Below are 134687 nucleotides of genomic sequence, written 5' to 3'. Positions count from 1 at the left end.
GAAATTTTTTTCGCCGGATGTAGGCTGAATCAGGGGCATCAAGCAAAGGCAGCACACAGCAATCACGGGCTCAGGTGTGTATGAACTAATTTAACTATCTAAATGCTACCTAGTTGTATTTTGTAATTATTTCTAACGAAGCTATTGTTTGCAGGAGGCAACAAGGGGCAACAAAAATGAGTCATCTGGTACTGAAGGCTTATCGATAAATATTTGATTTCTCTGCTTTTAATCTTATCTTACCAATTATTACAGCAGAAAACTAAACCTGCAATACCCATTTAACTTTATATTCTTATGCTGGAATGACGTCCTGTGTCACTACCATAAAGTTTGCTCTTCCTGCTTCATCCCTGTTCATGTGAATCCCATGGGGAACTTATTCACTTCTTCCAATTGCTAACTAGCCTTGGGCCTTTATTCTGAGGCGCCCTGCTGCATTAGGTTTGTCATTTCACACCACAATCCTCATTCTCCATGGATAGACATGACATACTCATGACTTCCATGGGACTTAATTCCATATTAATGATCAACTTGGCATGTTGCTGGACACCTATTCACAGCACATATCAATTTCTCTTCAATTTGAGGTCCAGAAATCATTTGATCACTCTTTATGAATTGGGTCAGGTAGGTATTGAATTCCCCATTTAGGATTTTCTTGTCCTTGACTTGAACAACTGAAGCTGTGTTTAACCAAACTAGATTAATAGGGAGTAGATATGGAAGCTTGATTTCCTGGATGGCTAAACTGAGCTGTAACAACAGTCTGAGTTACCAGTATTCAATTGAGAACCAGAACACTCAAAGAGTTGAAATAGACACTCGCACAAACTGATCTTTTTTGTGGCCTTCAAACTTAAGTACACTTCGGCACAAGGTTGTAGAAATTGATGAGATACTTGCAGCACAAGTCCCTCTCATGGGAGAAGTCTATAGATGTATCTCACTGAAATGATAAGGAAAGGCTGTGTTCTGAGCAATGTGCAGTTTTGAATATCATAAGGAATAGATCTTCAAAATAGTTGTGGAGATGAAGATTGGAAAATAATACTACCTCTGTCACAAATTGTAGCTATTTCTAGCTATGCACCTGGATGATAGCTACATTTGGGGATGAAGGTAGTATTGATTTTTTTAGAATAGACAAATATATTCTCTAGTGCAGTAGCTTGGTGATATTTGTAATATAACTTGAGTTGAGGTCAGTTACTTCCTGTGGGACTTGCATGAACAGTGAATAAGGGGATGAAGACTTTGGTTGCAGTTGTAGATGTATTTCTCATATGCCGCCCTTCAATAAAGAATACCAGCTTACATATACTGATATTGATGAATTTTCTTGCGTGTTTCTCAGATCAATTCATGAAAAAATTGAAGATGGTTGCTGAGAAAAAGGTGGGATTTCCTCTTTATATATTTCACTTTGTTTCACAAAACTACCTGCTCAGTATAATATGGAAGTTTCAAAAAGATTGTTTAATATCATGTGTCGGTTATATGAATAAGTAAACCAGTAAAGAATAAATCAAAGATCTCCTTGGATGCGATTTTATTTGTCATAAAAGTCTGCTGTTATGCGGTTAAGAACTTTGGTAAGAGATTTTAAATATTTGGCAAAATGATCGTGAGCATGGCTGTCCTGGATTTTTTTTTTTTTTTGAAAAATTTGAGGTGTCCATCAATTAAAGCTGGTAAATATAAATAGTACATCTGTAAGCTACATCCTACATGCACTGTTTTTTGAGGCTGTATGGTACATATTTTGTTGGTTACGAGGGAATGGCGCTGTTGAGTGCTCAGTGGCATCTCTCCTTGAAACAGGCCGATCTGATTGCGCACTAATATGTTATTGGTTACTGTCTCAGGTTGGAGCAACAAAAGCAGAGTTGTTCTGCAAGACATTTGAAGAAGCCCATAAGAAACTTGTATGGACTTGACTCCCAGCCATCACTTCAATAACCACCACCACGCAAAACTGCCTTGAGATCTCACGATATTGTTCTCTGTGCCAGGTTTACAAAGAGCTGAACCTAGATGCTGCTCAAAGATTTCTGAATGCCTATGAGAAACGATCATGAATTATAGCCAGATATTGTTCAAAGATCTGCAGACGCCAAACTGAGGGATTTTATTGAGGCGCGGCGTGCTGGCGCTGTTGATAATTCTGATTGCTGGTTCTTGTATCATTCTGCTAATTGTGATAGACGATAATATCAATAGACATGAGCTAGCCGCATTATTTCAGATTATTACATCCTCCCGAACAGACGACAGTTCCAATCAACTGATCGGTTTTTTTGTGATTGGATTTATGTCAGCTTTCATGAGACAATGAAAATGCCTGAAACTGTTCTAGAAGTATATTTGTCTGTTCTGCCAAACTTTATTACAATGAGAATGGTGAAAAATATAGTTCCAAAAGATGACAAAACCACATACTCCTTCCGTCTTAGAATATAGCAACCTAGAACCGTCTTAGAATATAGTAACCTAGAGCCGGATGGGATATGGACATATCCTAGTTTACTACATCCGTGATTTATACTATATTGTAATTTAAGTTAAATCCTGGTTTGAAATGACATTTGTTACAGCAAAGTTGCATGCGATAATTCACGACTTCAACAGCCTGAAGCATAAGAGGTGAAGAGGGTTCAATCAACTATTTCATCCAAGATAGATGAGCGCTGAGCGCGATTTATTTCCCCAATCAAATGGGATGAAAGCGGTTATATAATTCAATCAATCAACTATTTAACGAGGGAATCATAGTCACATCCGCTTATCGATCTCTCCCCATTAAGCTCGGGTCACAGCTACACATATCCAACCAGCACACAGAGAACACAAACATGCATAGAAGACAAAGAGCAGATTAAAAAGGAAGCGGCTCTTCAGATGCGTTAACGTTTACTGAATTTCATCGCAACAGATAAAAGGAAGCAACAATCTTTTGCAAGTTCATGATGTTCTTAGCCAAAATTCTACGACATCATAAAAGACAGTTGTGTCTGGAGGATTGTGTCCCGTCGATCCAATACTAAAAAAACATGCCTTGCATTAGCGCAACTGATTACTGATGGCGTTCATGACGATCCAAATCAGTCCACAAGGGTGCCCAAGATGTCATGCTCTCTGAAGAGAAGGTACCTGGAATTCCAGATGCAAAGATTATTAGAGCAATGGTAAAACATAATTTATATCATATACTGACAGCAACAGTATCAGCATAACTATCAGACAAAGGAACATACAGAATATTGGATGAACAAAAATCATCATAATAGATCATTTTCCCACTCAACGTTCAACCAATAGCTAGCAACAGCAAGCATTCTAAATATTGGACTACCAGAAGAAAGCAGCCTAAACGAGGAAGCACGTGTGGTTCCCGGTTCTTCAGCAACACCACCACCAAGTATTCGATCAATTCCTAACTGTAGCACTCACAAGTACTTCCTCTGTTTCACAATGTAAGTCTTCTAGCATTTCCCACATTGATGTTAATGAATCTAGATAGATATATGTCTAGATTCATTAACATCAATATGAATGTGGGAAATGCTAGAATGACTTATATTGTGAAACGAAGGGAGTAATTACTACTTCGTACATGGTAGCCATAAACAACGGTGCTATAGCATGCTGCCGATAATAGAGGTCATGAGAGCCTCATTGGTTGCCCATATTCCCTTATTAGGGAATAAAAGTTAATTTATAGGTAAAACTTTTATATATTTGTTCCTAGCAACTTAAAAACCAATGCTAAAAAGAAATTACGTTGAAAATATCTTAAAATCAACTTCAAATTCAAGTTTGAAAATTCAAATATATGCTTTTGCTTTGGCTTATTAGGCCAACCGATGGGGCTCATACACATTATTGTACTATGAGAGCACTACAAGATCTATCATCTATGATAGTATGCAACGAGTGGTAATTACATTGCCCTAGCAATATGCCGAAAGGTACATTCTCGCTAACAAGTGAAGCAATGGAGAGATAGTTCACATACTCTTTTTCAGCAGCAAGCTTGACTTCGAGTCCACCATATTCAGGCAGGAGAACAGTGTCTCCTTCCTTGAGAGCAACAGGGATCAGCTTGCCATCCTTGTCACGTTCGCCAGGGCCAACAGCCACCACTTTACCAGAGTTGAGCTGGATTCAGCGGAACATTCAGAGTTAAACAATCAACATTAGCAAGGTGATGCAACTAGTGTAATAAAACAGTAACAGTGTAACTAGCAATCCAGCATGATTATATAATCCAAAAGCGCAAATAATAGAAAAAATCAATTCTTTACGAGAGACTAATGACATAGGCATAACCAAATTTCTGTTACTACAATTGCAAAATGTATTAACAGTTTGCGGCCTACAAAAACGCAATCTGACCCCGCTAAGCACAATCATGCATCATTCGAACAAGTAATTTCAACAAATTGTTCCCTAGCCATCAGCACCCTAAACGAGGCAATCGAAATCAAACATTCTAAGCAAGAACACCACGCTCCCAACTTAACCCCCACGCGCGCGCGCATGGAACAAGATCTAAACACTCCCCTCCCCTCACCGGATCCCATCACACTCGCAGCCAACTCGAAGCAGCAAGGAGAAGCAGCAGTAGCACCACGAGAGATCGAGGGGGGGAAGAACAGCGTGGGGGAAACCTGCTTGGACGTCTCAGGGAGGAGGATGCCGCCGGCGCTCTTCTTGGGCTGCACCAGCTTCTCCACCAGCACGCGGTTCAGCGACGGGATCAGCCGCCTCGCCATCGCCGCCGCCCTCTTCTTCTTCTTCTTCTTGCGAAGCAAGCAAAAAAGACCGAGCAAAAGTTCTACACTCTTCGATCGCCTCCGCCGCGCTCGTGGGGTTTAGGGTTTTAAGGTGGAGGCGACGCGGCGGCGAATTTACGGGCTTGCCCCTCTCCAGGGCCCTCTAGAACGTTCCACTCCTACTGGGCCGGCCCACCTCCACGGCCCATTTCATTTAAGGGACCAGCTAATACATTTTGTCATAAAACTTTTTTAGAAAAAAATTGATATATGTAAATATAATACAATGTAATTATTTGTAAATTGTATGTATATAATTATAATACAAATTGTATGTAACTTTTCAAAGATCCTGTGATAAGTGATACGTAGTAGCATACTATTTCCATGAAGCGTGTATGTCTTGTAAGTTGTGACGGAATACCCTCACCTCTACGCGCACTGTCATTTCTTCCTTGTTTGCTTGTATAAACCTTGAAACAAATTTAACGATTTTATAATTATATGAAAGTTACATATAATTTTTATATAATATAATTACACTATGATTATAATATATTTATATGTGTGAATTGTTTAGAAAAAAATTGCGACAAATATAGGAAATCACTATATAGCAAAATCGTCATTTAATGCCTATTACTTAGTTGGCCCTTGTGTAATCGAGTTTGGGCCCAACTTGATTATGAGCCCATGACTCTGGCCTTTGTATAGCCCACGAGCGAATAAAGGGTTTGGGTCGCCGACTCGCCGCCGCCGCCGCCACCTCCACTTCAGTTGCAGTCACCGGCGGCGATGGCGGACTCCGGCAGCGCGAGCGAGCGGCGAGAGGAAGGGAAGAAGGGAAGGGAGGAGGAGGAAGAAGACGACGTCGTCTGTCTGGACCCGTCGTTCTTCGTCGACCGCAGGTGTGCTTCGCTGGTTCGCTCTCTGCTGATTTTTGTTTGGTCGAGCTGCATCGGCTTGCTTGTGTGCTGAAGCTTTGTCCCGATTTGTTGCTGGGGTTCGTCGATCTGGGAGGGAAGCTACGAGACGACTACGTTCACCTTCGGCTCGCAAGTGCTCCACCTCCTCTGCCTCCGCGCTGCTTCCAGTTAGTACCTCCTGCTCCTACTCGTTCTTTCTTGCTAAGTGTAGAGGTATAGTTATCTTTGATGTGGAAATGGTTCCAGAAAGCTGCTCTATTATGCCCAATTGTGATGCAAAATATGGTTAATTTCTACTTAGCTAGTCTGTTCTGGGTGAAATTTTCTTGGCTGGAAGCCTGAAACCACTGCTAAGATAGCCTAGTTTAGAGGCAAAAAAAAAAGCATAGTTGGTTGAGCATTATACTGCTCAGTATGGTTGTCATTTTGGTGAAGAAGTCTATGTAGAACAGCGCTGTTCTATTCAACCGGCTTCATTTACAGAATCAGCTGTTACTGGATACTAAATTAGTATCTCCACTCCTTTTTAGCTTGATGATCATGAATTAAGGTCATAGCATAGCATCTACCATCTATAGATTACTCCATCATCTCTGAATTTGGTGTTACATATGAGTTCAACTGGAAGATGTGATGCGTTCTGTTCATATATTCTTGTTGCTTGGGCAGTAGCAAACTGGGTTTTCATTACACCAATCATGTAGTTTTAGGACCACTTTTACCTTGTCCCTTTTGGGAACCCTTCCAACTCAGACATTGTCATTCTAGTACGTCAGTACAATGAATGGTCCATGTTTCACAGGATCAAACAAAATGGCGGGGTTTTCATTTTGTGCATATATGTCGTCATGTAACTCTTATGCCCCATTTCATTCTGTCCTTCATGTCTGCTTATATAACCAGGAGGCTATGCTGCTTTGTGTAACATAGTAACTATCAATCTATCATTTATCTGGAGATAGCTCTTCCGTGGAACACAAAAGTTAGATCTGAGCATGATATACTCAAGTTTATTTCTATTTGTGCAGTGGACAAATATGAACAATCTTATTTACAAACTAGAACCTCTCATCAGTACATTAACTTGTCTGGGTGTATTTTTGCTCTGGGCACAATGCTGCATTGCACTTCATAACGCCAGATTTTTGCTGTTTCCTTATCATGGGGCCAACACTTACAAACATTCTAATGATTTGTGGCAGCTGATTATGATCTTACTGGACAGTTAGTATGGCCAGGTGCAGTTCTGATGAACACCTACTTGTCTGAACATCCTGAGACTGTGAAGGATCATTCAATAATTGAGCTAGGATCTGGGGTTGGTGAGGGCATTCTCCTCTCATGTTTACTTCACTTTGTGATCTTGGAAAATCTGACAGTATTGTGAGCTTGTGACTTGCTTCAGGCATTACTGGCATATTGTGCAGCCGTTTTTGCAAAGAAGTTGTCTTGACTGATCACAATGATGAAGTTCTAGAGGCAAGCTTCAAACCTTACGAATATCTTCCAGTGATGTCACTTAGTTTGACAAAATACAGAAGATATTGAGACTTTCACATTGTGTTCACATATTATTCGGTGCAGCTGCTTTATCTTCAAATTCTAGAAAGTGGTGTCATAGTCATACATTATAAAATATTCAAGGATGATTCCATTGTGCCACTTGCATATCTACTTATTCTATATAAATGTTGCATCTATTTATTCCAAAGATTGTTTGACAGATTATAAAGAAGAATATAGAGATGCAGTCATGTTCTGGGAATGCCAATGCAGGTTACCACTTCTAAACTTCTGGTTAATTATGTTTCATCATTATGTGAATCACTGAAATATAAATCTTCCAGATATCAAATAGAACTGATACTTTTGTTGCAGTGTTGACAGCAGAGAAGCTAGAGTGGGGAAACTATGTTCATATAAGCAATATCATTGAGAAACATCCTTCTGGATTTGATCTCATCCTTGGAGCTGATATTTATATCCTTCTTTCTTACTTTGCTGTGATTTCTTCTTTCTTACTTTCCCGTGATTTAATTTCAGTTCTGATCCTTTCTCTTTCTATTCTTTCTGACATATAATCGTATATCGATTGTTGCATCTTGTGAATTTTGTGAACCTTGACTCGCAGAAAGCTTTCAGCAATCTAGCATTTCCTGTCTCTTTGATACTGTAGAGAGGCTTCTTCGTATTCAGGCTAGTAAATGTAGATTCATATTGGCTTATGTATCACGAGCTAAAGTGTATGTGTTTTCTCAACTCAATAACTCATTATCTTCCTGTCCGAGCATATTTTACCAGAGTTTCTAATATTTTGTGAAATCGTGTACCCGAATGCTGTTCCAAGTTAGGAAAGCCAATTTAATGCGTGTCTCATTTCTGATCAAAATATAAATGATTGTACCTTTTATTGATAAAACTATGGAATAGGTACATTTTTATTGGTGGTATCCTTATTGTGTCTACCAAGAACAAGGACTGACTTAGCTATTGATTCTTTTTAATATACCGATTAACTTGCTTGTACTATAGGTCTGGGTTTGCTACACATGGAATAATGAATATCTTAGTATGAAAGGTAGCTGAGTAGTCATGATAGAACTGATCAAAGATATATACAAGTGAAATCAGGAGTGCATCAATAGCACCAAATAATCAAAATGCTGCATCCAAAATATATTGATCTGATGGATTCAAATGTAAAGCAGATTAAACATCTGAAATATGATCTAGCGTTAATTAATACTTAGAGAGGATGGTCACAGGCAAATCTTTTTCCTAGTGACATGTAGATCTACAGAAGTTCTGCAGATTTTCATGGCAACAAGGTGTTATGTCACCCATTCTCTCGTCAGCTTGTCGCTTGTTTGAGATACTCTGCACCTGACAGTTCATTGTCCTCTGCAAAATGATTGTCCAGTACTCCAGTTGCATTCATGAGCAAATAGAATATACAGGTTGGCTTGCAGTAGTTTGATTACAATTAACTGGGCTAGAACAGGTAGCAGCATACTGTGGATATTTTACTTGGTACTGCCAGAATGTGATTACTGTACTGACATCTTGCACATACTGCCAGCATAATACTTGGTATGTCCAGATTGTACTGTTTAAAAAACTGCAATACAGAAAGGTGGTAAAAAATAATTAAGCTATTTAGTGTTGTCCCTCTCACTTAGTTGGGACCTTTTGGAGCTTCTCGTAACAAATTCCAGTAAAATCTGGAGCAATCCCAACTCTCAATAAGTCATCCCATGTTTTTTTTTTTGGGTTATTTTACTCTCCATCTAACTTTAATTGATTTTGTACTACTTCAAGTGTTGATAGATCATTTAAAAATAACTTGTGTGTTCGCTTAACTAAGACACTGCTGCTCTCATTGATTACCAGCATGGATGTTCTAGTGCTCAAGGAAGCTGAAAAACATGGAATGCATGTCAAAGAGGTGGATGGGACAAGAACAACCATCTCAAATCTTGAAGGAGTCATATATGACATTACCCTCAAATAATGCTGCTCTTCGCGCATGTTGATGAAGTGCTTAGGTGATCAGTAGTCATGAAAAGTACATGCAACTTCCTCTGAATGACTACATCCTTTCGGAGGAGGAAAGAATACCACACTGCCACAGTAAACAGCATTATTGATGAAGGGCTTCAATTCATACGCTGTCATGCTGATTTGATGTAGGTTTTTTGGAGAGGGATTCGATGTGGTTTTTGAATGCTTTGATTATCATGGATAGTAGTTTTGTCACAGCTCTCTCTGAATACTATCTTGTCAAGGAGATGACCAAAACCCTGAAGTTCTTGTGAGGAAGAAGTTGCTGAAAGCAGTGGCATAATGTAAGCTTGAGGTTGCTGGTTCTGAGCTCTGTAAAGTTCCTGAATTACCATGAGCTAGCCTGTAAAACGTCAATTCCAACTGAAGCTTCAGCACCATTCACTTATCCTGCAATGCATGGGATATATGGATCCAATCCTGGGTTGTTCTTTAGCCTGTTCTTGGTTTCGCCATCTTTTATGTTTTGCCGCGACAATTTGTCAAGGCCTCTGCCTAATCCAACTTTGTCATGGAGGCAAATGCCACACTCTTACCGGCTTTTCTTGGAGGCAGCCCAAGTCTGGATCTCCATCCAGCCAAATGACATGAACTGTACTGGATCTTGTTGTGTTCCCCTGTTGCAGCACAGTGCCTGTTAGCACTGATGCATTGCACATTTGCACTGATTCATTGCACTGCTTCAGCTGCAAATCTGAACAAGTCTGAACCTGTTCAAAGTGTAGGCAGTATGCTTGTCTGCAACCAACATGAACAAAGGCTCTGCACATTGTTTTCAATGATAAACTCATGGCAACTGATTGGCCATTTGGAGGTTGAAGCTGGGTCCCTTGGTAGCAAATGTTTCCAACCAGGTGCTTTGAAGCTCAAGGATCCTCCCTCCAGCCATGATGTTGCAACCAACTTATTTAAAGACCAAATCTTGGTGTTCAACATCTTGTTTCATAATCTAAAATGATATAAAATCGGCATCAGAGTTATTACTAGCAAAATCCTTTCCCCTTGAAGCTTGACCATCGTTGAAAAAGGATCCCACCTATCAGTGACCCATAAACACGGTTTCACCGTGAGCATCAGAGTTCTTACTGAAAAAAAAACTTTACCTCGGAAGCTTGATGATCATCAAATAAGGACCCACTTATCAGTGACCCATCAACGTGGTTTTGCCGTGGGCATTGTTCTTATCATGTGATCTATAGAAGTCTAGAACCTACCACCTCCACTGAATATATAAAGAATTACACGTATCTTTGCTCCAGATGAGAAAGGGATTACGATTGATTGGCTTCCTTTTTAGCTTTTCTACGGCGCATCCGATGCTGTTTTGCAATAACAAAGGTCAAAGGGAGGGAGAAGGAAGGCCAAGGAAAAAAAAAAGAAGGGGTGGCAACCATCCAAAACACCTGAAAGGATGTACAAAAAGAAGAGCAATTTACGGATGAGTACTACTACTGATGATGATAAAAGTGAAAGTGAAAAGGATGTAACCATGACAACTCTCTCTTGGCAGCCATGGCATGCAAAGCCAAGCCCAGCAGCTGCAGCTGCAGCTAGCAGCATTGCATCTCTGATTGCATAGGGTTTCTCTCTCTTTTTTTCTTTCTTTCTTTACTGACTTTACAGGCCTCACTGGCTGTGATCTGTGCTGTTGCTGCAGAGATTCCCAAGGGGCACACATAGACACATAAAGAGAGGAGATTGGCATTGCTGCCCAATGATTGGGTGTATAAGTATGGCATATAATCCACATGAGAGGGAGAATTTAAGAATTTTCTATCCAATTAACATTATGCAGCTGCACATGCTTAGTTAATCTCTCTCCCCATTGGCAACATGTTTGCATAATTCTGAACAGCCATACACACACCTGACTGGCTGATTACTCTGCCAGAAGTGCACAGTTTCCTGCTTGCTAGCTAGCTGGATCATCTGCAGATAATAAACCCTGCAATGCTGAGGCAGAATGTGTATCATCAAATGGCCACAATCCACAGAGAATCCTGAAAGAATGGCAATGCACATCTGCAAAACATACATGTATGAGTGAGTAGTGAGTACCTAACTCTGATGGGCAACTGATAAATTCAAGATTTTTTTTCTGTTTGGTTGTCAATTTGTGAGAAGTATTAATAACAGATGCTGTTGGCAACATCCCTTGCTGCTTACTGTCAGAATGGTCCTGAGCTACCAGAATACATATACAGTTGTGCAGGTATCAAGAAAATCCCTTCTGGTCCGGGTACAGTGACAGCCGGGCTACCGGCCGCCGGAACAGGCCGCCGCCGGTGGCCGGTGGCCGGCGGCCGGCCAAGAAGGTGAGGTGTTTGGTCAAAGAAAAGTTTCAGAAGGTGGTGTTTTCCTTTGTTAATTTGCTCGTGCTGCATGCCGTGTCATTGATCAGAAAGTTGGCAAGACAGGCATAGAAATTTGGAGAGGTTGGTATATATTTGTTTGGAGGAACAGGAAAGTTACAGATGCTTGTTCACGTCTTCATGCATAAGCTGCTGGAGTTGTTGGTGGCACACTTCATTGGCATGGATGCTGCCTGACAGTGATGATAAAACTGTGACCTCACACACACTGACAATCAGTGGGGCTCATTGGTGCCAAGTACTCCTACTTGAAAAGTGATTTTGCTCTTCACCAGACATCTTGTTGGTACAAATTGATCTTGTGCTGTGCTTTGCTTAAGAGCCTTTTTTAAGTACATCTAAAGACATCCGAGTGATAGAAACCACACATGTCAGGAGCTTATTACTCACAATACCATCATATGGTTTCTTGTTCTTTTTTTTTTCTTCTGAATTCTGTTTTTTGTTGGTTGTGTTACAGTTCAACGAGAATGTATCCTATGCACATAAGTTTCAGGTACACACTCTGTGCACACCAACTAACAAATATCACAAAAAGAATCTTAAAAAAATGTATATATACTTCTAATAGCGTTACACCTATATACATAGTCTCAACTTCAGATTCATTATATTTTAGCTGTAACAAAATGATGAAAATCTAGTAGTTTTAGAGTGTAAATTTGTCAGAAGATCATCTTTTTTGTTGCTCTACGTATAATAGAATCTGATGATAAGACTTTATATATAAGTGTAGCACTATTAGAAGTATATGTACAAACTTTTTTAGCTTTCTTGGTAATATTTGTTAGTTAGTGAACACGAAGTTTGTGTGTGCAGGATATGTCCCCTAGTTCAACACTCCAACCAAGGCAGCTTGTAAGCAGGTCAATGGCAATAAGTTCATGGTGGTGACTGGTGATTAGTAGGATATGATTAGTTGAAGTCTTGGAGAGGAACTGAAAAATAACTTATTGATGTGTCCCCAGCGCAAGTTCATATGAGCTGTGTACTGTATCCCCTTCAACGCTGCAAGTAAGATATCCATATTATTACGTGATCATCTTCAGTAGACAGCCAAGAACGAACGTGTGCCTCTCTGTGAGATGACTGATGAGGTATCTCCACAACCTCCTAACTGCAAGAATTTCTTAGATTAATGTTAAGTTGTTAAAACTAGCTTGTTAGGTTTGTACTGAGATTTCTCAAATATCAAATTGTGCTATCATCAGATCTTCTGTCAAAACATTGATTGATAGTGTACTTGAAGCTGTAGTCTTATGATTTATTGATTAATAGCTGCTTAATTCATTTTTGGTATAGTAGTACAATGACTCTGATTATGTCCAATATATGTATCATCTACTCCGACTTTAATAAGTCAACTACTACGTTGCCACTGGATTCAGCTGATGAGGTTACGCATAACTGATCGTGCATATCCATGACATGATTTGAAATGTAGGTTTAAGAAAGTGATCTGTCGAATATCTAATACTTGAATTTTAGTTTTATGTTACATTTTTGGGGTCAAAAACAGATGTCATTTTTTGGACTAAAGAAAACACCAATTTTAGCCTTTTTTTTAGTTTCAGATACTTGTCATTTCAGCTTTCTAAGACTATGTTTTTGACCATCTTGTCCACTTTAGTTGCCAATTGTCTTCTTTTGCCTACGTTTAACTAGTCAAAACATCTAAATGTAAATAGAGGATTGAACTTTTCTAGATTTCCTTTGTTATAAACAGGGAATTTTTTAGATAATAGAGATAACTTCCAGTCTCTGCATCAACTATGGATACGCACGGCCATGTATTTAGGGGATGTGGGGTAGGAAGAATGTGTGGATGAGTTCTAGGAAGGTGCATGAGAGTAATTTCATTTGCCATAAAAAAGGGCACAGTGACATTGATGTGTAACTATTTTTTATGCTTCTATGATGCTTTGAGCAAAGAACCACTTGCAGTAAGTAAGAGACTGAGATAGTGAGATGTGCGAATGGTATCAAGCTTGCTTCCTGGCATGGACTGTCTACTTAATTAGCCACTAATTTTATACTGTCAAAACAAAACCAGCAAATGGAGCTTTCCACACAGGTGATGACACATACTGAAGTGGTTGCAAATCAAAGTAGGAGGAGCTCATGTAATCCAGAAGGATTGCATGGTTCAACTGCAAAGTGGATTTCTTGCAATGGCATGAAAGTACCCCTGATGGTCCATGTTACCCCATGTTCCTCTTATCTTTATTATATCCTTACCTCAACTACCTTTTGTTTTCCCTCATCCAAGTGCTTGCTTCTCTTGCAAGTTCTTTAAGTAGAAACATATTGTAGTTGCAAGCAATTTGATGCATCAGTTGTGGGCAATCTAGAGGATCACAGAGATATGCTAGTAAAAACGATACGAAAGCGAAAAGAGAAGAAGATCATCATTATAGGGTTTCCAAAAGGCATTGAAGAACAATATATGTCCTTAGTCAGAGGTATCAACAAACTTCAGTTACAAAAACATATGAAGGTATGAGTACAAATGCTCACCCTTTTGGAGGCTAGATCATTGATGCATAACTGCATTAGAGTTCACAAGTCATGAGTTCTCTATCTGCATAGAGCTTGGAATCAGAGCTCACACCTGGAAAACCCAACAGTGATATTATTTTAGTAGGGGCTAAATCTTGGATAGTGCCAAGCTCACATCTTAGGCTTAGTTGGACCAAGACTCAATGTAGACTACTCTGGTAGAGACAGAACAGTTTCTCATGGAATTTTTTTGTGGATATTGCTGCCACATTTTTTGCTGTAATCACTCCTGTCATTTTAATACTTGCATCTCTTTATTCCTCAACTGAATTGTCCCTATGATCTGGTCTTTTCTTTCTATGGGCAATTCCTAAGTGGACCTCCAGAAAGGGCAGGCAAATTGAGCTCCAATTTGATCAAGAAAGATAGTGGGGTGATGAAAGCAATGCATTGCTACCCTTTATTCTTCACCCATTTCTTGTTTAAAACAAGGTGATGGCAGTATGGCACTATTTGCTTGGCCTGTTTGGGATTTGGTGAATGTGAATATTGCCACAGTGTCCCATGCTATTGGGTGGCAACAATCACTAGCTTTTCATTTGTTTCAGTTACCCGTGAAACCTCATGGTAAATTAATAAATAGCATCTGGTACTAGTTGTAAAGCAGAAGAATGATTAAGGAAACTGTCAAGTAGTATGAGTGCTGAATAACTAAGGGACTGATGATGCTGGTGAGGGACCCAAACCTGAAATTAAGCAGGTGGCAACCCTAGTCCCAACATGCATATAATACTAATTCCAACCTTTTTTCTTTATGTGAGTTGTGCAGAGGAGAGGACAGCAGAATTGGACAGTTCCATTGAAGCTAGCTGCTTGTTTCTTCTTTTTGTTTGGAGGTGAAGCAGCCTCAATCATCCCAATGTAGAGGCACTGCTCCAACCAAGTGTTGTTCAAAGAATGTGGTATATCAGCAGTTCAAGCACATTGGTAGCAGGGTTTGTATGTGCAAATCTGTACAAACAAAGAGAATTATTCTAGAACATGTGTGTGGGGAAATTTCTGGCCACTGTAGTTTTCAGCTTGTGAAATGTAGACCTGCCTCCTCTTCGGAGATAAATGGTTGATTTCATTGGGGGAGAAAACTCCCTCCTCTTTTGATAGGGCATATTTTGTTTTGTCAGGATAAGATTCTGAGCGACAATTACTCTATTAATATTTCATTTTTTATGTGGTCCAAAATTATGACCAGAAGAAAGTTTTTTTAATACAAATTTAATAACATCAATTTTATGTCACAAACATTATGTATTAATGGAGTAATTATTAGTCAAAACCTTGTCCTAACAAAATAAAATATGCCCTATAAAAAGAGGAGGGAGTATAGGTGGCTAATCCAAAGACACCCAATAAGTGGAATATACTACCTTCACACATAAAAATCAACAGGGCAGTTTGCTTCCTCTAGAGTGTCTCATCAGATGCTTAGATTTTCTTACCCATCATAATCTTTAAGTGACATAATTTCCAGAACATAAAGTTCTTAAGAAGACCTCTCTAATCCTTAGAACTTGAATTTTTGACTCCATGAAAAGGAGTCTAAATCCTTGACTAATAGTTCCTATAAATGTTATATTCATATTCGGTGCGCTCTTTCCATGTATCCGAAAGTTTTGTAAGTTTGATACATTCATAGTGCTGAAAAAGGCTACCTAGCATGGGTCGGGGGGATACAATTCCACCTTCTTTTTTTTCCCCGAACACGCGAAAGATGTGCGCGTCACTATAGGAATACAATTCCACTTGCCATTGCAACATATTTTGGCACCATTTTATGCAGACATGAGTGCTGCACCTGTTTAGCTTGTGACTGAATGCAAGGTGTGCCACTGTAAATCATCATCTTATGATAGGTAAACTTACACATTGAAATTGATATTAAGCCACGGTTATTTTCAATTAATTCTTTTAGATGATGGAGGCTTTCAGAATTCAACCAATTACACCAAGTTGACACAAAAGCACCGAGCACATTCTAATTAATTTTATGCTCATTCAATTTAGAGCAGCAAATTTGTGTAAAATTTAGTATTAAACCTTACATTTTATTACCTCAATCCCATGTACAAATCTCAGGCAGGAGGAGAAACCTTTTGAGGCTTGGTTTAGTTCTCAACTTTTTCTTCAAACTCCCAACTTTTCCATCACATCAAAACTTTCCTACACACACAAACTTTCAACTTTTCCATCACATCGTTCCAATATCAATCAAACTTTCAATTTTAGTGTGAACTAAACACACCCTGAGTATGATACCGACGACCAGGAAACAGTCCAGATCAGAGGGGCAAATGCAAACCAATCAGAAATAATTCTGAACCCCACAGGCTCAAGTCAACATGCTTTAGCTAAGGAGATGAGATGAATCGCAGCAGCAGAGGGAGGAGGAAAGGGGGGAGTACTAAGCAAGCAGCATTGATGCCTCCATTACTCCCCTGTTTAATACTCTCTTCTTGGGAGGTTGGAGGAGATCACAGGACAGCCTGTGCCTGTGCCTGTGCTGCTGTGGCATTTCTTCAGAGAAGACTGTGAGATATCACCACAAATAAAATTCCCACTACTGTAGTACATTTCAGTAAACACCAGGAGAATTTCGAATTTCTCACAGCATATGTGCTTTTTTGGGGGTGCGGAATTGTACCAAGGATGAAAACTTTGGGACACATTCAGATACATTCCGATGAAACCAGAAGTAGTTTCTCTCAATTTTATCACATCGAATACCGATCGTGCTGGAGTATAAGTGAATTGTCCATCTTAAGCTTTGGGTTAAACTGGTTGGTGCATGTAACTCAATAGATCAAACGAAGCATGCTAATTCTAGTAGAGAACTTCCCTTCAGAAAATGTTGTGGCAAAAGTTTTATAATGGGAGAAACTGTATATTGTGTGACAGTTTAGTTAGTACAGTTGCTCTTTTTCCCCTGATGAGTGAGTGATGACTAGCAAGTAACAAGGGCCTGTTTAGTTCGCGAAAAGAAAATTTTTGGGTATCACATCGGACGTTTGACCGGATGTTAGAGGGGGTTTTCGGACACAAATAAAAAAACTAATTTCATAACTCGCTTGAAAACCGCGAGACGAATCTTTTGAGCCTAATTAATCCGTCGTTAGCACATGTAGGTTACTGTAACACTTATAGCTATCATGGACTAATTAGGCTCAAAAGATTCGTCTTGCGATTTCCTCCTTAACTGTGCAATTAATTTTTTAATTTATCTATATTTAATACTCTATGCATGTGTCCAAAGATTCGATGTGATATTTTTGGGAAAAAGTTTGTGGGAACTAAACGGGGCACAAGTAAGATGGCAACAAAAACAGGAATAAAAGAAATGGTGACCAAGGCAGTGTGGAACACCCCGGGGCTTTTAACTATTTGCCACTCTTACGAGTGATGCTTAACGATTTGCCACTAGGCCCATATGTCATAGACACATGAGAGCCCACATATTATTGACAGGGTGTGGCAAATCATTAATTGCCATGTCATAAGAGTGGCAAATAGTTAAATTTCCCGGAACACCCCAACCCCACTTCCCTCACCATTCCATTCACCAAAGCACAGCAGCACACACCAAGGAAGGCCTAGAAAAGAGAAAGGCAAAGAGGACCAAAAGAAAAGAAAAGAAAGAAAGAAAAAACTTGAAAAAAAAAAGCTCAAAAGAAAGCAAGAGAGAAAGCAACCAGGCAGGCAGAGGCAGAGGCAGTAGCCCTCCCTTTTTTTTTCTCTCTTCTCTTCTCTTCTCTTCTCTTCTCCCAATTCACACAAGATTCACTCACCAGCTGTGCCCTCCCATTCCCCTCTGATCCAAGCCTTTCACTCAAAGCTTCCAGCTTTTCCAATTGCTTGGCCACTTCAAGAATCAAGGAATATGTTCTTGTTCTTGGGGTTCCTCTGATCCGACTCTCCATCTTCCAGCTTCCAGGCTTCTCTCTCGTTCTGTGCCATTTTTGCTCTGCCTGAGCTCTGTGCTTGTTGCATTGGTCACTCCAAGAAAAGGATTTTGAAGGCTGGTTTTATTGTTCTTCTGTTCCTGGGATCCGAATTGCAGGCGAGCTAGCTGTTCGTGTGGAGGTTTCTTTCTTTCATTCATTCGCTTGAAGAATTCGGCAAAGCCATGCGAGCAATTCGGGATGATTTCTCAGGGCCTTTGGAACGCGTGATGATTCTTTGACCCACCATTGCTTCGGTTTTTTTTTTCTGGGAGAATTCTGCAATTTCGCGAGTTTGGTCGTTGAGCTCGAGCCGTGGTGGTGTTCTTGATCCGGTCCATGGGTCTCTGTCATGGCAAGCCGAGCCAAATCCCGGAGCCCGAGGCGGAGGAGGCGGCGGCGGCGGCCGGTGTAGCCGTCGCCGGCGCCGCCTCGCCGGGTCCGGCTGCGGCGGCGGCGGCGGCGGCGGCGAAGCCGGGCACGCCGAAGCAGCCGAAGTTCCCGTTCTACCTGCCGAGCCCGCTGCCGGCGTCGAGCTACAAGAGCTCGCCGGCGAACTCGAGCGTGGCGTCGACGCCGGCGCGCGGCGGGTTGAAGCGGCCGTTCCCCCCGCCGTCGCCAGCGAAGCACATCCGCGCGCTCCTGGCGCGGCGGCACGGGTCGGTTAAGCCCAACGAGGCGCCCATCCCGGAGGGCGGCGAGGCCGAGGTCGGCCTCGACAAGGGCTTCGGCTTCTCCAAGCACTTCTTCGCCAAGTACGAGCTCGGCGACGAGGTCGGCCGCGGCCACTTCGGCTACACCTGCTCCGCCAAGGCCAAGAAGGGCGACCACAAGGGCCACGACGTCGCCGTCAAGGTCATCCCCAAAGCCAAGGTCGGATTCCCGCCATTGCCACGCCTCAATCGCTTCTTTCTTCTTCTTGAAATGGAACACATGCCTCTGCATTTGACCAAAATAATTTTCCCTGCGTGAATTAATCAACTGCTTCTGCTCAGTTTTGTCGTTAAGATCCAATCATTTCTGACGTGCAGATTTAACTTATGGCATTCGGATTCTCCATTATTTTCTTTTTAATCGAGTTTTCTTTTTTTTTTTTTTGTTGCGGGGTTCTTTTAATCAAGTTCACTTTGATGCAACTCTGATTTTGCATCTTAGCTCCATTTGGTAGTATTTGGTAGAACGTTGGTTGATTCAAGCACGAGGATATTGGAAAAAAGGAGCCACCTTTAGCCGGCACTTCGTTTTCGTTTTAGCTCCCGGGGTGCTCGTGATTATTGTTGGGAGGTAACCTCGCCGCTTTGAGACCATTCGTGCCAAGATATGTCATTGCCAATGCCATGTCCATCCATCTGGACGTGGACTGCCTCCTGCAGCATTGATTGGCTTCATGCCATGCTCATGGTTTCAACGCTTGTCGAGTTCTTGGTGCCACCACCATCTTTTGTCCTCACGCTTCCATCATCGGGGTCGGGGAGGGTAAATGGAGCAGATGACCCTCTTTGGATAGATCTGCAGGTCAAAAAGGGGAGCAGAGTTTGCTGCTGAAGCTGCACAGCTTGATGCTTCAATTCTGTGGAAAGAGTTTGCTCATAATGCGCCTCCTCTGCAATTGTATGAAAGGGTCATTCAATTTAAGGCCCTGTAGATGCGGCCAGTCCAGTGCTTTTATGAGCAAAGCTGGCAATCCTTCTGTTGCCAATGCAAGGGGGTAATGCCCCCACCCTCCTCTTGGCTTCTCACATTCCATGTGCTCGTGTTCTTCCTCGGTCAATTGCAGTCAATTGTTAGAATGTCAGCAATGCTGCGTTTCTTGGTTTTATTCTTTCCAGAAAAATAAGATTGGTTTTATTCGTGTTCTTGTTGGATTTCTAATGGAGCACTCCACTTGTCACTTTGATACTGGAGTATATGTTCATTTCATTATAGAATGGTGGTGTAGCTTTGGTTGATTCTTCTAGTGTTATTCGTGTCCTGAGGGCATTAATTCCAGCAATAGGCATTTCATTTCTTTTCACCCATAATTGATCACTTATTGTCTGTCTAGTGCACTGTTGTACAACATTGAACCGAACAGTAGTTGGTTGTTGGCTTGCTCGCATAGGTGTCATAATTCGCGCTTCGAGATCTACATATGTTGCCCATTACCATGATAAATGGAAGTTGAGCTGGCATTGTTGTAGTTGCATGCTTTTATTTACTTACTAGTAAGTAATATAATTGATTGATCTTATAGATATAGTTCATTATGTAAAAGAATTATCATATTTTGCTTGTGGGTTGTTTACTCATTTGCAAATTTCATTACTCGTTTACACTTGGTAGCTGTTTACTGCAATGCCAGTTCATGCTGCTTTCTACTCTTACCAAATTAAGTCTCTGGGCAGATGACGACTGCTATTGCCATTGAAGATGTCAGAAGAGAAGTCAGAATATTGAGTTCGCTGACAGGACACAGTAACCTAGTGCAGTTCTATGATGCTTTCGAGGATGAAGATAATGTGTATATAGTTATGGAGTAAGTGTGCACTTATTCCATACAGTGCTCTCCTTTAACTTCTTTTTTTGCTGGGTCGTCTCCTTTAACTTCTGTCTTCATTTGTTGCTGTCATGCATGCGATTCTTGTCTTGTATACATTAGAAGGTTCAGAGATGAAAAAAAAATGTTATTTCATCTTGGTGGAATGTTTGGCTTTGTTCCTGTCATTAATGTTTGTGAAACTACCCTGATACATGAGAATCCAAGCATTTATATATAAATAGATCATTTTCTGTCAGCAAGGATTTGTACTTTCAATCTCAATAACATATTCCCATCATGCCGTGGTTACTATAAAAAATATAAAATTTCGTGCATGATGTTGATCAGAGCTCCTCTATGATCAGTTGTTTATAATTCAAGATAACATATCCCAGTCAAATTAAAAATCCAAGATACTCATAAAAAATGGTGCTTTCCTGCAACTTGCATCACTTGATTACATTTAACTTAATGTGATTGCCTTTTCTGTTTCAGGCTATGTAAAGGAGGTGAACTACTGGATAGGATTTTGGCAAGGTAGAGTCATGATATTTATTTTGTAAACAATGCTTGTAACTAATTCTGCTAGATTTGAGTTATAACTTACTTTCTTTCTTCACAGAGGTGGAAAATACTCTGAGGAAGATGCAAAGGTTGTTATGGTGCAAATTTTGAGTGTTGTGTCATTTTGCCATCTCCAAGGTGTTGTCCATCGTGATCTGAAACCAGAGGTAGGTTTGCTGCCAAACAATTAATAGCCAATGTTAAGAAGTTCATGTTACAACCTAAAAATTGTTAATGTTGAATATGGGCTCTAACTGACATAAGACATTTTCTCTTCTATTGTTATTTCTGTAAATTTTCTGAATTTTTTTTACCCAAAGTCTACTATTGAGTCTAGCAGTCAGCAGACCAAATGCATTATTTTGTAAATAACCATATTTGTTGTTCCCCTTTCCAGAATTTTCTTTTCACCTCAAAGGATGAAAACTCTGCCTTGAAGGTCATAGACTTTGGCTTGTCTGACTTTGTGAAGCCAGGTTAGATTTACAGAGTCCAGTTTTGATTCTTCTTTAGTATTTATCCTTGCCAAACCAAATTTAAATGTGTTGAGATATCATATCATTGCTATATTCTGCAGATGAAAGACTTAATGACATTGTCGGAAGTGCATATTATGTTGCTCCTGAGGTGCTTCATCGATCTTATGGCACTGAGGCAGATATGTGGAGCATTGGAGTGATTGCCTACATTTTGCTTTGTGGGAGCCGTCCTTTCTGGGCACGCACCGAATCAGGAATATTTCGAGCTGTGCTGAAGGCAGAACCAAGTTTTGATGAGGCTCCATGGCCTACTCTCACTGCCGAAGCAAAAGACTTTGTAAAACGACTGCTTAATAAGGATTACCGCAAGAGGATGACTGCTGCACAAGCTCTCAGTAAGCATCAGATTTGTTTGTCAGTGTAATATTGTGGCACTCGCTTTTTATCGAATGATGGTTAATTGCTCACTTGCATCATGATATCTGCAGGTCATCCGTGGATCCGAAATTCTCAACAAGTGAAAATACCTTTAGATATGATAATCTACAAGCTTATGCGAGCTTATATCAGTTCGTCTTCCTTGCGGAAGTCCGCTTTGAGGGTATGCATAAACCTTTGTGTTGTTCTTATCTGGTCTGTAAATGACTATTCTTGCTGCTTATATTTTTTTTCATTTTTTACGTGTGTCAAGTTATCCATGTACGAGCAATATATTGCTTTTGGTTGTGCAGTTTAAGTAGGCTTATACCGATATGTCTTGACTCTGATGACATCACCAACTAGCCATTTTAAGCAATGTCCATACATTTTGCAGGCCCTAGCTAAGACATTGACGGCAAATCAACTGTTCTATCTAAGAGAGCAATTTGAATTGTTGGGTCCAAACAAGAATGGTTATATCTCCTTGCAAAATTTGAAAACGGTAGGTATTCTCACCTTTGTTACTTGATCTAATTTATAGCATGCAATTGCTGAATAAGTAAATGTTCCTACAGGCCTTGGTAAAGAATTCTACAGATGCAATGAAGGATTCTAGGGTTATTGACTTTGTTAACACGGTAAGACTCTTTCATAGAACATTCTCTTGTGTTAGTATATTGGACTGAGATAAACACTGACCTGCTCAAGCCATGGTACTAGGTGTGCACTCTTCAGTACAGAAAATTGGATTTTGAAGAGTTCGCTGCTTCTGCTGTCAGCGTTTATCAGATGGAAGCTTTGGAAACATGGGAGCAGCACGCACGGCGTGCATACGAGCTATTCGATAAGGAGGGCAACCGACCTATTGTAATTGAGGAGCTTGCATCGGTATGATTTGAGCTGAAGTAACTTTTTCGCATGATTATTAAACATTTCTAACTGTTATATTTTTCATCTCTTAGGAACTTGGACTTGGTCCATCAGTCCCTCTTCATGTTGTACTCCAAGATTGGATCAGACACGCCGATGGGAAGCTTAGTTTCCTTGGATTCATTAAACTTTTGCACGGAGTTTCTTCGCGATCGATCCCGAAAGCCTAAGATAAAATCATTCTTGCATCAACCAATGAGGTCAAATTGATGGCTAAGCCAAATTCTCTGGATGGTGTTCGTTGTGTTGCGCGGTTTGAGGTGGTTGGAGAGGATGTCTTGAAAATCAGACAAAAAAAAGAAAGTGACAGTTTGTGTAAGAGGTGAAAATGTTCTTGCTGCTACTACTTCTACCCCTCCCCTTCGCCACGTCGGATTGATGTTGTACTGAAGCTGTGTAGACGATGTACAGATGATGAGGATAGGAAAAAGAATATGGAAGGGTTGAAAAGATTTGAGACTGGTGTTTGTCAAGTCTTGCATTGTAGTAGTGCATCTTTTGTCTCAAATAAGACATTTAACGTCTCACCCCTTGGTCTCTCATTGTGTTATTATGCCAGTATGCGACAGCCCTGAGGTTACAGATTCAACTGTGTGCTGTTCATTTCTCTGTACTTGTTGTTGCAATTGCTTCTACTGCAGCCTTCTGGTACCAATGCAACAATCTCTGCTCCTCACTGTCCATTGATGATGGGAGAATCTGCATTTTTACTGCAAGGCTGCATCTACCCAAGCATATGCATATATTCATGGCGATATGCATATATCACCAATGACCTTGGCTGATCCGCAGAAGCCGGGGATGTAAACCATTTCCATTCTCTAAAATTCAGAGTATCACCAGAATTCTGAAGAAGTGATCTCTCCAAATGTAATAAGATGCCCTGGAAGAGGGCTATTCAGGATCAAGACAAAACCACTTCCTTTTTTCAGGGTCTCACCCCTTGTTCAGCAATCAGTAGTATCACTGTCTGTTCAAGTGTTCATAGCAAAAGAAAAGGCATCACACAGTGACATTGCTGATATTGGTGTGTGCAATGCAATGCTGTTAATGCCGCGTTGTCGCTGTCTGTGCAAGAATGCAAAAGCACTGGATCTGGGGTGCCCGTACGGCAAAGCAAATCCGGTCAAATTCTGATGAAGGAGTCCGGCAAGATGGGACCCACTGACAGTCAGGAAGGGACCCAACATGGTTGAAATAATTGAAATGCTATTGAAGTTCTAAATTTGACCACCGATAAATTTTAAATTATCGTGTTTAAACGAATAAAAACTGCATGCTCATATTTAACATGCAATGCACTTTCATAACATGTAAGAGGTAAAAGTTTGGATACGAACAATATCCGGTGACAATTATTTAGGGACAGAGGGAGTAATCATATTATGATATTATGGTATTGCATGTTCTTAGATGGATAATATATTTGTGAGCAATTTTATATGTCGAAAGATGTTTGATGATCGTGAAAGGAATGCAAAATGTGTGAAGATTTTTGGCATGGTGTGCCACGTGACATGCCAAAGTTCAGGTTTTTCAGGCTGTATGGTCCTCGGTTTGGACCTGTTTGGCTGCATTTGGATGGATAGTGTAAAACCATGAGCACAGGTTCAGTTTAGTAGAGTGACTTTATGTGCTTGTTTTTACTGTCACAAGGTTCCTCGAGCAACACACAGTAAAGTAATGGTAAAAATTTACTACTTATTGTACTTGCTTCTGCTGTGATATGAACAAAGAAGGTTATTAAAAAAATGGGAAAGAAAAAGGAGGCCTCTTCTCAAAGGTCGCAAAGAAGCAGAAGAAATGGCTCAAGCTTCTGAACTCTGAAGTCTCCTGCACTTTGTATGCAGTTAAGTACAACACTGAAAGTTTCTTAAAAGACTTGAGAGTTGCACCAAAAGCTCGAATCATGGCAAATGATGTGAGCTTTGTTTAAAGTCTGAAGAAATCTTTTGTGATGTTTAATGTTAAAATTCGAACACTGGAGGGTCATAAAAGACAGACAACAGTTAGAGTTTCGAAGCAAGATCAGAGATGTTATTAACACCTCAAAAGATGCATGATTTTTGTGAGTGGACTCAAAAGCTGCATGATGGCATGCATACATTGTTCAGTCTACTTCAGAAAGAAAAATAAATTACGTTCATTGGAAGTTCAAATCGAAGTCCATTCAAACCAAACATGCCGGACATAATAATAATGTCTGAATCGCTGAATGTTAAACACAATAGATTAGAGAAAAAAAGCAACATTTGTTACTGTAAAAACTACTACTAGGAATAAAATATTTTAACATGGATACTCACTAAAAATTTACAATTAATGTGGAGATGCGGGGTATCGATCCCCGTACCTCTCGCATGCTAAGCGAGCGCTCTACCATCTGAGCTACATCCCCAATTTGACATTTTTCTATCATATATTTTACTTATCAGTTAAAACATGAAATGGCATCGTTTCATATGAATTTGACACCCTTAGCGTATATTGCGGGTCTTATTGGAGCAGAAATTTCTTTAGAAATCATTCAACTTGGGAAATCCTCCTTGATGTCAGGTTCAGTTCTACCGGTAACACAGACAGTAGACACCTAATTTTCCCGTGTGATTATCTAGTTCAAGACTAATCCTCCGTTCCTCCTTGATGGGATGAAGCTCCTGCTTCGCCAAATAATAGTAATAAAAAGATCTGCATATCTTAATGTGGCCTTAGGCTGAGTTTGAAGGAGCATTTGGGCTGAAAGTTTCTTTAATTTACCATGTTCACGCTTTCAAAACTGTTAAACGGTATATTTCGTATTAAAAAAAATTTATATAGAAGTTTCTTAAAAAAATATTAATTCATTATTAAGTTTAAAATAATTAATACTCAAATTACCATGTGCTAATGGTTTATCTCGTTTTACATGCCGCTAAGTTGCTAAGCCCAAATGCTCTTCCAAACTCAGCCTACTCCAAGCAAAATTTAAGGCCCGTTAGCCAGTAAAAGAGCGAGATTACAGTCCTATTGGGCCCAACTCACTCGCATGGGCCGAAATCCAGCCTATCCATAGTCTGGATTTCACTCAATGGAGGCCCAACAAAACAAGGCCTCGCAAACAATTAACAGCCCAATAAGGCCCATATAATCAGATCCCTTACTTAACCTTCTCCTCTAATCTCAAGAAAAACCAGAATAAACATTTCCCCCACCACCTTCGCCTCCTCCTCTCCCATGGCGATCCCCTACCGGATCACCGCCGCCGGCGGCGGCGGCAGGCAGCGGATGGCGCTGCCGCTGCCGCCGAAGGGCGCCCTGCTGGCCGCCGTGACGACGGCGTCGGTGCTGTCCATCCTGTGCGTGCTGTCCTTCACCGACTCGCTGTCCTACCTCGGGTTCCAGGTCAGGGGCGTCGACAAGAGGGAGAGCAGCCGCAGCTACCTCTACTGGGGCGCCGCCGTCGACTGCCCCGGCAAGCACTGCGCCTCCTGCGCCGGCCTCGGCCACCAGGAGTCCAGCCTCCGCTGCGCCCTCGAGGAGGCCCTGTTTCTTGACAGGTAACCATGGTTTGGCACGTGTATAGAGTTTGATTCGTACCTGCATTGATCTGTCTGGGCTGTTAATCCGTAATATTCCCACTTAGGAGGATGGAAATTGTTGCAAAGAGCCAAAGAATGTAATGTGGGATGATGTGATATAATAATGTGGATATGTATGAATTAGTTTTTGTTGTCGTGGCAGAATATTTGTGATGCCTTCAAGGTTGTGCCTTAATTCAGTGCACAATACAAGGGGGATTATTAATCAAAGCGATGCGACTTCCAATAAAAGGTTTGGCTTCTTGTTAACCACCTACTTCTATGTGATTATATATCTTCCTGTATCATTCTGTTTTCCTGAAATCGTGCTAGAATTGAAACTCACCAACTCAATGTTTTGGCAGTGGCAGGTGGGAAACAAGTTCATGTGCGATGGAATCTTTGTATGACATAGACCTCATATCAAGAACTGTTCCTGTTGTTTTGGACAATCCACAATCATGGTATGCTATAGTATCAAGAAGTACGAAGCTAGGAGAGGAAGGAGATGTAGCACATGCACAAGGAGTTAGCAGACAAGAACTCAAAGAAAACACACTTTACTCAAAGGCATTCCTCATAAACCGCACCGCAAGTCCTCTTGCTTGGTAAGAATGCTAGCTCTTAAAGAATAGCCTTAAGCCTTCAAGATCACACCGAATTGAACCTATACACCATGACTAGAATTCTGGTATAGACCTTAATCATCATTACAGTTCAGGTTTATGGAGTGCAAGGATCGGACCAAGCGTAGCTCTGTGATGTTACCATACAATTTTCTGCCATCTATGCCAGCAAGAAAACTGAGGGATGCAGCAAACAAGGTATATTTCCATAAGTTTGCCTCCTTGCTCAATTTAATTGAAATTGGTTGCTCCAATCGGCTGAAAATGATATCTTGTTTTGCACCAGATTGCTTAGCACCAAGTTAATAATATTGTTCATTTCTGTTTATATCGAATTGCTCATGGAAATTTGCCCAGTAGAACTATATAACATAAAATTCAAAATCCTAAGAATGTGGCTTTAGTGTGCCTAATGTTAGTTCCCCACTTAAAAGGACTAACATTGATGTCCCACTGTAAATAAATCTCGTAGCTGTCATTTTTGTCAGCATTGCGTGCGACATGAGATGTGTAGCACTGTAGCAGCGGGCATCTGCTTGTTGAAAGTTAAAATTCACCGGCAAATGGTGAATTATTGCCTCATGCTGCCATGGGATTATGTTTTATTACTCCACTCCTTCATTGAGAATTTCATGTTTGTCATGGTTGTTCTGGAATACCGTGGGCCATGGTACCACTCTATTTACCCTATGTGCCTATGTAATTGTTCATATGCTAGCTTTGCATCTAAAAAAGAGCTTTGGGACCTATTGAGGTTATTGGATTACTTTCCGAAAAGATTTTTTGGTGGGACAAAATTGCAAAGCTTTTGTCTTTCTAGGTTTGGTCAGGCAGAACATCATAATATATCCTGTATATAAATCATTTGTACTGTACTACTGTTTGTTTATGTTAAGTGACATCCACGTATTTAGTACAGCATAGTATGTTACTCTGCTTTCTCCCATCTAAATCAGTGTGCTTTCTTTAGATTAAAGTGATACTTGGTGACTACGATGCTATTCATGTAAGACGGGGTGATCTACTGAAGAATAGGAAAGATCGATTTGGTGTTGAGCGAAGCCTTCATCCTCATCTGGACAGAGATACCCATCCTGAGAACATCAAAAGAAGAATTGCAAAGTGGATTCCGCGAGGCCGTACTCTTTTCATTGCTTCAAATGAAAGGACACCAGGCTTCTTTTCACCTCTATCAGGCAGGTAATCAACACATTGTGTCAGCTGCTCTTCTTGACTCACCAGCATTAGGATCTCAGGCACGATTTACATTTGCATTTGGTTTCTGCAATCAATTTAGATGTGACTTTAGCGATTCGTGTACTCATGGATTTACCACGGCACATGGTTTGTCTTCTTCTGTTATCAATTACTTCCTCCGTTTCACAATGTAAGTCATTCTAGCATTTCCCACATTCATATTGATGTTAATGAACCTAGATAGATATATATGTCTAGATTCATTAACATCAATATGAATGTGGAAAATGCTAGAATGACTTACATTGTGAAACGGAGGGAATACTTCAAAAACATCCCATTCTTAAGAAACTCGACTAGTTGCTGCAGTACTAATGCACTTTGTCATTCTGGAATATTTATTTTGTTTGGTATATTCATTTTTTTTATTTATCACACCATGGCTTACCAATAGAAAAAAACAAATAATATGTACATGACCAGCAGTGCAATGTCATACCATTGAATGCTTATAATTTCATGACACAAGCTGGCTAAGATTTCTATTCGTTTTCTTTGGCGTGGATACAGATACAAGTTAGCATACTCATCAAACTTCAGCAGCATATTGGAGCCAGTAATCGATAACAACTATCAGCTGTTCATGGTCGAAAGGTTAATCATGCAAGGAGCAAGGAAGTTTGTGAAGACCATGAAAGAATTCGATAATGACCTTTCTCTTTGCGATGACCCTAAAAAGAACACCAAAGTCTGGGAAGAAGCAGTTTATACAGATGGCTGATGGTTCGTATTTGACCGTATTTGACCTTCAATTGCATATGAAGTACAGCTCGCAAACTATCACTAATGGTTTTGCATAGATAATAGTATAATACTGTCATATGAATATATGATTAAAAAGTTTTACTTCTGATCTGAAGTTACACTCAAGCTAGGACACTCAAGTCAACCGACAGAACAAGGGGAAGCATGCATGTTTCCTTTCTTCAGACAAGAGATGTTCAATTTGTTTCTCTCTCTTTTTTCTTTGATACACCTGGGAAGAGACTATATATGCTGGTGTGTGATGTAACTTCATCGTGGTTTTGATTTAAACCAAATTGTAGTGTATATGTAATAGGCAATTACCTATCAGCTAATGGTGAATACATCTGTAATTAATTTGTCAATCTGGAAATTGATTCCTTTTTGGAGAAAATCTGGAAGTTGGATTATGTTTAACCTCTTGCAGATGAAAAGTCAAATATACATACCATCTACAGTGCACGCTTGTTGCAGATGTACTGCATGTCAGTACAGCAGAAATATGCAAGGTACAGCAGAAATGTGCAACCGTAGGTGTATATTTGCATGCAAAAGTTTTTTTTTTTGCCAAATGCAATGCACATACATGTGATAATTAAACAGGTGCATGATTAAGGTGCAAAAACTTAGATGCCTTGGACTTCATTAGTACCATTTAACATCCACTTAGCTAGCTAATTAAGCTAGTTCCTCGTCTGATCATCACTCTTCACCAGCATGAAAGGTGATCAGTACTCTCTCACATGATGCATGGCATGCAAGATGCATGGCAAGATCAAAATAAGCAAGAACAAAACAAGAGCTACCTAAGTGCAATTAAGCACTAGCAGTAGCAGCTAGCTACTAATTGATTTGATTGATCCTAATTACCTCCTAGCTAGCTACTCCTACCTTAACGCTAATCAACTCTTGTCATCTCATCTCAAAGACTAATTAACAAACTAATTAACACCTGCACCCTTGCGCAAATCAATCGTCGTAGTCGTCGTCATCCTCCTCAAGAAATCAAGCAGCAGCATGAGCTGAGCTGATCGATCGAGCTAGCTCATCATCATCCTCTCTTCTCTATATGTACACGAGATCGAGCAAGCATGGCGGCTGCAAAGCTCGCTCACACCTCGCTTCCCTGGTCATGGACGCCGTCGTCGTCGTCCCGGTGCGCCCGCTTCTTCCTGCCGTGCAGCGACACGCCGAACAGCTTCACCGTGTCGCCGCCGTCGGTTGCTGGAGTCTTGGGCGGCGGCGGCGGCGGCGAGTGCTCGGGGGAGTCGAGCTCCATCAGCCTGCAGGAGGCGGCGGCGGGAAGGTGGTGTTGCGCCGCCGCCATGGCCGTCGACGAGGGGGTGGTGGTGGTGGTGGTGACCGGCGCGACGTGGTTCTGGAGGAAGTAGATGATGTCGTTGTAGAGCTTCTTCATGTGCGCCAGCTCCGACAGCAGCAGCGAGTTGCGCCGCCGCAGCTGCCGGTTGTCCTCCGACAGCGCCGCCAGGAAGTCCCCGCCTTCGCCGCCGTCTCCGGCGACAGTACAGTGCGCCGTCGTGGAGGGCTCTTCTTGGATTAGATGGTGGTGGTGGTACGCCGGCGGCGGCGGCGGCAGCGAGAAGGGATTGAGGTGGTGGTGGTGGTGGTGGTGGTGGTAGGGTTGGTGCGGCATCGGCGGCGGCGGCGGCTGCGACGACTTCCGCCGGTGAATCTCGGCGAGGAGGTGCTTGGCTCCCTTCCTGAAGAACTCGTTGGCGAACTCCCACCTGTCAGCTACTATCTTCCTGAAACCCTGCAATTAACATCATCATAAGTTCATAACACCAATTAATTAATGCCCAAAGTTAAACATACATACTTAGTATTAGCTATTAGGGAAAGGATTATGAACACTCGAGAGGATATCTCCTAATCATTTACATGTCATCTAAATGGTTATAAAATTTTAGAAAAAAAATCAACAAGATGATTAATATGTGATTGTATTAGTAGCTAATAACTAAAAAAACTAAGCAATCACACAACCAATGGAGCTAGCAATCACAAAAAAAAAGAGAGAGAGAGAGAAAAGAAGAATTGGCAAATGGCAAAATATACTACTACCTCCATAAAAAAAAAAGATAGGCAGAGATGAAATCTTTGTAAAATGAAGGCAGTACTATGTAGGAGTATATGGTAACTGATGTTCAATATTGTTGCTAGTCATGTCAAGTGGTGCTAATATGAATGGTGGAGTATATACTTGGCACAGAATACCAAGGTACATATATGCATCTCTGTTTATTGTGTCAAACTTTTCCCAATGATTGGGAGTGGATAGTGCACTGCTAATTCTCTAAAGATGAGGAGTATAGAACAAACTATAAATACATGTAAATGGATTATTCATGGAGCTAGAATTAACTACTACTACGGCGACTACGTACTAATAAATACTAATCCACTGCTTACTGTGCTTGCACATTTAATTTGTGCACTTTGATTTTGGTCAAGACTCAAGAGGCAAAGGGAAGATTAGAGGAAGTACTAGCTAAGTACATTAATTAGGGAAGGTAGAACAGTGGTGCTGGAGCAAGTAGGGTAAGAAGTGAATGTACAACACAGTCATCAACTTATGGTGGTTCAGAAGAAGAAAGAGAAGATCAGCAAACAGTCAGCACGTACTCTCATGCTGCTCCTCACTTCACCATTGAGAGAAACTAATTAATGTGCATCAGATAATGTTCAGTAAAAGAGGCACAAAAAAATTTAAATCTCCCTCATGTTAACCAGGCTAAACAGACAAGAAAAACAGTAGATGAGATTAATCATCAGCACGAATTAATATACCCCCAGCTCTACTCTATCTTTTCATCAGAAGCAAGAAATATATTTTTGAAAAAAACAAGCAAAAGAGATTAATCAGTTCGTTGGAAGGTCGCACTCAAACAGCAATGCCTTTCCAGCGTGCAACAAAAATCTGGTACAAAACAAAAGATCGATGAACAAAAACTTTTCCAAAACCCTGTCACATTCTAGGAAACAAGCTTGCTAACCACCACATACACACCAAATCACCCATCAAAACAACAAGAACATTAAACCATAGTCCATGCATGCCAGCATCCCCCATGCACTGACTGACCAAACCTCTACATCAAATTAAAACCAAAGCAAGAAACTATAGCAGCTAGAAAACCAACTGATATATGTATGTATAGCTAGCTATAGATCGATTCAAGAACAAGCAAAGAAATCAAGACACTACAAGAACCCGCAATTTTCTTGGCGGCCAAAAAAAACAGCCGCCAAGTTCATATATATTATTGGCGGTTCTAACCAGCTACCAAGCATATACATGTTTTTTTGGCGGCTATGCACAACCACCGTCATGTTTTTGACCGACATGAAAATTACGGATTCTTATAGAGCAACAATATATATGTGGCAAAAATGTGCAATGGTAGCAGCAGCTTACATAGGTGTTGAGCTGCCTGACGAAGCTGGAGAAGTTGTTGTGCTTGAAGTAGTTGGGGAGGAGGTCGCGGGCGAACTCCGGCGGCCGCCACACGACGAAGGTGGTGTCGTCCTCGCCCCACGACACGATGTGGTCGGTGCAGGGGTCGTCCACCAGCTGGTACGTCTTCGTCAGGAACGGCGCCGGCACCGGCTTCCCCGCCGCCGCGCCGCCGCCGCCGCCGACGCCGCCGTGCGGCCCCATCTCCATCGACACCACCATCTCCCCGCACCTCTCCACCAAGAAAGCCATAGCTAGAAGAGGAGGAAGAAGAAGGGGAGAGGAGAAAGGCTGCAGTGTCTCACTGTCTCGCACTCACACAGAGAGTGAGACTGAGAGAGAGACGCACACGCACACACCACGAACCCCGCGCTTCAAATATTCTCGTGTGGGCTCACGTACTCTCTCTCAGCTCAGCTGCCTGGACCTCTCTCTCATGAGCTCTAGGGGGAGTGTAGTAGAGAAGAGAGTGGTGGTGGTGTGTGTCGGTTGCATCTCTCTCTCTCTCTCATGATTACAGATGCATGTGCATGGAAATCTGTGCAAGCAGCAGTGGGTGCAGGGTGTGTGAGGGCGGTTCAAAGTGCTATGGTGGTATAGCTTAGCTTACGAGGGCATGTTTAGTTCGCGAAATGGAAATTTTTGGGTGTAACATCGGATGTTTGACCGGATGTCGGAAGGGGTTTTCGGACATGAATTAATTTCTAAACTCGCATGAAAACCGCGAGATGAATCTTGTGAGCCTAATTAATCCGTCATTAGCACATGTGGGTTACTGTAGCACTTATGGCTAATCATGGACTAATTAGGCTCAAAAGATTCGTCTCGCAATTTCCCTTCTAACTGTGTAATTAGATTTTCTTTTAATTTATATTTAATGCTCCATGCGTACATTCAAAGATTTGACGTGATGTTTCTGGGAAAAACTTTTGGGGAACTAAACGAGGCCTTAGCTTAGGTGTTGGGGAGAAGGACGCAGCTGGAGTAGGAGCGAGGAGCTTCTTTTGGCACTTAGCATTGTGGTAATCCCATGCTTAATTGGCCGTTTAGGGCATGGTCATGGGGTTAGTACGTGTTGAGTTAAGAGGGGGAGAGAGAGATTGAGGGTTAAAAGAAAAACAATATTTGAAGGGAGAGACATTCCTCTAAATATTGAGTTACTACCTCTGTCCCAAAATATAGTAACTTTGGGGTATGAATCTGGATACTCCAAATATATAGTAACTCTGGAGTAATATTTAAAGGGAGAACTTTTGGGTATGAATCTGGATACTCCAAATATATAGTAACTCTGGAGTAATATTTAAAGGGAGAGACATTCCTCCAAATATAGTAACTCTGGAGTAATATTTAAAGGGAGAGACATTCCTCCAAATATTTAAGAAGAAATTATAAGCGTGTTGGGGATTGAACACATGACCTCGAGATTGAAACCATACATCCCTTGCCACTGCACTATCAAGTGCATCTCTGAGAAATTGTGTTGTTTGGAGAAGAGAGACCTCGATTAAACCATGTGATTTCTAACTAATGAACATCATGGATCAATTTGTAGTGTGCTTTCGTTAGTTCAAAGGTGAAGAAGGAGAGCATATTTGGGTCTTAGCAGGAGCAAAGCGGTTAACGGAGTTTCTACCTTAAGCACCCTAACCTAACATTATATTTACTTTCACACTTGTAATTAAATAAACTTTTTTTCTACTGTATTCAATGAAATTAGCACGTCTGGTGTCCGTTCATGAAAAAAAATAGTTCGATGGAGGTAATCTTTGGGCAGCTGTTTTTTTTCCTTTTTTTTAAAAAAAAAAACAAACCATATACCATAAGTCATATGAAATATGAAGTATACGGATTTGCTAAATGATATTTGATAAAACAATAATTTGTGGCCAATTCCTGCAACTTCTTGACTGTCGGATCTGATTCATGATTCGAGTTCCAATGACATTCCTGCTCGATCCATCTCCGGTGAACTTCCGCGAGCTCATAAATCTAGTGGATTGCGGAGTTAGGGTTCAATGTTGAGCTAGGGATGTTGTACACTCAAAATGCAACCATTTGGTATCTGTTAAAAGTATGAAGATGGGGCATGTTGATCCCTACCAAAAGAGCCCATATATTGCACCTTTTGATCCATTGGTGTGATCTTCTTCCCCCTCCAGTTACACCGTCTCTTTGGTCCCTACCATTTCGATCCTAATTATATTTCCACCGCAATTGTACATTACTTTTTCTACCTACCCAGGGGCAGAGCTATGTATAGCTAGGAGGGTGCCCACGAACCCGGTTAAAAAAAATAGCTATAGTTTATCTATTTTCACCATATATATATCCCGTCAGTTTAAACTTAGTCACCCGTATCAAGCTAAATTCGATTCAAACCAGAGTAAAGTAAGCAAGTGGAACCCCTTTATTATGTTGTAGCTCCGCAACATACACACTATATATACTGTTATCTCTTACCCGATAATATTTTATTTATGAGTGATTTTACGGTCCTCGCTAAGATACATATCAGAGGTATAAAGCACTGAAAGGTACTACTTCCGTTTCAGGTTATAAGACTTTCTAGCATTGCCTACATTCATATAGGTGTTAATGAATCTAGACAAGAAATATATATCTCGCCACGGTATATCATCATACAATTAATTTCTCCTTGCTCATATTGGCCAACTCAGTGTTGTGTACGTGACAACTGACAACCTCTCATTTGGTGTGTTTAACTTGCTTTTGTTCATACTAGCTATTTTTTTTCCAAATATTGAGAATATAGTACTTCTTAGTTATTGCTACCCTTTTACAGTGAAACTCCACCACAGATATATAGTTAATATTGTTCTCTTCAATCATGATCGAATTAGCATATATAGTATTGGTGACACAAGCAGACAATACAGATATTTGCATGGTGGGAGAATAATCAATAAAATAGAATGTAGCATGGACAAGATGTTGACAGATCTAGTGCTGTGTAGCTTTATCTGTTTCTTTTTAATGAAAGAAAGCATGAAAGGAATATCCTGTGTATATATTGATGATAATTAATATACATATATACCATAACAAAAGGTAACTAATCAATTACAAAGTTATTACTATTGATTACAAGTGGGAGGTAAGTTAAGCTAGTGATACATTTCTTTATAAATCGATTGCAAATTTTCAATACAACAAAGCCTGCATCCGGCTAGATATAGCTCAAGCTAGCTTTGAACATCAGAATAGGTCCAAAATTGAAGTCACCGTGGGTGTACATGCACGAATACGTACGGCGACGATTTGACAGGAAGGAGCAGAGATAGAATCATAGAAAGAACAAGAGACCAACTCGATCGCACGGGCATACACTCCTGCATGCAGATCACAAAGCTATCAACATAAACAAAAGAAATGGAAAAGGAAAGGAGAGAAAAAGCAGAGATGCAGATGCAGAGCACGCAACACATGCAAAGAAAGAAGAAGAGATTGAGGCCTATCCGATCCGGCCGTGCAGGTGATGCAGTGGATTCACTGCAGAGAAAGGAAGAGAAGAAAGAGAGAGAGAGAGAGAGAGAAAGAGAGAGAGGCAGCTAGCACATGTAATTGTGCTAGGCTGCACGGCCGGTATCCTCATGGTATTTAGTGACCAAATTGTTCTCTCTATCCCTAGCTGGTAGTAGTAGCATGCAGGGGCAGTGCATGCACACATCCATGTACACATGTCTAGTTGTAAACAACCAAAGATAGTTTTGTGCCTGCCTGCCTTGCCCCTGCCTCCTGCTGGTGACTTGCAAGTTTCAAGGCAGGCCCGTGACTTCCATGGAGCAGCGAAAGCACAGAAAGTAAATACTCTACTCACTCCATCACTCTTTTTACCGTTCAAAATTGGTCCCATAATAACTTCTTCATCTTTGACTAATTATAATTATTCTTTTATTAAACTTCTCTACTTAGTTACTCGTTTCTAACCAATCATAACTTAATAATAACTATATTTTGAGACGATAAAAATGCTACAGAAATACTTGTATTTTGAGACGGAGAGAGTGCTTACAGTTATTCTTTACTCGTTTCTAACCAATCATAACTTAACAATAAGACAATAAAAATACTACAGAAATACTTGTATTTTGAAACGGAGAGTACTTACGGTTATTCTTCACTTGGTGGTGAGTGGTGGGTGCAGCCATGCAGAGCCACTGGTAGCTAGGGATCCACTTTTGATGCAACATCATTTTCTATTGCCCTTTCCTCTGCCATTGGCCTGCTGCATGGGTGTGATGCAAGGCTGCTGCTTCCATTAATATCATATCAATGTGCAAGAAAACAAACATTCCCCCCAACTTTTCAACCAGCATTGAAAGAAACAAAACAAAGTTTTTTTTTTTCACTCCTTCCTCTTTGGTCCCAGCTGTGTGTAGCACCATGTACACACTATACTGAATACTGATGCAGTAGCTATAGTCACTAGTCAGCATGCAGATGCAGTAGCTAGGATCAAGTACTTCAAGTTCAAATGCACTTGTAACTTGTGTAAAGATTACATATAGGAGTATACAAACTTAGCTAGTTCCTCCACCACCACTCTCCATTTTCCTTTTGCCTTTCCATGTTCCTAGCAATAAAGCAGGAGTAATAGCTTAATTTGGCTCAGTCAAACTAGGCTTTGTGACCCATCCTTTTCCCAGGGCTGCCCCTGCAGGTGATAGATGGATATGTGCAGGAAGATAGCTTAGGGTTTTGGCATGCAAGTACTCCCTCCGTCCCATAATAGGTGACGTTTTTGACTTTTTATTTGCAACGTTTGACCATTCGTTTTATTTAAAAAATTAGTGCAAATATAAAAAAAGATAAGTCATATGTAAAGTACTTTTGATAATAAAGCAAATGACAAACAAAATAAATAATAATTCCAAAATTTTTTGAATAAGACGAATGATCAAACATTGACAAACAAAAACTCAAAAAGACAAGTAATATGGGACGGAGGTAGTACCCAAGAAGATGCCACAACCTGCAAGCAACATTTGCATATGCATCAATGCAGGTGGGCAGCTATATATGTGGCCTAGTGCAGTACACACTGCTGGTATTGTCCCTAGGTGTGTGCATATATGCAACAGCTACAGTTTACATAGCTTGTGGACCAAAATGCAACAAGAAAAGAAAAAAAGACAAGGGAAGAAAAATAAATCATAGCATATAAAACTAGCAAGAAGCCAGTTATCTTACAAGCTATAGGACTGAGGCCTATAGATGTGCAAAATTGAAGCTTGCATACATATATACATGTGTGCAAAAGTCTTTTGCTTCATTGTGCAGTGTGGATTGGCTGGGGAGTTTTTGAATATTATGGAAGATTCTGTTCCACATATGACAAGTTGCTTTAATATGATATGTTTTGTAGTAGACATTTTATGAGTACATCACATGACCTTTCTCCATCTCCACATGTGGCCCACTGCATTTGTGGCTAGGTCTAGATCTATCTTTGACTGCCAAAAATATGCATAAAATAATGAGAGAAATTAAAAAAAATGATGGAGATCATCAAATATCATATGATATATATGTACGTGATATGGAAGTGTGGCTAGTGAAAGACATGAAGCAAGAAAAGAATGTCATGTTCTTCTCTAGATCAGGCCCACATTATCTGATGATGATGACACGATGCATGCATGCTAGATGCCGTTAAAAACCAGTTCTCTAGACATGTTGTGTGCTCCACACAGTGTGCCTCTCATTTCGAGATTCCTCTGAAATCACTACTAATTCTTTATCATATCATGCATTGCATGCAAGAGCTAGATACTGTGGCGCTTATATACATGTATCTATGTGCATACAATTTGCTGCATGCGACACCACTGTTGTTTGCATGTCGAAGAACATCTCTGTTTTCGTGCAATGAACTGATTGATACTCAGGAGTAGTTTGCTAATTAGCTAGGGGAGATGCAGAGGTGACTAGAATAAGGAAGATATACTCACTAGAAGATGGCATACTGTGCAAAAGATGTAGCTGTTTGTTTGTCTACGAGTAGTAGATCAGGTAGGACAATGCAGCATGCATAGAGGTCATGTGAAGAGAGGAGACCACCACCAATTACCAAAACGTGTATATGCCTGATCACTTCTCTCAGCTCCATAGCTAGGCTCCATAGAAAACAGCTGCATCTTGGACTTTACCATGGTTGCCACTCACATACCTGCAAATAACCTTGTGGAGGATTAGACAATTAATTAGAGATGCACTTGATTAAAGAGAGATCTAGATGTTTATGTTGTCCTGGCTAGCTACCTTAGTTCTTTACATTATTAAACTTGAAGGCCACTACATATGTGCAGTACAGTGATGGTACATAGATCTTAGCCAATGCATGTAGCTAGCTAGGTCCACAGCTAGTACACATTTCCAGGTTTCTTATTAGGCATGTATGTATGTATGTTTGTCCCTTTGGATGTACCCTAGTACTACACTACTGAATATCTAGAACTAGAGCTTAGCTGGGGAGATGGATGGAGAGAAAGACACAAGATCTTTTGCTGTGGTTGCATTATAAAAAGAGGCTTGATTCTTCTTTTACCACCTCTATGCTTAAGAGCTTTTTGTGTTAGGAAAAAGTAAAAGGGAGAAAAAGACCACTCCAAAGAGGGGGAGTTGCTAGACAAAGGAAGCTTTTCAGAGAACATTTCCTTCTTTTTTTTCCCCTTCAGATAGAGAGAGTGAGAGGAGAGGGAGGAGGAGGGGTCAGAAGTCTCAGAGCATTAAGGGAAAAACTGATTAAAGTCTGTGCACATATAAAGGAGCTGTAAAGATGTGAATTTACCACAGCTAGCTCCTCTACAGCCTCCTGCTGGCTTTTGTCAGACTCTTACACATGTGCATATGCACATCTCTTTCCCCCTCATGTCCCTGCCATGGGTGGTGCAGGAGTATGTGGTGCCTCTGAGCACTAGATTTAGATGTTTCTACCTTGACAAACTAAGCCTTGATCTTGTGTCCATGCATATCATGTAGAAGAGCCTTCTAGATGAAACAACTAGCTAGTTCTACACCCTTCATGCATCATCTAAATACATGCACATTGAAAGACAGCTTATATACTTGAAAAGAGAAACAAATGTAGATATGGAATCAAATTAATCATCAATGCAATCAAGAATCAAGAGAGCATTCATAAGCCCTAACATACAACCCCATCATTTTGTTTATACATAAATACTTATTCATACAACTTATTAATGATAATAATTATTATAAATAAAACTTTTATATGCGTGTTCTTAACTATTCAAAAGCAAATGCTGTAAAATAAAATACGACGACAAAACCATGGAGTCAACTCCAAAATTAGGTTTTAAAATTTATATTCAAGCGAAATGACAAGGCTCATTTGGTTTGCACAAAAGTTTAGTAAGGTTGATTTCGGCAACAAACCAAACAAACTCTAAAAGTCCTTTTGGCCTATGAGGTTTTCATTCAATCCCCTCCATATATACCAAGTTTTGCCTGATCCTCTGAACATGTCATTTAATTTTAAGCTCTACATACATGGTTGCCAACCCAGTACCCAGAAATTTTGCTTCTGTCTATCTCTCAGCTTGACCTTCTGACCTGTTGCTCAGCTGCGATGCAGGAGCGCTAGCTAGCTAGCAAGCTGGCAGCATGGAAACATCATTTCGGGATGGTGTCAGCTACCAGGTCATACGGCTTTGACGACGCACGCATGCAGGCTTGCAGTTGCACGGCTGCACGGGCCAAGGTGCATATGGCTGCTGATACATCAGCGCAGCAAGCAGCGCTAGAACAATCAAGCTAGCTATCCAGAGCCAGCCATCGATCGATCGCCCCCTGCCGCTGCCTCTGCAGCCGGCCCGTGCATGCATGCGTGCTAGCTATAGCTGCGCGACAAGCAACCTAAACGACCTAGCGAAGCTAAGCAGCATGCAGCCTCAGTAAATGTTCTTGCCTTACTACTAGTAAATGTTCTTGCCTCTGCCTGGGCGTTGCAATATCTATAGCTAGCCACCAGCATTGCAGGACGGCCGGCCGGCTGGCTGGCCGGCATGCACGCGTCCGTCCAACCTCGTGCACTGCACACGTGACTGGATCGGACGACTCACATCCGTGAAGCTTCCAATATATCTCTCCTCCTCTCTTTCTCTCTCTCTCTCACACACACATTTAAACTTGAGCTTGTGCAACCTAGCTACCAATCTGCAGCATTTCATGGCCTGTGTGTGGCTGGGGTGCAGTACTGCAGTGTCTATTGCCATCCTCTTTCTCTCTCTCTATCTCTCTCTGAAGTCTGAACATACTATGACCTCTTCTTTCTGAGAGGGTCACAAGCTAGTTGCCACTGCCTGGTCTTCTGTTGCTTCACATGGTGTCACATGCACCGATGCCTCCTCTATTCTTCCATTTCTCCTCTTTCTTTGATTGACAGATAACAGTTTCATATGTTTGCTTGTGTGTTATATATGTGTGTGTCTACTATTTTGGCCGATCTGGGTCTGCATCCATTGCAAAAACTACACAACAGTGTCTCTTTTTTTTACTGCACCTATGGCGACATGCGTTGCAAATTTGCAATGTACTACAGCATTAGAGAGCTAGGGGTAGCCATATGCATATATGGATCTTTCCCTGCCTCTTTGAACAGAATCAAATCATGCTATTGCCTTGGCATTGGCTACTTTCTAACCTTTTCCCCTAGAGGAATCACAGTCTGCTGGTCAAAAAAGTTACAAGAGCCAGAGAGTAAACTATATATATAATAGTATTAGTTTCTAGTTGCAAGCAGGACATGCATCAAACACAGTACTACTGATAGCTCCTATGCAAGCTCGGCTTTAAGGACGCCTACCAGTCACTGCCAGTCAAACAAACATGGACTTAACTCTATGGTTTGAGAAAAATAATCATCTGATAATAATTGAGTTTCATTAGCTTATAGTTAATGACATGATAAAATATATACCTGGCTAGCTTCATGTGTATATGCTTCAGTTCTAGCAAAATGGCAAGTGATATCCTATCTGAAACAGGGTCATTCAGATGATGGCAGAAATAATTTTCAAGCACTCCTACTAATTTGTTTATGACATCATGTGTTACACATCACAAAAGGGAAGTCAATAAAAATGCTGCACTTGCTATGAGATGTGAGTATGTGACTTTGTGGTGGAGGTTCTGTGACATAAATGAGGGCCTGAACAGCTCTCAGATGTTCCAGGCTTTCCTGCTTATGCAAGTAGTACTAAGGAAATTTAAAATCGCAACATCTTCTGCTGGTCCCAAAGGATGCAACAGAATTTACTGCAAGCTGAATTCCAGCCTGATTCGTCAGCTCATAGCTGCACATGTGTGTGTACCTCACAATGTCAATGCATGTGTCTGTCTCCTTTAAGCATACAGTTCCAGGTTCATGTCATCTTGATGCATGTTTATGCATGCAGAATGTAGTGCCGGACATATGCTTGATTTGCTAGACTATTTTGATTTTGCGATTAAGTTATTCTAAGCATGTAAAGTCCAAATCATATCCGTGAGCAGCAATGCGCAAGTGCAACCATATACATATTTGCTGATAGCCTGATACTACTCCTAATGCTGATTTGAGGTTATCATAGATAGGCCTGGTGCATTTCCAACTGATCAATTTGTATAGCAAAAGCAATGCAAACTAATAGATCATATGGCTTGATCGACTCGATCTGCATATGTAGAGCACGTGATAGCCAATACTCCTATATATACGCAAGGTCAATGGATGAGATCAAGAACTGAAATGATAACCGAGAAAAAGGCCCAAAAGAGTGGTTTTGTGTTGCTAAGAACAAAGCTACATGAGTTCTTGTACTTCTTTAGTAATCCATGGCGTACTTCCTATCAATTTCTTCAACTCCTAATTAATTGATATGATGCTTCAATGTCTACATTTTCCCTCCCAGCCATAGAAATTGTTTCCAAGAATTAACAACAATAGAAACAGTCCTGATTTATTATCTGAAAAGGCACCCAAAGGGCAATACTGGAAATATGCCAATATTTGGCAGCAGGAACACTAACATGGGATGCTAGCTTCTGTAGAGCAAAAAAGAGAAGTGGCTCAGGCCAGTAGAGAAGTGCATAGCTGCATATGCAGGGAATTAACCAAGTGATGGAGGAATGTTGCAAGCAATGATTGTCCTAACAAGCTCCTTTGGCACACATGTCTCGCTAGATTCTGATGCAAAGATTTAGATCTCCAACAGATAAAAGCAGGCAGTAGTAGTGAAAGAGGGCAGGGGGGAAAAGGAAGAAAAGCTAAATGGGAATCATTAGAAGTTGCCAGCTTTCAGAACCCTGTGGGTCCAGTTTGGATCAAGGAGAATCACACAAGGCCCAAAGAGCCCTCCCTCCAAAGATGAGGAGTTTTCTAAAAGCCTGTGTGAGCTCCATATTGTAACTTATCTACCAAAAGAATGTTGTGTTAAGACATGCATGGTAGAGAAAGATGAAGGCTGTCTTTATAGGGAAAAGGAGTACTGCCGGTACTGTATTGCTACACACTTTTTTACCATGGACAGCAGGAATCCTAAGTAGAAGGATCGAATTTACTTGTAGCTACACAGTGAAACAACCGGCTACTGATTGCCTACTCAAAATTCGCTTTAGGTCAAACAGATAGGACAGACAATGAAGAACAACTAGAAAACCTTCAGAAAGCAGGCTGCTAAGCATTCCACATTTCCTCCCTACACGTGTATTAATTAGTGTGTATGCTCGTGTATGATATGAACAAGATTCCTGCTGTATCAAGACAACAATGGACATCTCCTGGTCACTCTACGTTGTACATACATGCATAGAGGATGCAGATTTGTACTGTAGAGAATTCAGATACGTACATACCTGGCACAGTGCAGTCAGTCGTCGATCCAGAGAGATGGAAGAAGCCAAGGACATAAGATCCAAGCAGAACTGGTAGATTCCTCTAGCTCGGACGTCCTCTCCTCGTCTTGGCCTGAACCATCATCAGCAAGCAAGATTAGACGACCGGCTCTGAAGCCTGAACGTGAAGCTAGTGGTAAACAAAACAAACAACAGGATAGCCTGGCCGGCACTGCAACCGTCTCGTCGAGCCGACCGGTGGACAGGGCGCCTGCAACCGGTCATGTGCGCCGCGCAGGACATCTGGCCATGCATCCCATCGTCCATGCCTCCGACCGACGATCGAGCCGTTGCAACGAAGAGTTGACGGTGTACGGCGAAATTAGCTTGAGCCCGGCCGGCCTCAAACTGAAGTGGAGCCTTCAGAAATGAAGGAGAGAAACCAATCATCACAGGCATGCAGCAACGTACGATTCGTCGTCGTCAATGGAGGTTCAGGCGTGTTGCCGGAGCTGGGAGGGACAACATGGCAAGGCCGGCAGGTACAGCCACAGCCACACCCACAGGCAGGCTAGCCGGGATGCTGGCCGGCAAGATCGATCGGCTCCAGCTACTTTAGCTCCCAGGCCAGTCAAGGTAGAGGCAGCTCAAAGTGTAGTCATCTCTTGATCGTTGATTGCTCCAGTCCTATCCCATGCTCCTCCTTGAGCTCCCAATCATTGAGCTCTCGGATCCTCTCTGCTCTTCTCTGATCTGGTGTCGTTCCAGTTTCCAAACATGTTGCAGAATGATGAACACTGAACAACAAGATTATAAGGTAGGTAAGTAGTTGATCATTTCAGGTTTCCAGAGATGATAAAGCAATCAGGGATGCATGCACACTGATGCTGATTGTACAAACTCCAAGCAAGTCAGGCCCAGGTCCAGGTCCAGGTCCATTAGGTTTCTGTTCATTTGAAGTTGGTCTCAATCAGTTTCAGACAATGTTGCTGTAAAGATAATCTCTCGAACTCCAAGGCTATATCATTGCTGGCCATACTGATAGAGGTTGTGTTACCTGAAAGGTTGTCAGAGGACACAAACCAACTGTCACGCCGACCATCTTTCGTACTGGGAATGCGAGGCTACCATTAACTCCCCAATGATGTCATTTCTCTGAGCAAATAAATGGTACCTCATGTATCTCCAGGAGGACCAGAATAGCAGCAAGAACTGCAGGAAAGAATGAAACAAAGCCAAGAGGATGAGCCAATCTCAAATTATTACATGATACTTTCAGCAAGATAAGCATACTAAACTTCAAGTTAATTGATGAATATTATTACAGGATTCTACTGGTTCTCACAAAGACCATTGAATAGTAAGATCTATAGCTTCGGTCACTTCTTAGAACAGGAAAAACAACAGTACTAGCTAACGTTCAGCAAACTAACTGTACATTTGTTTGATGGAGGACGCATGACAAATGCAAGTGCGATCATAATGAAAGGAAATGATATGTGAACAGAAGTAGACCATCATATTTGGCATCCTCATTGTGTTCTCTAGTTCTTAAGACTCAGTGTCCGTTGCCGTTCTGTATGAATCACTCTGAGAACGATGTTTTCTCTTACTCTTTCTCTTGCTTCTTTTTTCAGGATTTTTCCTTCAAAGTTTCTTTCATCAGCTTCCTTCCTCCCTTTCTTTTTCCAGATCAGGATTTTCAAAATGATAGGGAACTGGCATAGCTTGCTTCTTCAGCTTGGTGCTCTTATGCTGCTGCATCCTTGAGGGCCGGGATACGTAGACCCCGTCATTCTTGCACTAGTATGTCCAATGACCAGGCTGGAAGCACTTCTGACATTGGGTATGTGCAGCAAGAGATGAAGTTGCTGAAACTTTTGGTTTCACACCCAATATTGCAGCTTTCTCTGTACTAATCAGGTACATCTGTCACTTAGCCTTCTTCCTCTCCTGCCAGCGGCTTGGTCCCTCTTCCTTCTGCCCATAGGTACATTACGGGCAGCAGATGTGGCAGCATGTTTAGCTTGAGACCTGTTCAACCCTTTAGCTGCTGATAATGCGGCTGTCTTTATACGGTCTACTGCAGCTCGGGATTTATCATCGTTTCTGGACATCTTGATTCACCCAAATTAGGGCAGATAATATTGCGAGGAACCTCACCATCCTGAAAGGAAAAAAAAAACTATATTGGTTAGTTATGAGCAAGGGATAATTTCAACTATAGTAAACAAAACCTAAAACATCTGGCTAGGTAATTCACTAACATGGTCACATGAATGCAGACATAAACTTTTCTGTTTACTCAGGCTTAACACCATTAAGCCCTGTAAAGCACTTACAAATGGTACTGCTCATAAACAACAAATCAACCATATGTATTTTACAGTTAAGCCTTCGTGTACTTAGAACTTGTTGTTGTACAATTAAATCGATGAAGATTCTATCATGGCGTATACATTTCAATCATATAGAACCTTAAAGATATATTTTAAGCCAAAGTAAGGCAGCGGAAATGCAAAATTGTATCAAATGCTACACTTCTACATAAATGTCCGTTCCACGAACAAAACCTCTAATAGAAGAACATGCCAGTTGCATACTCTCACAGTACTACACAATCAGCATCCAACGTAACCATCATAAGATTGTGAGAATACATAGGAAACCACCTCTTGAGAATGGTTGTCAGAATCTAGCAACATATACAGCTGCTATTCATAGATATAAATATACAAATCACAAAATGATTGATCTGAATGACGTTTACCGAAACTACAACAGCACAACTCGACCACAAGAAGCATGTGAAATTCTCTTGCAGCAAGGATGATTAGTACTAATTAGTAACTTGGTGTGCATAGCACTAGCAAGGAAGATTAGTACTAATCAGTAACTTGGTGTGCATAGCATGGCGTAAAGGTGAACATTCTAAATTTGCAGGGACCTCGTTAATTTAAACTAGAGGTTTCCACTACATCCATCTCGTGTTGCTTAAAATCTATAAAAATACTCCCTCCTTTCATATTATAAGTAGCTTTGACTTTTTTTTCTTAGTTTAAAGTTTGATCAAGTTTATAGAAAAAAATTACTTCCTCCGTTTCACAATGTAAGTCATTCTAACATTTTCCACATTCATATTAATGTTAATGAATCTAGATAGATATATATGTCTATATTCATTAACATCAATATGAATGTGGGAAATGCTAGAATGACTTACATTGTGAAACGGAGGGAGTAGCAACAACTATAACACCAAATTATTTTCATTAAATCTAACATTGAATATATTTTGATAATTTATTTATTTTGTGTTGAAAATGCTATTGTATTTTCCTATAAATTTAATCAAATTTAAACAAGTTTGACTAGTAAAAAAGTCAAAGCGACTTATAATATGGATCAGAGGAAGTAACTCATAAACTCAATTGGACCCATACTTTGTACTGCTAGAGAATACTACCCCCAAAATCAACTAGATTGCGCCAAAACAATACAGCAACGAAATGAGCAAGCCACCCCCCGCCACAACCAACCCATTCTCTTCCATTGCCTCGACACCAAATCGCCCCTCCAACTGACCGCTCCAAGCCCCCCACGAAACCCCTCAGACCAACCCACCTCGTCGACTACCTACAGCAAATGCGACTCCTCCCCCACAACGACTACTCGCCGGATCCCGGAGGCATCCTCCCAGGAAGGAAGCGACGATACAGGAAGGGGGGGAGTGGGAGGAGGAAGATCGATTACCAGTTGGATCGGAGCCTCGGAGCCGGAGGAGATCGCCGGTGAAGGAGAGCTTCGCGCGCGCTAGGTTTGGCGGTGGGGGAGAGCGCGTGGGGGGAGGCGAGAGGAGAGGCCGTGGACTTCGGCCGCATAACATGGGAAATGATGGGCCATAGACTAGGCCTGTTTGATTGGACCAAATTTCGGCCCATTGACGCATACCCGATGTTTCCAACTTTGTGATATTTACGCATACTCTGTTTATTTTGGAAAAAAAAAAGTCATATACCCTCCCTATGTTTCCAACTTTGTGATATTTGCCCTCTTTTTGTTGGAAAAAGAAGTCCATACACTCCTAACACCTTTAGATAAGAGTCCGTCTAAGAACATCCCCAGCAGATATGCCATCCGAACATCCATCTAGAAAATAGCGGTTGAGAGGAGAAAAACGACCTCCTGCAGAAACTCCATCCCACCCTCCAACATTAGCGCATCATCTATCCGGGAGAGAAAAATGCCAGATTTGGCGTTCCTCTCTCCTCACGCCATCCCGCAACTGCTAGCATCCAGACCCAATTCCCGTCCCCCATCTGGATCAATGCCCCATCCACCGCCGTCGTCGCAAAGTCGTGGAGTCGTGGAAAGAGGATGGAGAAGGAGAAGCATACCAGATCTGGAAGGAGAGCACCGCCAGCGACAGCCGTCTGCGCCCGCTGCCGTCGCCTTGCGCCCACCCGCGGACCGTCGCCTGCCGCCTCCGCCCCTCGCCCGTTTGCCCCTGTCCCATCTGCGCCTGCCGCCTGCCTCCTCCCCGCCCATCCGTGCCCCCCGCCGACGCCTCCGCCCATCCGAACCCCCCGGACGCCGCCGCCCCTCGCTCGCCCCCCGGCCGCCGCCTACAGCCTCCGCCCCTGTCCCATCCGCGCCCTGCCTCCTCCCCGCCCATCCGTGCCCCCCGCCGACGCCTCCACCCATCCGAACCCCCCCCCCCCGGGACGCCGCCGCCCCTCGCTCGCCCCCCGGCCGCTACCTACCGCCTCCGCCCTATCCCATCCGCGCCCGCCGCCTGCCTCCTCCCCGCCCATCCGTGCCCGCCGCCGCTGCCTCCTCCCATCCGCGTCCCCCGCCCGCCGCCCGCCCGGCCGCCGCTCCTCGCTTGTCCCCCGGCCGCCGCCGCACATCCGCGCTTGCCAGCCGCCCCATCCACCCTGCCACAAAAGAGAAGGAAAGGAGTAGAGAAGAGCAGAGAGAAAAGAATAAGAAAAGTGTGAAAATGAGGAAGGTAGCAGTTGAACACATCACATTGAAAAAAAACTCACTCAATATAAATATATCAATTAAGAAATTACCAATTAAAATTATATCCATTAAAATTTACTTATTTCGAAAGATTATTGTGATAAATAACATCATTATCATTAAAATTTTAGTCATCCAAAATATAGCCCTTAAAAAATAATACAAATGTAAGGTATGTTAGAAAATATTACTAAAATATAGTTAGGTGTGATATGGATGATCTGTTGGAGTAAGAAGGGATATGGAGGAGGAATCTTGATATGGAGGAGGAATCTTTTTTGGATGGTCATCCATATGAGTATATAGAGGATCAAATTTGGATGAGCTGTTGAGGATGCTCTAATACCATAACTTCGAACCGGGATATCCAACCCTTCAAACGTATACAATCCTCCAAACTTTGCAATAATTGAATGGTTTTGGATGGTGATTTTGCGTAAGCTTAAAAAAGCGGTTTTGAAAAGCTAGTATCACATATTTACATATCATCAATCATTGGTCATCAATTTATACTCTCTAGTGACGTCGTACTAATATTATATCGATATTCATTTGCGAGAGCTAAAAAAAGGTTAAAAAAAGAAGATTTAGATAGAGATTTTAACATATCCCTTCTTCCTATAAAGTTATCCCCCACTAAGTGCAATTAAGATCCTAAAGCTTAAACCTCAATGATCCACGTCGTCATTAATTTACAGCCCTTGGATTGGTATATTAGATTGCATCTGCACCGTTGGATGCAATCTGCCTCAGGGTCGAACACAGCACGTATACTGCAGCCCAGGAGGCCCAAGTCGTGAGGCCCAGGATGCCCAAGTAAGTCCAATGAGGGATTTTAGGGTTCGGTATGTCTCATCTCCTCCTGACTTCCTGAGCGGAGCAGCGGCGGCGTAGTACGGCGGACCCTAGCGCTCGCCCACCACGTCGCGATCGCGCGCAGGTGGTGGTGGGGAAAGGGCACTCGGTTGCAGGAGGCGGCAATGGCACGCAGGTGGTGGTAGGGACCGCGGGAGGTAGCGATGGGGAGCCGTGTAGCGATGTGGCGATGGGGGAGAAGCGTCTGGACTAGGCAACCAGCGATGCGGTGATGGGGAGAAGCGTCTGGACTCGGAAACCCTAGCATCATCCATCCGATGGGAAGAAGCATCGGGAACCCTAGCGCCATCCATGGTGAAATCAACCGCCCCCTCCCCATCCTCTTGGCTAGCAGAAACGGTAATCACCATGCTTCTTCCCATTCCCCGCCCTTAATGATGTGCATTTACATTAGAAACGGCCAAAATCATTATGGTACTGGAGGCGTGATGGTTAATACGATTTACGTGCCTCTTGCAATTTCACTTCGTAAGCCTCTTCCAAACCTTTTGATAATCCTCTTGCAATCCCCAGTCCTACCAGACGTCTCCTCAAACATGTGCCTCTCCGTCAGACATCATCCATCCATCCGCAAGCCTCAGTCCATACCTCCCTCGACATCATCACTTCATCCTGCAAGCATATTCTCCAATTCGGACATGATTGCGATCACGGCATGATAGGTTAGTTGTGGATCAACTTTGTCAGATCATTGTATGTAGGCTTCGTTACTAATTTTGTATGTCTGAATTGAGTTGGTTCTTTGCCCTAAGTACTGATTTTAGTTTCTGAAAAAAATATGTCTGAATTGAGTTGGTTCTTTGCCCTGAGTACTGATTTTAATATCTGAAAAAAATGTGTGAATTTATTCTATTTGATAAGCCTGAATTTGACATCAATTTTGTCCATATTCTATTTGAGCAAGCATTATGATTTCAACCAGGCAAGATCACTATGAAAGCTTTGTAAATTGGATTCTCTACACCTAAAGAAATAATCCCTATCCTATGCACTGATTGTTGTTTGAGTTATTTAAGAAAAATAAACTGATATTTGCAGTGGATACTTATATGTCCTATGTGATTTTAGTTTCTGAAAAAAAAAGTGTGAGAATTTATTCTATTTGATAAGCCTGAATTTGACATCAATTTTGTCCATATTCTATTTGAGCAAACATTATGATTTCAACACTGATTGTTGTTCCAATTTTTTAAGAAAAAATAAACTGATATTTGCAGTGGATACTTATATGTCCTATCACTTTAATGCATTTGAGCAGTTGGTGAGGAGCCAGAGGATTGCTACATAGATGTCCTGACATAGCGAGAAGCTACTAACCTGCTCGGTATGTCTTCTGTTGAGCTCACCCCATGCTATTCATGTTTCCTGTTAAAATGTGAAAAAAAATCATTTAAAAAACATATGTTAAATGTTATCAAAATTTTTGAAACTATGCACATCCATAGTTCATGTTATGATGCGTTTTTGTCACGAAAAAGGTGTTAAAATGAAAGCTTTTGGATGCTTTAGTGAGTCAGTTCAGTGTGTGTAAATTTCACATGATTTTTCTCAGAATAATATTTGAGCATACATTGTGGATTTTGCACATGCAGGAGACCTTTCTTAAAAAAATAGAACCTGCAGCTTATACTGTTTTTCAAACTATGCACATTCATAGTTCATGTTATGATGCATTTTTGTCGCAAAAACTGTGATAAAATGAAAGCTTTTGGTTGGTTTAGTGATTCAGTTCAGTATGTGTGAATTTCACATGAATTTTGCCAGGTTATATTATATTTGAGCATACATTGTGGTTTTTGCACATGTTGGAGACCTATGCATTGAGTATTGTTTTAGTTTCTTAAAAAAAAATGGTGCCTGCAACTTATACTTCTTTCACCTATCCTTTATTAATAGATACAAGAACATTTGTTTCACCACTTGAGGAGAAGCCTGACAATTGTCATAAAAGCAGATAAACTTGCTCGGTATGTGTGCTGTTCAACTCATCCTATATTTTTCATATTATTTTGTACATCTCTTTTCTGATTTCATATTCCAGTTACATCTTATGCGTATACTCCTACACTTAGCAAATATAATAAAGTTACATCCGATATTTGTAAATATATGATCAGATGCTTTGTTCATTAAAACTAAAAAACAAAAGGTTCAGCCCATGGATGCTGGGCAAAGTACTTCATGTTTTCCAGTAGGACGTCGCCGGTCAAGACGTCCACTGGCACATATTTTGGTCCCTCACCCTGATCATGCTGCTGAATCACGACGAAAACGTAAACTCATATTGGATGCCCATAGAGGTAGAGGTTGGTTCCCCAATTTACCCCTTCAATTTTTTTTAGTAATGTAAAATTTATCGTTGCCTACCTACCTTAGTTACCCGGTTATTCCCTATCTAATTATGTACCCACATTCCCTTCACAACATATAGCATCATCTTCAGAACAACGGTCCTTGCATCGAGAGTTGAACAGAACTGAAATAGGCTCTTCATCTGCATCTACTCCTCCATTGGCTAATGAACAATGAATTATTGGAATATCCTCTCATTCCCAGTCAGCTGAGAGTAATAATTCTTCATCTGTGTCTACATCAAACCAAGTATTTCGCCATCGCCGTATGTTATCATATCCTTTATACGTAAAATTTGACATATGCCAACTTTACATCTTATATATAACAGTATCTGCCATCTTCCATTGATATACTTTGTTAGGAACAATCTATGCTCCACTTAATCTTGGCAGCCCCCCAGCATTCTTGCATCCATTGTGGTGCTTTATTTTGGTATGAAGAACGAGCACGAAAAGAAAGGCACACGAGGAACCCAACATATAATTTATGTTGCAGGAGGGAAGGATATCACTGCCATCTTATAATCCACCTCCAGAACCCATATTGAATTTGTTAACTTCTGCGAGCTCCCTTTCAGATCATTTCTTGCAGCATATTCGTCGATACAATTCCATGTTTGCTATGACTTCAATGGGGGCTAAAATCATTGAATCCATCAACGACGGCCATGGGCCATATGTCTTCAAAATTAGTGGACAGATCTGCCACAGAGTAGGCTCTTTAATACCTTCACAAGGTCATCGGCCAGAATATGCTTAGCTATACATCTTTGATACAGAAAATGAAATCTCTAACAGAATCAACATTACTTCTTCTTCTCGCGACTCCTTCCATGCCAATGAAGAAATTGTTCGCTCTCTAATAGAAATGTTCGATACACACAATCCCATTGTGAAGTTATTCCGAACAGCAAGAGAAAGATTAAGTGAAAATGAATCTGATCATTACAAGATCCGACTATTTGGCTCGCCAGATGCACATGGAGATATATATAGTGCACCAGTTGCAGCAGAGGTTGTAGGATTAGTTGTTGGGGATATTGGGGTGACTGATATTGGTCGGGATATAATAATACAGCACCATTCATCACAATTGCAGCGTATAGATGAAAAACACCGAAAATTTATGGCCATGCAATATCCTATTTTATTCCCATATGGTGAAGATGGTTTCCATGAATCCATCATGTATAACCAAACAACAAGTTCATCTGCCTTGCGGCATGACAAAGCAACAATGGTTGAATTCTTTGCTTACATAATGCATGATAGAGCGGGCCAATTCAACACTCCATTACGTTGTAGGAGGTTAACCCAATCTTATTTGGTTGATGGCTATTGTTGTGTTAAAGGTGAGCGCATACAACACTATAGGTTGCTTAGTTTTCAACACAAATATAGATCGGCACCATTCAATTCTTTAGCCAGCTCTGTGTCTAGAGGCATTACAGCTGGTTCTTCGGCTGGCCAACGGGCTATCTTACCAGCCTCTCATACTGGAAGCCCTCGGTATCTATATCAAAACTACCAAGACTGCATTGCTATTTGTAGGAAGTATGGTTGCCCAGATCTTTTTGTCACATTCACATCAAATGCATCTTGGCCAGAAATCCTACAAGCTCTAGCACCTGGACAACAACCTTCAGATCGTCCAGATATCGTTGACCGTGTGTTCAAAATGAAGCTGAATATGTTAATGGATGACATTAAAAAAAATAATTTTTTTGGTCCCATACATGCAGGTAATTTCCAAAACAACTTTCAATCAAAATTCTTAGATACATATATTATTCATCAAATCCATATAATAGTTAACCCTTTTGTACAGTTGTTTACATGGTAGAATTTCAAAAGCGTGGACTACCACATGTCCATATAATCATTTGGCTTTCAAAAGAAGAACCTCTAGATGCTGAAAAGGTTGACCTACGTATTTCAGCTCAACTACCAAATCCTACACTTGATCCAATAGGATTTGAAGCTGTTACTTCTTTTATGATCCATGGGCCTTGCGGTCCTAGAATTTCCTATTCACCATGCATGTCTGAAGGAAGGTGCTCCAAATTTTATCCAAAGGAATTCGGTGAACACACTTATATATTGCAAAATGGTTTTACCCAATACGCACGACCAAACAATCAAATAGTTGTTACAAAAAATTGGGTTGACATTGACAACAGATTCATTGTTCCTCATAATGTTGATTTGGTGGTTAAGTACCAAGCTCACATAAATGTGGAAAGTGTTAATCATGATGGTATGCATAAGTATCTTTTTAAGTACGTTACAAAAGGCTATAATTGTTCTAGAGCTGGTATTCGTCGTAATTCAGCAAATGAAACTATAAATGAAATAGACAACTATCTTGAATGTCCATGTGTAACCCCAAATGATGCTGCTTGGCATTTACTTCAGTTTGATATACACCATACAGACCCATCAGTTGAACGCCTTCCGATCCACCTCCCTTTAGAGAATAATGTTGTGTACACAGAGGATGATGACCTAGAAGAAGTCATTGAAAACCCAGGAAATTAGAAATCCAAACTTACTGCATGGTTAGAAGCTAATAGTCAATTTCCTCAAGCTAGAGAGCATACATATATTGAATTCCCTGAATACTTTACATGGCATGCAAGTGGAAAATATTGGGATATACGTCGTGGTTGTTACAACAAAATTGGACGTATAGCTCATGTTGATCCAACCAAAGGGGAGAAGTATTATTTGAGGATGTTACTCCATATAGTTAAAGGACCAAAGACCTTCTCTGAAATCAGAAATATATCTGGACAGCAACATCCAACATTTCGAGTTGCATGTGAAGCTCTAGGTCTCCTTGGTGATGACCAAGAGTGGTCCCATGCTCTCAATGATGCAGCACACTGGGCCTTACCTTATCAGTTACGTCAGTTATTTGTAACAATCTTACTGTTTTGTGAGGTGACAAATCCACAAACGCTTTTTACAGAACATGCCCAACATATGAGTGAAGATTTTAGATACAGAACAAATCAAAATCTATCACAAAGTAATAGTTCATTTACAGACTCTTTTGTTGGCAATGCCCTATTATTTGAATTGGATAAATTATTGAGAAATGCTGGATATTCTTTATCACACTTTAATTTGCCACTTCCAGATGATATTGGTAGTGCATCTGCAGATAATAGATTATTACTAGATGAACTCAGCTATGATATTACCAGCATTGCATCTATATCTGCTAATGACATCAATAGTCTGAATACAAACCAGAAGGAAATCTTCAATTCTATTTCTAACTCAGTCATAAATAATGAGGGAAGAACATTCTTTGTGTATGGATATGGAGGAACTGGAAAAACTTTCTTATGGACAACTTTATTAAACTTTGTGAGAACTCAAGGGAAAATTGCATTAGCTGTTGCATCATCAGGAATTGCAGCCCTCCTACTTCCAGGAGGTAGAACACCTCATTCCCGCTTCAAAATCCCTTTGGACATACGTAAGAATTCTATGTGCAGTATAAAGAAGAACACACACTTAGCAGAACTTATTCAACAAACATCTCTTATTGTTTGGGATGAAGCACCTGTGAATCACAAGTATTGTTTTGAAGCATTAGATCGCATACTTAGAGATATATTATTGGACATTCGACCTAATGCACAGCATAGGCAATTTGGTGGAATAACTGTTGCATTTGGTGGAGATTTTCGGCAAACACTTCCTGTTATTCAGAATGCAACAAGGCACCAAATTCTGCGAGCTTCTATTGTTAATTCATGCTTATGGCATCAATGTGTAGTTCTTCAACTGACTGAAAATATGAGACTTAGCTCACAAAACCTTTCACCATCCGATAAAGAAGAACTACGGGTATTTGCAGATTGGCTTTTAAGAGTAGGAAATGGTACAGAGCCTCATATTTCAATAGAAAATGAAACCAATGGTACTTTTATAGAGATACCCCAATCTCTTCTGTTGCCCTCAGATTCCAGAAATCTTGATAGCTTGATTTCCTTTGTGTATGACTTAGGATATGAACCAAGCAATATTACAACGTATGTCTGTGATCGTGCAAATTTATCACCAACAAATGAGGTTGTTTCAGAAATAAACAACAAAATCATTGCTCAAGTAACAACTGCTGAAATGTCATATTATAGCTCAGATACTATTGATGATAGCTGTGCAAACCATTCAACTCGAGAGGCTCTATACCCAATAGAATTCCTCAACACAATATCTTTGAATGGACTTCCAGACCATGTTTTGCATCTCAAAATTGGTGTTCCTATAATGCTTTTGCGTAACCTTGATCCTTCTAGAGGTCTCTGTAATGGGACTAGACTTATTGTTACACAGCTCACAACCCGCATCATTGAAGGGGAAATAATGACTGGAAAAGCCAAAGGTTCAAAAGCATACATACCGCGTATTATAACAACATCAGCCCAATCTAAGTGGCCATTCAAGCTAAAAAGACGTCAATTTCCAATACGTTTGTCATATGCGATGACAATTAACAGAAGCCAAGGTCAAACACTTCAAAAAGTTGGTGCATACTTGCCATCTCCAGTTTTTTCTCATGGGCAATTATATGTTGCGTTATCACGAGTAACATCTCCAAAAGGCTTGCGGATACTTATAAACAACAATAGTTCATAAAATGAACATTGCACGCAAAATGTAGTATATCATGAGATTTTTCACCGTATCAACAATGATATGAATTAGTTACCAAGGTATTTTGTAAACAAATTATCTCTTATATGCAATGTATGTTTTCTGATATTGTCTACTAGCTAACCTTAGACCTCTTATTTCAGGAACATTTCCATAGATGGGATTAGCAACAAAACTCAAACAGATAAATTTGGGACAGCAAAACCTCAAAGTTTTCAGACTACTTATTAGACTATGGGATGCTAAAAACATGGCCTCAGCCAGTACACCAACAATATTCAGCATCGATGGGGTAATTCTTGATGAAGAGGTATACTATCCTACACCAAAAAATGATTAATCCTATGCTTAACTTCCAATCTAAATATTACTGACAAAACAATGCAGTTTTAGACTTATACCAGTTCTAATCTTGCAGGGCACTATGATGCAGTTTACTATTCCAAAGAAACTTGAAAATGAATTTCGTCCATCAGTAACTCTAGGCTGTGTCTACATGTTTGTGGATGTCAATACTGCTGACATTAAAAACAAAAAATATATTTACCACCACCAAAAATACATGTTGCAGTTTAAGTCCAGCACAAAGGTTCATCACCTAGAATCAAGAGGTTCATCCATCCCAAACTATGGTTTTGAATTCTGCCCATTTGATCAGATACCATCTAAAAGCAGAATATCAAAACCATTGATAAGTAATACTTGCATTTTCTATCTTCTTTTATTTAATTATTATACAACTAATCTCAAACATTTTGCCTCTAGATCTGATAGGAGTTATCAGCCATGTTGGGCCATATGATTATGCTGGCAAAACATCATCCAAGAAAAACAGAAAGCTCAGAATCCGTAACAAAGAGTATGTATCACATATGCATTATATTTTTATGTTCCAAATGTATATGAAACAGTAGTTTATACCTTTTGTTTCACCAATTTGTAGTGAACAAGAACAAGAAATAGTCCTCTGGGGTGAATATGGAGAGTCATTTGATGAAGCTTTTGTTCTACAGAAATCTACAGACCACAAAATAGTAGTAGCTATACTTGCTGGACTTACAGCAGGGACTTATTTAGGTCAGTCCCTCAAATAACTTTTTAATACCCCCTCTCATAAACAACACTACTCACTTATGTGCTACAATTTTAAAAGACAAAACAGAGGCTACATCAAGTTTAGCAACACAAATATATTTTGACTCCGATATAACAGAGATTGCTGAATATCAAAGCAGGTAACTTATATAGCTTATTGTCATACTGATTTTAATTTATATTTTGCTTCAAAAATGCATCAATCTTCCTTCAAGCTACCAATGGGATATTCCAACTCTCCAACAACAAATGCCACGAGTTGAGCATTTAACTCCACTTCAAGCGGCTGGTAAGCTATACAAACTTGAAGAAATATCAAGACTGCCCATTTCTGCTTTCGAGGTACCTCATTCACACTACATCACTAAATAAGTTGCTAATCTAATTAAATAATCATTTCAATATTTCTTACACACTAGGGAGGGAATTCATACAGTTGCATTGCAAAGGTATCAGCGATAGTACCATATACAAATTGGTACTACAAAATATGCAAATCATGTACTGCATCATACAATAGCAACTCCGACACTCCAAGATGTTAATGTCAGCATTCCATGCCAAAACCAATGTATGTGACATATCTATAATACTAATTTTTCTTATTAATTAATTCGTCTTACATTTCTATAAACAAATCTAATATACTCAAACAAACTTTCAGGTACAAACTTCCTTTAACAATTAAAGATGAATCAGGAACTTTGGACGCAGTAGCATTCTACAATGTGGCTGAGGATTTGGTTGAGGTAAATGCTACTCAAGCTACCCAGAACTTGAAAATTGATGCAACGGAACATGCCATAGCTCTTGATACAGCCATTGGGAAAACAAGACTGTTTCACATTGCCATGAATACAAAGTACTCTTCACACTTCACTATCAATTATGTCCTCAAGAAGAGTTATCCCGTTGAAAATGAAAATACAAGTTTGATGCTACCTACTCTGGAAAATACAAAGGTAGCAAAGGTATACAAATGTTTGTCCTTACCATATCTTCTACCAACCATCTATAATCTAAAAATAACTTTTTTCAGGAATCAGCCACCAAACAACTTGCAACAGATGAAGGGCTAACCACCATGGAACATTACAGGTCAACCAACATATGCCTTTTTTACTTATTATATTCTGCTTAACATTTCTATATTTATGACTACAACTAATAGCAGCAAAGAAGACCAACATCCCACTACGCCACCATCCCTACAACCTCCAGAAACAACTCTAGACAACAATACAGTAAACCAAATTATACCTTCAGCAAAGAGAGCTCTTCAATTTGAAAAGGAGTTACACATTGATCAACCAAGGTACTGCACTGATACAAGTTCTTTTTGCAGAATATACAAACTATTCTTCAACTAAATTCCTTTCATATATGCATCAGCCCAGCAATTGCAAACACTATTCAGGTTGCAACAAATCAACTTTATCATTCCCAACAAGTAGATCTCAGCAAGGAAAAACAACCGTCAACAGAATTTTCTCCAGGACAAAATTCTAAGCGCCATAAAAAACTGTACGTGCACACCTTAAGTTTCAGCCTATAAACATATAAAGTTTCAGCCTATAAACATATATATGTGTGTCACGCGCGCACATATATATATGTATGTATGTTTTGCTACTAATTTGACTGCTAAATTCAGAACGGAAGCCTCCACCAATGGAGAGGAAAACCAGCTGCAGCAGCCAAAGATAGCTGATCAACAGCCATCGGGTCACAAGGAACAGGTACAACTCTTCAAATCCTTCACAATTCTCCTACAACATGGCCTTTTATCAGCAACATATATAGCTTTTCTTAAAAAAATTAGACCTGCACCAAATCTGTCACCATCACTGCTAACGATTTCCTTAAGAAATTTAAACCTGCACCAAATCTATCACCATCATTGCTAACTTATCTTTGCAACCATTACTTGCAAGTTTACTGGCAAAACCAACCAAATCTGAAATATGGCATTTATATCTATTCCATATTTTATCCTCAATAATAAAAGACTCAAGATATGATTCTTAATCATATCTGATTCTGCAATAAATGAGAAAACAAAATTAGTATCCTTATTATCACCAGTGAAATACTATAAGAATCACCCACAACACCACCACATGTGCACTGCTCAATTTCTCATACCACAGTCCTTCCTTCACAAAATTTCTTCTGCAAACACAACGTCCATTGCCAACACAGATGGACCAACAACCAGAAAAAAATAGGTTAGCTCTCGCTATCCATGTTCAGCTATAGCTTCCTAATTACATAGTTTTCAAGCTTATATTTTATATTTAACATGCTTCATGCATTTCAGTGCTCTGTACATTGTATATGCCTATCTATACATCATCAAACGCATTACTCTTCTTCAGGAACCATGAGGTGCAACTCATCCACACCAACTACCTGCAAGCAGTTTCCAAGATTATTGCATCCAAATCAACAGCTATTTCTATCACTCTCCAAGGGAAATCATCCACCGACGACCTCTCCAAGCTGCAGCCAACTCAAGCTCACGTTGTGAATTACATGAAAAATAAGCTTCCTCACATGCATATCATTCTCGATGGAGAAAATGTCAAAAACAATGAGATTTAGAACTTACAGTTTCCTACTGTTTCCAGCTCATAGTATTACTACCTACCTACAGTTTGCTGTAATCGAATAAACAAAACTTTATGGGACCACCTATACATTTGTTGACAAATTTTCTCCTAAAAATTTGATAGATGTAATTATAATACAATCGTAGTGTAATTACACTGTAACTTGTATGTAATTACACTGTAACTTACATATAACTATAGTGTAACTTGTACGTAAGTTTCACGTAAGTTTCACGTAATTTTGAATCGTTAGATCTATTATAAGATTTGTTTTGGTGAGGAAGAAAAAAATCACAGCACACACATATGTGAAAGAATTTGTTCCCACAACCTCTATTTTACCGAAATAACATGTTATGGAGATATTTTTGAAAGTTACATACAAGTTACATTATAGTTACAGTGTAATTATATGCAAGTTACAGTGTAATTACACTACGATTGTACTGAAATTGCATCTGTCAAATTTTTGGGGGAAAATTTGTCGACAAATATATAGCGAAATTGAACTTTATTTTATATTTGCATGTGTTTCACTCAACTTATATTTATCCTCTGGTGAAGATCTTGGTGTTCCTAACAATATTCTGCTTGCAATGTTTCCAGTAAATCTGAATGGTGTTGTCATTGTGACTATAAATTTCCAACTCCTTGAACTCGAAATGAGTTTTTTGTGCTTGGCACTTTTAGCAATTGATGATGCAAATATCATCTTTAATTGATCACATAGCAGAACTGCTTACTTTTGAAATTGTATACTATACTATATTCCTGTTTGGTTAGGTAGCAGAACTACTCACTTATATCTCACTTATTCATGTTTATTCATACTTACATGCATATTCATCCTTTCTAATGTGCCCGCCGCAACGCGCGGGGTTTCAACTAGTATGTATAATGCATATGTCACATCAATTAGATAGAAACCACTTTGCAAAACCACCCTACAATGTTTTATGAATGGTATTTTATAGTTCAGGGGTTGGATGTCCTGTTTCAAAGTTTAGGAGAGAACTTGGACCTTTTTCCCTTTTTAAAACTGAAGATGTAGATTTGCCTTATCAAATATTTTGACATGAACTTTCACATATATTCAATTAAAATAAGTGGTCAGGCACAAGCTTGACATGAATTTTAACACCATTAAGTCTTCTTAACGGAAAGGGGGCAAAACATAAGCTTTAGCTAAAAAACGAGGACAGAATCATAAACCTGGAAATTGGAAAAGTAGAAGATGCCCCTATGAGAATTTAAGCTACCCAAACAAGTTTCATCTATGAGAATTTAAAGAAGATTTAAAGTTTCATCTAATTGATGAACAGAAAGAACAGACGAGCTTGTTTAGTTTGCAAATTTACATTTATTATTTATTCCGTGCACAAGAACATAATAACATGATCTTGATACACTACTAACTATAAATTATAAATAAGTTTCTACCAATGATTTCATTTCCCTCTAATTAACTGTGACTCGAGGACAGCAGCTTTGCAATGCTGCTACCTACGCGCGCCCAATCTTCTCCACCAGCCGCCTCTCAATCTCCATCCTCTTCCTCATGAGCACCGTGTACTTCTCCAGGAGCTCCTTGTCCTCCACACCCTTTCCGGTTGCGACGGCGAGCTTTGCACCCAAGGAGGTCTTCTCCAGGTTACCCTGGTACATGCAGGAGATGGGGACGAAGCTCCCTTCCTCATTGCACAGCCAGCCATGGGCAGCTCTCAGTGCCGCGCCAAGCGAGGCAGAATCTGATCAAGAAGCAGCGTTAGTTTTTTGCTTGAATTTATGGGTGACATTACTAGTTTCAGCAAATAGGAAGCTGCGCAAGAACAGAAAAAAAAGGTGGAGTTAAGGTGCTGTACCAGGTCTCTGAACTGTAAAGACAGGACAGCCAAAGATCTGCGCGATTGAGTGGAGGATGCGCTCGTTGGAGGATGCGCCACCGGTTGCGATGATCCGCTTGGGAGGGTTAGGCATGCCGAATCTCTCGGCATGGCCTCGCATTGACAGCAGCTGGCCTTCGATTATGGCACGAACCTAACACAACAAGGGATGATGGTGATAAGGTTAATGGGCTCGCCACGAAGAAACAAGTATTTTGATTGTCTTTGCAAACCTCAGATGGTGGATCAAATTCTTCCACCTCACGTTCCACCAGATTGTTGGATGTGACATCATTGAGGTTTTCAACAATGTATCGATGGAAGCCAACTGCATAGAATAAACCATTGTTTTTCATGATAGAGAATAATGTAAGAATACCGTGAAGAGATGTAAGAAACACTAAAATATGATTACCTGGAAGTGGCGGCAGAATTTCATGGTCTTTGTAGTAGAATCCTAATTTTCCGCCTATATGTTAAATAAAGAAGAATGACAAGATGTCAAAAGCACAGTTCGATTCACACAAGAAAATTGATGAAGGAATATTAATAAGATAAATTTAAAATAACACTATGTATGAAAAAACGTAGCAAGTTTGAACAAATAATAGTTGAGACTGCAGTGAACATTTAAATTGCTGATTTATTTTGTATGTACTGAAACACTATAAATAACCTGATGGAAAACAAGGTTGCTGGAACAGAAACGAGCAAGAAAATGTTAGTAAGAACTTATATTAAGAAATTTCATTTCAGTAAGAACGTACCATTTAGAGGTGGAGTTTTCTCTAGATAACTGTTGAAAACATCCCAGGATTTCTCCGCGCAACTGTTCCGCACATCTACAAACACATTGAATATATTCTAATATCAGAAAAGTCCCAGTACTACAATGGATTACATGAGAAAAAAGGATGGAAAGTATTATACCTTCTCGGGTCAATGAACCATTTTTGTAGCACAGCATCACCATATAACCATCAGGTTCAACAGGGTTAGGGAAAACATGGCCTTCAAGACTTGGTTTAGCTTCAGCAGTTATCCCAAAAACCTAAGGCAATTTGGAGATGAGTAACCCAGGAGCCTGAGAAAGAAAAGCCAATTCTACCAAAAGTGGCATCTTTGCAACTTACAGTATCACTAGTACCAAGGCTAATTGCAAGGTCACCAGGAGTATTCAGAGTTAAACCTAAAGAAGACACATCAAAATAAGAATAATTTAATGGTCCGTAGTTAACAAATGCATTGAAAAGAAGAAAGAATTACAAAATCTTGAGAAAGAAAGCAAGAGAAGCACCTGCAAGGCTATTGGGATTGTCTCCAGACCATTGAATAACTAAGCAATTCTTATCAAACTGAAGCCTGCATTTTCATAATGCATCACTCAAACAAAATTTAGGGCAACAAATATTTGTTTGTTCAGTCATCAGATGATATCAGCTAAAGTTTTGGCACAGCTAGCTTTCCCATTCACATATTATTTCTTTTCTATATGTTGAGGACAATTCACCTAAATCCCCTTGACAAGAATATGAACAGAGGGAGTGTAATCTGAATCTGTCAGCTATGATAGAGATGTTCCTTATTTTCATTATGAATCTGTGGTCGAAAATGTAGTAGATTATAAGAAATGATTAAAGAGAGTAATTAGCCCATTTGATGCCAAGTTAGGGAACAGCCAAATGCCGAAACACCTTGCGATTATTCAATTCCAGAATTTCAAACACCTTGCGATTATTCAATTCCAGTCTTCCAGAATTTCTTTTCTTTTACAGTTGTACTGAGTGCAAGAACAATGGAGAATGGTAAAAGAAACTCACCTTTCTACAAAATAAGGAGCAATTCGACCAGCTACTGCATATGCTGGTGCCAACTTTCCAAGCTTCTCTTCAAGCCCAGGAGCCGTTGCCTTCAGGAGAGAGGGCACAATTTTGATATTTTAGTATTAAAAAGATCTTGAAGGCAAAGTTTTTTAGTTATGTGAGAAATCTTGAATGCATGATAAAGGAGCTATCAGGGGCAGACCTCTAAAACAGTCTTTGACCAGGTTCTCTGGTTTATATCCATCAAGTTCATCCCAGCACCATCAGTCTCATCAATACTTGCATAGTTCCCCACCAGGATTGATGCCATGAACGAACTCACCAAAGATATTCTCTCAGTATCATCATAAACTTGCGGAACTGTTTGGTATATCTTCCGGATCTGAGGCCCAGTGAACCTCTCATAGGCACGAGATCCTGTCAACTTTGATAGCTCCAATGCGCCGCCTACTGCACTTTCTATTTCTCTGCATTGCTTAGTTGTGCTACTGTCCATCCATATTGGTGAGTCCATGGTAGAAAAGGCATCCTTCAGCTGGGATAACAAGCTCTTAGTAGGATCCAAGGAAGACAACACCGCATGACTACCCTTCTTCCAATAAACACTGCCGTGTTGTTGCCCACTCCCTGAAATGGCCACAACCTTGCTAAAGTTGATCTTTGGCTTTAGCTTCTCAAGTAGCAATTCAAAGGCTTCAACCCACATTATTGTTGGTGAAAATATGTGGCCATCATCTGCAGGATCTCTGTAAACACCACCTTCTGTTTTGTAGTGCGGTAAGTCAGAATCAAAGTTAACAATATCTGAAGCTACTATTATCAATTCGTTGTTCAGCATGGTAGCTTTTAGGGACCTGTAACAAGAGATTAGCAATATAAGATTCCACTCTGATGGTCCCTAAAAAGGTAAAAGGAACAGCATGGAATACACAGAAATATCGATGCAAATATCGATAGTATGTAAGGTGATGTCAAATATCGATAGTATGTAAGGTGATGTCATGAGGCGATGGCTATCAATATGCAGGATACTGAAACAAAGCGAACACATCAATTGGAACTGATGCCAAAATGTGGTGTATCTTGCTTCTTTCTTTAAATTGAGCTTTATGGATTTAGGCAGACTAAAAATGAAGTTTTTTTTTTACGCAAGACTAAAAAAAATGAAGTGACTCTGGCGTGCTCGGTTCAATGAAATTACCTCCACTGTCAACATAAAAAATAGCTAGCATGGACAAAGACTTGATCACTTAAATACAGGAACTCAGACATAAGGCTGAACTTCGAAGATTCAGACTATAACATGAATACAGGAATTCAGACATAAGGCTGAACTGTGAAGGATTCAGACTATAGCACCACCACTAGATATGGAACTCCATAAGCCCCTGTTCTCCCTATAATTCTCTGGTTTCCAAATTGCATGCAAGTCGTCATTTTTTTCTAAAAAAAAAAAAGACACTGAATGCAACTATTACGAACTTAATCTACCCCAACCCCTCCCTGATAGAATACCTGCGCAATTGCTCACATATGCTGATATGCATCTCCCGGATTTGCACAATGCAGATGAACAAAATAAACATTTTTTTTATCCTTGAATAACCGTCGTCATTTTGCCAATCACCTCAATTCCAAGCACTACCCAGTTTCCCCCCAAATCGAAAGCAGCCTCCACTTACACTAACTAGTACGTTCTAGCAGACATCAAATTCCGCATCTAGAACACCGACCAATTCGCAAGAAACAACCACCCGCACCCACACAAAAGCCAAAAAAAATAAAAAGATCTAAGCCCCCAACTGAAAAACCGAGAGAAACCATCGGGCTTACTGAGTGGAGCTGTCGAATCCGAGGAAGAGGGAACCCTCCGGGAGGGAGCTCCGCCCCACCATGGCTGCCGCCTCGCCTCGCCTCCCGCGCGAATCCCCCCTCTCAGATTGGAACCGGAAGAAGCAGCAAAGCAACAAACTGATCTGGGGTACTACTGATTAGAGAGAGAGAGAGAATCAGCACGAACAAACGGCGCGGCGGTTTATATACACTGATCTGGATGGAGGTGGAGTGGACTCGTTTCAAACGCGCGACTGATTTGTTGTTAATTCGTTTGGATAAGGATTAGCGGCGTGATCTGGAGTGGATTAGCGCATAAAATGATGATGGATTAGCATTTTGCAAGCGCCCGCGCAACATTCTGTTGGGGTATTCATCGCTACGTTCGTTGAGGAAGTCTGTCAGATAATCTATCTATCCAATGCTCACTTACAGGTGGGGCCAGCGTTTTAGTTGGTAGGAGTAGATTCCATCTATCTTATCTTGCTCTAGGCCCCTCCTCATCTTTGACATCGTAGCTATTGTACTGCTGCTACTCGAAGCACGCCAGCATGGAACAACTGAATTTTGATGCCGTCTGCCGATCTATTCTTAGTACTTCACACAATCACGATTCTGAATCCAATTCAAAAGTTCTAAGTAGTATTGCAATTCACAGGGCCTGTTTGGTACAGCTCCAACTTCTAAATTTAGCTGTAGGAGTTGAGTCTTGAGTGAAGTCGTGGAGCTGCCTAAACATAGCTCCACAACACTAGTTCATTATGTGAAAGAACTTCACCTAGCTTCACTCCCAGTTTTGATGGAGCTGGAATTGTTTGGCTGAGCTCCAGGGATAGAGCTAGAGCTGTACCAAACAGACCATATAATCGTATACATTAAAACCGTAAAATCGTAAATTCTACCTACGTAAAATTGTGGAATCAAGCATCTTAATTAGGATCATAAATTCGCATGACAGAGTCGAGATTTTAACCTTGCTCGCAACTACTCTCTCATGCCCTTATCCTTTGCAATATTAACTTCTTGTTCACAACTACTCTCTAATGCCCTTATCCTTGCCATTTTAACTTGAATTGCTAAGCAGACAGGGACACCTGAATACTGATCATCTGATGCCATCTGAATTCTTAATATACCTCACAAGTCACAACTACTCAAGAGTATATTAGAGAACGGCAACACTTATTATTTGTTTCCATGGCCATGACCTTTTATGCTACAGATTAATCGAATCAATGACTTCACGATAAACGAGTGATGGTCATGTGCTGGGTACATGAGTTCGAACCCATTGACACACGGTATGAACTCATGAACATCAACTTTGCAGAGTACAGTCTACAAGTTACAAACAATTCACTAGCAACAGCGCCACACTGCGCAGATGATTGAAGGATCAAGCAGAATAACAAAAAGATTCCAGTGATAAAACAATTAAAGCTGTGGGTTCTCAGCGTCTTATTCAGATCACTTCTCGGATATTACTGAAGGAGGAGGAGTTTGCAGCACAGATTAGGAGTAATTGCTAGTGTAGAATTTCTTCAGGAAGTCTGAGGACCCTTGGTCTTTCTCCATATCCTGCACCAGTCCCTTTTGGCCGACCACATATTGCCCGATGACGTGATGGCGCTGCTTCGCGTGTTCGGTGATGTTGCCCAGCTCCTCCATCCCCTTAAACAGGAGCATATCAATGACCTGTTTGCAAACAAAATTAGCTTAGATGAGGCATTGATACAGTAAGGATTAAGGTAAGTGAGACAAAAAGAAAATGTGAATGACCAAATTTTCAGGTCATTCGTGATGCGTCATGAGAAGCTACAAACAACAAGATAATTCTGCACTGGTAGAAAATGTACTTAACATAAAGAGGGGCAACATAATACAGGGATCCCAAATGCAACACAATCACCAAAACAGGGGGTATGAGGGAGAAATTTATCATTTCAGATTGTGATGATCAATGAATTCAAATTGGCGTTTGATCAAAAGAAGCATTCATCTGAATTTACTGCACTCAGATACAATGGAGAACTGGGCAATACAAGCAAGGACTGGACCAAACCTGAGGTATGGAACAGAAGCATTCCCAATAGTATTCATGTGATCGTAACAACTCTAATCTAACAAACGACAAAAGGTATCCAAAAACAAAACATGAATTTGCTGCGTTTTGTTACAAAGTTGAGGTTTCTTCAAATATTGGATCAAATCAACGCGTGCAATCTCTGATCCTTGCAACTCAAGCTGATGCAGCTTTGGATTATCCAAGATAAAAAATATAGATCCCTTTTACTGACATTAACATTTTTTAGTTTAAGTGCATGCTTCAGGTGAAGCCTTCCTAAGGGCCTAATCAAATGAGTGTAATTCAAATTGAAGCCAGCAAACATAGTTAGCCTACAAAGATGCAAATCATAACAAAAGAAAATGTTTCTTCAGGGGATCTAGAAACATGTACATGGAGAGGTGGTATGGATCTAATATTATGTGCATTGAATCGTATTCATAAGCACTCTTGCTCAATTAAACTGACAAATTTTCTCAATTTTTACAAGCAAAGGAGGCCAGCCGACAAAACCGCTCTCTCTAGTCTAAACTAAAATGCCAGAAGATACCTATCAGAAGATTGTGCAAAGACCAAAAACCTCATTAGACTGTCTTAACTGTGAGAGCCCGCATTGTACAGATGATATCCCTAGCTACTACTACCACCATCGACAAATGTGAATCGCATTGTTGATACTGGTAGTATAAATATAACATGGAAGCAGCAATGAAGTTCAGATAATCATGTGCTATGTCACAGAAAGTAGATCACTAAATGATATCCAGATGTCTAGATATAGAAATTGACCAACCATCGGTGAAAACAATTTACTGCCCACATAGCATCAAACCTGCCGGAATACTACTGTCCTTGAGGCAGAAGGTTAGTCTAAATCCCCTGCTGCAAACAAGAGGCTATCAAATCCTAGGTTAATCAAAACCTACCGATCCAGCACCTAACACCGATAAATCATCAACTCCCAAGGACCAGAAGAGACAAGATCGGAGAGAGCAGGCGAGCAGTTGGTTAAGCCACTAGAGAATTCTCATTCACGAGGCGCAGATCGACGAAATCGGGAAGACGGATGAAATCGATGGGGGGTGGGTGCGAGGTTGGGACCTTGGGGTTGGTGACGCCCTGGTTCTTGCGGATCTCCTTGGCGATGGTGGAGCGGAGCTGGGACGGGGTGACGACGTCGTCGAGGTTGTAGATCTCCATGATGGAGGGGATGGCGCGGCACGCCTGCCTGAAGAAGTCGAACACGCGGTGCCGCGCCTCCTCCAGCGACGCCGAGTTCGGCGGCACCTTCACCGCGCGCATCGTGAACGCCATCTCTCTCTCTCTCTCTCCTTCTCTCCTCCGGCGAATCGGCCTCTCGCCCCCCGCAGCCGCCGCCGTCTGCTGCGCCGCCGCTCTCCGGTGGCTCCGATTGGTGGTGGTGGTGGTGGTGGTGGATTCGAGCTCGGAGAGAGAGAGAGAAGGGTATCGGAATCCTCTCGCGGCCTTGTTGCCAATCACCAGCCGTCGGATTGCCTCGAGATTCGGGATTTGGTGGGTAGATATGGGCCGCGTGCTGTCCTGTGAGGCCGAAGATGCTAAGGCCCAAGGCCTGATTAGCTAATAGCCTGAATTTTTTTTTTGTTTTGTTTTTTCGAAACCGGGTTAGTCTGAAATTTGCTTTGAGTTTCTGCAAGAAGAAAACAGAGTCTGAAATTTGTTCAAGTTTTTTGCAGTTGATTATGGCAAGGCAGCAAAAATAGGAGTAACATTTGTTCTACCGACACACCGACGATTAGAAGATAGTGCGATCTTCAGGTTCACATCAACCGAGTATCTTACAGAAACTGAAGTGAACTGGTATCCAAATGAATCTGAATTCTGATATCATTGTAAAATACTGATACATATCTCAAACATCACTACAAGATATATATTTCAGTTCACGTGCAGAAATAGCCAAAAAAAAAAACTGGAACTCAGTCTCGATCCCATGAACTTTTTCACCCTGACCATTCCACAGCGCTTCAATCTGGCCTGTTTTCAGGCTCACCATTGCACAAAACTTCAGTGGGGATGCCGTTCTGTTTCAGCGTACAGAACTTGAGATTTGAGGACCCAATCAAAAGCTAAGACTTGCTGTGGGTAGTATCCTTGCTCAAAACCAGTGAGGAGCAAAGCACGAAACAAAATTTATACCCAAAGGTATCCTTGGCTCCTTGCTCACAGGTTGAAGATCTGAACAGGCCAGCTACGCTTCCTGCCATCTGAGCTGATTCCTGCAGTTTCAATCGATATGTCTATGCTGCGGTGCTCAGAGGCCCTCACAATGCTGATGCGGGATCTGATCATCACAGCTGGGCACTCATCTGTGCCAACTGACGCAGATGAGACAACGGCTGATTCCTCCTTTGCCATTGCGATGGGCTCTTCAAAGGTGAAGATAGTTTGAGACCAGTGAGTCGGTGTGGAGAAAGGAGAGGTGGAGAGGTTGACTGGCTTCTCCTTGCAGAATCGGTTCGTAAAGCCAGTGTCAAACCATAATATAATGCCATAGCACCAGGTTACTCCAGATTGTGATACACCACTTTCACTGAGCCTCAGCTCAAAGCTTGAAGTAAAATCCATTTCATTTTCCTTCATAGTTGCCAGATCAAAGGACTGCATAGAAACAGAATAAACACAAGATGTCAAGTACAATTCCGTGCATTGGAAGGACATTCGAGCACAAAGGAAGTAGTATTCATTATGAATGTTATCTACACCTCCAGACGGTCAACCAAATCACAATTATCTCTTGATCTGTATTTCAAACCTCAACAAAAAGACAATACTGAAACATAAGTGCATAACCCAGTTGAAGCATGTAGGTCATGGGACTTACATTGAGAACAGCTGTCTCTGTCACAATATCTTCAGAAGCCAATATATCAACAACAGGAAATCTAGCTGAATTCCCTGTCACTTCTTTGCCAATACATGACATATCAAAGCCATACACATTTTCCCAAAATGGCAAGCTTGTTCCACCTTTCCCAAATCCAGCACCAAACTAGAAAAAATAGATCAGACCAAACAAGTGACCAAATAGCAGAAAATGGCAGACATAGAATGTAGGCAAAAGTTGCTACTTACAATTGTTGCAGTATCTGGGAGAATAGCACCACCAGGTTTTAGAAAATGATCGCGTGCATATAGAACTGAACTGAGCATGGATTCATAGAGTAGGCAATATCCCATCCATTCGCTCACCAAAACATCAAATTTATTGGATGGAACTTGTATTTTATGGTTTAGCTCTTCAGCCTTGGTATGAACAACAGTTATCACTTGAGTATCTCGCTTTTGTTGCATCTCCATATTTTCATCGTACAGAAAACCATTACTTTTTGCAACCTGCATTTATGTAGTGTGTATGAGAGAAACCATAAATTAAACAAGAAAGGCAGTCTGATATTCTTTTTATTTAAAAAAGAACGTACTTCAGTAGCGACAGAAACCATCTTTGCACTCCCGTCAACAGCAATAACTCTAGAAGCACCAGCCTTAGCTGCAAAAAGACTATACAGACAGAAAGCATACATCAACAGCTCATTCAACATTCATTACTTGTTGTGTTTTGCATCTCAACAATATAATCATTACACAAGCAACTTGTATCATAAAATATACTCATGAATCAACCCAGGATTGCAACAACAATCTACATGGTAGGAATCAAATTCACCTTCTGATGCAGAAGGAAGTCAGAATTCCTCCCAGTAGGCTATTACTTGAGTGCATTAGATCTAACCAAGCATTCTCAATTTTTTATTATGTACTACAAGTTTATGGCTGTTGCTCATTTTCTTACCTGCGGTACGTAGCATATAGACTTTTAGTGGATTCAAGATTGAGAGCATCAAGCTCATGCTAAAACAAAGTAACCCAAAAGAATTTTACACATGCATACCTTAGAATTCCCGTGCCACAACCAACATCGAGCACAGTTGCACCATTCATGAGGCTAGGATTGCCTAAAAGGGCATCTCTGTAAGCTTCTGTTCTTACCTGAAAAGGTCAGTCAGAAATTTATTAGCCGTTGGGCATTTTGGAAAACAAAGCGATAGTATATGTTTAGAAAAACAGTGTCAGGGTTTAACCTACTTTGTCACCAAGCATCTCTCTATGGATGCCAAATGAACTATACGACCCGAAGTAGCTCTCATCCACACTTTTAATTCCCCTAGCAGCAGCACTAGCACGTGCAATTTTTAACTGCTTGTCACTTGGCTCCTGAGCAAGAGACCCACTGCACTCCCCATCTGTACTCTCAATAGTACATGTTCTCTCAAATCTATCAATGACATCAGAACCATCATTGATAATAGATTTCAGATTGCTCTCACATGTTTCAGCTAAACTCCCATTGCCTGCTGAACACCCTCCCTTTTCCATTGGCATTCCACAGTCGTCCTCGTCATCATCATCAAAGACGGACAAACTGTGCAAAAGAGAATCATCCTCCAAGAATGGTTTTAAGTATACATCATCACCCCATGGAACCTTTCCCTCTAGTTGGGGAATCTCTAATGCATGCAAATGGCCGCATAGTTCGCTGTTGCTAGAGAAAACTTGCCCACAGCTCCAACATTTATTCTCCGCCACCTACAAATCAATCATAATAAGTTCATAAGGTTCATAATAATCCATGAAATGGAGCAAAAAAGCACAGAAACTAACGAAATTGCAATCGAAATCAAGTGAGGTCTAGTACATGACCACGCAAACAATTAGCACAACAATTAAATTAACTATATACGGAGTATACAGCTCGATTTCAAGCTGCTGAAGCTGAAACCCTGACGCACCTTGGACCGAACGAAGTTGATGAGCTTGATGCACCCGTAGAAATCCATCCCCGTCTCCTTCACGACCCTGTAGAAATCAAACCGGTGCTCGGAGGCGCAGTGCGAGAAGAGCGAGCTCTCGGAGTCGAACCGCGCGCTGCAGAACAGGCAGAGGAGCCCGCCGCCGCCGCCGCCGCCGCCCGCGTCGTCGCCGTCCGACTCCCAGTCATCCCACCCCTCCTCCCCCTCCTCCTCCTCCTCCTCCCCATCCTCGTACTCCTCCCTATCCTCTCCGAGCCGCTCTTGCTCGGGACGGAGCTCGTGCTCTCGGGTCGCCATGGCGCAGCACAGCAACAGCAGCAGCAGCTCGGTTAAACCCTAGACGACGATGGCTTTGGTCGGCTTAAGCCCTCGGAGGCGAAATCGTGGGCCGGGCCGGGCCGGGCCGAATTCTGATGAGGCTGGCAGGTGGGCCGGGCCCATAAGAGGAGGAGAGAGCTCGCGCCGCCCCCCACTCCAATCGTCAAAACCCTCGACGCCGCGGCGATCCCCCGACCACCTCGCCGCCGGCGATCTCTCCGCCTCCGCCTCCTTATCCGGCAAGGTAATCTTCCGAAAGTTATAGCGAGTAGTGACCACCCCCTGATTCACACTGAATGGTTTGGTTGGGTGTGCTGCCATTGCGCTTCCACTGCAGCTATCTCTTGCTTTTCCAGGGTATTAGGTTTGGGGGGGAGGAGAGTAAGTAGGATAACCAGGTTGTGCATGACTGCATTAGCTTGCCTCGCCGGGAAAGCAATTTCTTGGAGCAGGTGAGACGATTCCCCCGAAGTTTTTGGTAGGCTAGATGATGCAAGTGTGGTTGGTCTCTGTTTGGGCTTACTGTGCGTGTAATCTTCTGCTTTGCAGTGGTGTCAAAGCAGCGGCTGGGTGTGGTCTCGGCTTGCTTCCGCAGTGGCGCGGCGTGTTCCGGAGCGTGAGAATGGAGAGTGGGAGCTCTCAGGGTGGCCGTGGTGCCCTCATAGTCCTGGAAGGGCTGGATAGGAGTGGGAAATCTTCGCAGTGTGCTCGGCTGCTGTCCTTTCTGCAAGGTAAAGGTTGCCAGGCCGAAGGGTGGCGGTTTCCTGATAGAGGTACTAGTGTTGGGCAGATGATATCCGCGTACCTTGCGAACGAGTCGGAACTTGACGATAGGACAATCCATTTGCTCTTCAGTGCGAATCGCTGGGAGAAAAGGTTTGTTCTTTTCAACTTGTAAGATAAACGATATGTCGAACAGCTTATGTTATAGGTGGAAAATTTTCTTCAGTGATACACTATGTGCAGTGATGCAAGGTCTTTGTGGTTCTAAGTTGTAACTGTGGAGGTGTTGGTTTGGTCTGCCATTTTCAGAGCTTTGATGGAAAGAAAGCTACTTGGTGGAACTACTCTCATTGTTGATCGTTATTCTTATTCTGGAGTGGCATTTTCAGCTGCCAAGGGACTTGACATTGAGTGGTGCAAGGTGAGTAGGGTACCATGTGGCCATATTATGAATTTTTCTTTTCTAGCCATAAATTGTTTATAGCAGTAATCCCTCCTTTTTCCTTTTGTAGGCTCCTGAAAATGGACTTATAGCCCCAGATCTTGTAGTATATTTGGATGTACAACCAGAGGTATGCTATTTGTTCTCATTCTTCCTATGGCTATGTTCTAGAATATAGATTCCTTTTGTTAGTATTGAAAGGCAGGATTTCCTCAGTTTCATGCCTTTGACTCATTTGCATATTGTAGTGATGATAGCCCCATTAGGTACCTAATCTAATCACATAAGCATATAAATAGAGAACCCATTGGCCATCGAGTTTTACTTTTACCCCTAAGGTTCGTGTCTGTCTAGTATGCATTGAAACTCTAAAAAATCAAGTCAACCTCAATTCTTCATCATGTTGTCGGTTGTGGAAAACATGAAAACTGTTCCGCAGATTCTTTGCTAACCCCACTTGCCTTGTTATCGCTCACCCAAAGGGATTGAACGGGATTTGGAGGTAATAATTCCACAGCTATTGAGGTGTGGAATTAATCCCCTCCACTCCCTTTCTCATGGGGATTAATCAAACAAGCCCTTATGATGTGATGTTGCATGACATAAATATGTATTTGCCATTTCAGAAAGCAGCTGAAAGAGGAGGCTATGGGGGTGAGAGATATGAAAAAATTGAATTCCAAAAGAAAGTTGGTGAGCATTACCATTCACTTCGTGATTCAACATGGAAGGTAATCAACCAGCATAGTACTTAATTTAAGTTGGATGTGCAAATGCAGTGATCTGCCTGTCATTCATTTTCATTTTTCTGTATTCATGATCTATACCATGACTTGTAAGATTGTGTAGAAACCAGTAGAATGCAATAGTATCTCAAGAATTTGGTTGTTTCGTTAAAGTATGGTCATAATAATTAGTTCTATAGTCAACCAATTAGTAATAAATAAATCTGATTAACTTGTTGCATTGGTTGTGTCACGTAGGTTGTTGATGGCTCCCTTCCCATGGAAGTTGTGGAAGAACAGCTGAAGGAACTAGCCATGAGTTGCATTCTGGAATGCCAAAGCAAGCAACTTGCCAGTCTGGCCTGGTAGTGTATCGATAGCACCATCCCTTGGTGCCAATGCCACATCATTATCGATGGCCTGCTAGAGTTATGCTTTAAGGAGAGCTTGCTGATTTCTGTATTCTATGTGCACTTCTATAGAGTGATGTTTTGCGAGAACTTGTTCGCTGATGTTCTGATAGCCTTTTCGTAATGTGAATTATGTGAGGTTCTGCTGTTCTTGTAAGCTTCTCATACACTCTGTTTGCCAAATTTGAGTTCATAAAATGGTTTTGCAGTAACTAATGAGAAAAGTCGTTTTGAACCTGAAGAACACCTTGCAGGAACGTAAATGTCGCATATTAGCCAAAATTCTTGCTGTGTTGCTCAATCAATAAATCTTAAGCTGCAAAATATATTGTAGGCTTCAAGGAGACAAAGGTAAAAGATAAGTCTGTAATTCAGAAGACAGAAATTCACCACCAGGACGGTATGTTTCTGCTACTGATTACACGAGTACAGTTTGTGTCGATTTTAGCACAGTTAATACTCCCACAACCACACATTCACTAACTTTGGTCTTTTACACATAACTGTCGATCAAAGACTTCCTCATGTCATCAACAATCGCGGCAGGCTGCCCTTCTCTCAGCTTGAAGACGCTCTCAATGACCGATAGCTCAGTAGCCGTAGTGTCTGAGCCACAGAAAGCAGTCCAGTCATTCACTGTCATGCCCGCAGCAATGACCTCGCTGCCTCGGTTCACGGTTCCAGCAACAAGAGGGACTTGCAGGAGCGTGGACAGCTCATCAAGATCTTCAATGGATGTATGAGGATGGACCTGTTTCGCAATTGTTGTACAATAAGAAAAAGAACATTTGTAACAAACACAGATCGAATGGAACAGAAATGAAGTAGAAAAAACATACTAGGCCACCCCTGTTTGTAATCGCACAGTAGCTTCCCACAAGGATGTTTCCTGCAATTGTCTGCCGGAACACCTCAACCCCAAGCACATCTGCAATAAGTTCCTCAGTGGCCTGGAGAATTGAGCAGCAGGCATATTTAGTTCGAGACAATAGGGAAAAGCATTAAGTCAAGAAACATCACTAGAGAGATATACGAAGATAGGCTTACCTTGTCGAGGTCAGGGTGTGTAAGCGCGACATGGTCATTGCAAGCTACACAATTGCCAAGCGCAGATAGCCTTTCATCAATACGCTGGACAACCACTTGATCAGGCAAGCAGTTCCTCAGATGCTGAAGCTCTAGAACAATTCAAACACACAGGGAACATAGAATTACTACAAATTCATGGTGAAACTTTTGTCCATGACAAAATATCATAACACAGCATCACAAACCAATCAAGCTGCTAAGGAAAATCAATTCGACAACACAAGCATGGAATGTATATCCAACTGGCATGATTGATTGTATCTGTCTAGCAGATAGTCACAATATCCAGAAGGCCTTGGATATTACATGAAAACAAGTTCCAAATATACTACAACACTATCAAGCCATGTGCCTGTGCTCGTACAAAAGAAAAATAATAATGCGGCAGACAGTGTAAGTCCATAATTGCCTTAACAACTTTGCCCTCTGTGCAATACCCAAGTAACTGTAACTCTGATAATAATTATAGAGTAATTTCAATGATAATTATAGTACCTATAATCATCAGGTAGATAAAATTTTCTTTCAGTACATGTACACATTATTTAGCTTAGAAAAGATTTTCTGTTTTCCTATAAGTCCATAAAAACGGAGTGTGGCTAAAGAACATACACTGAAAAACTATATCCATGTGAAAAGTTACTAATTTATTGACACATATAGCCAACATGTGGATGACATCAATAGCACAGAGCTAGCAGAAACGATGTAGGCATGGCAGCAAAGATTTATAGGAAAAAAGATACAAAAATAGAGTACCTTGATCGGTGGTAGTGTGAGGCAAGAGAAGTCCATTCTTGTTTCCTGGACATCAAAGATTCAAATTGGTAAACGAAAAACAAGAAGGCAAGTGCATTAATCCACTTAGTATATCCAAGCTCAAGTACTAACCGACACAGAGACGACCAATTATTCTAGTACCACCTATGGAGGTCTTGACAACAGGAATAACATCTGCGAGCTCAGACTCAAAGGCACTGCAAAATAACAAATAATGCAGCAGTTATGAGTTAGGCATTCCCACGCTTCCACAAATAATTTCCCAACATCTTAAACTGACAAAATATGCACCTGTAGAAGTTCTCTGATCCTCCAATTGCAACAAGACAATAGGCATTTGTCAACTTGGAGAAAACACCAACTTCACAATTGTTCTCAAACTGAATACCTACAGATCGTGTATTCAAGAAAAAGCAGATTAGATACGGAAGATGTGTAAAAGGCATTTGAATCAAACATCACCCACCAGTTCAGAACCCAGTATGAGCAATGAAACCTAACCAACCAAATTAGAGGTGCGCTACATCACATGATTAAGTGTAGAAATTTCAGCATAGAACAACAAATGAGATGCTAAGAAAAAGATCTTTTACTAAAAGCTACCGTAACAAGCTACCACTTTTGTCCTCAAAAACATTACATTCTAAACACTGATCATTCAGAAAAATCTCAACAAACATTAAACCCACTTGACTAGCCCCGAAATCCATTCTGTGATGCTGCTTCAGTCACAAAACTACTCATCTAGGCATCTGGCCACAAGACTAATCACCCAACAGTACTAATCGCCCAATCCGTCGTTGCCAATCCCCAACGCTACAAAATATCTCATCGAAGTAACTAACCGAAATGAATATAGAGCTACCTAATCACAAAAACCACGCGCCGCAAAACCTCAAACATGCTGAAACTTACGGGTCGCCATGGTCGATTCCGCCTCGTCGCAGCCGCCGCTTCTCTTCTACTAATCAACACACACCTGCAGATCAAACACCGAAGATGATTTACCCCCCACCAAAAAAAAAGGAGAGAGATTACGGAGTAATCGGGTAGCATAGACGCATCCACTATTCGGTTCCACGCCGCTGCCAATTACCTGGAACGAACCGGCGGCGAATCGGGAGGTGGAGGCGCGGCTAGGGTTTGGGGGTGCGCGCGACTTCCGAGGCCGAGACGGGGGGAATGGTCTCTCTCTCGCGGCGGTATATGAGCCGCCACCGCTTGAGCGGAGACGGACGCGGCCGCGGGTGGGCTCGTGGGCCCACTTGAAAAGATACAGTGAATGGGCCGAATTGGATTGTGACCTATCGTGGGCCTCTCGTGACCATTAGATCGCACTTTGGAGGCCCAGATCCACTGCGGATGGATGGCCAGGCCATGCCGTGCGGCCCATTTTGCCACCACGCGATGCATCGACGAGGGGAAAAAAAAGTAAATTTTATAAAACCACATCTGTTATGATCCAAGTTACACAAAATTATAAGGATTTTGGCAATGTGGCACATAATCATGTACTATCTACTATGGCATATGTCAAAATGGTTAACGGTACGGTTTTGTGAAACTTTAGGACTATAATATCCGATGTTACGTGTCACGTGTCAAATTTTTCGTGGTTTTATGCAATTTTGGACCCATAATACGTGGGGATTATGAAATTTACTTAAATAAACTAGTTCTAGAACCTTCTAGAACGAAATCACCCGCTACATCTGTAGAGATTTTCTCGCTTGCAGCGTCTTCTCAGTGCTTGATTCCGTGAGAATTTAAGCTCGAAGGAGAAAGAAAACACCGATCGATCTGTTCGTGGGTCTTTCCAACCTAACGGAGGATTCGAGATTAGGAGTATTTTTAATGCCATGATTTGGTGAAACAGATGGAGGACGGAATGAGTGTGTAGGGAGAAATGGGCGGTTGGGCATCATCACAAGGTGCCCAGATTTCCTTCTTTTTCTTTTCGGATATGAAAGGGACCAGCTAGATTAGGTTCGTCTAAAATTAATCTGAGCAAAAAGGAGTTGTGATTCTAGTGGATTAGTTTATCGGAAATTTCTGTGTGGTTTTGCATTCCGATTATTATTCATTCAGTAGCTTGATCACTAGTTGGTCCCTGATAATGTTAATTCCAATTTTGTGGTGTCATAATCATATTATGGACTGACTCTCTTTTTTTTTAGCAAACTTATGGTTGTGTGTCTTGTGACAGAAGCTGAAGATGTAATCCATTTTCATTATCTTAAAAATGATTGACTCTCTAACTTGTCTGTCTCGGTTAATCTTGCAAGTTGCTAGTAGTCTACGGAATCATTCATCAAACTTATCTTCTGAATTTTGCACACTTTCTTGGGAAAAATATATGTGTGGTTTTCAGTAATTGAGGATGGATCTCTGAACCTGAAACTGAACTTTCGACAAACACGAGAAGCTATCTCTGTTGGAAAGATCAACTGATCAGAACTGAGAAGCATGAGCTGAATTAGTCCTTTCGGATTCAATCTTGATGACAAGCCTGTTTATTTGCAGAGTAAAAAAAAAAAGACAGACATTGTTGCCAGATTTCGCTATCACGGTTGGATGGATGAAATGTGCATCATGCCGTATGCCATTGCCAGGATAAGATAAGAACACCAAAACAAAGGCATCTGATAGGCAAAAAAAAAAAAATAAAGGCTGCAATTGTTCTCTGCCTCCTGTTTAAATTCCTCCTGGGTTTCCAAGAAGGATGTGGCTCCAACGCAGCTATATTCCAGGTGAAAGCGATGATGAGCCCATTAATTATATGATAGCTCTTTTAAATATTACTAGTGTGCATAGTTTTCATTCCAGATTCTAGAAGACGGAAATCCAATTTATGCATGATTTTTCTTGCCTGCTTCTTTTTTCCCGAACGCGTAAAAAAATTGCATGTCAATATATTAGATTCTTTTTGCTTGCTTCATGTGCAAAGAATAAAACAGATGCTTGCGTCCCTATCAATTATCAATTGCAATCCGGTATACGATTTGGCACTTTTACCTACCTCTTTTCCAGCCTTTTGCACATATAATATATGTGATTAGTCACTAATGTCAGTGGTGTGACCTAAAAAAAGTGAATATTAAGGAAGGAACTACTATCAAATAAATAGAAAGGATAAGGGTTTGAACTCAGATCGGCTAGCCCACCACCTTGTGAAGCTAGCCGAAATACCCCTGGGCATTTCTCTGACCTTAGAAGGACGTTTATGGATTATTTAGCGGGTTGCATGGTGTTTACTTATTAATTTATTCCATCTGGTGAATTATTCTAGGCTTTTAGCTGCCGATACTTTGCCTGGTATGTGATTTATTGCCAACCCATTCATAGTATTGGAAGGACATAAACCACCAGTGGTTGAACATATGAAGCAAGATGAATGGTTGGTATTATAAGGTACAACTAAAATGATTTTGTGCACTCCTGCAGTGAATTTCTTGGAGTGTTCAATCAATTCATGACTGATGACACCCACTGGTAGGGATTAAACATTGACCAGTCAAAAACCATAAGCATTCAGTATACCTGAGTCTGTATTCCAAGAATTACTAGTGTTTAATGAACTGTAATTATTTCCATTTCTGCTCATAGAGTTTAGATAAATGGTTCAACCAAGTGACGGTGAATCTAGCCTGATAAACAATTCCAGAAGGGAGTAAAGCTGGTGATCTAATGGAAGAATATAGCACCTTAGCCTTTTATTACAGTGCATACTAATGTTCTTACAAAATAAAGAAGCTTCAGCAAAATCATCTTTGATTAGTGTTGAAATTAGTAGTAAAAACGTGTCACATGGATTGAACTAACTAAGCACAAAAAGAATCTACCATTTTGTGATCACTAGTACTACATTTCATGGAGCAGCTTTATTTTTAATCAAAATACAGAATCTTACAGAAGTGATTGTTGTGCTACAAATAAATCGTCAGTTCTCGCTTTAGTAGGGCTAAGACTACTAAAGGTCCACAGTGATAGATTGCAAAAACACGCACATATTCACAACCTTTCTTGAGCTTTCTTCTTCCATCAATCTCTAACAAGAGTACAAGACATATGCATTATTTCACTGGAAGTTAGTACTATGCCATCACAATCTTTGCAAAAGCAACTACGGCATAACTGTAAGAAATAATCATTACTATGTTAAGCTGCTTAGAAAACATTATGGTCCTTATATATAATACAGTATTATTAGCAGGTACTTGTTTGTATAAGAGCACAAGAAAGTTAGGAGTACCCAAAAAAAAAGAGAGAATAAAGGGTAAAGGGAGATTATAAGCAGGAGAACAAGTTGTGTATCATATTGTTTCTTGATGCATTTGTAATTTGTTCGACTTTGCTCTCAGTGTACGAACGTTTCTCTGCTTCTCTTCCCAGTTCTTCAGGTGCTAATAATTGTTTTTAGCACCTAGAGTTATGTTTCTCATTTTGAAGTCAGTTATATTTTTAGCGAATTCCCTAGTTTGAACTTTAAGTTACAACCAAGTGATTTCGCATGATGCAAAAGAGCATTTCTATCTGTGCTGTATATCTCTCCTTTTAATGCCTTTACACTTTACAGTGGGAGAATCCATTGAGAACTTGATGATCCCGGGGGCTTTGCCTTTTTTTCCACAGCTCTTTTTTTTTTTTTTTTTTTGCTCACATCTACGTCAGAAGAGACCAACTTGGATGGCTACAAGGCTATTCTTATCTGCAAGACGATTGAATCATTCAGGAAAATCCAACTGAGCAACAGCAAAGATGCGTGTACCATTTTATGGTTGTTATTTGTTAATGATGTTTCTTTTATACGGACACTATTTTAATCCACTTTTCTATTGTAGGTTGGTTGGTTCTTCGTAATAGCTCACTACTTCTGGTTCAAAAGAGTAAAAGAAGCAGGACATGTTTGGTGGTGGTTGGCAATGCCTGATTGAAGAACACAAGATTCAGATCAAGCTTGCCTCCGAGTAGTTATCATCAGAAATTGGCAATGGATCTGTCAAAATTTCAAAATTATGGTACAATTGTACGATCTTAATTGAAGTGTGTGATTCTGAGAAACGTCTGTTGGAAATTTGGTCATAATTCGGCATATTTTAATCCAAAATATTAAGACAATAAACATGACATTTGCAATATGAGTAGATCTAATGACAGTGCTAGATGTATATAACTTGAGTATGCTTAATATGAAATAAGCATCAACATTTACATAGTAACGCAATGCTGCCATTGTGAAGAGTATTAACAAAGAAACATCTAATAGAATCGGGAAAATAAAACTATACCCCGAGAACGTCCCACCGCTGGATTTTGAGGCAGTATTGCCTCCGTTGATGTCGTTCATCTTCTTGTCTCCAATCTCCGTTGACATCTTGGTGAAGGCGCCGATGCAACAGCAGTAGCCACGAAGAACAAGAGCAGTCACGCTTGAAGCGCTACCCAAAAACTTGATCGTCCGCCTACCCTTGCAAGTTCTCAAGCGGACGGAGTTCCGGAGGCACATGCTCGTCCCGTACACCTGTGCGCGCCCGCCTACCCTTGCAAGTTCTCAAGCGGACGGAGTTCCGGAGGCACATGCTCGTCCCGTACACCTGTGCGCGCCCGCCTACCCTTGCAAGTTCTCAAGCGGACGGAGTTCCGGAGGCACATGCTCGTCCCGTACACCTGTGCGCGCAGGTGAACAGAACCTTGATACGAAATCAATTCTCCGTGTTTATTACCTGATACGAAATCAATTCTCCGTGTTTATTACCTGATACGAAATCAATTCTCCGTGTTTATTACCGTCCGTTACAAAACAAGAGAGCGCAGCAGCTGTCTATCTCGCCTCGCCCCGCCTGGTTGTCCGCGCGCCATCTCAACCGGTCAACAGAAACTCTCCACTAGCTCCGTATTTAAGTTGAGACCTCTTCACTTAGATTTCCAAGATGGTATTATTACCCATAGCACTTAATGTGGGCCAATGGAATTTATTAGGATTTAATTGGGCCTAGCCCATTAATCTAACACAGAGGTCTTCCGATTAGCTCTACAAAATGGTAGGCTAGACAATCTGGATTCGAAGCATTACCCCTTCTAATTATTCGATATTAGGTTCTTCCTAATATTCATATTTTTTAAGTGTGTGATTCTACAATTCTTTGTACGAAGAATTTACGGTTTTTATTTTTATAATTATATAATTGTCATCCTACTTAGAACTTTCGATTTAGAATCGTGATTTTAACGACCTTGCTCATGAGAACTAATAAGAAACATATGAGATCGATCTGTGGCCTCTGCATCAACCATAAGATCATAAGCAGAGTACACGCGCAGCTGCTGCAAATCATTGGAGATTGCAAGAACAGAGAGCCGTGGGCTCAGTCTGTCAAGCTCGTACGCTGGTTTTGTCATGATTTCTTCTTCCTTTTTCTTTTCTGAAGCAATTCTGTTCTGTTCTGTTTTCTGAACCAAACCTTTTGGATGAATTCCAAATGCTGCAGCCTGAATCTGGTGGCCTTATCTCTGCTCCTACTTGCCAAACTTTGGCGTCAGCATTTTGCTAAATTATTATATCTGCAACCTGCAAAACGGAATATGATATGATACAATATACATGCAGATTTTTCTGGAAATAATTTAGCCTGCTACTGTACATGAGTATATCCATTGTACATGTACATGTACATGAGCAGTATATCCATTATACAGTCTAAATCCCTATAAAATTACTTCGTCCAGTTTTTAATACACGGCAGCGTCATTGAATTTTGATACATGTTCCACCATTCATCTTTTTTTTTTGCAAATATATAAAAATGTTTAAGTGCATTTAATAATAAACCAAGTAGAAAAAAGCCAATAATTACATTTTTTTTCTGTACGATGAATAATATCCAAAAACAAACTGCCCCATCAGTTATTTGAAAGAAAAAAAAACTAACAGTGCTCGTTCTCCATCTGAAAGAAAACTGAGCAGGTAACTATTGTATTAGTGTCAATCTAATCACAAACTTAGATGTTTATGACCCACAAACATAACACTAGTGCTAACGATTTAAACTCCAAAACCTATAGTAGTTTGTAATAATTTTTATTACTGAATATGTAGTTTTACGATACTTCACCTTAAATATGTTCTATGATAAATCTAGTGCTAAATCTATAGTTTTATAAAACATCACCTTAAATTTATATATTTTTTTTATAATTTAACTAAAGTATCCGTAATTTCGTGTTTTTTTTTCATGCAACCATGTGTATCACGGTCAATCAATGCAGTAGTATGTTGTGTGCAGCTATCTTGCGGCTGCACCGAGTCCACGAAGCGGCGTCGGCATCGCGGTGGGGCCCACCTGTCAGCCACAGCCCCGACGAGACGAGAGACCTCTCCTCCGTCTCGCTCTCCTCCTCTCTCGATTGCTTTTCTGCAGTTCGACTGTTCTACTCCTCATCGACTGGGTGGTGGTGCGCGATGCGCTTTAAAAGGCGTCGCCTTTGCCTCCCTCCGCCTTCCCCTCGCTGCAATCCCATCGTCCACTCCCCCGTTTCCATCCCCCCGAATCTTCTTCTTCTCTTCTTGCGGTGACTGAGAAGAAGAAAAAAAAAAAGAAAGAGAAGAAAAATTGCTACGAGATTCCTTCTTCGTCGCCGCCGCTGCTGCTGCGTTATCCCCAAGGTGAGAGCTTTTTGTGCTTTGAGCCTTTGGATGGTGTGGTTTGGTGGGGGCGCTGATGGTTGGGGACCTGGGTGGTGGTGTTTGCCCGTGCACAATTCGTTCCCTTCTTCTTCTTCTTTTTTTTGTTGTTGGATGCTCGTGTAGGCTGTGGTTTCTTTGCTTGCTGACTTACAGTGGATTTTTGGTGGGGTTTGGGGGTGCGATTCTGAGGTGATCGGCCTCAAAGGTGGTCGCTTTGGCTGGATTGGTTCTTGGGTTGAGTGAATTTCCTCGTTGATTTTGCTGCAGTTGGTGTGTGTTCATGCCTTGCCTGGTGTTTGATTGGAGAATTGGGGTTTGAGGATTTGTGCGGTCCTCTGCGCTGTTAAGTTTTCGGTAGAGACGTGGAGTTGACTATTAAGAGCATAACATCCTTCAAGAAAGGATTCTTTGCGTGCATTTTCTATAGGTGCAGATCGATTTCAGGAAGTTCCAGTCGATTCGTATAGGATAGGTGATGGTTATTTAGTGAATTTATGTTCTTTGTGAGTTTGAGTTTCAGTTGGTTGTGGCAAAGTTAGATGGCAAGTACCCACCACAAGTCTACAAGTACCTGCTTGTTAGTTTCTTCTGGGTAGGAGCTTCGCTGTTTAGAACAATTTTTGTGCTCTTGTTCTTGTGGTCACTGGTCAGGCTTGGTTTTGCAGAGACAAAAATCACATATGTGATGTAGCCTTCAACCTTGTACTGTTTAGTGTTGAATTTGGATAAGGTTGTCTTCGGTTGAACCAAAGCATTAGGTTACCTGTCCTACTTGTTCTCGCCTTCTGTGAGATTATATTATTTCTTGAGTTGTTCACTTCTTAATAAAATCTTTAGGACAATGATTGCTTTCTTTTTTTTTGGTTGAAAGGAAGAACAATGATTGCTTCATCAGTTCTGGAGATTGTGGTTCTTAATGTCGTCCTTGTGCAGATAAAAAAAAATCATCTGGTTCTTGTTCACATTTACTTAGGGGTCATACATTTTTTACTTTTACAGTGTTACAGCCTTTTGTGTGCCCTGCTGTTAACCTCCCTGCAACCTGCATGTTGTATGCTCAGGAGCCTCATTGAGGCATATGAAACTGCCCGCTATAATTTCTTCTTGCCTGATGCTTAGGATTTTAGCAAGTTCATAATGATGCAGTGATGGTCGTGACATCCTGCTTTTTGTCTGGTGTAGTTTATGCCTTGCTAATACTTATCCATTTATTGATCTTTGTTCTGTTCAGATTTTTGGGATAGGGTTTTCTGTTCTCTCTCATAACTCATAAGGGTAAATGGGTTCAGAAGGACCTTCAGTTGTTACTGTCCATGTTACCGGATTTAAGAAGTTCCATGGGGTTGCTGAGAACCCAACTGAGAAAATTGTGGGCAATCTTAAATCATTCGTAGAAAAGAAAGGATTGCCGAAAAACCTTGTACTTGGAAGCTGCACAGTGCTTGAAACTGCAGGGCAGGGGGCACTTGGCACATTATATAAGGTTTTGGAATCTGCCATTGCAGAAAGAGAGAATGGGTCATCGGCTCAGGGGCAAGTAATTTGGGTTGGTATCCACCTTCCTTGATTCCATATTACATAATGATGTAATGCAGTCAGCACCTTGCGTATTGCAATGCTGTCCTATCAGAAAAAGAATAAGGAAGTTTCTATTTGCCTTCAATGCCACTCGAATAGTCGAATTAATTATCATTTGAAACTTGTTCAGATCCATTTTGGAGTTAATAGTGGTGCAACAAGGTTTGCTCTTGAGAATCAGGCTGTTAACGAAGCCACCTTCCGTTGTCCAGATGAGCTAGGGTGGAAACCTCAGGTTGTGATTTTGTCCAATTACTTATCTTTGTCTATATATCTTGACATTGTGTTTACCGGTTTGATTGTTCCGTGCAGAGGGTTCCTATTGTACTATCGGATGGAGCCATCTCACGGACAAGAGAGGTACAAGTTAAAAAAAGTTTGTCTGGAAATTAATGGATGTTTGTTGAAAGTACAGCTACGAACAGCAGAGTTACATATTATCTTTTCATAGTTCACTAGTCCTTTCCCCCCACATAATTCTAATGGCCATGACCCCACAAGACACCTTCCCATTGAATGAAAAAAAGAAGTCCAAACTGCCAAATAGAACACCATAGGTCTGCTGCGATCACTTTCTTCACTGTTACGTTACCTACGCGAGCTTGATTTTCAGAAGTACTATTGAACATCTCTTTTCTTCCTATTTCTTTCAATACGAACAAATCAGTTAGGAATATATTCAAAAGGACAATGGTAATCTGTGATTGCCTGATTACAGCACGATCTTCTCTACAAAATAATATCACAAATGCCCCCTATTCTTTTCCCCGCATGTTCAGAATACCCATATTTTGTGTTTAAAACTTATCATAATGGAATGTTTAAAACCTACCATAATGGATTTATGTGGTTTGAATATGTTGCCTGTATGATAACAAACAAAGATAGTTCATATGCGCATTATTGAATGAATAAAATGTCAATCATCAGATATTTCAAGTTTTGGATTGAGAGTACTGTTGATCTTGAGACTAATCACATTTATCTGAACTTTTCATGAACAACCAGACTACGCTTCCGGTAAATGAGTTGACCAAGTCACTCCGGAAGACAGGCTACGATGTAATGCCATCAGACGATGCTGGTCGGTTTGTATGCAACTATGTGTATTATCATTCTCTTCGGTTCGCAGAGCAACACGGCATCAAATCTCTGTTTGTACATGTGCCCCTGTTCTTGACGATCGATGAGGAGGTCCAGATGCATTTTGTTGCTTCCCTTCTTGAAGCTCTTGCTGTCTTGAACTAGGGAAAAAGAAATAACAATTCAAGATTGGAAGCAGGCTGAATAAAACTGTATTGTCATCGATGATATTGGTCTTGCTCCAAAGGGTGTATTTATGGGGAAATTGGCTGCTTAGAGTGTGTTCTTGGTCAGATGCCACTTGTATTCCACTACATCACATGTTCTAAACATGCCTGAAAACAAACTTGGTTTTCAATAAAAATCGACAGATCGTCGAAATGGATGCATTGCATCCAGTACGGTTGTTGATGTTGCTTTTGCATTTCTGATGCCAATGCGTTGGTGATTTGCCAGTAAACAAAACAACACCCGTCCTCGTCAGAGTTCAGATATATCTGTCATCCTTTCTTCCCTCTTGCTTTGATAGAAACAGGAACTCCATTTTGCATTTTCGCTCCAGCTTTCACCCGTTTTGTTTGAGTCGTGATGTTAACTGAATTTCTAAAAGAAATCAAATCACTTGCCTTTGGTCAGAGAAAGAAGCGATGCCCTGTGCCTCCTTGAGTCGAAGTTCAGAGTTCATCAGATAACAGAAATTCAGAATCTCCAGAACATTTTACAGCGTTCGACGCTCCCTGCCTGCAACTTGGCAAGCTGCATGCCGAAAACTGCAGTGCTGCAAATCTAAAGTGAATGGTGATTGCAATCAGAATCTAGGTAGGCCGTCGGTGGCCTTGTGATTTGGGCCATATGGGCCAGTTTCAGTCGCAGTCCCAGATGTTCCTGGGGCCTGATTACATGGCTGGTAAACCTGCTAGGCTGCTAGCAGCGATGAAAGAATTCATGCCGTTGTTGGATGTTCGCAAGGTGCCAGATAAGCAGCACTTCAGTAGCTAGCTAGGGATAGATCGCCATGGCCGGAGCTAAGCTTGCCGCTACAGTGGCCGCATGCGCCTTGCTCCTCCTAGCCACCGCGGCGGCGTGCCATGGCCTCGAGGTCGGCGCCACTACCGGCGTTCGTGCCCCAAGGCGGAGGCCCTCGTCAGGGCCGAGGTGAAGAAGGCCGTCGTCAAGAACGCCGGCGCCGGCGCCGGCCTCATCCGCATGCTCTTCCACGACTGCTTCGTCGAGGTGATTAAGCACATCGATCCACCAATGGCGACGCACGGCGAGGTGCGTGCTCGCCGGCTAATTGATTAGCGTGCGCCCCGTGGCGTGCAGGGGTGCGACGCGTCCGTGCTGCTCGACCCGACGCCGGCGAACCCGCGGCCGGAGAAGCTCGGCCCGCCGCCAAGGGCCTCGCCGCCGCCGACGTGGTCGTGCTCTCCGGCGCGCACACTTCATCGGCCGCTCCCACTGCTCCTCCTTCGCGCCGGGCCGCCTTGCCTCGGCCTCGCCGCCGTCCGACATGGCCGTGGCGCTGGCGAACCTCCTGCGGAGGCGGTGCCCGGCGACGGCGAGCCCCGCCGCCGGCGACGACCCGACGGTGGCGCAGGACGTGGTCACCCCTTGCGCGCTCGACAACCAGTTCGATCTACAAGAACGTGCTCGCGCGCCGCGTTCTGTTCGCGTCGGACGCCGCGCTGCTGTCGTCCCCGGCGACGGCGAGGATGGTGCGCGCCAACGCGCGGCTCCCGGCGTCGTGGGAGAAGAAGTTCGCGAGGGCGATGGTGAGGATGGCGAGCATCGAGCTCAAGGCCGCCCACCGCGGCGAGATCAGGAAGAACTGCAGGGTCGTCAACTAGCGAGCTACTGATTGAGCTAAGCTAGTGGCCGCCATGGATGATCTGACGTTTGGTCTCGTTCCAATCCATCTTTCATTTTTTATTTCGATTGCGACGATCTGAAGAACAATTTGTGCCACGATCTGAAGAACAATTTGAGAGTGAAGCGAGTGATCTACTGTTGGGTTGGTGGCTTGCTTTGGTTCTGTTCTTGCAGGGGAGATGTGTTTATTTGTTGATTAATTTTGTCAAATTTGGTTTCATTTGCTGGCGTTTACTGTCATCTCGGATGAAAATGTACCAAATCCTCTTTGGTATTCTATTTGCATGCAACATTTGGGAAAGTCAATTTACAACTCCGGTGCACATGTACTCATCTCTTGCATGTCATATCCAAATTGTTATGTACTAATTTTTTTATAAAAAAAAGAGTATAACAACAGAATAGATTACAATGTTATACTACAATATGTCGGATTACTGTAACATTTTAGCAGTAACAACAAATATGAGTAACAATACAGTCTTCTGGTATAAATCAATAAATTAAATCATGTACCAATGTATAAATTCAGCTCAATTTAAGTTCGTAATTGAATGGTTTTTTTTTTCAGTCATGTATTAAACATATGGCTTGATATATGCAATTGTATTAATTAGTTGACGACCCTGCAGTTCTTCCTGATCTCGCCGCCGGCGCCGGACTTGACCTCGACGGCGGCCATCCTCACCATCGCCGCCCTGAACTTCCCCTCCCACAGCCCCGGGATGATCGCGTTCGCCAGCACCGCCACCTTCGTCTCCAGCGACGTCAGCAGCGCCGCGTCCGACGTGAACAGCGCGCTGCCGTTGAGCACGTTGGTGTAGTACTGCCTGTCGAGCACGTCGGGCGTCACGGCGTCCTGCAACACCGTGGGGTCGCCGCCGCCGCCGCTGCTCGCGTTCGCGCTGCACTGCTGCGTCAGGGAGGCGGCGAGGGCCGGGTTGATGTCGGAGCCCGACGACGACGACGAGTTGAGGCGGTCGGAGAAGGAGGAGCAGTGTGACCTGCCGACGGAGTGCGCGCCGGAGAGCACGACGAGGTCGCCGACGCCGAGCCCCTTGGCGGCGAAGCTGGCGGTGAGGGCGCTGAGGTTGGAGGTCGGCGGCGGGAGGAAGCCGAGCGCCTCGCTGGCGAGCGACACGCGCCCGTCGAGCCGCCCCGCGGGCATGGCGAAGTCGACCCCGCTGCCGCTGAGGAGCACGGTGGCGTCGCGCGCGGCGAAGGCGACGACGTCGGCGCAGGAGACGTCGCCCGGGCACGCCGCCTCCAGCGCCGCCTTGGCCTCGTCGATCACCTCGAATCCCCGCAGCGACAGGTTCGGCGGCGCCAGCTTCTCCGGCTGCGTGTTCGCCGCCGTCGCGTCGAGGAGGACGGAGCCATCACACCCCTGGACGAAGCAGTCGTGGAAGAGCAAGCGGATGAGCCCCGCTCCGACGCCGGCGTCCTGCGCCACCGCGTTCCTCACGACGCCCCTCACGATCTCCTCGGCGTTGGGGCAGACGCTGTCGTAGTAGCCGACGGCGAGCCCGCCGCCGCTCGCACTCGGGCTCGGGCTTGGGCTTGGGCTTGGGCCGTACCCTCCTTGGCCCATGACATGGCCCAGCAAAGCTAGCACAGTGATCACAGCAGCAAGCAGCTTAGTCGCCATGGCTGATGAATCGATCGAGCAAAAATGCAGAAGCAGCTACGAGTACTGAACTGAAGTTGTGTGTGCTTTTTTGCTGCAGTTGCTTGGGAAGCTTGAGTATTTATAGTGCGAGGAGAACGTACGGTGGTTAGAAGATTTTGAATGGTTAGTTCGTTGGTTGGATGCGTGGTAATGTAGGATTAGCTTAAGCTAAGCCAGCATGAACGGTAACATGGGAGCCAATAATTCAGAGGTTGACTTGCGACTTTTGCTTTTGCAGTGATTATGCAATCTGTCCGGGGTTTAATTAACAACGCGTTAACATATTATTGGACTGATGAAATTATATATGGGAGTTCAATTTGAGGTGTTTGTAGCGAATGTTGCTTGGATAAGTCTGCATGTGTGTCTCCGGAAATTCAGAGTTTCAGTGGGCGAACCCTCTGATAAACTGAACTTGAGAGTTTCAGAGTTGGAGATTCGCTGGCAATAATCACATCCGTAGAGTAGGGAGAGCAACGCGTCATTCAACATGGCCACCGGCAGGATGCATGATTTGTTTACAAAATGGTGATTGCCTAATATAATGCATGTACTCCGTGATTTATGCAGAGCGGTGAGTTTAATCAAATTGAACAGTATTAAATTTCTTGCTTAACATTTTTGCTTCAGACAGCGGCAAAGCTCCCTCTGCTGGTTTCAGGAAAGGTCTCTCACCTTGTGAACAACAGCGACTGGGGAAGACATTAACTTGTGATTACAAACCGTGTCATTGCTGATTAGCCATGAACTCCAGGCAAAATGCAGAAGAGAAGAACAAAAGTCAGCTCTGACAATGCCAAGTGCCAACTAGGTTTTCTTCAGCCGAAATGAGGTTTCCTCACCAAGAAGTCAAGAACATGCATCCTCTAAAGTATCTACTCCAGATGAATTGGGCTAAGATACATTTCAATCATTATACGTGCTTAGCTGTTTGTACCGCACCGACTTAACTGAAACTGAAACTGATCATCCCCTTGGCAACAGCTAATAATCTCAACCGCTTGATGAAGCCGGTGTGGCGGTGTCGATTCAGTAACCATATGAATGAAATGTTTAATATTCAGAGTTTCTCATTATTTATACAGAGATTTGGTACAATAAAATTTACTTTCCAATGCCCAAGAGGCCAAGAAACTGCATACCATCCACAACTCTAACCAACGTTTCCATTGGGTTGTGTTGTCGTGCAGAAAACTCCCTACCAGACAATCTTGTTGCTTGCAAACAAACTAATGAGTGGAAGTTCATTTTAATTAGTCCATGTATATTACCAAAAAAAACACATGTTTGACATGTCCTAAACCACATTTTTGCCAAGTGCAACTGTGCAAGTCATGTTTAGTTCTTAGCTTACCGGAACAGAGTTCTTTGACACTACTGTTCTTGCTCTCAGTAATACGATGATAATGATACAGATTGCCAAGTTGATCTCCATCCGATGTCGTTTGAAATGTAGATTTGAGATTTTGTTAAAATTTGTTTTGAATTTTGTAACGAATATTTGGACATCTAAACGATATTGTTAACTACAAAGTTGTATATCTCCTTGAGCTCTACGATTTTGATATAAAGTTTGATTTCATCCGACTTTATATGGTGTATATTTTAAATTACAAAATCATAGAGTTAACAAGCTATATTGGAAATTTTATATTTAGGCCCCTTAACATCTTTTGGAGGGTATTTTTTTTTAAAAAAAAGGAGGATGTGGAATGTATAGATTTGTAAATTTTTGAAACCAAAAATTACTTTTTAATTCTTTTAATAAAAATGTAAAAATAAAAAAAAACTCTAGCCTAGAGGAATGGGCCATAAACCCATCAGCAAGCCCAATACATTTGGGCCTGTTGCCCAAGAAAGAACTCATAAGCCTAGAAATATCTGAAAGGAAAAGGTACACCTAAGGTCCCTCAACTTGTCCTCGAGTTACAAAATCGTTCCCCAACCGCAAAACCAGATATCGGTGTCCCTTAACTAATTAAAACCGGTTACAATAGATACTTCGGTGGTTTTGACCCCGGTTTTGGTCTAGGTGGCTGCTGAATCAGCGTGAGACCCACGTGGGCCCCACGTGTCAGGCTGCCACGTCGTGAGTGTCTCTCTTTCCCTCTCCTCTCCCTTCCCCCTCCACTCTCTCTCTGCCTGTCTGGGGCTAGGCTGGCCGGCAGGCGGCAGGCGGTTGGGAGGAGGTCGTCGGGGCGAGGAGCTCCGACGGCCGGCCGGCGATGCGGCGGCGGCGATGCGGGAGAAGGTGAGGGAGGCGACGGCTGCGTTGTCCCACCACCATGAGAACGCCGGCATCTGGAGGCGGAGGCCGGCGCGCTCCACCATGCGAACGAGCTCGTCGTAGGCCTCCCAGTCGTATCACTGGGGACCCTCCCGCTCCACCACCCCCTCCACGCCGGCACTCCACAGCGCCAGCAGGCTCGCCACCATCGCTCGCGCCCTCCCCCCGCTTCTCCTCGGTGATTGCAGCGGCTGAGGTCGACTCCCCTGCCTCGCCGTGCTCTTCCTCGGCGAGTACGTGCCTGACCACACGCTCGACGCAGTCCACGTCGTAGAGCGTCTTCATGCCGCCGGAGTAGCTCGGGATGAGCACGTCCTCCAGCGTGGCGTGCTCCAGCTGCGTCGCGGCCTTCCGCCCGAGCGCCGCGTCCAACGCGAGCAGGATGTGCGCCGTCCACAGCTGCGCGAACAGGAACTTGGCGGTGACGACGCGCCCCGAGCACTTGTCGGTGGGGACGCTGGTGACCACCGCCTCCAGGAGGTCCCTCTGCTCCACCTCTGACGACGCCGGCGCCGACGCAAGCCGCCGCCGCATCGACCTCGATAGGCCGGTGATGGTGCCCTTGGCGTACGACACGAGACAACTCTCCCTAGCCTCCGTCCTCACATCGGCGCGCGCCGCCATGGCAGCCATTACCCTTCTGTACATGTCCTGCCCGAGGACGGCGAGGTCGTCGAACCAGGAGCGCGACGCGGCCGACGAGCGCGCGGTGGTGGCAAAGGGACTTGTTAAGTGATCCATGTTTTGTTCTTCATTTAAATTCACTCTTACGGCAGTGGTACCGAGAAATGGCAGTCATCCTCTCTTCCGTTTCTCCTGTCGTTCTCGTGCTTCAGAAACCAACAGCGTTTGCCAGTAAGGATGTGTTTTTATGCGTACGAATTTATCAGTTTGTGTATAGCTTCAGACTTGCAGAGGCCTCTGTCTCTCTGTGTCTGTGTTGCTTCGTATTTGTCGACTTTCATCACCCGCTTGTAAATATGCTGATGGCCTCCACGCAGCGACTGACAATGCCGAGCTCCTCGGCGTGCGGCAGCAGCTCCTCGCGGGACTTGAGCGCCTTGGTGGCCTCGCAGGGGTGCCGGAGCACTGCCTGCTCCAGGTAGGCCTCCACGCGCGCGGTCAGGTTGTCCTCGGCGTGCTCCTCCGTCATCTCCAGGTACTCCGCCGCGCACCGCAGCGGCTCGACGTTCCAGGCAGTGAGCTCGACGCGGACGTAGACGAGAGCGTCGTCCTTGACGGGCTCCCACTCCAGCGACGAGTCGGTGGCGCGGCCGCCGGGGGGCTGCGCCTGCAGCACCTTGCGGCCCGTTATCCCGAGCAGGAAGGGTTCGTTGGAGGCGGAGAGGTAGCGGCCATAGCAGCTGCGCCGCCGCGCCGCTGCCGCATCGCCGGCCGGCCGTCGGAGCTCCTCGCCCCGGCGACCTCCTCCTCACCGCCGGCCGGCCTGCCCCGAGAGGAGTGAGAGAGAGAGAGTGGAGGAGGAAGGCAGAGGAGGGGGAAAGAGATACACTCATGACGTGGCTGACATGTGGGGCCTACGCTGACTCAGCCGCCACGTAGACTAAAACCGGGTCAAAACCACTAATGACCTATTGTGATCGGTTTTGATTAATCAAGAGACGGCCGATATCTGGTTTTGTGGTTGGGGGACGATTTTGTAACTCGATGACAAGCTGTGGGACCTTCGGTGTACTTTTTCCTATCTGAAATTAAACCCCTTTTTTTTTTTCTGAAATGGGCCAAATCAATTTGTTTACGTTTTAAAAATCGACTTTGCGAATTTCGATGGTCAAAATTTGGTCATCGATTTGTTTCAATCGTTAACCATGTTTCCATCTCATTTATTCGCTCATTTTAAATACCCGAGCTTTCGCTCTGAACGCATTGACTATTCCACACCCATGGAGATGGAGTTGCACCTCGCCGCCGGCTACTGCGCCGCCACGGGCGTCTACCGGAGCGGCCACCCTCCGCAGTTCGCCGCCGCCGCCGCGCTCTCCTTCCCGGAGTACATCCTCCCGCGCATGCTCCTCCCCGGCCGCCGAGCCCGCCCGGCCTTCGTCGACGCCTCCACCGGCGCCGCGCTCTCCTTCGCCGGCCTCCGCGCGCTCTCGCTCCGCGTCGCGCGCGCGCTCGCCGCCGCCGGCCTCCGCCGCGGCCGCGTCGCGCTCCTCCTGTCGCCGAACTCGCTCCACTTCCCCGCGCTCTCGCTCGCCGTGCTCTCCCTAGGCGCCGTGCTCTCCGCCGCCAACCCGCTCCTCACGCCCGACGAGCTCGCTCGGCAAGCCGACGACGCGAAGCCTTTCCTCGCGCTCGTCACCGGCGAACTCGCCCCCAAGCTCCGCTCCATCGCGCCCGACGTCAAACTTGTCCTCGTCGAGCAGCTCCTCGCCGACGTCGCCGCAGAGGTCGACGACGACGAGACATTGGATCTGCCGGCGGCGAACATTGGCCGCGACGACGCGGCGCTGCTGTTCTACTCGTCGGGGACGACGGGGAGGAGCAAGGGCGTGGTGAGCACGCACGGCAACGCGATCGCCATGGCCGCGTCGCTGGAGCGCGCGTGGGGTGGCGGCGGCGGCGAGAAGCCGCAGCAGTACGACGACCACGACGAGGCGTACGGCTGCGTGCTGCCCATGTTCCACATGTTCGGCTTCTCGTCGTTCGTGATGGGGACGGCGGCGCTGGGCGCCACGGCGGTGGTGGTCCCCGGCAGGTTCTCGGTGGAGAAGACGATGGCGGCGGTGGAGGAGTACGGGGTGACGAGGCTTCTGGTCGTGCCGCCGATGGTCGTGAAGATGGTCGCGGCGGCGGCCGGCGACGGCGAGCCGTCGCGTCGTCGTCTCCGGCTGCGGCAGGTGGTGTCGTCCGGCGCGCCGTTGCAGCGCGAGCACATGGCGCGCTTCCGCAGCTGCTTCCCGGCGGTCAACCTCGGCCAGGTTCGTATCCTACCTGGCTATTTGCTACAGTTGCTTCCCTAATTAATCAACGGCTAATGACTACACTTAATTCTCTGCAAAAATAAAGTAAACTTAATTTGTGTGATTTATTTTACTTAGGCTGTGTTTAGTCCACGCTAAAATTGAAAGTTTGAAGAAATTTAAATGATGTGACGGAAAAGTTGAAAGTTTATATGCAGGAAAGTTCAGTGTGACGGAAAAGCGTAAGTTTGAAAAAAAATTGAAATCTAAAACATGTCTTAATTATAATTATTATAGTTTATGTTCGTCACTGCATAAATTCATCTATACAGTTGACCTTTGATGTTTTATAATATGCAAATTGCATAAAATCTAGTCATTCCTGAACTTTTTTTAAAACATTTTTTTTGTGTCGATCGAATCAAAACCTTCATTGATCCCTTTTGTGACAAATGCATGGAAGACTCAACAGAGATTCCACTTTGATGCGTGGGAACTAATTAATATCAATACTGTCTCGTTCTTTGAAAAAAAATAAATAACTAATTAGCTTCTCATCTCTGATGCGTCTTGTACGATGTATGGTTGTATTTGCCATGTTTACGTATTATCTTATTTTTTGAGAGAGAAAAGTGTGATTCTCTTCTGTATGCTCATCGCATTATATATATTATTTGATCTATTTTTAATAATAGAAATTGATTACATCTCTAGCTTATGTTATAAGACACACACGGTCATAAATTTGTTAATAAAAAGATGAAGGTGAAGATAAAAATAAATCAAAATGAGAAATTAAGGTGATACGATAAATCCAAACTCCCATTTATTATTGACTAGCGTTAAACCATATAGATTTATTAGCTAGCAATTCTAATGAAACTACGCCACCTATAGTGAAATAAAAGATCTTTGGCTATAAATTATTTGATCTATATCATTGACATAATATTTACACATTAATTGATGGAAACGATAAATCGCCACTAGCTTGTGAAACACTCGGTAATCGATGGATTCGATCTTCTGATACCTGACATTATGTTAGTTACTTTTTGAGTTTGAAAGGAACCGCCCTTAATTAATTATTCTCTCTCGGTTGTGAGAAGATATATGAAAGAACTAGTTTTAATTTGCATTAATTCTCGGTCATACGTACTGCAACACTGACTTGGTCTAATTCTGCAACTACTTATTGGTATGAGATTTACTACTAGCAAATATAAGTAAATCTTATAGCATACTGTTATAAGCTCAATTATGATATTTTGTAAATTTATTCTGAAAAAAAATGATGGCCGGAATTTATATTAGATCGATTTTTTATCTAAAAGATAAATATTTATGACCAAAGGATGAAAGGATTATATGATTGCATTAAAGCTAGCTAATTAATTTCCCCGTCATCTCAGGGCTGTGATGGCTGTCTAATTACCCTTTCCTTTTGGTGACACAATGTCACTTCGTCCGGTTATCTAATTTCAGCGATGCACTAATTAGTGAGATGCAGTACATTACTATTACGGTACTACGTACTACCTCAGTCCTAAAATATAATTATGAGAGGCAAAATCACTTGTATGGGCAATTAATACCTGTTCTAAATCAACCGTGACATGTACGCTCGCGTGACACAATTAATATGTACACTAAGAGCAAGTTCTAAGATTAACTTTAATTTTATCTACATTATTTACTCATTAATTAATTTGAAAGTAGTACATACAACAAATTATCTGTGAAATATTTAACCCCGATATACCATAATAATCTTATTTTATTTGTTTTCAATTCATTGGTCTTTTACTCTTATCTCTCTAATCTTACTCTCATCGATCTCTCTAAGAGTTTGTGTAAAGGTTACATATATGTGAGGGGTGGCTTCTCTCCTCCATCTCATCATCACGTGATTCTACTATATCTTAAGACAAAATATTAGAGTCCTACATTACTTGCTCTAATGCACTTTGAATCAATAAATGTACCCATGTACATATGTACTGGAGTAGCTAGCTAGTACTCTAGAAAAAACAGGTCGGTACAATTCAGCAAAATACTCGTACAAGCTGAAAATTGTACTCCTCCGTCTCAAAATAAGTGCAGTTTTAACACGGTTCATGTCTAACGTTTGACCGTTCGTCTTATTTGAAAATTTTTTATGATTACTACTTTTATTGTTATTAGATGATAAAACATGAATAGCATTTTATGTGTGACTAATTATATATATATATTTTATAAAATTTTCAAATAAAACAGAGATCAAAACGATGAACATGGATATTTATGGCTGCACTTATTTTGGGACAGAGGTAGTAGCAAGAACTTGCACGGATTAATTCACACCCTCCAAGTACAGTGCCGCATGTACAGTGAGAGAAAAGGGCAGAGCACTGTGGCAGGCGTACTGTGTAGCACTGTAGCGAAAGTAGTGATTAAAATCATTTTTTGTACTATAGGTTATCGCTGTAGTACCTAGGTCTAGAGCCGTCCATCTCGAAATGGATGGCTGATATTCACCCAATGTCACCGTACTGTTCAGTCCTTACCATTACTGCTTGATGTCACCGTACTGTTCATTCCTTACCCAATGTTAGACGTATTTTCAGATGACGAACGTGACATCATGTTAACTAAATACCACTCAAAATTAATAGATTATTAATTGGGCGGCACTGGTGTACACATCCCATGTGCTCTTCAGGGGAAAATAGAGTAATTAGCGCATTGTCTTCACAGTTTTTCATGTCCTTGATATATCTCTGGTGTACGTTAAATCAACAATGACGACACATGCATTCCATCCGGTTATAAATACTCCCTCCTATAATGTTTTATAGGGCCAATTTGGATTGCTACCCTACCAAAATTTACTACCCTACTAAAATTTGCCCTACCAAAATTTTGGTAGGGTAGCAAACCAAACACCTCTACTAAAACTCTACCAATGCCATAAATTTGGCTTTGCCTATGAACTTGTTTCTTATGGGCAAATTTTGGCTTCAATCCAAATAAACATTTTCAACTCTACCCTATCAAAATTTTGGTAGTACCAAAACTTGCCCAAGATTTGGCACTACCAAACATGCCCATAACGTTTGTACACTATTTAAAAGTTTGGCTAATAATAATTCTAAGATACTTACTTTTAAAAACAGAGAAATTATATAAAGTTTGGTTATTGTATAATTTTTTATCCAAAGATATTACATAATAATATACTACCTCTATATTTTAATGTATGACGCCGTTGACTTTTTATTCAACGTTTGACAATTCATCTTATTTAAAAAAATCATGTAATTATCATTTATTTTATTGTGACTTGATTCATCATCAAATGTTATTTAAGCATGACATAAATATTTTCATATATTGTACATGTATATGTGCAGTGCTACGGGCTAACGGAGACGACGGGCATTGTCACCATGTGCGATCTGCAGCACAACGACAACGGCATCGACAAGGTGGAAATGCCACCGTCATCGACGGATATGACGTTCGTCGCTGTTGCAGCGACGACGACGGAGGTGAAGGAGAGAAGCACCGCCGGCGGCGGCGGCGGTGGCGTCTCGATTGGGCGGCTCATGCCGGATGTGGAGGCCAAGATCGTGGACCCGGACTCCGGCGAGCTCCTCCCGCCCCGCCGCACCGGCGAGCTCTGGGTCCGAGGCCCCTCCACCATGCGAGGCTACCTGAACAACGAGGAGGCGACCGCCCTGGCCCTGGTCGCCGCCGCCGGCTCTGTCTCCGTCTCCGGCGGCGGCGAGCGGTGGCTGCGGACCGGTGACCTGTGCTACGTGGACTCGCGTGGGCTGGTGTACGTGGTAGACAGGGTGAAGGAGCTGATCAAGTGCAACGCCTACCAGGTGGCTCCGGCCGAGCTGGAGGACGTCTTGGCCACCCACCCTGACATCCACGACGCAGCCGTCGCGCCGTCAGTACACTGTTCTGTTTGATTTAGACTATTGAGCGGATTTAGAGATAAATTAAATACTTTAAGAAAATAGTCTTATTAAATATAGCTTAAAACATGTGGTCTAGTACTAATACAGGAGAAGAAGGTTTTCGACAAAATGTGTATAAAGAGTTAAAACGTGAAACAAATAATTTACAGTTCACACTCTCCAACTCTGCATATATATGTATGGCTAATTAAGTGTAGCATTGCAGGTATCCCGACAAGGAGGCCGGCGAGATCCCGATGGCATATGTGGTCAAGAAACAAGGCAGCGGCCATCTTCAGGAAGATGAAGTCGTTTCCTTTGTACAGAACAAGGTACATATATACGTATAGGGAGATCATTATTCAATTAGTGACAGAGCTAAAATGCAGATTAGATTGCCTTGCTGCGCTGCATTAACCGTTTGAATAGTTCTGATAAATCGAGCATGGATGAATTCATGATGTATATAGGTGGCGCCATACAAGAAGATCAGGAAAGTGGTGTTCGTTGACTCCATTCCAAGGTCTCCTTCAGGCAAAATCCTCAGGCGCCAGCTGAAAAACTTGCTACAGGGGTCTATCCTGCATCGAAGCAGGATGTAACCCATGATCACACGAATAAACACCATGAATTTCCAAAGGTTCAATTATCTTTATCTGGACGTGCAGTCATACTCATATCTATACTCCTTTAAAAATCTCTAGATCTGTCACCCCACTATTCTCATTATAGTTTTTACCTATTACATTGTATAACAGCTAAATCTAAATGATTAGCTACATATAAAATTAAACTAAAGTGAGTATTCTCTATTAAGAAAATGTGAGAAATATATTTCAGGAAGGAGGTGTTTTATTTATTCTGGAAATATTGTGATATATTTTCCTTTAGCCGTAGCAAAGTGCTGACGTTTTGCTAATTTATATACTCATCTGTATTGTACTACTCGTGTGCAAAAGGAATAATGTATATGAATAAACAACATCTACTTATCGGCAGACTCTGCAGCAGTTCTGTTAATTCGTGTGACCATTTTCATGTAAAAATTAGACGAGAGTGCAAAAAAGAGAGAAGAAGTACGGGCTTTACGGGGAGAGCGTGCGACTGGGCCGAAATTCCGAGAAGGAAGCAGATTCATTCCTAGGCCCTCCCGGAGCGAAATGGGCCGCATCAACCGTAGCGCAATGGGCCAAGTTATGGGCTGGTCTTCTCCACTGTCCTGGGCCCATTTCGGGTTCAAGCCCTCGTTGCTCGACTAGTCAAATTTATAGCTTGTGCTTGTCAGATTTTCTTTTTCCCTTGCTAATTCGCCAGATTATACACTAGCTAGTGACCAGACAAGTACACTTGTTGTCACAACTGGAGAAAGAATGGAGAGGCTGGCTAAAAACTGAAAAACTTTATTCAATCATATCTCTAATGGAGCGTACAATTAATTCCGTCAGGTGCAAATACAACATTTGCCCCAGATCATCTCGAATCAAGCAACGAAATAATATTGAAATGTGACAATTCATGCTTCTGAATTCTGAAGAAAACAAATCAAAATGGCACGTACGTAGCTAGATGCATCCTCCTCTGAAATTAACAGTTACTCGTTGACAACCCTGCACATCCTCCTGATCTCTCCATTGGCGGCGGTCTTGACCTCGATCCCGCCCATCTTCACCATCGCCCTCGCGAACCTCCTCTCCCACCTCCCGCGCGCCGCCGCGTTCCGCGCCACCATCGCCGCCGTCTGCCGCGACGCCAGCAGCGCGGCGTCGGAGTCGAACAGCACCTTCCTGTCGAGCACGTTCCGGTAGTACTGCCTGTCCATCCTGTCCGGCGTCACCGCGTCCTGCGCCACCGTCGCGTCGTCGGTGAAGTTGGGGCTCGCCGGGCACTTGCTCCGGAGCGCGGCGGCGAGGCCGGGGTCCATGTCCGACGGCGGCGAGAGGCGGTCGGCGAAGGAGGAGCAGTGGGAGCGGCCGATGGTGTGCGCGCCGGAGAGGGTGACCATGTCGTCGGCGTCGAGGCCCTTCGCCTGGAAGCTGGCGACGAGCTGGGTGAGGTTGAACACCGGCGGCGGGAGGAACGCGAGCGTCTCGTTGGCGAGGGAGACGCGTCCGTCGAGCCTCCCCGCGGGGATGCGGTAGCTGATGCCGCCGCCGCTAAGGAAGAAGGAGGCGTCGCGCGCCGCGAACGCGATGATGTCGGCGCAGGAGACGACGCCCGGGCAGGCCTTCTCCACCGCCGCCTTCGCCGCGTCGATCACCTCGAACCCCCGCAGGCTGGGGAAGTTCGGTGGGCCGAGCTTCTCCGGCTGCGGGTTCGCCGCCGTCGGGTCGAGCAGCACCGACGCGTCACACCCCTGCAACCACGAACGACTTGTCACTCAGTGTCATCAATTGCGGCAACCAATGTTGCGTATCCATGGATCGCCATGGACGTACGGATCGATCTGTGTACCTGGACGAAGCAGTCGTGGAAGAACATGCGGACGATGCCGGCGCCGACGCCGGGGTTCTGGCGGACGGCGTTGCCGACGACGGCCCTGACGACGTACTCCGCCGGCGCGCACTTCCGCTTGTAGTACCCAACCCTAAGCCGCCCCTGGCACGCCGCCGCCATTGCCAACACGCACGCCACCCACATCGCAACCCTAGCCGCCGCCATGGTCGACCTCCTCAGCTACTCACACACTCCACTACCGTTGTCTGAATGGCTAAGCTCTCCATTGCACGTCCATTTATAGCACAAATCCGAATCGATCAGATGGACAGAGAGCTAGCTAGTGACAGACTAGTGGTCGGAATCCGGAAGAAATTTGCAGGGTTTTTGTCTGCGCGGACAGCGCGGGAAGAACACATGCAAGAACAGCTCAGCTAGCATGCGAGGCTCGCTGACTTTGGAGCTAGGAATTAAGGAGAAAATAATTAACGATCGAAAAATTATTAATCCGGCGTCGCATGTGAGCATGTGTATTATATTGTCTCACTGCATGACTCTGCATGAGGGAGTATGGGCTTGATTTCAAGCTCGAACACCCTGCGAGCAGATTGGAAGGATAAGCTTTTGTTTTAGCCGCCATTGATTTGTTTACTCTGCTGGGGTGGATGTTAAGCACATTCCGGACAATAATTCCGGGATTGATTAATTAGGATAACTAGCTGTCGCCATGAGAGTCAAATGGGTCTCAGTGTATCAGCAGATTAATTTTGGGGGAGCTCTCTGAAGTCTATCTCAGCACTGATGCAACTTCTCATAAATTCTGCCCGGCCCAAAAACGTAGGTAACATGGGGAGATGGAGTTCTCAATTTTTTCTTTTAAAAAAAAAGATGGGGAGATGGAGATGAAAAGAGCAAACTGTTTTGCACGTCAAGAACTCCAAGTTGTTAAATCTGAAGCTTAATTCCAGATAACAATTACATGTTGGTATTTCTGTAGTTGATCGAGCACAGACCGATCGACCGCCCGTGTTAAGTAAAGATTTTTTTTTTTTGGAGAAAAAAAAGTATATCTCGGCCGTGTACCAAGGATGTCCGCACATCAAGGATATGTTTATACCACTACTGTGGTATCCGCACTTCAAGGCTAGGAAGGAGCTGTTGTGTTTGTTTGAAAAGGTGCTAAGATTTCAGAGAATTTGAATACTTCTATAAATTCTTATTAACATCACGTTATTGCAAACAAAAGTTTTACTCATTGTTTGGCTTAATTATGCTGATGCTTATAAGCCAGATTTTGAATTTGTTTTTTTCATCGTACTTTATTTTATAGCAATTGCTTTTGAGTCACTAAGTATATGTGTATAAAAGCTTTTCCCACAGATGATTTTTTATTTGCCATTAAGTGATTCGAGTAAACCTATGAATAAGCGAAACAATGGCGCTATAAGATTTCAGAGTATTTCATGTCACTAGTGACTATAGCTAAACAGTTCCCCTGTTTACGTCATCCCTGACTTCACTTTTCTTGTTGAGACATGCCGTACTGATACATTGCTGGACCTGCCTACAACAGAAAAAAGGGTACACAAAGTTCTCACTCTGTCCTATAGAAAACATAGAATAGAATATGATATATCTTGTTAAGATTTGTTGTACTAAAATATCATATTCTGTTTGCTTTTTATATAACGCGGAGAGTATGGTGTAAAATTATGCTACACCTACGGGCGCTACAGCTGATCCATACGCAGCTAGGTAAAACTTTTCTATATAGTATATTTTGTCCCAATAAAAAGTGATCAGATCAGTCCAAGATTACAAGATGCACCCTATACCAAATTCTACAGATCAAACTACAACATGCATGTTTAGAGTGCAGAAGCTAGCCTCCATTATCCTCGAATTTGTTATAGACTTATAGTAGTAGTTTATCGCTCGCTACGGCATCAGTAGACCAGAAAATTTAAATTGCATACATGCATGCATGTTTGCAATTAATTAACAACCGTTAATTGGCAGATGGTATCAGCCAAACTGACACAGTTCACGACCACTGTAAACTACTCCAATCAAACTCCAAAATCAAAGAAAATTTGCAAGGTGTGTATGGGGAGTAATGGTCCGTGATAGATGATGACTGATGCATGTGAGTTGCCACTTGCAAGCGCATACTCTTCCAGTGAGGTGGCCGGACGATTGATCATACGGATCGAAATGGGCGCAAGGAGTACGTAGGATCTGGATCACTCGATCGGGAGGTATCACGTTTCGGACCACGGGCCTACGTGTGTATGTAGGCCTGATGCCGTCAAGATTAGATTTCGGATGGAATCTTGGAGAAGAAAAGGGGGAGCCAAGCCCAGGTAGAATGCTAGGCCCAAAAACTGGTCGATTATTTTAGTGGAATAAGTTTATTTTGTCTCCCTCAACTCATGTCCCTGGTTGAACTGCATCCCTCAACCACAAATCGGGTATAACCAGTCCCTAACTCCTAAAACCGTTGCAAATCAACTCCCTGGTTTGTTTCGGAGGTGGTTTTATTCCACGTGGCATCTTTAACCCCGTTGACTGGCTGAGTCAGCTCGTAGAACCCACATATTAGTGTTAAGCATTAAAATGAAAAATGGTGGGGCCCACTGTCCGCCACACTTCTCCTCTACTTCTCTAGGCCTTCTCTCGCTCCTCCATCCGCTCGGAAGACTCGCCGGGGATGGCTATGTATGGGTAGGGTTGAAACTAGTTCGGATAGTTTCCGTCCGTCCGGACCATTTTACGAATTCGGATAGTTTCGGTCGGAACTATCCGGAAATTCTCGGATTTGGAAACGAATTCGGATATTTTTTCTCGGAAACGAAAACGAATACAGTAAGGGTACTATCCGTCAGAATCGGAAAACGGTCGGAAACTATCCGAAACTTTTTTCAGATATCCGCAGACATTGAGCAAATTTTAGAAAAAACACGTATATACACATAACTTTTTCATACGGAATCAGATGGAGACAAACTTTATATCAACATTGTAGAGCTTGATGAGATCTACAACTTTATTATTGACTATTTTTATTATTTGAGGTCATTTAAGGGTCTAAATATTCATTATAATATACCATATTAATTTTTACAAAATCTCAGATCTACAATTCAAACATCTGATGGAGATGTGTTCCATATCAAAGTTGTAGAGCTCAACGGGATCTACCACTTTGTAGTTTATAACATTTGTATTTGAAAGCATTTAAAGTATAAAACAAACATTACAAGTTTCGAAGATGTGAAGTAAAATAAATAACATCTCCAATTTATACAATGGTAAATAAGTTATACATCTAGTAAAAGGTCTTGGGAGTAGAAAATGATAATCATATTTGCATATGGATCTCTTAGAGGAACAGCCATGAAAATCGATTTTCACATACGGTTGTAGGACCGTCTACAAAATTGACGATATAAATGTTGGAGACGTTGAACTAAAATAATAAGCAATATCTCTTTCTTGATCAAGAAACTCAATTTGAGGGTTTTTTTATATGCCGGTAAATATTCGCTACCGTATTCGTTCCGTCTCGTATTCGCTCCGTATCTGTATTCGATAATATTCGATTTCATTTCCGTATCCGAGTTTTCGATTTCGATTCTGATTCCGAAAAAAATATGAAAACGAATATGATAAAGCTAGTTTCCGTCCGTTTCCGATCCGTTTTCATCCCTATGTACGGGCGGAAGCGCGGCGAGGTCGAGGCTGGCGTGGCAGTCGTCCAAGCCCCCTTACGGCGAGCAGCGAGAGCGCGCTGAGCACCACGAGTAGAGTGTTCAAAAATTAGTGGAGTGAATAAAGTCTACGGAATTATATATTTAAATATGAAGGGGGTAATTTTCTCGGTCCACCAAATATGTTATAACTCATGCGGATTCACGGAAGAAAATATGTTATCACCATCATGTTGTGTTCAACATTGTTATCGAGCGATGATACGTAACGTGCATGAGGTTGCTTGGTTCAGTTAATCTTTTTTCCCTTAAAGAAGCGTGTTTAAATTCTGCCGCACACACAACAGCATCAACGCAAGATGTCAGGCCTTCATGCTTAACCAGGTGCGTGACAAACTAACAATCAATAATAATCTCATTAAAAAGGGAAATATTTATCGATAATAGTCTCATTAAAAACTTGCTGAAATTCCAATATTGGTACAAGCAGAATTACAACAAAGGGTGCAACAAAAGAATGGCAAAATTAAACTAACTAATTAAACCTTTAATCGGTGGAAAATGTATGACAAACAAAAATCACGAGCTTATTCTGACCAACATCCCCGTCGTCGGAGATGTGGATTAACTGTGATCATTAGCCGGTGATCAATGGCGGCTAGTTGACGAGGCGGCAGTTCTTCCTGATCTCGCCATTGGCGCTGGTCTTGATTCCAATGCCGCCCATCTTCACCATCGCCGCCGCGAACTTGCTCTCCCACCGGCCGGGAATGACCACGTTGAGGAACACGCTGAACCCCGTCTCCGACGACCGGAGCGCCGCGTCCGACGTGAAGAGCACGTCGCGGCTGAGCACGTTCCGGTAGTACTGGTTGTCCAGCTTGTCGGGGGTTTTGAGGTCCTGCACCACCGTGGGGTCGCCGGTGCGGTTGCACGCCCGCGTCAGGTTGGCCTTGAGCGCGGCGTCCATGTCGGAGGTGGTGGAGGCGAGGCGGTCGGAGAAGGAGGAGCAGTGGGAGACGCCGATGGAGTGCGCGCCGGAGAGGGTGACCATGTCGTCGGCGTCGAGCCCCTTGTCGGCGAAGTTCTTCTTGAGCTGGTCGAGCCCGGCGAATGGCGACGGCAGGTTGGTGAGGGTCTCGTCGGCGAGGGAGACGCGCCCATCGTAGCGGCCGGCCGGCATGGCGAAGTCGATGTTGGCGTTGCTGAGGAAGTAGGTGGCGTCGCGGCCGGCGAAGGCGACGACGTCGGCGCAGGAGACGACGCCGGGGCACGCGCTCTCGAGCGCCGCCTTCGCCGCGTCGATCACCTCGAAGCCGCGGAGGCTGGGGAAGTTGGGCACGCCGAGCTTCTCCGGCCGCGAGTTTGCCGTCGTCGGGTCGAGCAGAACGGAGGCGTCGCAGCCCTGATCAATCGAAAGGAGACAATACACAGCCACATTAATCACGTAGATTACTAACTAATTATTAATCACGTGTTTTAATTAATAAGAAAACATTTTTTTTTTACCTCGACGAAGCAGTCATGGAAGAAGAGGCGGACGAGCCCTGCACCGATGCCACGGTTGGCGTACACAGCGTTCTTGACGGTGTCCTTCACAATTTGCTCAGCTTTTGGGCAAGAGGAACTGTAATAACCAACTCTAAGCCCCGGGGCTGGCGGGCTTGGGCCGGTTGGAGCCGGGTTCGGAGGAGTTGTGCTTGGTGGAGGATAGGTTGTTGGCGGGCTCGGGCTCACCGGTGCTGGACTCGGAGGAGTCGAGCTAGGTGGAGGATAAGTAGGCGGCGTGCTCGGGCTCAGGCTTGGCGGGCTTGGGTATGTAATGGGTGTGGGTGGGCTAGCATTGCCGGTATAGCCTTGGCATGTCACGGAACCGACCAGAGCCAGCAATGTGAGCAGCACAGCAAGCTTAGCCATCTCTGATTCTCTGCACTGAACTCTGAAGCAGGTTACAGTGTTCTGAAACTCTCAAGACTCTGAACTTTGTGGTGAAATGCAGCTGCTTCTGCATCTCCATTTATAGTCAGTCCCCAGCCGAAGCAGAGAACAAACAATTTGGTGAGCACGTCGCGGTGACAAATGCACCCTAAGTCAAGCAGGGGAACATGGGAATCGAGCAGCTAGCTAGACCAGTTGACATGGAGGTTTCTTTGATTAATTTTTGCCGGCAAAGCTGCAGCTGCACTGAACAAGTCGACGGTCTGGTTGGTTTAATTTCAGAGGTTTTTCGTCTTGCAGCGTATGTTCCATGGATGGGTTGTTTATTGTTTCTGAATCAAATTTATCACCCAGATTTATGTTCTTGCGGCCGTTGAATTGGCAGTTTGGCATTGGTTTTGATGGGACTCGTCCACGCCAGCGCCTACTTCCCGGGGTGGTGGAACGCCAAGTTCGCATAGGCGATGGTGAAGATGGGCAGCGTCGCCGTCAAGACCGCCGCCGGCGAGATAAGGAAGCAGTGTCGGTTCACCAACAGGGGCCTGTTTGGGGAGCTTAAAATTCTGAGAAGCAGCTAGTTGGTAGCCAGCTTCTAAGAATCAAAGCTGGGTTTTCCAGCTTCTGTCTTATAGTTCATTAGCTGGATTCTACAACTACAGCTTCTTAGAATCTGGACCAAAAGCTAGGCTGTTTCGGGAGCTTCTAATTCTGAGAGAAGCTGCAGCAGTTAGAAGCTCCTCCAAACAGGTCCTAGTACTAATCACGACGCTTTACATGCATGCCTCAAGCTAAGCCAGTGAACTTAATTTAGAACAATAATTATCTAGATTATGTGTCACCTGCGATAATATTTAGGATCTTATGCAACTTCTATCATAAAACGTGAGATTTCCTAAAATTCACTCTTTTTATATGGTCTCCATTGATCCCACAACAAATTTAATCGGTTATAAAATTACACGGCCAACCTCCGCTAGTTTTACTAATACGACTAACTAAACTTTACTTAGACATGTTCTTATGTCATATATAAGGGCATGTTCACGGCTGGAGCCTGGTATATACTAGTAGGCAATACACGTCACTTAAGATTATAAACTATACTCAATTTCTCAAATATTATAAGAGTATAGTTTATAGTTTTTCTATTTTCTCATGTTCCCTACCCTATAGTAAAAATTTCTTCTATAAATACTAAGAGTCTATGTTTAGCCTGTGTTAAGCTTAAATGTTTGAGAAAATTCTCTCTGTACCCCTAAAAATTCATCCAATCCCTTCTCTACCCCTAAGATTTGCTCATTCCATTCCATACCCCAAAATTTCAATTTGGATCCCTTCTATACCCCTTCCGTTAGTTGACCATTAGTTGATCGTTAAATTCATATCATAAAGTCCATTTTACCCTTTGGTATGAAGAAAATATAAATTTATGAAGTATATTAATAGAGTGTATAAATTTATTGTATACGATTATTATATTTATGAGTTTATTTTGTGAGATATTATTTAACAAAAATAATTTTTATCTCGCATAAAAAGATTTATCTTATAAAAAATTTCGTACTACTCTAACAAAATATGAAGTTTTTAATGGTAAAAAATATTATTTTTTTATCTAAAATAAATTTTGCCATAGATAAAAATTATTTTGTTTTCCCTTCGCAAGGCGAAACTAAAATATTACTTTTGTTAAAAATATCTCACAAAATAAACTCATAAATATGATAGTCACATATAATAAATTTATACACTCCATTAATATACTTCATAAATTTATATTTTCTTGATACCAAAGGGTTGTCATAGATAAAAATTATTTTTGTTTTCCCTTCGCGAGGCGAAACTAAAATATTACTTTTGTTAAATAATATCTCACAAAATAAAGTCATACATATAATAGTCAAATACAATAAATTTATACACTTCATCAATATACTTCATAAATTTATATTTTCTTGATAGCAAAGGGCAAAATGGACTCTATGGTAGAAATTTTGTGGTCAACTAACAGTCAACTAATGGAAGGGGTATAGAAGGGATCCAAACTGAAATTTAGGGGTATGGAAGGGAATGAGCAAATCTCAGAGGCATAGAAAGTATTGTGTGAAGTTTCAGGGGTACACAGGGAATTTTCTCTAAATGTTTCACTCTCCTTTCTCTCTTCAATGTCAGTAAAGAGCCTTCTATTAATATTATTAACAGATGTTGTACATGCCCTAAACTAGAGGTCATGCCAACTTTGGATTCCTTTTTTTCAGTTAGTAATAATGTTTAAGGCCTCCTTTGGAACAAAGGTTTTTTTAAAGAAATTTTGGAGAAATTCAATCCATAACAAAGAGTATGGAAATTTTTCCTCCATGGCCCCTTTTGATTAAAGGAAAAGCCATCCGAAAATCCTACGGAATTCATTTGGATTGGCTCAAAACTTAGAAACTTCGGAGGAAATGTCCAACCTCTTGAAAAAAGTATACTTTGTGTGTGTATCTCCGATTCTAGCATTTTTCCCGTGCTCCATCCACATGGTTATTCTTATAGTTTCCTTACATTTTTTCCAATCTATAGGATTTGAAATGTTAGTGCGCTCCAACCCTCTTTTTTTTTTCTTATTTCCGTGTTATGAGAAATTGAGAATCCTACGTTTCAAAGGAGCACTAGTTTTTTTAGGTATTTATAACTGAAAATACCAGGTATTATGATTTTAGAAAACCACCCAAATTATGTGCAACCCATTTCAGTTATTAATTGGGTAAATTAAGAAACCGTGTACAACAGTCCAAAGCGGTATTGTATTCAAAAGGGAAACTATTTTGATCCCTTGAAGGGATGTCTCCTCGTTATTTGCATGCCAATCAAATGGTTATAAAAAATATGGAAAATTTTGAGAAGATGTATTAACATGTGATATAACACTCCACAAGAATGCAAGTTCAAATTCAACTTTTAGATCTCGCAATGGAAAAAACAAATTAAACAGCAACTAGATAATGTATTGTCATAGTCAATTTTTTCTCGTTGCGAGATGTAGAAGTTGAATTTGAACTTGCATGTTTATGGAGTGATATATCATATGTTAATACATCTTCTCATTTTTTTTCATAACCATTTGAGTGACATGCAAACAATGAGAGGATATCCCCTCGAGGGATCAAAATCTACTTCCATATTCAAAATTCCCTTTTCATAATTAAACCACACTTTTTATAATGTAAAAATTATATCCAGCAAACAGACATACCCTACTACTAGTAGTCAGTCTGGCAAGTCTATATTATCATCTTTATTTTAAAACATAGAGACAATTGACATACAAAATAATAAGAGTCAACACGGTGCGCTATGTGACTGCGTGGTGAGCACATTAGCAGACCGACACTAATCACTAGTATTACTAGTACACTAGTCTCAAAACTAAACTATAATTGTCGGTGCCCCATGACCTTCTATGAGTTTCTATACCATCAGATTAACAACACAAACCGACAGTCAAAACTGAATTAGAAACACAGGCCGCGAAGCGTAATTAGTGCAATCCGGTAGTTGCATCCTACAGAGGTTGCATCCCATCAAAACCTAAACAATGCCAAATTGCCAATCCAACGGCTGCAAGAGCATAAATCCGGGTGATAAATTTGATTCAGACACAATAAACAACCCCTCCATGGAACACACTCTGCAAGATGAAAAACCTCTGAAATTAAACCAATCAGTATCAGGCCGTCGACTTGTTCAGTGCAGCTGCAGCTTACCGGCAAAAATTAATCAAAGAAACCTCCATGTCAACTAGCCTAGCTAGCTGTTCGATTCCCATGTTCCCTGCTTGACTTCGAACGCATTTGTCACCGCGACGTGCCAGCAAAATTGTTTCTTCTCTGCTTCGGCTGGGGACTGACTATAAATGGAGATGCAGAAGCAGCTGCATTTCATCACAAAGTTCAGTCTTCAGAGTTTCAGCACACTGTAGCTACTTCAGAGTTCAGTGCAGAGAATCAGAGATGGCTAAGCTTGCTGTGTTGCTCACATTGCTGGCTCTGGTGGGCTCTGTGACATGCCAAGGCTATACCGGCAATGCTAGCCCACCCACACCCATTACATACCCAAGCCCACCAAGCCTGAGCCCGAGCACGCCGCCTACTTATCCTCCACCTAGCTTGACTCCTCCGAGCCTAGCACCGGTGAGCCCGAGCCCGCCGACAACCTATCCTCCACCAAGCCCAACTCCTCCGAGCCCGGCTCCGGCAAGCCCAAGCCCGCCACCCCCAGGGCTCAGAGTTGGTTATTACAGTTCCTCTTGCCCAAAAGCTGAGCAAATTGTGAAGGACGCTGTCAAGAATGCTGTGTACACCAACCGCGGCATCGGCGCAGGGCTCGTCCGCCTCTTCTTCCATGACTGCTTCGTCGAGGTAAAATCCTTTTTTATTAATTAAAACACGTGATTAATTAGTTAGTAAGGGATCACCTATACATTTATCGATAAATTTTCTTTTAAAAATTTGACAGATGTAATTATAGTATAATCATGATGTAATTACACTGTAACTCGCATGTAACTTATATGTAACTTTCAAAAATATCTACGTAACATACTTTTTAGGTAAAACGGAGGTCGTGGGAGCTAATCCTCTCAAATGTTTGCACACAGTGACTTTTTTCATTCTTCATTTGCACAAATCTTGAAACAATCTAACGGTTTAAAATTATGTGAAAGCTATATGCAAGTTACATTATAGTTACAGTATAATTACACTCCGATTGTGCTGCAATCAAGTTAGTAATCCACGTGATTAATGTGGCTGTGTATTGTCTCCTTTCGATTGATCAGGGCTGCGACGCCTCCGTTCTGCTCGACCCGACGACGGCGAACTCGCGGCCGGAGAAGCTCGGCGTGCCCAACTTCCCCAGCCTCCGCGGCTTCGAGGTGATCGACGCGGCGAAGGCGGCGCTCGAGAGCGCGTGCCCCGGCGTCGTCTCCTGCGCCGACGTCGTCGCCTTCGCCGGCCGCGACGCCGCCTACTTCCTCAGCAACGCCAACATCGACTTCGCCATGCCGGCCGGCCGCTACGACGGGCGCGTCTCCCTCGCCGACGAGACCCTCACCAACCTGCCGTCGCCGTTCGCTGGGCTCGACCAGCTCAAGAAGAATTTCGCCGACAAGGGGCTCGACGCCGACGACATGGTCACCCTCTCCGGCGCGCACTCCATCGGCGTCTCCCACTGCTCCTCCTTCTCCGACCGCCTCGCCTCCACCACCTCCGACATGGACGCCGCGCTCAAGGCCAACCTGACGCGGGCGTGCAACCGCACCGGCGACCCCACGGTGGTGCAGGACCTCAAAACCCCCGACAAGCTGGACAACCAGTACTACCGGAACGTGCTCAGCCGCGACGTGCTCTTCACGTCGGACGCGGCGCTCCGGTCGTCGGAGACGGGGTTCAGCGTGTTCCTCAACGTGGTCATTCCCGGCCGGTGGGAGAGCAAGTTCGCGGCGGCGATGGTGAAGATGGGCGGCATTGGAATCAAGACCAGCGCCAATGGCGAGATCAGGAAGAACTGCCGCCTCGTCAACTAGCCGCCATTGATCACCGGCTAATGATCACAGTTCACGTCACAGAATAAGCTCGTGATTTTTGTTTGTCATATATTTTCCACCGATTAAAGGTTTAATTAGTTAGTTTAATTTTGCCATTCTTTTGTTGTAATTCTGCATGTATCTAATATTGGAATTTCAGCAAGTTTTAATGAGATTATTATTGATAAGTACTTCCCTTTTTAATGAGATTATTGTTGGTTGTGTGTTTGCAAAATTTAACATGAAATGAGCGTAGCTGAACTGATTATATTACTTATGGTGAAACCAGCCCACCTAGATTCAAATTCTAGATTTGACACGACACGGGTGTTTGTATTTACTGCTAATTATTTTTTCGATGGTAGATGACATATCCGATGACAGCGGTCGCAACAGCTGAAATAGAAGCCGCCAAAAGCATAAAGCTCTCAAAGATAGTCCTTGTGTCAAAAATAAGGAAAGAGGCCAAAAATTAGGCTCTATCAGGAGCAAAATGATTCTGAGCTCACATATCTTAACTATTTTTTCCTTTGTACAGTTCTTCTCTTACTTGTCCAATGTTTTTTTGATCCTGCTATATCGAAAAGAAATTGACACTATAGATGCACGTTAAAAAAATCATTTGTTTCTCGAGCTTCCTGAAGCCATTAATTTCTTAGTGTCAAACATGCTAGAAGCAGACAATATTGACCGGAGATCTTCAGAAACGAGTTATCAACCCTTGCAAAACGCCGTTAGTAGTTCATGTCTGTAGTTCACAGGTATTGAGAAATTAATTGCCAAATGTAAGTTAGTTAACCTTAAATTTTGGAAAGATTGTATGCAATTATTTAATTTCTGAACTTTCTAATGAATTTACGCTCATCCGGAATAAACCTTCCATGGCAACTTCTTTTTGCTACTAAGACTCCATTTGAAGGGAAAAAAGATTCACCGGTTAACAATAAATTTCATCAATGAGTTTTCTTGAAATACAAATGCCAGTAAACAAAAATTACAATATGTATACAGCAAAAAATAAATGTAAGCAACATCAGGCAAAGTTAAAAAAAAAAAAAAAGCCCCCGCACATCACTGGCATGTATTGTGACAATGTTGCCGTCTTGCCGATTTGTCAATTAGTAGTTGGGGAATCGGCACTGTTTCCTGATCTCGCCGTTGCCGGCGGTCTTGACGGCGACGGCGCCCATCTTCACCATCGCCTCCGCGAACTTGGCGTTCCACCACCCGGGGAAGTAGGCGCTGGCGCGGACGAGCCCCATGGTGTCCGCCGCCGTCATCAGCGCCGCGTCCGATCTGAACAGCACATGCTGGTTCATCATGTTCTTGTAGACCAGTGGCGGGCGAATCTAGAAATAAATAGCAATGGGATCTGAGTAAACTAGATAGAGTTATAGTCTCCCTCCTATCTACGTATGATAAAAAATTTTAGTGGGGTCTTCGTGGGGGCTCTCATAGTCTTCACGTCAGTAGTGAGGGCTCGAGACACGCCGCCCCCATGCTGGATCCGCCCCTACTTGTAGTACTGGTTGTCCAGCGCGTTGGGCGTCACGGCGTCTTGCGCCACCGTGTCGCTCGGCGTCGTGCACTGCCGCCGCAGGGACGCGACGAGGTCGGCGTCCATGTCGGAGCCGGAGGTGGTGGTGCCGCTGGGCGGCGGGACGCGGTCGGCGAAGGAGGAGCACTGGGAGCGGCCGATGGAGTGCGTGCCGGAGAGCGCGACCATGTCGACGGTGGAGTCGGGCTGCCACCACCGTAGCCATAGCCGCCGGTTTGGCACGCGACGGAGGCGAGCAGCACGAGCAAGGTGAGGACGACGGCAAGCTTAGCCATGGTAGCGGGAAACTATTTTCATCTCTTGAGGGGATAGTCGCCGGTTTGGCACGCGACGGAGGCGAGCAGCACGAGCAAGGTGAGGAGGACGGCGAGCTTAGCCTCCCCTCGTTGTTTGCATGTCACCCAAATGATTATGAAAAAAATTAAGAAGATGTATTAACATATGATATATCACTCTACAAACATGCAAATTCAAATTCAACTTCTACACCTCACAACGAAAAAAACAAATTTGACTGTTAATATATGATAACTAGTTGTAGTTTATTGTTTTTTCGTTACGAGATGTAGAAGTTGAATTTGAACTTGCATGTTTGTGGAGTGATATATCACATGTTAATATATCTTCTCAATTGTTTTCAAAATTTTTTATCACTATATGGGTGACATGCAAACAAGAGGATGTCTTCTCGAGGGTGAAAATCCACTCCCGTAGTAGCTAGCTATACTGAGCAGTGAGCTCAAGAGAGGATGAAGAGGAGATGCTGGGTTGCATGGCTATTTATAGTCACCGGACGGCGGCCGGGGACGCACGCCGACACGCCGTACACAGTACGTACTGCTGCTTGGGAATGTTTTTGGCGCGCACGTTGTGGTGGTGGTGGTGTGGTGTGTGCAGGGTCAACCGTCCGGTGAACGTGGCGAGCAGATCGAATGATCGATCGAATACCCAAAGCTAGCTTAATTAGTGTTAGCTAGCTAGTGTGTGCTTGCATTCTGCGCAAGTCATAGCTATAGCGTTAACATGAGCTGCTCGATCGATGACGTTGTAGGTGACTCGATCAGAGAAGGGAGGATCTACCAGAATCCCAAATTAAACTCTGAAACTCTGAATGTCAAATCAAATTCACATCCCTTTGACCGGAGAACGGCGTAAACCAGAACGTGCGGCTTGGCTGGGTCGGAGCGGGAATCCGACCTCCGTGCAGCTCATTTTTTTTGGGTTAGGAATTTGTGGCATATAATTAGTTATGTGGGCTCAGATCTGCTCTTGACGGGCTTTCATTAAAGGCCTGGCCCAACCCATCACGTAGACAACAGTCTTCGAAAATGCTCATAGGGGTAGAATTTGTGTGCGTGTGTTTATAGGGGGGTGAGTATGTGTTGTGCGTTGTGAGTGTGTATGTGTTTATGGTGTGTAATTTTTTTTAAAAAAACACCAGATTTGTACATTACACGCCATTACTAAACGCGCCGATCGATCGATGCAGCACTGTTATCATCTTGTCGGGCAAATATTCTAGAGAGGAAACAAAATAGCCAGGAAAATATTTTTAGATAAATAGGGAGTACTAGTATAGTACACGCATGATTACATAGCATGCAGCCGCCAAAATACGAAGGGACGCAGTATCATTTTTGTCTCCAGCTTCCCAACAGCTGAAAGCCACGATTATACGTACCTTCATGATGTCAAACCAAACGTGCAAGAAGCAGACAATATCGACCGGAGATCTTCAGAAACGAGTTGTTTTTCCTCGCAAAACGCCGTCAGAACAACCCAACTAAATACCCCTAATCTAGACGCCCGTTCGAACATATTCATTGTCGGAGCTATATTAGCCGTTGACCCCGGCAATGTCAACTTCTGTATAGCTCGATCCTGTTCGATCGATGATCTATAACTGCAAATCGTGCTCCCATGTTCTGCCGGTTGATAATCAAGCTGCTAAAAATGATTAGAATTTCTTAATTAATTATACACACAAACATTCCCTCCAATGCATGCATGCACATATTCTGATCGATTCATCGATCTCCATGCTATAAATAGACTCACAGAACAGCAGCTTCCATCACACTAACACTTGAATTAACACGGAGTAGTTGTGATAAAGCTTGTAATTAAGCTAGCTATGGCATCCATGGCTGCTAATAAGCTCGTCGTCTTCGTCTTGCTCGCGTTGCTCGGCAGCAGCAATGGCGATGGCTATACCAGTCCGGGCTCGATCGCCGGAGGTCTCACGGTCGGGCACTACAAGGGCACGTGCGACCGCGCGGAGGAGATCGTGAGGGACGCCGTCAAGAACGCCATCCGCGGCGGCGGCGGCGACCGCGGCGTCGGCGCCGGGCTCATCCGCCTCTTCTTCCACGACTGCTTCGTCCAGGGCTGCGACGCCTCCGTCCTCCTCGACCCTACGCCGGCGAGCGCCGCGGCGCCGGAGAAGGCCGGCATCCCGAACCTGAGCCTGCGCGGCTTCGAGGTGATCGACGCGGCCAAGGCGGCGCTCGAGGGGGAGTGCCCCGGCGTCGTCTCCTGCGCCGACGTCGTCGCCTTCGCCGGGCGCGACGCCGCGTACCTCCTCTCCGGCAACAAGGTCTACTTCGACATGCCGGCGGGGCGCTACGACGGGCGCGTCTCCCTCGCCAGCGAGACGCTCCCCAACCTTCCGCCGCCGTTCGCCGGCGTCGACCGGCTCAAGCAGATGTTCGCCGCCAAGGGGCTTGACACCGACGACATGGTCACGCTCTCCGGCGCGCACTCCATCGGCGTCGCCCACTGCTCCTCCTTCTCCGACCGCCTTCCGCCCAACGCCTCCGACATGGACCCCGAGCTCGCCGCGTCGCTGCAGCAGCAGTGCAGCTCCTCCTCCAGCAATGGCGGCGCCAGCGGCGACAACACGGTGGCGCAGGACGTCGAGACCCCCGACAAGCTGGACAACAAGTACTACAGGAACGTGGTGAGCCACCGCGTGCTGTTCAAGTCCGACGCCGCGCTGCTGGCGTCGCCGGAGACGAGGTCGCTGGTGAGCTCCTACGCGGAGTCGCAGAGGCAGTGGGAGGAGAAGTTCGCGGCGGCGATGGTGAAGATGGGCGGCGTCGGCGTGAAGACCGCCGCCGACGGCGAGATCAGAAGGCAGTGCAGGTTCGTCAACTAGCCAATCAAGTAATCAATCGATAAGGTGATGCAGAAATGCAGAATCGATGCACGTACGTACGCATCGTTCTACAGTTTTACTCGCTCGTGAGGCTGATCTGAATAACATCGTGTTTATTATTTGTATGCAACTTTGGATTTCCGTCCGGGGGTTTTCTTTCACTATAACATTTTTGTTTATTTTTTTGTTTGAATTGCAATTGTAATTAACTATTGCTGTTGTTGTTTTACTATACTTTCTGGAGGAATCAAGGTCTTTACTGAGATGGATAGTCTTTGTTCAAATTGGTCCGAATTTTTAAGAGATGAACCGTTTTCAAAAACTTATTTCGAAAACAGTCCAAAATAAATTTCAGTGTCAAGCCCGATGGCCCACGCGGCCTATATTAATTGGGCAATGCAAGCTCGGTGCAACCCATATTAATTCGGCCGTGACGGGAATACATAGTACGTGAGGTTTAGCTTTTGTTTTGCCGAGACATTTAGCCCATTAGTTTGTTTTCGGACGGTCAGGCCGTTGTCGACGTTTTATATTAAGAAGAAGGTGTCCCATTTTAAGAAGCAAACAGGACCAAACCTTTGTCCAATTAATTAGAGAAAACTGAACGAAAACCACAACTACAACACCACGCTAACAACTAACGTAACCTAAACTACCACAATAGAGCCCGACACAAGGCATCGCCCAAACTTTATCACCGTGGCGACACAAATAGCTAGGGGTGGGCATATTTAGACCGAACCGAAAAGACCGAGACCGAGAAATTCGGTTACCTTTTCGGTCTCAGCCCTCAAAAGACCAAATTTATTTCGGTCATTTCAGTTATTGGGCTCGGTTAACCGAATTAACCGAAATGACCGAAATTTTGGCCCAATAGGCCTAGGAAGTCCAATAAGCCCACTAAAAAAAACCCTACCACTACTGCCGCACAGCGCCGCCTCCTCCTCTAACCCCACCACGCCGCCTCCTCCTCTAACCTCACCACGCCGCCTCCTCCTCCAGCCTCCACCGCGTCGCCACCGCCGGCTCCGCCCTCCACCGCGCGGCCATCGCCTCCGCCCTCCCCTGCGCGGCCGCCGCCTCCGCCTTCCACCGCTCCGCGCCGCGGCCGACGACGCCGTCCTCCACCCCGCGGCCGACGCCGCCGTCCTCCACCGCGCCGTGGCCGACACCGTCCTCCACCGTGCCGCAGCCGACGCCTCCGCCCTCCACCGCGCCGGCGACGCCTCTGTCAAATTTTTTCGTTCCAAACTTTCTCCTAAAAAATTTCGGTCAGACCGAGACCGAGATCGAAAAAACCGAGACCGAATTTGCCGGTCCTGAGTTTTTTTTGGATGAAATTCGGTTCTAAGTTTGCAAAGACCGAACTGACCGAAAAACCGAAGACCGACACCGAATTTTTCGGTCTGACCGAACGCCCACCCCTACAAATGCCCACGCATGTTATCGTTGCCGAGCTTGCCGCCCAAACGATACAGCAGCTTCAACTTCACCGCGATACTACCCTAACGCCAAAAGAACACATAAACGATACCCATGAAGGATGTCATTTAGCCCATTAGTTAAATGCACTGTACTGGGCCCACTCTTGATTGGCAGCCAGGTCCCTTCCAGTGGTTAGATGATCTAGCCCATGGCATAACCGACTTTCAACCGTCACTCGCGAAGACATCCAAGCGAATAACTGTCATTCGACGTCCGGTCACACCTATGACAATTGATTGAAAAAGGCAAGTATTTTTAACAAACTACACCAGATAATACAAGATTTTATATTGATGTAGAAAAAAAATTATGATTATAACTATGAAGATTATAACCAGGAAAAAGAAAGACAAAACAAACCACCACGCCAAGCCGATCGCTGACTCGTCACTCAAACAATACATGAGATGCAAATCCAAAACACGAAAAAAAAACACATTTTGCACATTTCTCCGTGCATATGACTCGTCACGCAAAGATGATGAATGTCAAGAAGGAAATTCAACACACACAATCACACAAATACAAGCGCATATTTAGGACATCCGATGATCCGATCCACGGCCATGAAAGAGCAAGCGTACGTATGCATGGGATCAGACGTAGCATTCGTAGAGCTTGATGTCCACCTTCACCCGGAAGTATGACAAGTCCGCCGAGGCCTCGTCGGTGCTGAGCGTGGCGACGCCGCGGGACATGAAGAAGTCGCCGGTGCCACCCACGACGGAGAGGTCCCTCGTCTTCTCCGACATGAGGTCGGCGCCCATCAGGTTGAGCGTGCCGCGGCGCCCCGTGGAGTTGAACACCACGGAGAAGGCGAACCACGCGTTGGGCGCCTCCTTCTTGTCGTAGAGGTAGACCCCCTGCGCGCGCACTGCCGTCTCCTCCTCCATCGCCGGCGACGGCGGCAGCGCCCTCCCCTCCGTCATGGGGTCGTTGAACACCACCATCTCGCCGAAGAAGTAGCCGGGGTTGGACACGGCGGTGCTCAGCGGCGTCGGCTTGGTGGCCGCCGCCGACGTGGAGTTGGAGGTGCTGTTACTGTAGTCGTAGATGATGTCGTGGAGGTACAGCCTCATCTCCATGCACGGCTCGTCGTAGCTGGAGACGAAGCTCCTCCTGCCGCGGCGGCCATGCGCGACGCTTGCCGAGCTGAGGCCAAGCAGAATTACGGCGGCGACGATCAGAGACGACGCATTGGACCAAGTTGCCATCAAGCTAAGCTTGATTAGCCTGTGATCGAGAGATCGAAGGTTCGAAGCTAAGAAGCTAGCTAGCTAGACAGTACGCGTACGTTGCTGCAGCTGTGATGTGGAGCTCGAGTTGTGCATGGCTATTTATAGAGAGATATGGTCAGGGGAATATACACAGGTGTTCTACTGACCACTTGCAAAATTGTTTACTGACAAAATTCCGAGTTGTTAGGATAGAAAGAGGAAGTGAGGCGTACGCAAAGCGATACTACTGTTACTCCAATTTCCTTTGCTTGATTCTGACGCTGATAAATTTGTCTACTGTATTATATTGTAGGAGCACGATCGAGGCTCATGGCGTAAGCCCAGTAGAGAACAGTGCGATCACTGCCATTGGCATGCCATAATAAGATGATCCAACACCACATGCACGAAAGACACAGCAATGCTAATGATTCGGCACAAGCCGGTGATGCCAGCCGGCGACTGGAAGGACGCCATGCATGTCAGCTTGGCTATAGCCGTGCTATACTACCGTATTACCTCGCCAAATTAGCCCAAAGCACACGCCAAATTCCTCGGAGGGCATGGTTAAGATCAGCAATGAATTAGTTGTTATGATATAATAGGATCAATTTCCATTTATCTTTGTGGAGCTGAATATAATGGTCGGCAAAAATCCGCTTTGTTTTGGCATGCCGCATGCATTAAGATCGACTCGCTCTCATGACTGAGATTCCCTGTAGGTTGCAATCCCTTTTCTTTTCTTGAAAGGAAGCATTCCATTGGTTGCCTCACTGTCAAATTTCAATGCATATATACTAGCCCATACATAATATAATAAAAAAATAGTATTGATGCTCTCTGTCAGTGAAATCCTGAAGATTGCTAATCTGGTTGCCGATGAACTGCGAGCCCTGTAACTGAGCTCCAAGCCCAATTTCAGTGACATGCGTATGGACTGGTGTCAGGCGACTTTCAGCAAAAAAATTATATACTTAAACTGTTTATCTATATATTATAACTTATAATCTAAATATAGTTAACACACTATAACACCGCCAAACATGTTACGATACCAACGAACTAATTTTCTAGATCCACCACCGACTATGGACATCAACGGCGGCAACCGGCTGGCAAGAGAGCTCGAGGAGGAGGAGGGAAGGCCAAGAGGGACAGAAGAGAGAAGGGGGAGGAGGTGTTGAAGCGTCGTTGTTCGCTGGAGATGGAGAGGAGTGTGGGACCTATTGATAGGTGGGTCTCACTATTTCTTTATCTTTGTTTGTTGACATGTGAGCCCTACATTTTAATTTTTCTTCTAATGACACGTCACCGCTACATAGGACGAGGATCAAGTCAAGCCAGCCACGTAAGCGTCATGTTAGCCGAAACCGTCATCTAAACTACCTTGGAACTTTATTTGTATTTGTTTTAAAAAGTTAAGGGACGCGTCATATCTGATAGTTCAGGTAATTTCAGACCGGCTACGAACTAAGGAATCTAAAGTAGTTTTTTTTTTTTTTTGACGCTGAAGAATCTAAATAGTGAACTTATTCCTTTAGTACATCACGGACTTTGTAAGGTACAATCTTTGTAAGGCCGAGAATTTTGGCCCATTAGTTAAATGAACTGTACTGGACCACTCTTGATGGGTTTCATCTCAAACGCCCAACCCATCACGGACAAAACATATTTAAACGGGCTGTTTATTAACAGCATTACTTCACTATATTACACAGTAATTTCGGAAGGGATAAATAAAAAACATACGGTTACATTTTACATACAAATGACAAACATAATCCGTTCGTCACTTTCAGGCAACAGAACAGCAAATGCACCACTACACCCAAACAGCAGATTACACATAACTAGAGTACTTACCGAATGATCGATCGATCAATCGAAGCAGCACGGGAAACACACACGTGGAAGCATCTACGTCGTGCGTTGGTTTATTACACACGAAACCGACGGCCCAGATCTCTCCCTCCCTCCCTCACCATCAGTCTCTCAGTCCACCTGGGTGAAGCGGAGGTAGCACTTGTTGGAGGGCAGCTGGGCGGTCTCGAACCCGGCCGGGAACCTCGCCTTGGCCTCCTCGTCGGAGACGCCGGGGGGGATGACGACGCGCTCGCCGAGCTTCCAGTTCACCGGCGTCGCCACCCGGTGCCTCGCCGCCGTCAGCAGCGCGTCCGTCGCGCGCAGCACCTCCGCCATGTTCCGCCCCGTGCACGCCGGGAACAGGAAGCTCAGCTTCACCTTCTTGTCCGGCCCGACGATGTGGAGCGCCCGGTTGGGGAGCTCGCCGCCGGCGGTGTCCTTCTCGTCGGCGTCGATCATGTTGAGCTGCCTGATCGCCTCCCTGTCCGGGTCGGCGACGATCGGGAAGCCGACGCGGCGGCCAGGCTAAAGCAACCATCGATCACAAATTGAACCAAGAAATTATAATCAGATACGACTCTGCAAATGTATCAATCAGTCAAGGATTGATGAATGCGATGAACTCGATCGTGTACATACCTTGTAGGCCTCGATGTCCTTGATCCAGTCCTTGTGCGACTCGACGTCGTCGCAGGAGAAGCCGAGGAGCTTGACGCCCCTCTTGTCGAACTCGCCGGCGTAGCCCGCCATCTCCGACAGCTCCGTCGTGCAGACCGGCGTGAAGTCAGCTGAAATGCACGCACGGATTTGATCAACATCTCAACTTCTCAAGCTCGTCTGCTGCACGGACACACGCAGTACGACAGTAATGCAGTAGTACACTATATATACCGGGGTGGGAGAAGATGATGGCGTAGGCGTCGCCGACGAAGTCGTGGAGGCGGATCTTGCCGTGGGTGGTGTCGAGCTCCAGGTCGGGGACGACGTCGCCGAGGGTGAGTCCAGGCATGATGAGGAATCGAGGATTAACCGGAAATTAACTGAAAGGTGAGTTGGTGAAAAAAGTAATTAAGCTAAGCTGCTGCGATTCTGCGAACTGTCTGTGATGGAATGCACTGGACTTATCATCAGTCACAGCATTTATAGGTGAGGCTGTGTTGCCACTAGAGGATTATAAAAAGCAAGCATCTAGGCCTGGGTGTAGGATAAGGCAAGGAAAAATTTACGGGACAAGAATTCGAATCTGCCAACTCTGCTTGCTGTTCAGCTGCGTTCACACCCCTACTCAAAACACACTGCATCGACTCTGCTCTCGCGTAATACGGATTCTAAACTTTCTGTAATACGGAGTATTATTCTGCACGGCACGCAGCTGTTCCCGATCCTGAATTCCCGATCGCGTCTGATAAAGGTGTTTCACCCGCGCGCATTGCAATTCGCAAATGTTCTGACTAAACCGCAATCAAAGGGTATGTTTATTTCACACTAAAATTGGAAGTTTGATTGGAATTGGAACAATGTGATGGAAATGTTGAAAGTTTGTGTGAGTAGAAAAGTTTTGATATGGTGAAAAAGTTAAAAGTTTAAAGAAAAAGTTAGAACCAGGCCAAAGTGCGGAAAATTTCATATACTGTTCATCACGGATCTGTCTAGGCACTCGCCAAAATGCACAGCAGAATGAAGCGGAGTGACCTGACAACAAACCACGCGAGCGATGCCAACGGACGATTGCTTCCTCGTAGTATCACAGTTTTTTTCCAAAGAAGAGGCTGACCCTCCTACTATAAAATACTAAAAGGCGGCGTTTGATTTCATCATCGATGACGTTGCAATACCAACCTGATTATTTCGTTAACCACTTGGTTTGGGTGATTACCTATTGTCGACCCTTTTCCTAAGGAGAGTTTACGGCCGGATTCGACTGAGAATTTTGCGCGTACGTCTCACTAAAATCTCTTCGTCCTTTTTTTTTCTTTTTCGTGTACGCTGTTTTATTATTATTTTAATCATTTGTTCTCATTCTTTGGTTACATTGGAATGTGCATGTATGCACCCACCCTCTCCGTACTAGAATATAAATCATTTTAAAAGTAATTTTAAGGTTTTTTTATCAAGTTTATTTTTAGCCTAATTTTTAACCTTAAATTAATTGAGGGTTTTTTTTATCTTCGAGGGGTTTTTTTAATCGAAGTTTGTTTTAGGGGTTTTTTATCGAAGTTTGTTTTGTAAAGCTCTTGAATTAGTAAGAAGACGTATATAAAAATTTTATTAACAACATATACTAAATTTCATTAACGAAATATACTAAATGATGGCTTCATTTTAGAACTTTGATGCTATTTTGATCAATATTTATAAAATTAAGATGTTTTAATTCCGTCCCAAATATAAACATTTTAGAACTTTACGATGTTACTTTGAACAAACAATATCAATATCTATAAAATTAATAAAATTAAGATGTCTAGTAACATCTGATTGATCTTTTTAATTTGTTTGTTATTAGTAGTCAAAGTTAAAATGTTGTCCGAGGAGAGTACTTGCCAACCACAACACCCACTCTATTAGTACAGGGGCGAACATACGGGTACATAAACAGTCTGCCAAACAGCCAAAGTTCAGACAGTAGCACGAGTAAATGCACTACTGTTCCAAACGTAGCGGCATTATCCACACCAACACACACAGTGATGCATCTCGCATAGTCATCACGCCAGCACACGCTATCACGCACGCGTGGCGCACATGATGTACGAAGAGCGAGGTCGATATCGATATGATCTAGCCGACCTTGGTGAAGCGGAGGTAGCCCTTGCCGGACGGCAGGTCGGCGGTGTCGAACCCCTGGGGGAACTTCTCCTTCGCCTCGTCGTCGGAGACGCCGGGAGGGATGACGACGCGCTCGCCGGGCTTCCAGTTCACCGGCGTCGCCACCGCGTGCTTCGCCGCGGTCTGCAGCGCGTCGACCGCACGCACCACCTCATCCATGTTCCGCCCCACGCACGACGGGTACAGGAAGCTCAGCTTCACCTTCTTGTCGGGGCCGACGATGTGCAGCGCGCGGGACGGGAGGTGGCCGCCGTTGGAATCCTTCTCGTCCGGGTCGACCATGTTCAGCTGCTTGATGGCCTCGCGGCTCGGATCGGCCATGATCGGGTACGTCACGCGGTTCCCAGGCTATAACCAAAAATATATATATTATTACGATCGATCTAGTTAATTAGTTACTACGTTTTCACACAAATTTAACTAGGCCAGGAAGGTAATTAAAATGACCTTGTAGGCCTCGATGTCCTTGATCCAGTCCTTGTGAGACTGCACGTCGTCGCAGGAGATGCCGAGCAGCTTGACGCCCCTCTTGTCGAACTCCTTGGCGTAGCCGGCCATGGCTGCCAGCTCCGTGGTGCAGACCGGGGTGAAGTCGCCTGATCGATCGACGGATCATTCAATCAATCAATCGGATGCACATCGATCCACACAAACTACTACCGAATGAGAATGTGAGAATCGAGCGAGTGTAGTGTGTAGTGTGTATACCGGGGTGGGAGAAGAGGATGACATAGGTGTCGCCGACGAAGTCGTGGATGCGGATCTTGCCGTGGGTGGAGTCCAGCTCCAGGTTGGGGACGGTGTCGCCGATGGTGAGCCCTGGCATGGCGACGAACGACTGTGCTGCCTTAGCACTGGGAGCAGAAACGAAGAAGAAACTTATGAGCTGCTGCAATGCAAACGTGTCGAGACGAAGGCACTGGAGACTGGAGTGAGATCGAAGCATTTTTATAGGTGAGGAGTGAGGTGAGTGGAGCTGATCAGTGTGCAGAGGTGTCGCCACGGCGTGCTGCATGGGGGCCACGTACTTCGTCTCGTGGCAGCCGCGCCTCCTACTATACCTTTGTGAGTCGTGTTGACCTCCCCCATCCCCATGACCGTCCATTCTGGAATCTTCTCACAGCCACCTGAAACTGATCGTGGCGGCCCATGTCGGGAGAGCTTTTGGAATTTGGACTCGGTTTAGCTCAGAAAGGAAGGCATGTTCACTTTGATGCTAAAAAAATCTTACCAAATTTTGATATTGTCAAAATTTATAGTTGCCAAAATTTTGGTAACTTGTCAAAATTTTAGCAGGATTTCTTATATAGTTACCAAAATTTAGCAGCAAACTAAATGTAGCTACTTTTTTTTTTGACAACTTTACCAAAATTTGGTTAGATTGAAAATGGCATCAAAGTGAACAGGCCCTAAGTTCACCAGACGTCCCTCAATTTGTACGCGAAATCTGTCTGAGGTCTCCTAACCGAAATACCTTAACTATATAAAACCGTCAAAAAAATATCCCGAGGTAGTATTGATGCCTGGTTTCACTGACATAGCATCCGATTAGCAAAGAATAAAAAATAAATACATGTAAGTGGGAAGAAATAAAATGTGGAGGGTCAACAATCCTAGTCTGGGATGATGTATGGATAGGAAAGACGCCCCTAAAAACTCAATTTCCATATATCTACAAAATTTGTGCAGACCAGAAGAAAACTGTACATCAAACTTATGGTCCTGAGGGAGCTGGGTTATGGAGTTGAGGAGATCTCTGAGTGAAGGGGAGATGGAGGAATGGGAAGAACTACATAATTTGTAGGGTAGATTCATCTTTCAGGTGATAAAGATCAAATGTTTTGGAAGCTGATAAGTCTGGCTCTATCAGGGTTATGGATACCACATACCTAATAGTAGTTGACTAAATCTCGGCAGGACCCACTACATATCATGTCCTATACGGAAGCAACCTGCGGATATAGGAGGAGTTCCGGATAAGGAAAGATAACTAGAGTTTTATATGGAAACGACAAGTACTACTCAGATTGTATCCATATTGGTTTCCCTAGTTCTACTTAGACAAGGGGACACCTATAGGTATAAATACAAGACCCCCTAAGAGGAGAGGGGACACACCCACCATGGAAGACACCCACCACAACATACACGGAACAACAGAAGCCACAACATACAAGCCGACATACGCTAAGACAAGACGCCAGATATCGACTTCAGAGATAGGCATGGCTAGTCCCTTACGGTGCCTACAGATACCGTCAGGAGAGATATAGCGCTGTCTCTGATCTCGCCGGACGCGGATTCGAGGAGGAAGGCTACACTGTTATCGACTACGAGTCAGACCTTCAGACCGCCATATCGACAACAGTTAGATAGGCTATCCCAAATATTGTACTAGTGTGATTATGGTGAATAAGAGCAATACCGGCTTCGGCCAACAGGATGTTGGGTTATTACCTGACAATTCAGGATCCCGAACCTGTATAAAAATCCCTGTCTCCGTCTCTTTTATCTCAGTCTCGCGTATATCATAGTATCAACGATCCCCATACGATACAAATACCGGAATCGCGACATCAAACGTCGACAGGCTCTTATACTACCAAATCCCTTTACCAGGCCCTATGTTTTGGAGGGGTTAAAGATAGGGTTTTGCAGGACCTGTGGAGGTCCTCCATTCCCTTAAAAGTCAAAATCTTCTTCTGGTTAATGTTGAAGGGAAGAATTCAAGCTGCCAGCCAGCTGAAGAAAATGAAATGGGAAGGTAGTCCAAATTGTAAATTTTGTGGGGAAGTCGAGGACGTGGACCACATGATGTTTAGATGTGCCATTCCTAGGTTTATGTGGTGCTGTTATAGAGATGCTCTAGGTTGGGATAGTATTCTCAATTCTAGAGGCGAACTGGTACATAAACTAAACTTGTACAAAGAAGGGTCGCATTCTATTTGGCTTGCTTGCTTCGCTGCGGGCGCTTGGGCTATTTGGCTCATGAGAAATGATTGGGTGTTCAATGACAAGATGATTTCGGATGCCTCTCACTTGCCTCATAAAGCTATCTTATTTCTTTTACAGCGGAGAAAAAAATGGCGTCAGCAAAGGAGAAGAGTTCTTTGAATGCTACAAGGGACTCACTGCTTGCCAGTACCCGAAGGACTGTAGGAGCAAACACCTGAAGCTGAAGAACTGAAGATCTCTATGCCTATCAGTTTGTTCGTAGCTTTATCTTCTTCTTGTCTAGTTTCCTGGCTTGTTCCTAAGATGTGCCAGCAGCTAAAGTGCCTAACTTATGTGTGCTGGTTTCATTCCAGCCTTGTTTTTGTTCTTCCGTTTTCATGTATGAACTATTTCGCTTTTTAATGAAAACCGGGCGTTTAACGCCTTTCCTCCAAAAACAATTCTAATCAGCAATTTTCTTATCTTTCGTTTTTATCTTTGCTGTAGAGGGGGAGCGGCAGCGGGCAGCGGCGTGCGTGACCGGAGGCCGGCGGCGGCTGGCGAGCAGCTGCTCCGGGCGCGGGCGGAGCAGAGGGAGGGGAGCGGGCGAGTGCGGCCGCGGAGAGGCGGTGGCGGGATTTTTCTCTTTTCACCCGCTGCGTCATTCGCTTGTCGCCGCGGCGCTGGCTTGCTACCGCTCCCCCTCTGCGGTGAAGATAAAAATGAAAGAGAAGAGAAAAAGGGAAAGACAAGTAATCCAGGATTGTTGACCGCGTAATTTTTTCTTCTCACTTACATATGTGTCCTACATTTTAATTTTATTTTTTCTTACTAGGATGCTAAGTCAGCAAAACCAAGCATCTATACTGTATTGGGACTTTTTTTGGATGGTTTTACATAGTTATGGGATACACATTTCTAGTTTCGCGGTTAAGGATCTCAGACAGACTCGGCGTACAATTGAGAAATGTCAGATGAACTTATTCCGCTCAGAAATGGCCGTGGCGTGCTGCTCTGCTTTCCGTCCCAGCCCAGTCAGTTCGTCCTGTCCCCTTTGGATCGACGAACGATTCCAGTTAAGCCCAGTAAGGGTCTGTTTAGTCGTCGAAATGGAAATTTTTTAATATTATATCGAACGTTGACCAGATATTAAAAGGGGTTTTTGGACATAAATAAAATAACTAATTTGTAACTCGCTTGTAAACGGCGAGACGAATCTTTTGAGTATAATTGAACTGTCATTAACACATGTGGGTTACTATAGTACTTATTGCTAATCATGAACTAATTAGGCTCAAAAGATTCGTCTCGTGATTTACATGCAAATTGTGCAATTAGTTTTTCTTTTTATTTATATTTAATACTCTATACATATGTTAAAGATTTGATGTGATGTTTTTTAAAAAAGTTTACGGGCAACTAAACAGGGAATAAGTAAAGCTTTGGACCGGCAGTTGTACTGTACTCTGTATTAGGGAAGAAGCCGAGAAGTCCAGTTTTGTTTTTGGACTTCTGATAATGCAAAAGTGACTTCACACGACAGTCGACAGTAGTACAACTGAAGATGGATAATGTCCACATAATCACAATCAGCTTTATCAAGCAACGGAACAAAAACGTACCCTGTACCCAGAATCATTATTCATTTATTCCCTTTTCATGCATAAAAAACCTATTCCCAACAAGGTTCGTACTAGCCCACACAATCAGGCTCGTCCCGTTATTATCAACCGATCAAATTCACCACAGATTTTATTCTAATTAAAAGTGCAGCTCATCGATCATCATCTGTCGCCCTCAGCTCAGACGTCGCAAGTGAGCCAGAGCGGCTCATCAAACTCGCCCAGCGACTCGTCCCCGGCGCCCGGGCCCAGCGACAGCGACTCCAGCCCCGCCGCCGGCGAGCTCGCCGGGCCCCACGCCGGCGTGCCGTTCTCGTAGGCGTTGCAGGTGAGCCTGACCAACCCCGAGCCGTCGAGCCGGCACACGTACAGGTCGCCGTACGGCTGGAACTGGTTCGGCGCCGAGATGGGCTCCGCCATCACGCCGCCGAAGTTGGCCGTGAACAGCAGCCACCGCGAGTCCGGGCTGAAGCACACGTGGTTGATCCGCTCCCTGTCCGCCGCCGCGCTCCCCGCCGGCCCGGCGACGTGGACGCGGCGGAGCCCGGAGCCGTCTGGCCGGACCAGGTAGATGCTGAACACGGCGGCGTTCGTCGGGTCGTGGCGATTGGAGGAGAACGCGATCAGGCTCCCGTCCGGCGACCAGCTCGGCATCGTGTCGATCCACTCGCCGTCGGTCAGCCGCCGGATCGTCCCCTCGCCGGCGCCGACGTCCTCGCCGTGCGCCGCGTCGACGATGTAGAGGTTCTTGTGGCCGGAGCGGCCTGACCGGAACACCACCCACTTCCCGCACGGCGACACCGCCGGGAACGCGTCGTTGCCGGCCTCCGGCCGGGTGAGCACCTTGAGCGTGGCCGCGACCTCGTCGCGGCCGGTGGTGAGCTCGCCGGCGTCGAACTCCAGCCGCGCGATCCTCACCGTCGCTTTGGTGGTCTCGAAGATGGGGCCCATGGAGGTGAAGATGACCCCGCTCTCGGCGGGGCTCCACGACGTGTAGAACAGGTTGGGCTCCCGCGTGAGCACCCACCGCTTGGCGCCGTCGGATCGGAGGATGGTGACGCCCGGCGTCTTGAAGAAGTCGCCGTTCATGGCGAGGTGCGCCGCGTCCGGCGAGAACGACGGGAACGTGCCGTACACGCGCAGCATCCGGAGCGAGCTCACCGGGCTCCGCACCGGCTGCAGGTAGGGCACCACCGAGTCCCCCCGCGCGCCGGCGCCGCGGAAGCGGTGGTACCCGACGCGGTCGCCGGACGGGGAGAAGAAGGGGTTGTAGTGGTGGAGCTCCGGGTTGAGGCGCTCGGTGAGCGGGGAGAAGCTCTCCGTCTCGAGGTCGAACAGCTCGACGTGCCGCTGCGCGCGCCCCTTCCGCCGCGTCGCCACGGCGATCCACCGCCCGCCGCCGCCGCGGCCGACCGCGGCGGGAGTGAAGCAGTGCAGCCCGGGAGGCGTCACTCGCCGCTCGCCGCCGGTGGGCTCGAGGGTCTCGGGCGAGACGTCCACCCGGAACACGCTCCACCACCCGTCGTCGGCGACGCGGTGGAAGAAGACCGTGCCCTCGCCGTGCCACGTCGGCCACCCACCGCGCCCCACCACGACGACGCGCCTGGCCGGATCGGCGGCGCGGAAGACGGCGACCTCCGTCTCCAGCACGCGGAAGTCGAACGCCCACGGCCGATCCCCGTACGACGCGACGGCGACGAGCTCCCCGGAGTCCGACACGGCGGGGCTCATGTCCACGACGCCCGGAGGACTCACCCGCACCGTCTCCTTGCTCCCAATCTCCGTCGCGTACACCGCCGCCCAGCTCCTGAACGGCGCCGGCGGCTGCTCGTGGGCGGAGACGAAGTACAACCTCCCGCCCCTCACCGTCGGGCGGTCATGGAACAGGCTCCCCTCCACCGTCGGCAGCGGCTCGGCCCGCTGCTCGGGCCCCGGCCGGCACCGGAACAGCCCCGCCGCGCCGCCTCGCTCCGACACGAACGCCACCTCCTCCCCGCCATCGTCGACGAACTGCGCGTTGAAGTTCACGGATACGCCGTCCGTGTGGCGGCGCTCGGCGTCCTCCTCCATCGGCGGCAGTGGCACGGCGGCGGAGAAGACGTCGAAGCCGAAGTTGGTGACGCCGACGGTGGCGAAGACGATCCTGCCGGTGGGCTCCATCGGGAAGTGTGTGTGCCTGTGTGTGAGCCTGTGAGGTGAGTGAGGTGTTTGTCCGAAGCGAGGCGGGTATTTGTAGGTTAGCGGTTGGTCCGGTCGCTGTCAGGTGGGGCCCAAGCCCGAGCTTTATCTACTCGGCAATTTTTTTAACAACTTTTATTTTTAATTTAAAAATATATCATCCCAAATTATATTCAAATTCGAATTTGTTGGCCAGACCAACAGTATTGTTTTGCCACGTCAAACGAATAACGTGATAAAAAGGAATAAATATTTCAAAATAATTTTAAAAGTCTTTTTTAAATCAAAATTTAAAGAGTTTAGAAAACGAGTTAAAATTCCTCGGATGGTACTCGACTTTTTGAGTGGTTGCCGGATCACTCCACTCGACACTATCGGTGTGAACGGGCGCGTGACGAACGGAATCTGTGGTGCATGTACGCGTGCACGGATCGATCACGTTTGGGCACAGTGTCATCTGCGATTTCTATCAGGAAGCCATCTGGATGATCTTGGAAAGAAAAGTTCATTGTCGTTATCCTAATCCAGGGGTTAATTAACTCTAGTGCTTGCTTTGCACGGCAAAAAGTGACTACCCTGCCTACCTGTCACTGACTGGGCTTAAAGATGGTGTTTTTTATGTGTTGGCTAGCTGATCAAGGCAAATGATGTTCTACTACTAAACAATCTAGGAGTACCACGCTTAATTTGCATAACTGCATGCATGCAGCTCATGGATGATGGAGTGCACCTGGCGCGGAAATGTGGGAATGTTCGTGTTCGACTGCGTGTGAACGCTCTTAAGCTCATGAGTGAGCTGGCAGATTCGATCGAGTTTGGGGTCAATGCGCAGAGTCGAGTCCCTGCATTTTTCTTTCGGAGCTTGTTTACCAAGAAACTTTTAACGAACGTGCGCTGTTTGTTTTACTTAGCTGCTCTGCTCTGCTGTCCTATGTTTTTGCCTTGAAAAACATTATATAATGATGATGAACTCCTGCTTAATTACTTGGGTGATTTCGCTTGCTGTTTTGTGAGAGTGGCATTATATATTTGTATTAAAGGGTTGATTAGGTGTGAACACAGCTGGGCTGGTCGGAAGATGCTGATTTTGGTCAGAGCAAGGACAAGCCCACACAATCCATGCTGGGTTGATTAGTGAAGGAATTGCTCGGTTGTTTCCCTTTCTGTCTACTCCATATTCGTGTAAGCCAAAAGAGATTACTGACTGTTGTTCTTTCGCTTGTCACATTAATACGCACGAAAATGCAGTTGGTACCTGTTGGGCCCAATAGTGACTTAGATAGGCCGAATCAAGATGTTGCGGGCTAGCGGCCCAGTGAGTAATTGAAGTTCACCAGACAACTGTGGCCGTAGCCCTCCTAGCCACGTACAAAGGCCACGGCCCAATTCGGAAATGATTTTATTTTTTTCAGTTCACCCTTTCTACTCTCAATCCCTAAAACCTAATCGCCTTCTCAATCTCCCTACTCGTGGTCGGTCTAAATAGTTTTGTCCACATTGTTTTGGTTGGAACTTCAGTGATGGACTGAGATACATGTCAAATACTCCTCAGATTTCAACTAGGTACATTTGACTGAAATTTTGTGATCTTCAAGTTTAAAGCATGAATATATCTTGAGATAAAAAATGGGGGGTTTCAAGCAAAGGCATTCCTTTTGAAAAGTTCTTTTTTTTGCAATAAATTAACTAATTTGTGCGAAAATCCTATAAAATTTCCTGCATTTTATACGAATTTGCAAAGGAAAAGTTCAATTACTGCAAAAAAATGCCCTAATTCAAGCATATACTCCATAATTCCTGAAAGAGTGAAGTTGTAGCATATTTGTCTCTAAAAGATTATAGTTTTTATGGTCCATTAGATCTTTTTAATACCATTTTATGTTTTCCTTCACATTTTAGCCATTTAACTGATAATAATCTTTTTTTTGCTCTTTGTTTTCTCTCGGTTGAAAGAGTAAGGCTATGTTATTTTCCCCTCTTTCCCAACTCACTTCCCTCGTTTTCCGTGC

At 43.4% G+C, this 134687-nt stretch overlaps 23 protein-coding genes, 1 long non-coding RNA gene, 1 other non-coding gene and 3 pseudogenes across 29 annotated transcripts in view; 11 read left to right on the top strand and 17 right to left on the bottom strand.

Moving 5' to 3' along the window:
* The window catches only part of LOC127779645 (uncharacterized), a 3537-nt gene extending 1170 nt beyond the window's left edge, over window positions 1–2367 (top strand). For both annotated transcript variants that reach the window (XM_052306481.1, XM_052306482.1), the window contains exons 2-6: window positions 24–74; window positions 155–188; window positions 1361–1401; window positions 1872–1931; window positions 2019–2367. In XM_052306481.1, coding sequence (XP_052162441.1) covers window positions 24–74; window positions 155–188; window positions 1361–1401; window positions 1872–1931; window positions 2019–2084 — 252 coding nt within the window. In that variant the 3' untranslated portion in view covers window positions 2085–2367. The remainder of the gene's footprint in view (window positions 1–23; window positions 75–154; window positions 189–1360; window positions 1402–1871; window positions 1932–2018) is intronic.
* Window positions 2368–2905: 538 nt separating this feature from the next.
* LOC127779646 (10 kDa chaperonin, mitochondrial-like) lies at window positions 2906–4871 on the bottom strand. The gene is made up of 3 exons (XM_052306483.1): window positions 4677–4871; window positions 4022–4164; window positions 2906–3156 (listed from the first exon to the last, which is right to left on the bottom strand). The coding sequence occupies exons 1-3, from the start codon at window positions 4779–4781 to the stop codon at window positions 3108–3110; spliced, it is 297 nt and encodes a 98-aa protein (XP_052162443.1). The 5' UTR covers window positions 4782–4871; the 3' UTR covers window positions 2906–3107.
* Window positions 4872–5484: 613 nt separating this feature from the next.
* LOC127780737 (protein N-terminal and lysine N-methyltransferase efm7) lies at window positions 5485–10448 on the top strand. Its single transcript, XM_052307691.1, has 8 exons — window positions 5485–5689; window positions 5807–5874; window positions 6910–7029; window positions 7113–7186; window positions 7432–7483; window positions 7586–7687; window positions 7842–7950; window positions 9098–10448. Exons 1-8 carry the CDS (start codon window positions 5577–5579, stop codon window positions 9216–9218), a joined length of 759 nt encoding a protein of 252 aa, XP_052163651.1. The 5' UTR covers window positions 5485–5576; the 3' UTR covers window positions 9219–10448.
* Window positions 10449–17784: 7336 nt separating this feature from the next.
* Window positions 17785–23569, top strand: LOC127780942 (calcium/calmodulin-dependent serine/threonine-protein kinase 1-like). The gene is made up of 11 exons (XM_052307936.1): window positions 17785–19004; window positions 20516–20646; window positions 21145–21186; window positions 21272–21380; window positions 21611–21689; window positions 21791–22087; window positions 22181–22293; window positions 22507–22614; window positions 22688–22750; window positions 22833–23000; window positions 23075–23569. The coding sequence occupies exons 1-11, from the start codon at window positions 18471–18473 to the stop codon at window positions 23210–23212; spliced, it is 1782 nt and encodes a 593-aa protein (XP_052163896.1). The 5' UTR covers window positions 17785–18470; the 3' UTR covers window positions 23213–23569.
* Window positions 23570–25367: 1798 nt separating this feature from the next.
* Window positions 25368–25440, bottom strand: TRNAA-AGC (transfer RNA alanine (anticodon AGC)). Its single transcript has one exon. It is a non-coding gene; the product is annotated as a tRNA-Ala (tRNA).
* Window positions 25441–26236: 796 nt separating this feature from the next.
* On the top strand, window positions 26237–29620 carry LOC127780943 (uncharacterized). 3 transcript variants are annotated; one of them, XM_052307938.1, is made up of 7 exons: window positions 26237–26578; window positions 26763–26852; window positions 26965–27207; window positions 27321–27423; window positions 28196–28425; window positions 28993–29205; window positions 29343–29620. In XM_052307938.1, exons 1-6 carry the CDS (start codon window positions 26256–26258, stop codon window positions 29201–29203), a joined length of 1200 nt encoding a protein of 399 aa, XP_052163898.1. In that variant the 5' UTR covers window positions 26237–26255; the 3' UTR covers window positions 29204–29205; window positions 29343–29620. The 3 variants fall into 3 exon arrangements, with proteins under 3 accessions (XP_052163898.1, XP_052163897.1, XP_052163899.1); XM_052307937.1 differs by having other exon boundaries at window positions 28993–29245; XM_052307939.1 differs by lacking the exon at window positions 29343–29620 and having other exon boundaries at window positions 28196–28421; window positions 28993–29131.
* Window positions 29621–29697: 77 nt separating this feature from the next.
* On the bottom strand, window positions 29698–33201 carry LOC127780944 (heat stress transcription factor B-4b). Its single transcript, XM_052307940.1, has 2 exons — window positions 32666–33201; window positions 29698–31000 (listed from the first exon to the last, which is right to left on the bottom strand). The coding sequence occupies exons 1-2, from the start codon at window positions 32954–32956 to the stop codon at window positions 30338–30340; spliced, it is 954 nt and encodes a 317-aa protein (XP_052163900.1). The 5' UTR covers window positions 32957–33201; the 3' UTR covers window positions 29698–30337.
* Window positions 33202–35753: 2552 nt separating this feature from the next.
* On the bottom strand, window positions 35754–47406 carry LOC127778594 (uncharacterized; annotated as a pseudogene).
* An 11419-nt stretch (window positions 47407–58825) lies between these two features.
* Window positions 58826–60518, top strand: LOC127780815 (uncharacterized). Its single transcript, XR_008018828.1, has 3 exons — window positions 58826–58906; window positions 59246–59330; window positions 59970–60518. It is a non-coding gene; the product is annotated as an uncharacterized LOC127780815 (long non-coding RNA).
* Window positions 60519–61471: 953 nt separating this feature from the next.
* LOC127780411 (xylulose kinase 2-like) lies at window positions 61472–66154 on the bottom strand. The gene is made up of 11 exons (XM_052307321.1): window positions 65743–66154; window positions 64112–64763; window positions 63907–63995; window positions 63384–63448; window positions 63220–63275; window positions 63017–63137; window positions 62854–62928; window positions 62502–62555; window positions 62320–62414; window positions 62066–62240; window positions 61472–61951 (listed from the first exon to the last, which is right to left on the bottom strand). The coding sequence occupies exons 1-11, from the start codon at window positions 65802–65804 to the stop codon at window positions 61707–61709; spliced, it is 1689 nt and encodes a 562-aa protein (XP_052163281.1). The 5' UTR covers window positions 65805–66154; the 3' UTR covers window positions 61472–61706.
* Window positions 66155–66965: 811 nt separating this feature from the next.
* On the bottom strand, window positions 66966–69273 carry LOC127778412 (NADH dehydrogenase [ubiquinone] 1 alpha subcomplex subunit 6). Its single transcript, XM_052305009.1, has 2 exons — window positions 68909–69273; window positions 66966–67437 (listed from the first exon to the last, which is right to left on the bottom strand). The coding sequence occupies exons 1-2, from the start codon at window positions 69119–69121 to the stop codon at window positions 67255–67257; spliced, it is 396 nt and encodes a 131-aa protein (XP_052160969.1). The 5' UTR covers window positions 69122–69273; the 3' UTR covers window positions 66966–67254.
* A 277-nt stretch (window positions 69274–69550) lies between these two features.
* Window positions 69551–72969, bottom strand: LOC127779430 (probable protein arginine N-methyltransferase 3). Its single transcript, XM_052306202.1, has 7 exons — window positions 72637–72969; window positions 71933–72433; window positions 71739–71836; window positions 71269–71347; window positions 70922–71182; window positions 70671–70838; window positions 69551–70447 (listed from the first exon to the last, which is right to left on the bottom strand). The coding sequence occupies exons 1-7, from the start codon at window positions 72952–72954 to the stop codon at window positions 70010–70012; spliced, it is 1863 nt and encodes a 620-aa protein (XP_052162162.1). The 5' UTR covers window positions 72955–72969; the 3' UTR covers window positions 69551–70009.
* A 161-nt stretch (window positions 72970–73130) lies between these two features.
* LOC127779431 (thymidylate kinase) lies at window positions 73131–75476 on the top strand. Of its 2 annotated transcripts, none has more exons than XM_052306204.1 (7): window positions 73131–73219; window positions 73332–73427; window positions 73525–73851; window positions 74008–74119; window positions 74211–74270; window positions 74767–74871; window positions 75124–75476. In XM_052306204.1, the coding sequence occupies exons 2-7, from the start codon at window positions 73381–73383 to the stop codon at window positions 75232–75234; spliced, it is 762 nt and encodes a 253-aa protein (XP_052162164.1). In that variant the 5' UTR covers window positions 73131–73219; window positions 73332–73380; the 3' UTR covers window positions 75235–75476. The 2 variants fall into 2 exon arrangements, with proteins under 2 accessions (XP_052162164.1, XP_052162163.1); XM_052306203.1 differs by having other exon boundaries at window positions 73313–73427; window positions 75124–75475.
* A 104-nt stretch (window positions 75477–75580) lies between these two features.
* On the bottom strand, window positions 75581–78339 carry LOC127779432 (eukaryotic translation initiation factor 6-2). The gene is made up of 8 exons (XM_052306206.1): window positions 78241–78339; window positions 78060–78123; window positions 77436–77532; window positions 77256–77341; window positions 77124–77168; window positions 76323–76453; window positions 76115–76225; window positions 75581–76026 (listed from the first exon to the last, which is right to left on the bottom strand). The coding sequence occupies exons 2-8, from the start codon at window positions 78067–78069 to the stop codon at window positions 75769–75771; spliced, it is 738 nt and encodes a 245-aa protein (XP_052162166.1). The 5' UTR covers window positions 78070–78123; window positions 78241–78339; the 3' UTR covers window positions 75581–75768.
* Window positions 78340–84563: 6224 nt separating this feature from the next.
* LOC127780000 (uncharacterized) lies at window positions 84564–87913 on the top strand. The gene is made up of 5 exons (XM_052306943.1): window positions 84564–84807; window positions 86060–86374; window positions 86537–86641; window positions 86719–86766; window positions 87415–87913. Exons 2-5 carry the CDS (start codon window positions 86108–86110, stop codon window positions 87652–87654), a joined length of 660 nt encoding a protein of 219 aa, XP_052162903.1. The 5' UTR covers window positions 84564–84807; window positions 86060–86107; the 3' UTR covers window positions 87655–87913.
* A 591-nt stretch (window positions 87914–88504) lies between these two features.
* On the top strand, window positions 88505–89336 carry LOC127780742 (peroxidase 2-like; annotated as a pseudogene).
* Window positions 89337–89785: 449 nt separating this feature from the next.
* On the bottom strand, window positions 89786–91061 carry LOC127779806 (peroxidase 2-like). The gene has a single exon (XM_052306707.1). The coding sequence runs from the start codon at window positions 91004–91006 to the stop codon at window positions 89972–89974; it is 1035 nt and encodes a 344-aa protein (XP_052162667.1). The 5' UTR covers window positions 91007–91061; the 3' UTR covers window positions 89786–89971.
* Window positions 91062–93179: 2118 nt separating this feature from the next.
* Window positions 93180–94831, bottom strand: LOC127780320 (BTB/POZ domain-containing protein At5g66560-like). Its single transcript, XM_052307224.1, has 3 exons — window positions 94826–94831; window positions 94283–94605; window positions 93180–94101 (listed from the first exon to the last, which is right to left on the bottom strand). Exons 1-3 carry the CDS (start codon window positions 94829–94831, stop codon window positions 93180–93182), a joined length of 1251 nt encoding a protein of 416 aa, XP_052163184.1.
* A 312-nt stretch (window positions 94832–95143) lies between these two features.
* On the top strand, window positions 95144–101180 carry LOC127780370 (putative 4-coumarate--CoA ligase-like 8). Its single transcript, XM_052307270.1, has 4 exons — window positions 95144–96256; window positions 99634–100178; window positions 100415–100520; window positions 100659–101180. Exons 1-4 carry the CDS (start codon window positions 95144–95146, stop codon window positions 100788–100790), a joined length of 1896 nt encoding a protein of 631 aa, XP_052163230.1. The 3' UTR covers window positions 100791–101180.
* A 388-nt stretch (window positions 101181–101568) lies between these two features.
* LOC127780909 (peroxidase 2-like) lies at window positions 101569–102971 on the bottom strand. The gene is made up of 2 exons (XM_052307900.1): window positions 102640–102971; window positions 101569–102541 (listed from the first exon to the last, which is right to left on the bottom strand). Exons 1-2 carry the CDS (start codon window positions 102844–102846, stop codon window positions 101780–101782), a joined length of 969 nt encoding a protein of 322 aa, XP_052163860.1. The 5' UTR covers window positions 102847–102971; the 3' UTR covers window positions 101569–101779.
* Window positions 102972–106785: 3814 nt separating this feature from the next.
* Window positions 106786–108297, bottom strand: LOC127780907 (peroxidase 2-like). The gene is made up of 2 exons (XM_052307898.1): window positions 107841–108297; window positions 106786–107736 (listed from the first exon to the last, which is right to left on the bottom strand). Exons 1-2 carry the CDS (start codon window positions 108246–108248, stop codon window positions 106990–106992), a joined length of 1155 nt encoding a protein of 384 aa, XP_052163858.1. The 5' UTR covers window positions 108249–108297; the 3' UTR covers window positions 106786–106989.
* Window positions 108298–112213: 3916 nt separating this feature from the next.
* LOC127780908 (peroxidase 2-like) lies at window positions 112214–113907 on the top strand. Its single transcript, XM_052307899.1, has 2 exons — window positions 112214–112669; window positions 113089–113907. The coding sequence occupies exons 1-2, from the start codon at window positions 112262–112264 to the stop codon at window positions 113833–113835; spliced, it is 1155 nt and encodes a 384-aa protein (XP_052163859.1). The 5' UTR covers window positions 112214–112261; the 3' UTR covers window positions 113836–113907.
* A 1046-nt stretch (window positions 113908–114953) lies between these two features.
* Window positions 114954–115561, bottom strand: LOC127780319 (peroxidase 2-like). The gene is made up of 2 exons (XM_052307223.1): window positions 115353–115561; window positions 114954–115131 (listed from the first exon to the last, which is right to left on the bottom strand). Exons 1-2 carry the CDS (start codon window positions 115559–115561, stop codon window positions 114954–114956), a joined length of 387 nt encoding a protein of 128 aa, XP_052163183.1.
* Window positions 115562–117507: 1946 nt separating this feature from the next.
* On the top strand, window positions 117508–118808 carry LOC127780910 (peroxidase 2-like; annotated as a pseudogene).
* Window positions 118809–120339: 1531 nt separating this feature from the next.
* On the bottom strand, window positions 120340–121330 carry LOC127780482 (dirigent protein 5-like). Its single transcript, XM_052307396.1, has one exon. The coding sequence runs from the start codon at window positions 121247–121249 to the stop codon at window positions 120632–120634; it is 618 nt and encodes a 205-aa protein (XP_052163356.1). The 5' UTR covers window positions 121250–121330; the 3' UTR covers window positions 120340–120631.
* Window positions 121331–122962: 1632 nt separating this feature from the next.
* On the bottom strand, window positions 122963–124214 carry LOC127778881 (1-Cys peroxiredoxin B). Its single transcript, XM_052305526.1, has 3 exons — window positions 124007–124214; window positions 123755–123903; window positions 122963–123640 (listed from the first exon to the last, which is right to left on the bottom strand). Exons 1-3 carry the CDS (start codon window positions 124122–124124, stop codon window positions 123245–123247), a joined length of 663 nt encoding a protein of 220 aa, XP_052161486.1. The 5' UTR covers window positions 124125–124214; the 3' UTR covers window positions 122963–123244.
* Window positions 124215–125635: 1421 nt separating this feature from the next.
* LOC127778882 (1-Cys peroxiredoxin A) lies at window positions 125636–126846 on the bottom strand. Its single transcript, XM_052305527.1, has 3 exons — window positions 126653–126846; window positions 126392–126540; window positions 125636–126292 (listed from the first exon to the last, which is right to left on the bottom strand). The coding sequence occupies exons 1-3, from the start codon at window positions 126768–126770 to the stop codon at window positions 125897–125899; spliced, it is 663 nt and encodes a 220-aa protein (XP_052161487.1). The 5' UTR covers window positions 126771–126846; the 3' UTR covers window positions 125636–125896.
* Window positions 126847–130502: 3656 nt separating this feature from the next.
* LOC127778405 (uncharacterized) lies at window positions 130503–132768 on the bottom strand. The gene has a single exon (XM_052305000.1). It carries the CDS (start codon window positions 132658–132660, stop codon window positions 130681–130683), a length of 1980 nt encoding a protein of 659 aa, XP_052160960.1. The 5' UTR covers window positions 132661–132768; the 3' UTR covers window positions 130503–130680.
* Between the last annotated feature and the right edge of the window lie 1919 nt (window positions 132769–134687).

The sequence above is a fragment of the Oryza glaberrima genome, chromosome 7 (genome assembly GCF_000147395.1).
Source record: "Oryza glaberrima chromosome 7, OglaRS2, whole genome shotgun sequence".
Classification (NCBI taxonomy): domain Eukaryota; kingdom Viridiplantae; phylum Streptophyta; class Magnoliopsida; order Poales; family Poaceae; genus Oryza; species Oryza glaberrima.
Note: the sequence above shows the minus strand (reverse complement) of the source record. Positions and strands in the feature narration are given on the sequence as shown.

What these genes read in the sequence shown, in the direction of transcription:
- LOC127779646 (XM_052306483.1), bottom strand. Translation starts at nt 4,781, where the DNA reads ATGGCGAGGCGGCTGATCCCGTCGCTGAACCGCGTGCTGGTGGAGAAG. An exon ending in TCCCTGAGACGTCCAAGCAG is followed by an intron (nt 4,165 to 4,676) that starts GTTTCCCCCACG and finishes CGCTGAATCCAG; the next exon opens with CTCAACTCTGGTAAAGTGGT. An exon ending in AAGCTTGCTGCTGAAAAAGA is followed by an intron (nt 3,157 to 4,021) that starts GTATGTGAACTA and finishes CTGGAATTCCAG; the next exon opens with GTACCTTCTCTTCAGAGAGC.
- LOC127780737 (XM_052307691.1), top strand. Translation starts at nt 5,577, where the DNA reads ATGGCGGACTCCGGCAGCGCGAGCGAGCGGCGAGAGGAAGGGAAGAAG. An exon ending in ACAATGATGAAGTTCTAGAG is followed by an intron (nt 7,187 to 7,431) that starts GCAAGCTTCAAA and finishes ATTGTTTGACAG; the next exon opens with ATTATAAAGAAGAATATAGA. An exon ending in TATGTATCACGAGCTAAAGT is followed by an intron (nt 7,951 to 9,097) that starts GTATGTGTTTTC and finishes ATTGATTACCAG; the next exon opens with CATGGATGTTCTAGTGCTCA.
- LOC127780942 (XM_052307936.1), top strand. Translation starts at nt 18,471, where the DNA reads ATGGGTCTCTGTCATGGCAAGCCGAGCCAAATCCCGGAGCCCGAGGCG. An exon ending in AATGTGTATATAGTTATGGA is followed by an intron (nt 20,647 to 21,144) that starts GTAAGTGTGCAC and finishes TTTCTGTTTCAG; the next exon opens with GCTATGTAAAGGAGGTGAAC. An exon ending in CCTTGCAAAATTTGAAAACG is followed by an intron (nt 22,615 to 22,687) that starts GTAGGTATTCTC and finishes ATGTTCCTACAG; the next exon opens with GCCTTGGTAAAGAATTCTAC.
- LOC127780943 (XM_052307938.1), top strand. Translation starts at nt 26,256, where the DNA reads ATGGCGATCCCCTACCGGATCACCGCCGCCGGCGGCGGCGGCAGGCAG. An exon ending in GAGGCCCTGTTTCTTGACAG is followed by an intron (nt 26,579 to 26,762) that starts GTAACCATGGTT and finishes TTGTCGTGGCAG; the next exon opens with AATATTTGTGATGCCTTCAA. An exon ending in TGAGGGATGCAGCAAACAAG is followed by an intron (nt 27,424 to 28,195) that starts GTATATTTCCAT and finishes TGCTTTCTTTAG; the next exon opens with ATTAAAGTGATACTTGGTGA.
- LOC127780944 (XM_052307940.1), bottom strand. Translation starts at nt 32,956, where the DNA reads ATGGCTTTCTTGGTGGAGAGGTGCGGGGAGATGGTGGTGTCGATGGAG. An exon ending in TCAGGCAGCTCAACACCTAT is followed by an intron (nt 31,001 to 32,665) that starts GTAAGCTGCTGC and finishes TGTTAATTGCAG; the next exon opens with GGTTTCAGGAAGATAGTAGC.
- LOC127780411 (XM_052307321.1), bottom strand. Translation starts at nt 65,804, where the DNA reads ATGGTGGGGCGGAGCTCCCTCCCGGAGGGTTCCCTCTTCCTCGGATTC. An exon ending in GGTCAAAGACTGTTTTAGAG is followed by an intron (nt 63,996 to 64,111) that starts GTCTGCCCCTGA and finishes TCTCTCCTGAAG; the next exon opens with GCAACGGCTCCTGGGCTTGA. An exon ending in AATTTGATCCACCATCTGAG is followed by an intron (nt 62,241 to 62,319) that starts GTTTGCAAAGAC and finishes TTGTTGTGTTAG; the next exon opens with GTTCGTGCCATAATCGAAGG.
- LOC127778412 (XM_052305009.1), bottom strand. Translation starts at nt 69,121, where the DNA reads ATGGCGTTCACGATGCGCGCGGTGAAGGTGCCGCCGAACTCGGCGTCG. An exon ending in AGGGCGTCACCAACCCCAAG is followed by an intron (nt 67,438 to 68,908) that starts GTCCCAACCTCG and finishes GTTTGCAAACAG; the next exon opens with GTCATTGATATGCTCCTGTT.
- LOC127779430 (XM_052306202.1), bottom strand. Translation starts at nt 72,954, where the DNA reads ATGGCGACCCGAGAGCACGAGCTCCGTCCCGAGCAAGAGCGGCTCGGA. An exon ending in TGGTTTCTGTCGCTACTGAA is followed by an intron (nt 71,183 to 71,268) that starts GTACGTTCTTTT and finishes ACATAAATGCAG; the next exon opens with GTTGCAAAAAGTAATGGTTT. An exon ending in CAGAGACAGCTGTTCTCAAT is followed by an intron (nt 70,448 to 70,670) that starts GTAAGTCCCATG and finishes GTTTCTATGCAG; the next exon opens with TCCTTTGATCTGGCAACTAT.
- LOC127779431 (XM_052306204.1), top strand. Translation starts at nt 73,381, where the DNA reads ATGACTGCATTAGCTTGCCTCGCCGGGAAAGCAATTTCTTGGAGCAG. An exon ending in GCGAATCGCTGGGAGAAAAG is followed by an intron (nt 73,852 to 74,007) that starts GTTTGTTCTTTT and finishes TGCCATTTTCAG; the next exon opens with AGCTTTGATGGAAAGAAAGC. An exon ending in TTGACATTGAGTGGTGCAAG is followed by an intron (nt 74,120 to 74,210) that starts GTGAGTAGGGTA and finishes TTCCTTTTGTAG; the next exon opens with GCTCCTGAAAATGGACTTAT.
- LOC127779432 (XM_052306206.1), bottom strand. An exon ending in CACACCCTGACCTCGACAAG is followed by an intron (nt 76,226 to 76,322) that starts GTAAGCCTATCT and finishes TCAATTCTCCAG; the next exon opens with GCCACTGAGGAACTTATTGC. An exon ending in TTACAAACAGGGGTGGCCTA is followed by an intron (nt 76,027 to 76,114) that starts GTATGTTTTTTC and finishes ATTGCGAAACAG; the next exon opens with GTCCATCCTCATACATCCAT.
- LOC127780000 (XM_052306943.1), top strand. Translation starts at nt 86,108, where the DNA reads ATGGGTTCAGAAGGACCTTCAGTTGTTACTGTCCATGTTACCGGATTT. An exon ending in AGCTAGGGTGGAAACCTCAG is followed by an intron (nt 86,642 to 86,718) that starts GTTGTGATTTTG and finishes TGTTCCGTGCAG; the next exon opens with AGGGTTCCTATTGTACTATC. An exon ending in CCATCTCACGGACAAGAGAG is followed by an intron (nt 86,767 to 87,414) that starts GTACAAGTTAAA and finishes ATGAACAACCAG; the next exon opens with ACTACGCTTCCGGTAAATGA.
- LOC127779806 (XM_052306707.1), bottom strand. Translation starts at nt 91,006, where the DNA reads ATGGCGACTAAGCTGCTTGCTGCTGTGATCACTGTGCTAGCTTTGCTG.
- LOC127780320 (XM_052307224.1), bottom strand. An exon ending in ATCAGCATATTTACAAGCGG is followed by an intron (nt 94,102 to 94,282) that starts GTGATGAAAGTC and finishes ATGACTGCCATT; the next exon opens with TCTCGGTACCACTGCCGTAA.
- LOC127780370 (XM_052307270.1), top strand. Translation starts at nt 95,144, where the DNA reads ATGTTTCCATCTCATTTATTCGCTCATTTTAAATACCCGAGCTTTCGC. An exon ending in CGGCGGTCAACCTCGGCCAG is followed by an intron (nt 96,257 to 99,633) that starts GTTCGTATCCTA and finishes GTATATGTGCAG; the next exon opens with TGCTACGGGCTAACGGAGAC. An exon ending in CACGACGCAGCCGTCGCGCC is followed by an intron (nt 100,179 to 100,414) that starts GTCAGTACACTG and finishes GTAGCATTGCAG; the next exon opens with GTATCCCGACAAGGAGGCCG.
- LOC127780909 (XM_052307900.1), bottom strand. Translation starts at nt 102,846, where the DNA reads ATGGCGGCGGCTAGGGTTGCGATGTGGGTGGCGTGCGTGTTGGCAATG. An exon ending in TCCACGACTGCTTCGTCCAG is followed by an intron (nt 102,542 to 102,639) that starts GTACACAGATCG and finishes TCGTGGTTGCAG; the next exon opens with GGGTGTGACGCGTCGGTGCT.
- LOC127780907 (XM_052307898.1), bottom strand. Translation starts at nt 108,248, where the DNA reads ATGGCTAAGCTTGCTGTGCTGCTCACATTGCTGGCTCTGGTCGGTTCC. An exon ending in TCCATGACTGCTTCGTCGAG is followed by an intron (nt 107,737 to 107,840) that starts GTAAAAAAAAAA and finishes TCGATTGATCAG; the next exon opens with GGCTGCGACGCCTCCGTTCT.
- LOC127780908 (XM_052307899.1), top strand. Translation starts at nt 112,262, where the DNA reads ATGGCTAAGCTTGCTGTGTTGCTCACATTGCTGGCTCTGGTGGGCTCT. An exon ending in TCCATGACTGCTTCGTCGAG is followed by an intron (nt 112,670 to 113,088) that starts GTAAAATCCTTT and finishes TCGATTGATCAG; the next exon opens with GGCTGCGACGCCTCCGTTCT.
- LOC127780319 (XM_052307223.1), bottom strand. Translation starts at nt 115,561, where the DNA reads ATGGTCGCGCTCTCCGGCACGCACTCCATCGGCCGCTCCCAGTGCTCC. An exon ending in CTGGACAACCAGTACTACAA is followed by an intron (nt 115,132 to 115,352) that starts GTAGGGGCGGAT and finishes TGTGCTGTTCAG; the next exon opens with ATCGGACGCGGCGCTGATGA.
- LOC127780482 (XM_052307396.1), bottom strand. Translation starts at nt 121,249, where the DNA reads ATGGCAACTTGGTCCAATGCGTCGTCTCTGATCGTCGCCGCCGTAATT.
- LOC127778881 (XM_052305526.1), bottom strand. Translation starts at nt 124,124, where the DNA reads ATGCCTGGACTCACCCTCGGCGACGTCGTCCCCGACCTGGAGCTCGAC. An exon ending in CATCATCTTCTCCCACCCCG is followed by an intron (nt 123,904 to 124,006) that starts GTATATATAGTG and finishes CGTGCATTTCAG; the next exon opens with CTGACTTCACGCCGGTCTGC. An exon ending in AGGACATCGAGGCCTACAAG is followed by an intron (nt 123,641 to 123,754) that starts GTATGTACACGA and finishes TGGTTGCTTTAG; the next exon opens with CCTGGCCGCCGCGTCGGCTT.
- LOC127778882 (XM_052305527.1), bottom strand. Translation starts at nt 126,770, where the DNA reads ATGCCAGGGCTCACCATCGGCGACACCGTCCCCAACCTGGAGCTGGAC. An exon ending in CATCCTCTTCTCCCACCCCG is followed by an intron (nt 126,541 to 126,652) that starts GTATACACACTA and finishes TCGATCGATCAG; the next exon opens with GCGACTTCACCCCGGTCTGC. An exon ending in AGGACATCGAGGCCTACAAG is followed by an intron (nt 126,293 to 126,391) that starts GTCATTTTAATT and finishes TTTTGGTTATAG; the next exon opens with CCTGGGAACCGCGTGACGTA.
- LOC127778405 (XM_052305000.1), bottom strand. Translation starts at nt 132,660, where the DNA reads ATGGAGCCCACCGGCAGGATCGTCTTCGCCACCGTCGGCGTCACCAAC.